Source organism: Struthio camelus, chromosome W (assembly GCF_040807025.1).
Source record: "Struthio camelus isolate bStrCam1 chromosome W, bStrCam1.hap1, whole genome shotgun sequence".
NCBI classification, from domain to species: domain Eukaryota; kingdom Metazoa; phylum Chordata; class Aves; order Struthioniformes; family Struthionidae; genus Struthio; species Struthio camelus.
Window position 1 is genome coordinate 65,702,880 of NC_090981.1, and position 121,896 is coordinate 65,824,775.

General features: G+C 43.1%; 1 protein-coding gene across 3 annotated transcripts; it reads right to left on the reverse strand.

The window, feature by feature from the left end:
- Positions 1-65,461: 65,461 nt before the first annotated feature.
- Positions 65,462-117,673, reverse strand: LOC104138497 (mothers against decapentaplegic homolog 2). 3 transcript variants are annotated; one of them, XM_068924708.1, is made up of 11 exons: positions 117,583-117,662; positions 106,006-106,298; positions 81,596-81,685; positions 80,251-80,444; positions 79,598-79,732; positions 76,351-76,425; positions 75,001-75,054; positions 73,238-73,450; positions 71,248-71,385; positions 70,932-71,076; positions 65,462-67,394 (listed from the first exon to the last, which is right to left on the reverse strand). In XM_068924708.1, exons 2-11 carry the CDS (start codon positions 106,239-106,241, stop codon positions 67,271-67,273), a joined length of 1,404 nt encoding a protein of 467 aa, XP_068780809.1. In that variant the 5' UTR covers positions 106,242-106,298; positions 117,583-117,662; the 3' UTR covers positions 65,462-67,270. The 3 variants fall into 3 exon arrangements, with proteins under 3 accessions (XP_068780809.1, XP_009664419.1, XP_068780810.1); XM_009666124.2 differs by lacking the exon at positions 117,583-117,662 and adding an exon at positions 116,976-117,207; XM_068924709.1 differs by lacking the exon at positions 81,596-81,685 and having other exon boundaries at positions 117,583-117,673.
- Between the last annotated feature and the right edge of the window lie 4,223 nt (positions 117,674-121,896).

Here is a 121,896-nt window from a genome sequence, read left to right on the forward strand (position 1 = left end):
CTCAGTTGGGCAGACCTGCACTCTGCCAGCTCGTGGACATTTTTGGACTCACCTCTCATGTGGAAAAAGGATAACAGCTGGCCTTTCTTTGTGAGACTCTTCATAGTTTGTTCAGTCACTTTAATCCATTTTTCGTTGCTTTTTATGCCCTCCCCATTTCTATAGCCTCTTGTCTAGCAAAAATCAAGCATTTTTGCTGCTATAGGCGATAGGTTTTGGCCTTAAAAGAGGTGGGAAAAATAAAAAAAGAGTCACATCCTCAGACATTTCCAATTCCCATGACATTTCTGACAGACACTAGCAAGGAACCACAATGGGCTGCGGTACAGGTTGTGCAAGTACCATAAACATCCACTTTTCTGCTGAACAGGCTGCACACAGGGCAAACTCCACAGCGTAGCTCCAGGACCTCCTCCTCCAAGGTTGCAAGAGACTGCTCTTCTGCTGATATGGACCAACATGGGGACAACAGGACGATTTGAGGGGCCAGGGGGATCCCATGAGCTGGTTCAGACACCAGGCCTGTTTTCATTTCTGCCCAGACCCACAGGCAGGGCAGATCATTCGTCCTCCGTGGTTTTGTCTTTGCCCTGCAAGACATGGGGGATCCTGCTTGTTGCACAGGGGTAAATTCCTTCTCTAAGGTTAGGGAGAAGCTACAATGCAGGCACCCTTCCTTCATGTCCATAAAGCTGTTCCAAGACACTCCAGACAGCAGGAGATGCAGAAATGTCAGCGGTAATAGCCAAAGCACCCAGCTCTATCAGTAAGAACTTTTATCTTATTCCTCAACAATGTCATGGGCAATACAGCTGCTTGCTTCTAAGTAGATAATAGGAGTAATTTAGCTCATTAATAGTCCAGTAAAAAAATTCTTAAAAATATCTAGGGAAGAAAGAAAATCTGATTCATTTTTAAGCAAAACTCCAAATAAGCTTTTCCCCCCTTTTTTAAATTTTACAAATCGGGGAAAAATGGTGCCTCTGCAAGGGTTGTGCATCTACACTGCACTTTCTGCAGTGTCTTCACAAAGATTAGATGTCAAATCCTCTGTCTAATTCTGGCTACTTTGCAACATATGGAGAGCTCCAAGTTATCTGTAGTTTAATTATATCTGTGAGCGAACTGCTGAGGGCTGGAGAGACGATCTGGGTAACTCTGGATATGACCCTTAATGTCTGCAAAGAGGATGATAGGGCCTGTGGTGGGTTAAACTCATTCGAAACACAGGCCATCTGTAAGAGTAGTGAGAACGATTTGGGTGGAATTCTGTGCATGACCTCATTTATCCTTTCCTCCACTCTCTCAGATTCCCACCAAGACAACAGGAGTTCATCCTTTTTTATGCTACTCTCGTCCAAGAGTTTGTATAGACGCAATGAAGAGGAAATCCTGCCCTGGCCATACCGGTGACATAAGGTCTTTGCTGGCTTCTTGGAGCCAAGGCACTGCTGCGTTATTGCAAGCAATGCTTTTAGAAGTCAAACATTACCGAGCTTTCCCTGGTAGGCTCTCAATTTCCATTTAAGAACAAGCCACTCTGGCAAATGGTCCTGTTGACCTATCCAAACATTACACTTATTCCTTCCAGCTTAGATAAAGTTTTATATATGTTTTGTAAAATAATATTGGCCTGGTAAATATTTAACAAAGGGAACGCCTCAGGCCTCCCATGCGCTCTTTATATATTCAAGGCAAATGCTCTGCCTTGTTTTAGGAACGGAAAGTCTGTTCTTCCGCCCATTTCCTTTCCCCATTTCAAACTCCTGTTATGAACTAGCTTGCTTTTCTCATGAGACCATTAATGATTTACTATTGAAAACTGCTGAGTCAAAACTGATACAAAGACGACTGCAGACGTGAAGGCCAGTCATGCAATTTAGCTAGCACCTTTTAGCTAAATGGAGCCTCGTTCTCTTAACAAACTGATTCACAAATGGGGAAGCTGATACCGCTTCCAGTAAAGTCATTTCCCATCCTTTTACTTTGTTTTATTTGTTTGTTTTAGTTCAGCAGAGTAAGACTAAACTGCATCCCAAGTTGGATTTTTTTGGGTGGGGGGTGGGCTTGCCTCTTGAAGGTGGTATCATGCACAGCTGAAGTGCAGTTAGCGTGGGATATAACCAGAAACTCCAAACCTGAGGGAAGCAGATTCATGGCTGCGACACTAGGCAGTGCTTTAGCAAAGTTATACAGGACTAGATACAGGCTGAGAGCAGCCAGCGGGGCTGGAATAAGTCAAGGCGCAAATAAAAGTCCCACATTCGTGAGATCTGCCCAAGCAGACAAGCAGCAAGTCTCCGTACCATACTTTATTGTAAAGGATGCCAGAAACCTCCAAGCTCCAGGGCTGGGCACTGGCCTAAGGTTAGCTCACAGCCTCCTAATTTGTCACTCTTAAGTACGTTTGTGTATTTGTCCCAGATTTGAGCTGATAAAACAGTCTGTGAGTAGAAAGAAGCTGATGGGCCAAAGGAGCAAGCAAAACATGAGCTGAGACATTGCTGTTTGTTGCATTACCTTTAGGCCACCTCCAAGCAGCCTGAAATAGGATAGGACCCTAACAAGTGCTGAGTGAGAGCTCCTACTCTGGAAAATGATTGTCTTTTGCTTTGGGCTCCTGCTAAGTAATTTGTCCTGCTAAGGTCATGAAGCAGCATAAAGAAAACAGAGAGTTGGTTGGTGAAGGAGCACTCTAAAAACAGGCTCTTCTGGTCAAACATCCAGCACTGACATCAGGACTGCTTCTTTAATCTGGAGAGAGCATTTAGACTGCTAACATGGACGTGGCAGCCAGGAAGCCATGCTACACAGAAAGCCTTGTTCTCCAAAACCATTTACCCTCATGCCTCCACCCACCATAAGCCAGGCAAGATAGGCTCCTCCTACGCGGCTGCCTTACTAAAACATCCACTGCGCCCAACCTTGCCATAACTGATGAGATGCGACACACTGATGAGCGTGCAAACACACTGGTGTGGACCTGGTCTTCGCCACCAGCAGCACATGACTAAGAGGGGCTGGACGCAGAGCATATGATGCTCCAGCCACGGCAGCAGCAACGACGCAGGAACATAGCCTATACCACACTTAGCGCATGGCTCCGGTGAGCACTGGCTGGCTGCAGCCTGCACCCGCATTCATTTCACTTGTTTCAGGCAGGCTATTGTGTCAGGAAGCTTTTGGTTGGATTTCTCGAGCCAGCCCCAGCGCTCTTATGGGAAACAGTGGGAGCTCATTCCATGCATGGGAAAGTGTCTTTGCTCAGGGCAAAATGTGCTGTTTGGTGAACCGAGCTGCATTGCCTTTGTGTCAGTATGATCTGAGGGCAATGTTAAAGCTTTAACAATGCAGAAAATAAATTCATATCTCCCCGGGTCTCTCCCTATGCACACTCTCGTGAAAGGAGGAACTGGCAAACCGCAGAGGAGTGGTGAAGGTTTTATAGAAAACTTCTTTCTGGGTGGAGAAGAGCGATTGCTCTGACCCTCTGAGACGAGGCAGAGAGAGGAGGGGAATCCCTGCACCAGCAGCCGCCGTGCTCTGATAATTTTTACCAGGGTTGCAAAAAGTCCCTTCTTAGTAGGCAGGAGCCGGAGAGGGAGGAGGACAGCTCTCTGCCAAAATGGCACAGGGTGACGGCAGGAGCAGCCCTCATCATCCATGGCAGGAGCGATGCTGAGGATACTGATCCCTCATTTCGGGGGTGGGGGATGGACTGGCCAAGAAATGGTCCCAGAAATGGGACCATACCCTTCTTGGCGATTTTGATGCTAATGACTGAAACGGGGCCGGGCAATGGAGTGCAAAGTGTCCACTCTGCTCCTGTGTTCACAGGGTTAGGAAGAAAGAGGGCAGCAGTGTGGACACAAGCCGAAGGGCACTTCCTGCCTCCGAGCTGGGCAGAGGGCCTGGCCCGCTTTACTTTCTCATATAGACATAGTCATAAACCTCAGTGAAGTTAAGATGATTTACACCCTCCGTCTACGTGGCCTCCAGCCCTATAAGAAGAATCTCCAGAGATACATGATCAAGTTCTCCTTTCCTTCCTTTTTCTATTTTTTTAACCCAAAGTGAATATCATCTGTAATGATTTTTCTAATATCCTAGTTGAGCGGTGAAGGGAGAAAGAGGGGGAGGGGTGCCTGTGTTTTTCCTTCAGCGTGAGCTCCTAATTCCCATCCATGCTAATGGGACTTGCACGCATGCATCAAGGGGAGAAGAGACCCCCGAGGGTTCACAAAATATGCAGATGACTGGTTTTTAATGAATGCAAAATGTAAAACAAAAGAAGTATCACAGTCAAGCTGCTCATGCATAATAAAGTCACAGGGAAAAGGGAGCAAATAAACAGAAAAGTCTTCTTGGCTATAACCATCCTTAATATGCAATGGACAATTGGGAACAGCAGGCCTTCTGAAACCCACATCATCAAAGAGCAAATACATTTTGGCAACATGAAACCATCTAAGGCAGCATTTCTCAAGCTCTGTCCCACCAAGTGATGGGAAAAATATTCAGGCCTCTCCCTGATGTACATTTTTTAAGGGAAGTGGGGAAGTCTCCCCGAGGAAACTTGAAAGCTCCAACAGGATATTACAGCAGGGCTGCGATGTTGAAGCCTGCGGAGAGGGGCGGCAGTTCATTTTCCTTGCTTCAGGAGCTGTTTTACTGGAAGTTCAGCAAGGCAGAGCTGCACGTGGAGCAGTCAAGCTGTGAGTCAGGAAGGTGCTGGGATGACGTGAGGGAGTAGTCCCACCAGAGTCAACGCAATTTGTTCACTTGTTAATTTGATGACATGCTGGGCAGCAGACTAAATGAGACCTGATTTGAGAAGTCCTGCATGGGAAGCAGCTCTGAAACATGCTCCTCCTTCCACCTCCTCACACATCTGCACTGCATGAACCACCTAAGCCCCTTCTGAAATGGGACTTTGTCCCTTCATTGAAACTCAACACAGACCTATGTTATTCAGCTGGGGCCAAAATCCCAGGTTTTGTTCCTGGGTCTTGGTCTGCAGTCACTGAATCCTTATTCCCCAGTTTGACCTACCTTCACTACTGGCACAACCCCAAAGTCCTGCTCAAAATGAACCCAGCTGGGAGGATTTACTCTTCAGCATGCATACAGTATCTATATCCAGGCAGAGGAACATCTCAGTGTTTGGATTTGGTCTTAGTTTGGGTTTGTTACAGGGCAGGGATGTGAATTTTAAATCCAGGCCCTGACTCAGACCTAACCACTAGAGGTCTGATATGTGGTCAGAGCTCCTCTGCTCCTTGCCTGCCCTTAAACTGAGATTGTATGACTGTGCCCAGGGTCAAGACCTTCCTAGGCAGCACCAAATGATCAGAAAGGCTACACAACCCCACAGCTCAACAACAGTAGCACTTGTCCTACATCAAAAGTATCTGGGAAACGCCGAGGAAGGCGCATTACACCAAAATACCGTAGCACAGAGCTGCATTTAGTAAACCTTAAAAAAAAAAAAAAAGAAACCTTAAAATAAAACCTCTAATAAAACAGTTTTCAACACTTAGAAAAATCAAAGAGATGATAATGTCTGCACTCTGTACCAGGCAACTAGGGGAAAGATTAAAGAGAACACATGTACAAATGTCATTAGCATGCTAGCAGTGATATAAAAAGAACCTCCAACTTTTAAAATAAATGAGCTGCTACAAAATAAACTACCTTATGACAAAATGTACATAGGGGATATACAAAGTAAATTAAAAAACAGATTAAAGCAACATCTGTATATTAACATCGACATAAAACAGCATAGTAGTAATAGCAGTGGCATGCAAAGGTATTATAAAATTATAATCTATCCAAAATGTTATGTCATCTTAATGAAACTGTACAGCCCACACATCGCAAGTATTATTCCTTTATGGTTCAAAACATTTTTTTGCAGCAGCAGCTATGCAGAAACAGGCCAGACTCAGTCCCAGTACATCTCACAAGCTTCCTCAAATAATACCCTAAGAGTCAGTACAGATCACTAAAGCCATGTTTTTCCCACTTTTTGGCTTTACAGACCCCAGTTTCTCCTTTTCTTATGCTCCTGATTTGGGAGATGGAGCAAAGCAACATGGATTTGTCTCTGTGTTTGCATCAGGACTCCTCCCTGACATGCACAGAACAGCAGCTAAGAGTGTCTCACTCAGCAGAAATTGCTTTTCCACTGTTTCATGTCATGACATACTCTCCCATTTTCTGACAAACACCCAGTGTCAATGAGCTGGAGACACGTGTTCATTTGTAAAAACTCACAACCTTTTCTGTCCCTTTTCTTGCCTTTTACTGCTGTCTCTGAGAACACCTGCAATTCTGTGTGCAGATTTGGGGAGTTACAGATTTTTGCATTACAAAATGATCAGCACAGCTTGTGGTCAAAGTCTATATCTCACCATCTCCATGACATCCAAATGAACGCTCAGCAATCCTGAGAAATTTCCTCTTCCCCCCTCCCCGCCCCAACAGAATCTACCAAAACTGCACAGACTTTGAATAAACTGTGCAATTTTCCAGGTGGAGTTCACTGTCCTGGATTTCCTACCTCTGAAAACTTGAGCGGACCTCTGGACCAATGTGGGGAAAAGCCTTCTGCTTTCATTCATAAAAGTAACAACTGCAGAAAGAGAAGCCAAACTGCTTAAAGCCATGCTGAGTCCAGAGCTCCCTGTCCTCTTATTTAACATTGTGGTAGCACATATCCATTGGAGTGGCTTGGCTAGAAGTTCTTCCATTGACCTGGTGCTCCTCAGATCCCTTTCCTTTTTCAAGGAAGATGTTCACAAGGATCATCTCAGACCAAGGAGGCCTTAACTTTTGCCTGCTTCCCTGCTTAGAGATGGGACAACTAAAAATCTTGGACTTCCCTTTCTATGGGGCGGACTTGATAGCAACAAGAGGTTGGTGGGACCCTCCACAGTCCACATGGGCTGGAAACTTTGGTAGACCAAGCCTACGTGCACCTGACCGACATGGCTCCAGTGTGGCAGAGGTTTGCAGCCCACCTAAAACGAGGTGCTGGCAGGAGACAGCTACGCGATAGCTACGGACACTTCCTGTTTCTGTTATTTACCAGCTGAAACCTTGAAACAGAAGTTTATGTAAGTTCAAAAGAGACCAGAAAAATTTACAGAAGGCAAACATACCGAGACCTATTAAATACAAAGGCTGGACTGGTGGCAAGGGAAGTCCTTGAGCCACAAGTTTTTGGAGGCTGGCAGAGTATCCTGGGGAGGAACTGCTACATGCTCACCCTGTTTCTGTGTTATCCCCGAGGCATTTATTGTTGGCCACTCTTGCATAGTGGGCTGGATTAATCTTTTGTCTGCGCTGTCATAGCCAGCCTTCTGTTCTCATGTTATATTCTCATGTTATACCTGGCTAAGCAGTGTGGCTAGCAAGCAAGAGAGCAAAACATTCTCATTCTGCACGCGCAACTTCCCATTAATTTTCCATTACACAACTCTATGGCAGTAGAGGGCTGAAGTAGTCTCGTTGGATTAGGACTAAAATCTCATAGATATTATTAGCATCACATAGCACAAGAGTCTACATTTGCTCCTATCACTGTCTTAGCACATTAATGACTTGTAGCAAGGCTAATGCTATAAGAGTTACGCAAAATATATATCATAATTGCTGAAGCAACCGGGCAAGGCTAATGAGAAAGCAGAGAGCTTGCCTATGTAATATTAGGATGGAAACTCCTGATACCGTGTGCCTACTAGTTTTTTCCTGCTTCCAGGTGTCCTCGCTCTTGTTCCCTGAAAGAGGACTGGAGAAAGGTGAGCGAGCAGCAAAGATGGCGCAATGCTTGCACTGCTATCACTGGGAAAGGATGTCAGCAAGCTGGGCGGAAAAGGGAAGGTGTGGGTCTTACTCATTTCTGATACTAAACTCTTCCATTCATGACAATATACATGACTGCAGATCCTGTGGTTGCAAAGCATGGGGAGGAGTGGAGGACAGGCCATATCAACAAGAAAATCCTCAGCACTGCAGGTGGTGCAACCAGCACCATCCCATCAGGTTGTACAACGAGCACCATCCCAGCGGGTTGTACAAGCAGCAGCATCCCAGCAGGTGGTGCAGCCAGCAGCATCCCAGCAGTCCCTCTGCCCTGGACAGATGAACAGATAGTCTCAGGCAGGCTGTGCTTTGCATTAGATATGAAAAGCTGTAAAAGTTAAGTGCTACCCACTTACCAATAGGATTTGAATCCAGGATGTCTCCTATTCCCTGTACGGCTTTGTCTGGGAAAGGATGGGGATGAGCAAAGCTTGCAGATGGCTGTAACTTGGCCCACAGCCTGCTGTGGACCTGTTCTGCCCCACAGCAAGACATAAGGACCTGCCAGAAGAGTAGATTTTCAAAGCCTCGGCATTGCTGTGTGGCTGTGGCTAGTACCAGACAGGGGAAACTCACACCACCCACACCTCACAAACCTGAATCCAACCTTGCAACACCTCAACATGTGTCATCACCCCCTGCTGGGGAGGTGAATTGGGGCTCTGACTTGGCACCCGTCACGGGGTTCATGCCCTCCGTTGCCTCTTGCTCAAGCCAGGCTGCTCCCTGCAGAGGAGAAGACGTGCGCCTTCCTGACACGAGCTGCAGGTGCCCTCACGCGTAGCTTCCTGCCGGTCAAGGATGCAGGGAGAGCGCACCCAACCGTGGCCTCCCACCTCCACCTCCTGCGACTGTCTCCCTGCAGCAGATCTCTCTGTTGGGCTCTCTTTATATATACATATATATATATTTTTTCCTAATGCAATACCTCAAGTGAAATGCAGAAGTTTTAATAAGAGAGGAACGATCATCCAGTGGATTTCACTGCAGTGGGAAGAAACCAAAAAGGAGGGGTAAAAATTGGGATCCTTCAAGGCTTACGGCAAGGGAAATGAAATATTTAATAAGTAAAACACTGTATGTGCAAGGAGGGCTCCCCCAGCCCCCCGCTTTCTTCCTTGGCAGAAATTAAACAACTTTTACACACCACGTAGTCTTCAGTACAGTATGCTAATGATGTCCCTGATGCCCTCTTCATCTGATCAAACTTAATTGTCTGTGTCAGGCTGCCAATTAACAAAAGGATCTCCTGGAGTACCAACTTCCAGAGCTACCTTAAAGGTTAATTGAATCATGTAAGCCCAATGCTCTGGCGGACTCAACTTCAGGATCCTATTCTAACCAGGGGTCTGCAGGGGTAACAAATAAAGGAAAAGTTTAATTGCTAAAGCAGCCAAATCTAACAGTCGCATTAAGAAAGAAATGATCTCTCACAGCTCTCCTTCCCCACCCCACCCCTCTTTTTTTAAAGCTTTGAAATAATCTTGGGGTTTTTAGATATATATACTCCTGGCAGCTTCTGGATCTCACTAGCAGGGGGTAAATACGAAGAACAGAATTTTGCTCTTTGATACATATGCAAACTGGGTCAAAGAAGACACTTAGGTAAATCCAAAGGTGGGATTTGTTCTCTTATTCACCCACTGCTGTTTTCTGAAATGTTCAGAAAACATGAAGCTGCAGCACGGACCAGGTCACTGAGCTGCTCTGCGATAAGATATGGAAGCAATAAATATTGCCTCTACTCAAGACACCAAAAGCCAGCTAAAGAGCATCCATTTCCTTTCTGTCTGCCTGACTTTCCAAAACACCCATTATTACCAGCTTCCAAGTGTTTTCTACTTTTCTTTTTAAAAACATATCTAAAAGTGCTTTTCTTCCCAGGAAAGACGGATATCCCTGTTTTTAAGGTGGTGAACTGAAAAACCAAGCATCCACAGTGAGTATTCAATGCAAAAATCACGTTGTGACTAGGACACAGCTTGAGTCGAAAGTAGGCTACTGCTGTGCTCCCTGTCTCAGCCCCCTTATCCGTTTCTCTGAGGCATGCACACATCTTGCTATATCTACAAAAGGGTATGGTGAATTTTTAAGTGATAGAAAACGTACTAAATCCAGTTGACCTAGCTGAAATTTTGAGGAATTCATCTTACCAAAGGTACAGATTTTCCATGGGCGCCTCCAGAGCACCTTCAAGTCTATTTGTAAGATATTTCAGAACAAAGCTGCTTTTCCTAACTGCCTTGAAAGGTCTTGCAATATTTTCCTACGGGGAAAAAAGAAATCAGAATGGCTTTTTAAGTTTGTCTTGCTGCTGAACACTAATTTTAGTATGTTCTCTCTTCAATCCCATCTAGAAGTGCGAGCTACCCATTTTTAAGGGTAAAAATATTAAAAGCCTGCCTCATCTCCATCCGCTTGACTCCTCGGGGAAGATGGGGAAAGTCTCCAGGCTTGACTTACGGGAGGAATCCCACCAGGCTTGGACCAACGCTGTATCACCCTCGTTTATCTTCTGGGCTTCAAGCTGGGGGAGACCCCTGGGCATCATGTCTTAGTTGTCTGGTCACCTACAAGACAACGCAAAACCTTTTTTGGCCACAAAAAGAGCAATTGTACGAAGCCATGAGGGAAGTGGTACGGAAGGTAAAGAAATTCCCACTGTTTTTAGGCTCTGAAGGGGTCAATCTCAAGAAAAGATGAAATAAACTACAACAGCTTGATGAGGCTGTGGCCGAATTGCAGCCCACTGATCGGACAAGCAGGAGGTTGACAGAGGGGATGCCCGAGCTGAGGATATTTTCAATTTTACTCCGCCAGCATGGAAACGGTCTGAGGACTGAACAGAGAAAGGAGTCACTAAGGGTGTGGGAAATAATAGGATAAAAATATATCAAATATCAAATGCAAAATCCAGCCTGTGGGATTAGTGAGAGTCAGGCATTTCCACTGGGGCAGCAGGGTGGCGGAGAGACGTTTTGCTCCTTGTGGATGCACGGGGTGTCTTTTCCCGTGCCGAACCACCAGCAAAAGAATTAGCTGTTTAGCAGGAGCAAAACGTTACAGCGAAGAGCTTAGGAATGCATTTTAAAGCAGAATGGCTAGAAAAAGAGGGTCATAAAGCCATGTTGTACCCATGGATGAAAGGACCTCAGAGGTATTTATCCAGAATTTATCCCCAAACTTCTTTTATATTCAATTAGACCTCTCTATCCACTTTGCATTTGAATATACATCACACCGATAGTCTTGGCTTGGCAAAACTTTACCTTTTTTATATATTATACTCTTCTTATGGGGTATCACTGCCTTTTTGCTCATGACAAAAAAAAAGACGACCGGCCAAAATCACTGCATTCCTCTCATTTTTCCGCTTTGTCTTTTCCAAGGGTACTCGGGCAGCCCTCGCGCCCTCTCTCGCCGCCTCCCGCGCAGGTGAATCGCAATGATGGTGGTGGTTTGCACTTCACTGACATCGCCTGCACGTTAGCAAACAGACACGGCCGCGGCCGCCCCTCTAACAAACTCCTGCAAACGGATCTATTAGCAACGGCAGGGGCCTGCTGTAGCGCTGGCGGGCACAGTAATTAATTTCCATGCATATCATTGCCAGGATCGCTTACTGATCCGGGGAGCAAGATCAGAGATGTCACGCCATAAATTGAGTCAGAGCCTTCACCTCTGTGTTCAGCGTGCAATTTTACACGCGCTTGACAAAGTAACAAACAGGGGGTAAAAAAAGGCAGCAGTTCCCCAGGGTGATGGACGGGGGGAATTGGCCCAATAAATTGTTCCCTGTAAAAAGCAATGTTTTCCTCATTAAAAGGCAGTGAATTCTCTATTGCTTTTCATTAGTTGTGGCCTTGCTAGACGTGAGGTTTAATTGGCAGTGTGTTTACAGGACGCCGGCCCCAGAGGTGAAGGAGACAAAGAGGCTGAAAAGAGATTCTTATTTATTAAGGAGAGGTGACAGGCAGCCGCTTAATAAGTTTTTGTGTGGGTCCTGGAAGAAGTTGCACTGTGAAGAATGACTGGGAAGGTGTAACCCCTTCTGTACCATTACTTAAAACAACCTATTTTTACCATCGCATTTTTAAGCATCTATCCTTCCCCTTCTTGCAAGAACATCGGTAAATAAAATCAACTTGCCTTAGTTTAGCTGACCCCTAGAGCTTGCAGACTCATTTGAAATATTCAAGCAACCTCTACCCCGTTTGGTGTTTGCAAGGGAAGCTGCCTCGGGAGTAACCCACCGCTTCTTACTCACACGGGGCTACGGACACGGGAGGTAGTCCCGGCGCACCCAAGTAAAGCAGGGAGTAATGGTAAATTGTCCAGCGAGGATGTGAAATATCTGTGTGAAGAAGGACGGGCCCCCTTCCTCTGCAGTAGTCTCTGCAGAAAGGCCCTCAGCACCCAGCAGTGGCACCAAAAAAAAAAAAGAAATCAAATATACTTCAAGGCTTAAGTTAGCTCAAGTAGAAAACACAAAAAGCAAGTTGTCCTCCCCCAGCCCCAAAATGGTTAGCTTTGAACAATGCAACAGTGTTACAAGCCCTTCCAAAAGAAGAGATTACACTGGAGATGCCCCCAAAGGAAGGGTAAAAACACTGCATAGACGGCACACAGTAGATGCTACCTGTTACCGACTGCACCACTGCAGGGCGCTCAGTTACTGCAGTGATGGACCTGTGTGAGGATGGCAGAAGAGGAGGACAGGAGAAGAGGAGAAGGGAAGAAGGAGAGGAGAAGAGGAGAAGAGAAGAGGAGAAGGTAAAAAGGGCAGAAGATGTAAAGGGAAGAAGAGGAGAAGAGAAGAGAATGAGAAAAGGATAGAAGAAGAGGAGAAGGGGAAAAGGGGAGAAGGGGAGAAGACGACGGTGCCACACGGCTAGTTTTGCCCTTGTTGCTGTTGCAGTAGACAGTTCAGCTGCCTTTTCAGGGCTCCCAGCTGTACATGTCTAGATGACCATCAGCACTGATGGAGCAGGCCATCTGACACAGCTATGACTTGCCAACTGATGTTGTCTGTGACGTTTTTCCCACCAAAAGAACATGCACATCTGCTTTTGAAAACGGTACATATGCTGAAACATGCCCAGCTCTGGCAAATTCCAACTCTCTGCCTAGCTATAAGAACCCAGTGCTGGAATTTTGTAGTGATCAAAGACATAACAATAAAGAGTTTTCCTTTCAAAATAAAAATAACAAATTTTAAGTGCCACGAATTCTTGTGGATCAATTGAAAAAAAAAAACAAAAAAGGAAAGAATAGAGCGCCTGTTTGTCTAAAGGGGTTTGAACCTTGCGCTGAGTTTTGTTTTTATTTTAGCTACAGAAGTGTTGTTGACTCTTAATTGTTACTTTTGGTGAAAATCCCCAAATTTGTTCTTTAAAATCAGGCCCTGCTGACCTTCTGAAAGAGCTGCACTAGCCCAGTCACGAGCCCTTGGCTCACTGCAGGAACGATGGAGGGAAAAGCCATGGCCCGTGAACTGCAATCACAACAATTCCCTCTTGCCACAGGTTCCCAGAACCTCCCCAGAACTGAATGCAACCCCAGACCAGGCTTTCCATCCCGATTTAGCACTCAGAGAACCCCCAATGTTTAACATAAAGTGTATTTTTCCAAGCATACGAACAAGTACATTTTTTCCCACGTATCTGTTTCTGACATTGAACTGCCTCTCCAGTCAAAAAGGATTTATCAGAGTCTGCCCAAGAGCTGTTAGACAAAGAGCTTCATGCACATCATTTCACTCTGCTAATATGAGTCTTTCTCTCTGTCGGTTGGCTGGGACCTGGAGTGAGTTGGATGGACTGGACAGCCGTACGGACACCTCTGTGCTGGCAAGCCCAGGCTGCAACACGCTGCGGGGTCCCCTTTATCACACGTCACCTTCCTGGGGTGACAAGCAGAGGCTCAGTTGCTGGGTGCCATCTCAGCTTGCACATCATGTAATTTAGGGAAGCAAACTGCAAATAACTGCTCCAAACAGTATCGCAAATCAATGCTCCAACACTTATCCCCATTTTATCTTTGTCTCTAATCAACGTATTTAAGAGCAATATGGCCATGCTGGCACGCCAAACCTTGTTGTGCTTACAAGAAATACTGGTGGAATGGGAGCATTAAAATTAAGTAGCATGGAGTGTCCAGTAATTAATTTGATTTTTACATCCGTTCTTTATTTAATGCAACTTTAAGACTACGTTAGGAGCCGGAAATAAGCAGTGTAGCATGAAAACGAACTGGCCAGGTTCCAAGTGAGGCAAGAATTAGCATAATGTTAAATGTTGAGGATCCTTCTCATCAGCAAGCTGCGGGGGGAGGATCCAGCAAAGGAAGAGACTATCATCGTGCTTATTACTGGCTAATGAGAGAGCAGAGTCCAGTGCAGGGTGCTGGGCAAAAAACCCCATCTTTTCCCCAGTCCCAATGGGAGAGGTGAAGGAAGGAAGCTGAAGACCAGGGATTTGACCATGAGCTCATCTTTGCTCGCCAGAGCTCAGGAGGAGCGACTGGTGACAATATGGGAATGCTGGAGCATCTCTGAGGACCATCCCACCCGCCCTTCACCTTTCACCATACCTGTTGCATTTGCGCCTCCAAGATTTGCAGGAATTGTCCTGTTCCTCAGGATCAAACCCCTTTACATTGTATTTGAGGGGAATCTCATGCAGCTGGAAGGAGTTACTTCTTCCTCTAATTCCGGTATTCGCAGTCTTTCCCGTCACTCCATCTGCCGCTCAGAGCTGATCCGATAGTAGCACTGCCCCCGTGATTTCCATCATCTCCCTGGAGTCACTTCAGCAGTAGACCTGCTTTGCGCTGAGGCTGGGGAGTTGTGGGCCTAGTTGTCCGTGGAGTAATGTCAAAAATCCAGAAAAATCTGCCCCTTAACTTTAAGAATAATTTTAAATACACAGAAATTTAGGCTAAATAGCAGCAAAACATTTCTCACCTCATACGCTTTCCCACATCAGACTCACGCCAGTTCCTTAGAGCATCTGTAAAACTCTGTCACCTTCCAAGACTGCCCTGGGTGAAGCTCTGCAACTGTCGAGGAAGTTCACTTTCCCAACCGTAATCTGTGCAGTTCTCCAACCAAATAACCTGGGCAGCTCACTATGGAAAAAAAAGGGTGTTGGCATGAGTGTAGGGGAGAGAAAAGGAGCGTTCTTCACAAAATAAATCCCCCTTTGTAGCCTGCCTGGGAAGCCCCAGCCCTTCAGCCGGCTCCACTGGAGAGCAGAGCGCTTGCCGCGAGCTCGGTCCAGACCAACCCAAGCCACATGCGTGATTCATTGCACTCCAAGACCAACTATCGGTCACCGAGCCCATCAGGGCTAGTAGCCGCCTTCCCAGGCTCGTGCTGCACTGGGCACCACCTTTCTCACCATGACAGTTGAGCTTTCGCTGCCCTCTTCCATTTCTCTTTCAAAGAAGTGCAGCGAGAGGGGAAATAAGTAATGGAAAACTTGGACTTGGCAGAGAATATTTAAAATTAGGAGCTGTTTTGCTTGGGTAAAGCTTCCTAAGGAAAGCGGACAAAATCTTGGCCCTTCGGCATGGCTTGGCAGAATGGACAAAGCAGACCTCAGCAGATTTTAAGGAACACATTTTTGCCCTCTCTAGGAGAAAACAAAGTTCACTCAATGCATGTCTGTAAGCAGAGAAGCGGTGCGTTAAGAAAATAAAACATCATTCTACGCTACAGTAACTGAGCAAGAAATTTAGCATCACACAAATTCAGACCCTCAGCAGTTTTTTTTTCTTTTCCTCACTCATTTCAGAGTTTCATGTGGCTAATTTTTAACCAGGCAGAGGGATTCGTGCTCCAAAGCCAGCAGGCGGGGAGGGTGCCCAGCTCACCAGGCGCAAACAGAAGGAGAATCACAAAAGACCCGCCCAGGTGGCAATTTCTGCACCAGTCTTACTGAGATCAGGGTTGGCTATGTAAAGACACTGAAGCCCATGAATTAGTTGGCCAGTGCCACCAGTGCTGCTGCACAGGCACGTCCAGCGTCGGAGAGCATCTCCTGCCTCGGTTTATTCCCACGCGTTCACAGGATGCTCAAAAATAGAAGGAGCAGAGCAAAGCTCTGCTGATACGCATTTGTGCAGGACACGTGCTCAGCCTTGTGCGGAGACCACCGAAACGGCCTTAAAATTCCCCGTGCCAGAAGGACAAAAATCCTGCTGTAATTCTCCTCGTACCTCCTGTGCGTAATGCTAAGGTGCTGAGGAATTCCTCCGCGTCTGGGGAAATGCTTTTTTTTTTTTAATTGACGGACAGAAATTTCTGTTCCTTTTTCCCCCATCTTTGCATACAACTATTAACATTTAAGAATTTTTTTTTTTAACAAAAGTTTTAACACAGCAAGGCCCAGGATGGCTCCACACTGCCACCAACAAGGAAACGCACTCACCGTCGGAGAAGGCAGTTTAACCCCTTGGTGACATGCTGCCTTTTAATTCCCTTTGAATAGGCCTGATACAGTTTTGATGGAAAACGTACCCAGTGCATGGTTCAGGAGGCTACAGAATTGAGAGCTATTAAATACTAAAAAGACAAGGTGAGAAACAATTTGCAAAATCTCCTCTTTTTATAGACTGCAGCTATTGAGAAAAATTGAGTAAATTCCCCAGCTACCAAGACTGCAGTCTGTTTCAAGATTCCATCAATTTTTTACGGTACAATCAATATTTATGAATCCCCAAAGAAATGTTGCAAAGAGAAACATGGTGAAACATTTTCCATGCAGTTGCAAAGATGTAACGCGGGGACCTAAATAACTTTTAAAATAATCTCAATGACAATCAAAGTGCCTTACATAGCCAATATGGTTTAATGTCAGTGTTTATATTAGCTTTTTTCTAAAGAATAGATGGAAAAGGGGAAAAAAAGTAGGGAAAATGTTCGCAGTTTAATCTCTCCTAAAGAAGACATGTTGCTGTAATAAGTATTCTGTAATTTGGTGCTTAAAAATTCAAAGGAAGTACTATATTGAAAGTTCTTTGATTTTTTTATGCATTAAAAATACTCACCATCATGCATGCAATGGATTTTTCAGTCAGCTGAAAAAAAAAAAAAAGATTTCTATAAAAACTAGGCAAAGAAATTCACATCCCCTTAATGGCTACTTTAGGTTTAATATCTAAACTTATTTAAATAACTCTGAACCTTCCTGCTGAGAAATATTGAAAGTAATGGATTCCTTTGTGTGTAATCTCCATTTACATGTAGAGTTTAATTTCCCTCTGGGCTAAACCTGTGTAAAACCTGCCTTGAAGTGTCCCTCTGTAAAAACACACTGTTTAGGGCAGAACGCCTTTATTTCACATAAAATCTATTTGACACATCAAACTGCCAGCTCGCCCCTGCGCCGCCGAAACAACGAGCCCCAAGCGAGCCCGAAAGCCCAGCGGGCTCCGGCAAGCAGCGCCATCGGGCGCGCTCAGCCCTGCCACGCTCATCACACCAGTGACCCATTTGCCCTCTGGCTTTTGAAGGCTTTTCGTTACCCGTTGCATTAGAGGACGCCGCCTTTCCCGTCTCGCAGCCCGCCGCGCTCCTCCCGACCGGCGGCCCGGCGAATGCCGGCCGCAAACGGTCTCCTGTGCACGGTTTTGTTCCGCCGTCGTCGTCTTATTTATTTTTTTTTAATTCAAAGGCGAAAACGCTGGGAGAGATCCCTGCTAACGAACCAGTAACTCAAAGCATTTAATTACCTGAGACAAAGTCTGAGCTAGCGTGCTAATATTTTATTTCGAACATTAGCGAGTGCTAAAGAAGCCAGGAAATCTGATGAATTTGCAAAACACTTTCAATGAGGTTTATTTCCCCAAATTAATCAGGCAACTTGCAGTCCCAGCTATTTATAAGTCTAGTTAAGTACTGCTCCCTTGCGAGGTGTCTTTTTTTTTTTTCCCCTTCCATACTTACTGAGGTGTCTCAGTGATTCAGCCTCTTACCTAGCTAGCTCATCCAAGGGAATCTCGGTGGGAAGATCGGATATCTGATCTGTTTCTATATTTAATGGCATATTTCATCATGAGGGAATATTTTATTGAACCATCTCCCCTGAAATTGTATTTTTACACTGAGCTACACTAGAAACCGCAAGAGTTTAAAACATATTTTCACTGGAAAGCATAAGAAAAAAAAAAAAATCAATTTTTTCCTGAGGGGACTAAGCAGGATGTGCATAAGGTAGGAAAGTGGGGAAAAAGGGGATTGTGCTCAGAAAACTTTGTAAAAAATAGTTTTTTTAATATCTGACCTCTGCAATGAAGGGAGCTTGGGATGGGGATGGGGATGGGGATGGGGATGGGGATGGGGATGGGAAGCATCCGCAGCGGAGCTGACGACGGGATCCTTTGGGTCCCACTCTGGAAGCAGAGTTACGGGGAAGTATCGGTCACCTGCAGCTGCTGCCCTTTTTCTTGCTAATATTTCTTCTTCATCTTTACCCGTGTGCGCCCCGGTAGAGGCGTTGATATCCACTTTGCTGGCAGTACATTTTGGGGCAGCAATAGCCAAACCGGGCGAAGCTGCCAGGGAATGCGTGTCTGTTCCCACGCTCCGTGCCGCTGGGGCACCCACCGCCGCGGCCCCCGCCCGCCGCTTTTTCCTGAGAAGCGTCAGAAAGAGTTAAAAGAGCAAACGTTCCTCCACAGCACACGACTCTCCAGTTTGATAAAACATAAAAAAAATCCAAAGAGGATTCTTTTTACAAAATATATATGTTTTTAAAAAGTTGCCCCTGCTGGGACAAAAAAATTAACAATGACACTAGTGAACGGTTTGGGGAAAAAAAGCCCCGCTCTCCAACCAGCCAGCCAGAGAGGACTTTGCCAGTAGTTAACGAGTTTACAATGTTACGGATCTCTTTATCTTTTAATCCATTTAATCAACAAAATTTCAAATAAAAAAAGACAAAACGGAAAAAAAGAAAACCAATGCCCCCAATTTGTGTTTTGTTTGACTGCGAGTAATATTCATGTCTGCATGAGGATGGCATGTAATTAACATGTCATAATCAAAATGACTAAGTTTGACACATTATAATCACTGCATGGAGATTATAGCATAGCCACAGGCGATCTGCACAGCCTATCTTAATATCATTTGCATAATGAAAGCATGGTGGCAGTAATAGCTTTTTTCTCTTGTTATCATAATTTCACCCAGGGCTGCAAAGGGCTTTGGTACTGTCAGATGTTGCCTGTTAAAAGTCATCGCGACTTGAAGGCTCCCGTCCAACTGACCTAAGTATTTCCGTGGGAGCGAGAGCCGGGCACATGAAACACTGGGTGTTTTCTGCGCTACCAGAAAACACATGCGCGGCCTTCGCTTAGGGCTCCCCATTACAGCCCTTTCCTCACCGATCTGGCAGGTGGAGGAATCCCTGGGCTGGGGGTTCACGGCGATGCTGACCACCGTGCTCACCTCCTGCCGGTGCAGTGGGACCAGAAGCCGTGAGCTGGCCCCTGACTGCAGCTTGGCCCAATCCACCACCCCTTTGGGTGCAGACAGTGACGTTCCCCAGGGTCCTTCCAACCACTTCTGGTTCAAGAAGAGCCAGACCTCAAGGAACCCATGCTGCAGGAAGTGAAGATCCCACCAGCTCCCAAATGTTGTCCACCTTCAGCAATGTTTTGGCCTCCAGAGCAAATTGCTAAGGCCAAATACTCAATTTAGGGAAGCACTTGAGCCAGATCTTGGCCCAGATATGAACCGTATATTTCTATACCTTTGCTCTAGATAGTGCTTGTAGAATTTGGTATTTTTTTCAGGAGTTCATTTGTACCATTAATTCCATATATTGCAGCTCACAGTATCAGATCCTTCTATCATTTCCATATTGCTCCAGCCAGTATACAGTCCAATCACATTAACATACAATAATCCTCTAGCAGACATTACAGCATTAGGAATTACAAATTTATCTTATAGTAAAGAACATCAGCCCGTGTAACATAAACCTGTATAATCCTCCCAGACACACTCGGGAAAGTTTCTGCAGAATTTGGAAAAGAGCAGAGCTGCATTATTTCTGCAGTGTCCTAGCGGCTGAGTAAAACAGTGTCTTATATACAGAATTATCTAAAATGATTTTAGAGCGCTATGCTAAAATTATTATTTTAAGCAAAGTTTTGGTAATAGACTTGGGTTGTTTCCTGGGATCCTAGCAAAAAGATTGTGCTGGGTCTTTTTATTTAAGTGGAATTTTCATCGTATCAACATACAAAAACCAAATGTGCTTTGTGAGGTGATTTTTAACCTGCAATGATATCAGTTAAAAGATTAGCAATTTTTCTTAATCTGAAATTACCCAATCAGGCATACTGGTCCATACAAACTGTACTTATTTGCTCTTTAAAATACCAACCCTGGGTATTCACCCAGCTAAAAAGACAGGATTTGCAACTTTTCCTAAATACTAAGAGGGGTGAGGTAATTTCAGATCCAGCAAAGTGCATTTCAGAATAAAACATTCCTCAGGGAAGAACCTGCCAAGCAGCTCCTTTTCCAATATCGGTCTTGTGTGTGACCAGTTCAGGCTGGTTACCACCTTCCACTTCTTATAGTACAGGTTCTTATGTGATCTAATGCTTTCTGATACCCATTTAGGTTTCTGAGGGCTCTTCACATCCACGCTAAAGAAGAAACCTGGATAAATCCCTGTTTTCCTTATGCAAGTCGTACAGCTGCATGTGGTGGCTACCTGTAGGACAACAGCAAGCAGTACCTCGTGAGGCATGAGAGCTGCTGCTGGTCCCCAACCTTATAGTCACTTGATGTCTGCATGCAAGATGTGTGTCCTCATGGCCAAGCATCCACATTGCACCATCCCAGCTCAGCAGGCAGGACCCCATGCATGAGTTTTCCCAGTTGACCAACTGGGAACATAAAGGTCTTCAAGAGCGAAAAATGAAAAATGCGTTTTCTAAAGCAACAAGGGTCCTTCTGAAATGGGCTCAATGGGCATCTTGGTAGCCCATCGCATGGGACTTTGTGCTGCTATAGTCTAAAATTACTTCTGCCCCAGAGATGGCCGCTATCCTGATTAACTCATGGAGACTTCAGATCCAGTCACTAAAGAGTCGAGACCCTCTAACTCATCTCATATTCGCCCAGATCAAACTTAAAGGGGTCTCATAAAGACCCCTTCATCCCTATCCAGTCACTGTATTTTCCAAATGAAGCATTTTTTCAGACAGAAATACAAATTCTCCTGTCAGCCACACATTTTAGTCAGTAATATCTAACACAGACAAATGCTGGCCTAGGTCTAGAGTTCTAGCAATTTCTGTGTTACTTACAGCATATTTCTATCCTGCTGACACCTGGGACTTTTACCTATAGATTGTAAAATACTTGTTTTCTCCCTTAAAGGGACTAAGCAGCTGTTTCCAGTCTAATTCAGAATCTCTTCTTGTAGCGGGCTCAGCCACTGTGCCCCAACAGTTATTGTTTATACCACAAAAGTGCCCAGAGATGCTGACTGAATTGTGTTTGAGTCCATAGACCTGCCTCAGAAGAGAGAGCTCTTGCTCCAGAAAACTGGTATTTTAAGCCCACAAAGCACTGAGATGAAAAGTAGCTGAGCCAAGCTCATGTGCTGGGCCAGCTTTCAGGCAAGAGCAGACACAGCAGGAGGCTGGCAGGCACCTGAGGCCAAACCTTGCCCTCGTCAAATAGCCCCCCAACATCATCACTTGGAAATCATGCTCTGCAACTGGGGTCATCCTGGTCCTCTGCTGAGACCACCATGTGATCACCACTTCTGGCTTCTCCCATTCCCACGTCCTGCTAAGGGGAGCAGGCAGGAGGACACCACCAGGTCTTCCAAAGCACAGATAGATGTCCACACGTTGGACACACTGTGGTGTTGACGAGGACACTGCCCACCTATAGAGCCTTCCAGTAGTGCTAGGACACCGTTTATGAGAGTCTTACCACCAGATTGGCTTTTGAAAAAGAAATGGCCATGCTCTGCGCACCCTCCCCAGGGCGGCTACCTCAGGCTATCTCGGAACGACTTCTTAAATTCCCATTCTTAAGAGGGACTAAAGTCAAAGCCCATCTCGCTGTCATAATTCTAGTAGTTTATGTGCTTTCTAATCACATGTTTTATGGTTAGCAAAAATGCCCCATGGGAGCTGATTAAAGGTTTATGAGAACCAAGAAAATCTGATAGGATTTGGTTTGAATCCGACCAGTTTTTTAAGTTTCCTATCCATAAGCTTTTAAGTACTTACAAGCCATTATTTCTGTCTTTTATGCAGTAGGGTTACTGTTTTTCTTTTTTTTCTTTTTTTCTTTTTTTTTTAGGGGATGGGGGGAAAAAGCAACATAAATCTCAGAGCAGAGATTTTTAAAAATGATTATCAGATTTGGGTAAGATTTGTCTTCCTCTTTAAAAAAGGCTTTTCACAATCACAATGTAAATGCATTAGCACAAAAGCAGTCTAAAGTCATTTTCAGAAAGATACTGCCTTCTGCTATGATGCTTCTCTAGTGGAAAGTACCTAGGATGTACAATTTAACTCTTCAGCTCCTGACCTATACCTCATCTTGATTATAGCCAGCGATATTAAAAACATAAATGGAGCACGTTCCCAGATGCCGCTTTTCTTCAAGCAATATTAAATTGTTTTAGTTGAAAGTCTTTGCTTGCCCATCCTGAGGGTTTACAGTTGCTGCTGGTGTATGTGGAGCTGAGGATGCTTTCCAAACTGTTTTCTTCCTTCTGGCAATATAGCATGAAGCTGCTCTTGGCTAATGGTGGGAAACATGGAAATTTCAGCAATTCCACCTGTCTTTGAAGTCTGGGTGGAACTGAGCTCCTGAGAGCAACGCAAAAAAGGCCAAGATGGTTGGTAAGCATTAATTCAAATAAACTTTTCCTCCACCAAACTCAGCTATGTGTTGATGGGTGCCAGGGCCTCAGAAGATGCTCTGATACAGCTGGCAAGACCAGGCAGCCAGGGAGGCCGCATCTGGGCTCCCGGCTTCGGCTGCGCAGGCCCCTGCACAGGGGCTCTTTTTCTGCAGGAAATTCACAAAAAGGGGACTTGCTGTATATGACTGGTTACTTGTTTTCTTCAACAGTCTTGGATGCTTCACTTTGCACACCCATGAAGCACAAGTGTGATGTTTCTTTGGATGGGGGGGCTATATTGAGTGGGGCGGCTATATTGAGTGGGGCAGTCACTGCATGTAAAGTATAAGCTAAGGAAAGCAGCAGCTGAAGGCATGGACTGAAAAAACACAACAGGACAAAGCAGCAGAAAATACTTTCTTGGGCATAAGAAGGTCGTAAGACCAGGTCAGCTGGTCTCCTTGTTCTTCAAATATAAACTCTTCAGTGAGGAACAGCCACCTCAGAGGGTTTGTGTCGAGCCCTCCAGTCTCCAGAACACTATGGAGACTCAAAAGGAGGGTAAGAAGGGCTTTCCAGCCAAGGAAAGCTTCCTCCTTCCTAAGGGCAAGGAAAAACTGTAACAGTAATAACTAGCAATTTCACTGGCCTGCTCATAAATTGAATATATCATGCGCATAGATGTGTTATCTGGTACAGGTTAGAGAAGAGATCTTAAGACACCTTCCACGAAGCTTCTTTGAACCACAAATTCCAGGTAACATAAGAGAAGAGGCTATTGCGACCTGGGCTTGAACAAAAGGCAGGAGTTTATTCAAGATGAAAGCTCCTAAGCTCTTACTAAAAGAATGACAACACCCTCAGAAAAAAAGGTGGGTTTTTTTTGTTTATTTTAAGTAAATATCAAAGAGGGGTTTAAAAATATAAGAAAATCACTCAAGAAAATCCATAAAATCAAAACCTATATATTTACACCATATTTTCAGCTAAACAAGTGTAATGAAATGACACAAAAAGTACATATCCCTAAATGAAAGTGGAAACAGAGACACTGGGGAAAACATAATAGGATAGTTAAGTATCAGAGGTAAGATGTCTAAGAAAAAAAACGAGAACACAACATCAGCAAAGACACAGAAAGGAGCACGACTTCTCAGAGGCAACGTGTACCATGGGAAGATGAGAATGAGAAAGGAATTGCTGTGAGATATTTCAACTGGTCATCAGAGGTCTAAAATAAGACAAACAGTTATTTGGAGAGTGGGATTAACAATCATTTGAAATGTATTCACTCATGAATAAGCTGATTTCTTAAGCTTATTCTAAGATAGGATTCAAGCATGTAAAATGGCAGACGATAGAGATCCAGTAAACCAGGGGTTCCCATTGCCAGGCAGAGAGTTAAACCAAACAAACTTTGTGCAAGTAGAGGATCCGTCAGCTGATGAAAGTCTTTGATATTAATAGTAAATTCTTCTTTCAGCTTACTTCACCAGCATTTTGCCCAGAAAATGGTTCCTAAGTCATTTTGTGCTCAGCGTTCGCTGTTAAATGCAGAGAGAGAAAATAAAAGTAAAGGTAAATAGCATCGGGTGAACAGTATGAATTATATCACATGTAAAACACTTGAGAACCCAGGACAAAAATCTGATATTCACTGGACTCCAAAGGAAGATATCTCAGCAGATCAGTTATATATTAAATCTCAACTTTTGTGCTTATTCTTGCTCTGGGTTCTTCAGGTGAAAACTGAATCACCTTCCGTACTAGGAGGACATGAATCAAAATCAGTGTCATACATTGTAGACTGGCACCATTGAGTAACATCAAGGATCAGTTGGTCAGTTCAGCTTGAAGAAAGCTTGAACAAACCTGCCTGACTCTTGAGTGCTGGACTAACTTCTGAACTATCCATGCTTCTTTTTCTCATAGCAGAACTCGCCTCAATGACCAGAGAGATTATCTAATAGCATCTGGACTCAGCAGTACGGGCATCTACTTTTGCTGTATACAAAGGACAATTAATCAACCATCAGCTATGGTATCAGTTATGCTTTGGCATTTCGGATCTCAGGAATTACCAGCAGGGAAAAAAACAGTCTCTCATCAATGTCTTGAATGCAATACTAGAAAATAGTAATACTGTGTGCAAAAACATGTGAAGAGAGCAGGGAGGAAAATTCAGAATGTTTATTTACCTCTCTAATACCAGTCTCTGTGAGAACGGCTCCCACGAGACCTTACTTGGAGCAAAATTTGGCAGTGCAGGCCATCCGCATGCAGGGACAATGGAAGTGGGCCGGACATTGGGAAGGGTCCCTGGGATGGCACACAACAGATCATCCACATTAGGAGAGAAGATGGGAAGAGCTGGCCTTGTTTCACCCAGCAAACAGAGGTCGGAAATAGGCTGCTCTCCGTGGCTGCCAGGACAGTAAATGCAAGGCAGTGAAAAATATTTGCAGTTAAAGAGCAGTTCTGGCATTAGGGTAAGTAGGTTTACGTTGAGCAAGAGTAAACTAGAAAGTGGTTTCTAACCATGAACGTGTTCAAATTCTGAAATAGCTGTCAATAACGGTTGTGGGGTCAATCCCCTATTTCAGACTGAGTTTGATCAGTTTAAGAGAACAATTAGAAAATATGGTGCTTGGACTTGATACTGAAGAGACTCCCTCCGAGCCACACGTGTGACAGGAACATGGACCTAGCGCTGCTGGGTTTGAGGTTCTGCACAGCTGTCCAGCCCTCCCCATCGTTACTGGTCCTGCATCTCCAACAGAAGTTGCTGGCACACAGCAGTGGAAACCCTCCCATTAGATGAAGACGGTCTGTAGAAGACAGTTGCTACCTAAGGCCTGGCGGTACAGAGAAGATGACATAAGGCAAGAAATCCTTCACAATGAGAGTAGTGCAGCCCTGGGACAGGGGCCCAGAGGGGTGCTTGGATGTCCATCCATGGAAATATTCAGAACTTGACTGCACAAGTTGTTGAGCATCCTCATTTTACTTTGAAACTAGTCCTGTTGTGAGCAGGGGATTGGATTAGAGGCTTCCGGAGGTACCTTCCAACTGCAACTGATTTTAAGACAGGCTGTAGGAGATGGACTGCATGAGCCAGGAGCTAATGACTTGGACAACTGATAGGTTTACAGCAGCAAAGCGGGAGTCAAGATGCTGCGGTTCCGCGCTCAGCAACTTCCCCGAGCAGCTTGAAGTGAACCCCGTTACATTTCACCCACCTCACTTCTTGATCTACAGAGCAAGGGGTAAGAGTGCTTCTGAGCCCACCTGCCCTTTGCAGAGCTCAACCTGCTGATTCTTGAAATTAAATAAATAAAAAGGGAAGGATTGTCATGCCTGTTAAGCTGGTCAATACAGTGACACCTTTGCAGTGACAACAGCAAGAGATAGACCTTGGGCATCCTTGGCCAGTTCTACCGAAAACAGGGCACTCTCTCGTTCAGACAAGGAACAGGCTTAGTTAGTAATACTGGTGAACTTAAAGAGATGGTTCAAAGCAAACGCCAGAAAAAAGACAGGTAAAATGCTTCTGCACCTAACAGTCACTTGTTGTCCAAAAAACCCTCCACATCACAACAAAAATAAAAAAAAAATGAAGGTAATCATTTTATAGGTGCAATTGGAGAGACGCATTTCTGAAAAACATGAGCTTAAGCATTCCCTGGTAGTCATTACTGCTCCCAGGCTCCTATAGTGGTGTACGGACATTTTCGGAACAGCAGCACCGAAAGAAGAGGCTGTCTTCGGTATGTGTCATTCCCAGCGTCAAAAACACAAAAATATTTAAGTTGACGCAGAGTCTATCCTGGCACTCAACAGACAGCGCTGCTAACTTCTGGAAAATAGAAGAGCCCCAGGGCAGGCTAATAACAGCACTACTTAAGAACGTAAGACAATTATTACCTCCAACTGTGAAGGAGTCTGAGTAATTAAAAAGGGTTCTTTATTTTGATTAAAAAAGATTCCTTTCAGTCTATTTGAATCTTCAGTAAAAGCCCTGAACGATGTTTTTAGATGCCAGAAAAGAGACTCCACAATGGATTCAAGATAAATAACAAACTCATTTGAAAAATTAGCCTATTATCATCATATTGTCCAAAATCAATTAATTTCTCATTCTTTCACCCACATCACTTCCTGGAGACAATGCAGTTCTAAACCAAGGCTTCCGAAACCTTCTTTGGATTAACAGAAATCCAAAATTAATTGAGTTTAATTACTATAAATTTCCTTCCCAATAAAATCTCAAGAATTTCCAATCATGCTGATTTATTTGAGTAATTAGAAAGCCATTCACAGATGTCACACTGTTAGGTAGTGTGGCTAATGCAGGGTTTGCTTAACTGGATCCTGAGACCACAGCGCTGTGAAGAATGACAACTAAAAAAACTCCAATAAAAAGCAGGAGATTAAGGGAACACAAACGACACAACCTTAGGCAATGCAACCAATGCCAGCAGCTTCCCGCGGGAAACCCTCTCCTTGCCTCTGTGCTGCTGGAAATGAGCTTCCCATGGAGGACAGCCTGCTTCTGCTGCTCCAGAATATCTCGGTCTGGTCTAGCACTCTGCCCCAGCAGGTCTTGAGGAGTTTTACAACCATCCCCGTTTGACAGAGGAAGAAATGAAGGCTCCTAGGGATGTAACGCACAATCCAGGGTGACCCCAAAGGATGATGTCATAGCTGAAAGAAAGAAAAATAAACAGATCTCCTTTGTTTTGGGAAGTACTGAATATTGGCTTCAGCCATGAGGTGCCTTCCCATTTGTGCCTCTTACAACTGCCACAAAAAGCCTATGCAGGAGGGAGGAAGCCAGGAGACACCTCCTTCCTGAAGCACTGCAAAATGTATTGCATCCGGACCTGGCTCACTCTCCATTCAAGCAACCTGCCACTGAAAGCAATGCTTGTGCTTGTTTTCACCAAAAGAAAAGCTGCATTAAATTTCGCAAGGGTCTCAGAGGGTCGGACAGGTCCTGCTTCTCTACCATGGAAGGCGGTGCAGATCCAGCCGTTCACGACACACCCCATGCCCTCGTTATTTTGTGAACCTGTAGAATGAACTGGATTGTGTTTTCCTGTGAAAGTATTTTGCAAAACCACTAATCTGTGTGGGCTTAGGTGGGATGGATCCCCCTGCTTTCAGGTACCTGAGATAGAGATGCTGAGAGCTGGACTAATCACTCTGTCCATTTGCTAGAGAAAAAGGGGCACTTAGATGCGACTCCTTTGACCTCATATCAGTGCCTGATTTAGGAGGGGATACACTGAGCCTCAGGAAATATCTATATATCTCCTCAGGAACTGCAGTGCAATCTTCATTGCTGGATGTGCTCATCTTTGTGGTAAACATTTAATCAGGTGGACCCTGTCCAGAGAGTCTCTCAGGCCTGGGCTGCTCAAATTCTGTCCTGGAGGAGTTTGTCAAGAGTATGATTCTTTACCTCTACTAGCACAGTCCTCACATCACTCCTACTTTTTCCTCTTCCCAGATGGGACCATCAGTCCTAGGACAGGAACAACAATCCTACTATATGTGCATCTCTACAGGTGTGACGGTGACACTGCCATCACCATGTTACTCCAGCTTTGCAGCTACAGGGACAATGCTACACCCTCTGTGTGGAGCTAGGACACCTCACGGGAGGATAAAGCAATCTGAGGGTACAGATACGCTTTGGAGCGATGTTCTCCAATGGCCTCATATGATGCTGTCGCGGCTGGCAGACTCTGCCCACTGCTGAGCAGGGCAGACATGCTTCTTTATTGCCCCTTTTTCCTGGAGCAGGACAACTGCCAGGAGCAAGCAACCATGCTGTTGGCAGCCAGAGTGAGTCCTTGGGTAGCCACGGGCTGTGATCCCTGCTCTTGTGGCTGCCTACTCCACGGTGTGGCTCGCTCTCTCCCCTTGCTCAATTGTTGGAACTCAACGAGTTATACTTGTTAAGACAAGAGCACAATTTCATCTCTTACAAAGAGGAACGTTCCTTTCACCCCAGGATATTATGTGAGGTTCCCTGAACTCTCATTAGAAGACTGAAGGATCAGGGTGAGTGTGGAGGGGAACCCTAATTTGATTTTTCTTCCCATCTCCTCTCAGTAATGCGAATTGCCTACTCAGTAGGCAGCTGGGCTCTTCCCACTGAAGAATCTTGGGAAAGAAGAGTCATGGGGATTTCTTAACTGTCCTTTATAAGAGTGCTGGGGAATGTCAGGGATTAAAAAACTGGGGGAGGCTAACACAGATTTCAGGTTCTCCTTCCATCCAAACAGGAAGGTTTGGAGGCAGATATAATACAATCTCCCACAGACAGAACACACATGATTTAATTAGAAAGGTAATTTGGTGATCAGTAAATGAAAAGAAAGCATGTCAGGGCCGTCAAAGTAGAGAGGAAAAACTTAACTTGGCAACATAAATAGCTGTTTATAAGAGGAGAAACAAGTGTCCTTTTTTTAAGACTCAGCTATGAGCTGAATCTAACAGCTAAAACCAGAGCCTTGACAGTGAAAAAAAAAAAAAAAACACACACAAGAACTCGGGCTTATACATGCCAATATTTGAGTAATAACATAATATTTAAATACCACAGTAATCTTAGCACTGTAATCCTGACACTCACAGGTTATCTTAAATAAAGGTCAGCAGAAGAATATGGTGTTGTCCAAACCTCCCCGCTGTCCCCGGCTGTCAGACATCCTCAGCCATAGGAAAATCATCTTTACTTTTTGCCTGAGCCTTTAATGGCTCTGAAAGCTGCTGCTTTTGTCTAAATACATACATTGTGTGCAGTTTAGGAAATAGGTGAAAAGGCTTTAATGGAGAGATTAGCGCTTGACATGGTGAAGCTGCAACTAGGTCGTAAGAGATTTCAGAGGTTAGGAAATTTTACAGGGTTTAAGTGTTTTGTAATGTAGTTTAGTGGCCTCATACATTTGCTCCTGGTCCAGGACATAATGTATGCCTCAAAACTTGATTTTTATTGATTAAAAATAACCAGGTTGCTGCTCTGGGCTGACAGCCACTTGACAGACTCTAGCATATACCAACGACTGCTCCGATTTCTACAATCATTTCAAGGGGTTTGGGTCAGGTGGGGCAGTAAAGGCATTTTTTGCCAAGTAAAGGCCACTGGAGTTAATGAATCGGAAAATTAAAGACGGTTAACAAAACCAGAAGCTTTTTGTCCCTCTTGCACGGTTGTAGCCTTCCTAGTCTTTGGTCGGATGGATTAGGGAACATCTCATTAAAAAATTATATACCAATCATTTAAATAAGGTATTCATGGGGGGAGGAGGGGTTTAAGTGCAGAATGAGCCTTCCATGTAAAATCAATGCTGTTAAACTCCATTACACTAGCTTTCTTCCATGCCTAATAACCACATTTCTAATACCTGGCCAGAGTATAAACAGTGACCCCAACCAGCATCAGGGACAGAGAGGAAACGAGAGAAGTTATCTTTCAGATGAACTGTTCTGGAGGATTATTAAGAGTGAATACCTCAAAAACATCAAAGCTCCTAATATGCATGCATAGCAAATTGTCCCCTCCTCTGACAGCAGGTCTGTAAGCTCTACAGGCCAACGTGCCTATTTTCTACTCGTCCACATTTGTATAATTCATCAGAGACTTGAGTGAAGGCAACGGAGATGTACCAATACCAGTGAATATGAAATCGATGAACATTAAGCCAGTGAGAAGCCCACTGAAGTCAATCACACAGAGAGTCTTTCAGCTCTCTGCATCTCTATTTACACTGCTGAAATGTCACCTGGGTGCAAATTTGTTTGGGTATATAAAGCATCTGGATCTCCAATAATCCATGCTTATTGCCTTAGAAAAAGTTCTTCTGAAATCTGGCGAAACCTAGGCTGCGTTCATGGACGTTCTGTGGACAGGGAAAGAGAAGTCTACTGATGTCTACTTTTTTTTTTTTTTTTTTTTTTTGTAAGAAAGCCTTGGAGAACTGTTTGGGAAGAGTTAAAAAAGTTCTACAGAAAATAGAGATCCAGTTATAAAATGCCCCCGCTCTACTGAAGGGATTTATGCATAGTGAAACACTTTCTACTGTTCCTTTCCAATGATCCAGTAGACCTCTTCTAAAGGCATCCTTTTGAAATAAATTCCAGCAAAAGGATACTTTAATCTATTGAATTCTGTAAGATTCTTGCAAAGTAACTACTACAAATTCTCCATCCTGTTCTGCATTCACACGTGACAGTTACGGGCATGGGATGAAAATACAGTTAATCCTCTTCCTTCCTTCCACACTCTCCTGCCTTGCGGTGTCCTTAATTTACACCAGTGACAGAGGTGGGTGCCACTCTTGGATAGTGGAGTGCTGCAAGATGCAAGAGCTGGGCAGTAGGGTCACCCCAACCAAAGGAGGCTTATAGGACCGTGGGGTTTCCTCTAAGCGCTCAGGGCTAGTTCAGTCTCATCTTCCTTGGTGGTAACTAAAATTTCTGCAGAGCTCAGCTGGAGAAGCAACAGGTCAATAACGATCCCCTTTCACAGTCCCATTCAGGTCCAAAGTTGGGCCTCACTTTGCAGTAGTTTCTCAAGAATTTCTCTATGAAAAGCTATGTTTTGGACAAAAAAAGATACTCTGTGGAAACCAAAGCTTCTGATGAGTCACAGTCACTCTGGAGGAAGACTCAATGCTGGAAAAGCCACCTTGCACTTCTCATTAACTCCATTTCCCTGCCTCTGCCATCTTCAACCCATGTTTTCACCTAGTCCCCCAGGACTCGGAGGAGTGCATGTCATACGCTGATGAGAGACTGATCCTGGGGTACCGCGTACCTCACTGCTGCCCCAGTTTTAAAACAGACAAGATGCAAAAATCAAGTGAGATACCAAAAAGTGCCATGAACAATTTATGACTGGAGGGAATTTCTCACAAAGACCAAGAGTTCCATGGGTTTAGCACATGAAAAGAAAGAGAGGAAATTATTACCCTGCATCACCACACAAGAACAAGAACCTGCCCTTCCCAGGGAGAAATTACAGGGTGCTAGGCAACATCTGCAAATCCACCAGAAAAGGCACAACAAAACCCATGGCTGGAAGTGAAAGGCAGGCAAATTATAGCAGAAAATTAGAAACAAATTGTAATTCTAAAATTAATTAACCATATGTCAAGTAATAACAGCCTACCAAGGGATAAGATGGATTCTCCATTGATTGATGTCTTCCAGCCAAAAGCTTGGTTGCTTCTCTGGAAGATATACCTTCAATAGACACAAGGTCTTGGCTCAGTCAAGGGGGTCACTGGACAGAGATACAGAGCAAGCAAGGCTAGCTGATCCATTCTGGCTTTCATAAATCTGTGAAATCCTTCCACAGAGGCTTGTCCCAGGAGCAAAAAGATACACAGACTGAAGTCAAAGTTATGGGTCAGGCATGTACATCTTTGTCTGAGACTTTTCTCCCTCCTTCCATCACACAACTGAGCTAAACCAATGGAAGCTGTAGGCATCAAACTGAGGGGCAGTTTAGTAAAAACACTGATAATGAACTTCCACTTCTTTCTTCGGAAGAACGTGCGGTTTCTCAATGAGTGAGGCCAAAAAAGATGTGTGGCCCAGTGCACTCTTGACAAAAGCATAGATTCACTGAAGCTCACAATTAATATTTAATACCAACAAGTCTTCTGTGATGCTGTGCGGATGTAAATAAGTGGAGAGAACGTGATATTTACCCCACTATAAAACATTCATGAGAGCTAAGCTATTTACAAAAGCTAAATATGACACTGTATTTACTGTAGGTCACCTCCTAGGGTTAGAGATGAAAAGTTTTTGGTCTAATGGAAAGTAACATAATACACCATAATAATACAACCACTGTCTCGTCTGCAAAGAAATATCTCCGGCTCCTTCTTTCTATTGCAATTACAGGTGGGTAAAGCCACTACAGGAAAAAAATAATAAAAAACAAAAGGAAATGGTGCCTTAAGGAGACCCGATACCTTGGGCTTGTTTTACTATGCACAGTTCTTGTGCACTGTTGAGCATTACCATGTTTATGCAAGATCTCAGCTCTGTGGACAGCGTACGTGCAATGGCTTTGCTTTAATTGGAGTTACGCTATCCCAGGATTGCAAATTATATACCAAAGTGCATTGAAATGAGCTGGGGCTTTTCTTCCACTCCAACGTAATTCAGATTTCCCCACGAAAAGGTTCCTTTGTATATACCTAAACCTGTAATCAATATAGATGGCTAAGCAGGGCTGTCAAAACTTGAAATGCCAATATGCTAGGAGTGAACTCACTGATGTAAGTCTCACAGCATTATGCTCTGGATTTATAGACCAGGATAGTTAGGAATTTGTTTCCACGAACTAACACCCATAGCAGACCCCCCACCAGCCAACTGCATTATTCTCTATATGTCTCGGAAATCACAGAAGAATTGTCAAAGCCAAAGCAGATTCCTGATTTAGGAAGCATTTGGGTGAAGTTGTATTATAAAGCCTAACAAAAAATTGCTTAAAAAGACACATTTATCTCAGAAGTCTGGCTTGTTGTTTGGTTTGACATCCAAAAGTAAGCTGAAAAATGATGTGAATATAATTCCTATCGTGATAGGCACTTTTGGTTGGGTAGCAATAAATGAAAAAGGCAAAGAAGCTTTAGTCTTTAACGCATACGAAAAGAGAATACTTTTTTGTTGTGAACTAATTAGAAATGGGTCAATGCCATTTACCTCTGTTCAACCTCCATTACTGAGTATTTTCGAACGGGTGACTTACCGATAACAGTCTTTGGCCCTTTAAAATTCTTTCTGGGAACAACAAATGAGGATGGCAGGATGGTTTGTGTGTTCACTATGAATTTTACAGGTATGAAAATGATAGGCTCAAACCAAATTAGGACTGCAAAGACCTAACCTTGAGGATTAGAGATGGTTTTGAAAAAACATTCTTTAAAGAGGTAAGCAGTAGCTAGCGTTTCCCCTCCAACACACCTGCAGAAAATCTACAAATAAAATGGGATCCCAGGCACACGTTTGCTAACACCTTTTTCCTTCAATCCTTCCCCAGCTGTCCCAAGGCACGTACAGCATGCGACGGACCCCGACGTGGCCCCAGATGCCTCCAAGGGACGCCTGCTCTTACAGCTCCCGTGTGAGAGCCATGGCCTCACCACCTCCTTCCCTCAGCTCCCACGGACTGAACCTCAGGGGCAAAGAGGGAGGTATGCCGCAACCCATGAAAGGGCCCACAACCTCAAAAAATCCCACAATCTCCCACCTACTTCAACAAGTTTGAAGCGTAACCTATTTTTGACTATCTAGGAGTAAGTGACTTGCCCAAGGTGACTCCACCTAGCTGGTGGCAAAACCCCAGAGCACTCCTCTTCTCCAGTTATTAAACCCTGCTCCCTACAGAACCATCTATACATCAAAACAATACTGGGACCAGTGACAAGATAACGAATGGAGACAGTGGTCTTTAACTAAGGCCTAAGATCTATCTCTGGGGGGCTGCTCTTGGGAGTAAATTTTACTACTGATATGCTCAATGTTCATGCTTCAGGATAGATGAGCTATCACTGTGCCATGCAAACCCATTGTGATATCTACTTACTGTGTTCCCACAGAGACAGAGCAAGTTTCAGCATGATTTATAAAAGAGAGTCAGTGAAAACGAGGAGGTCTGCAGTTTCAGAATTATTTTTGAAAAGACCTCCCACCAAAAAACCCTCCCCTCTCATCACTACCCTTTGATGTGGTAGCATATCTAAGAAAGACTAGAGCTAGGAATGAATTTGAAGAGGAATGTCACAGGGCTGGACAGTCTGTCAGCTCAGTGTGGGGTAAAAATGTACAATGCTGGAATTTAGCAAAATGTTGTGAAAGGTAGGTGGCTAAGTAAGGGCATCCTGAGCTCATTCAAGAACATCCAGGTAGATGGAGATAAAGGTTTCAGCCAAACTAGCAAAGGGGGTGTGTGAACAAGGTGCCTATACGCAGGTATCTCATGCCAGATGCCTTAGGACTATCCGAAACATCCCTAAGGGGGTAGCAGATATAAGACATGACCTACACGACATACCTCCTTCTTACGCAGAGGCTGTGACCAGGCTGGATGGGCTCCTGCATCTCAAATGAGGTGGAATTCCTGGATTATCACCTGAATTCAACCTGCAGATCCCAGTACAGTCATTGCCCATGCACATATGGTGGCTATGACAAACAGGAGGACTCCTGGGCTGCAGAATTGATGGAGTTTACCTGGGAGAGGCCCATGCAGGATCCAATAACTTCTGGTTAGCATCCAGCCTGCAAGCTATGGTGGGGGGAGGGGGGGGGGGAAGGAAAGGGCAGATTATTTTTTCTAGTACAATTATAGTACCTGCTGCTTGCAAGAATCACTTCTCAGCCATGCTGGAGTCTCACAGCACAGAGTTGATCCAGGTGACTGCAAACAAAAACCACAGTTTGGACAAAGGAATTTACAACATCTATGGTGAAATTAAAAAACAATTGCAAAATGTGAAAGTGAATGTTTTTTGAACTCCCAAATAACTGCTTTCTCTGGCCCAGGGAAAAAATCTCCAGTTTCCCCATTTAGTCTCTGTTCCACACAAACAGTCCCTAAAGGAAAGATTTTCATTTCCAAAACCAAGCAGTGAAATTTTGGATGCCTGAATTCGGGGTGCCTACTGTCACAGTTAAAAAATAAAGAAGTCTAAAAGTTTGTCATTAAAGCAGTTTTCCCGGGAACAATGCAGTTCTGACAATACAAAAGAATTTCTCATATATTGGTTGCAGTAAGATTTATTATAAAGAAATGGAATAAAATCTTAGAATACTGAAGCATCTCATTTTGATTATTTTCTGAACATTTTCATTTCAGCTTGAAGTGTATTTTCTTTCACGTCATCTTTCCAGGAGTAAAATTAAAAAACCCTAAATTAAATTTAATTTTTTTCAATGAAACACACAGTAGATTAGAACTAATTTCCCCCCAAACCTAATTTCAAAAAGGTAGCAAAATATTCGCTTGTCATCCTAATTAGGTAAAATGTGAATTTTGGAACCTTGAAATTTTCATAAGATTTAAAAAAAAAAAAAAAAAAGTTTTCCAACCTACTTTACACACAAAAGAAATCTCCAAAACTGAGATGCTCAGGAATACTGTCATTAGAAAACTGTGTCCCGAGGCCCCATTTTTAGATCGTGTCCTTTCTTGTTACTGTTATTCTCCATGCAGCTGAGGTGCAGGCTTTCTTCTTGCCACTTCTCCGTCCAGCGTCTTCAGCATCGCTCTGCGAGAAGCACCGACGGTTCCTGCGGGAGGGAAACGCTCTCTGTTTACTGCGACCATCGTCACCGTTGGGTTGACGGCTACTGAAAGAGTTTCTGGCTCAATCAAATGTCACCGGAAGAAGCAGTGGAGGAAGATGATGCCCCAAATTCTAGTTCCTCCCCCGCGATGCAGCAAAACCTTGAGCTCATCTTCTTGTTCCTGCCTCTCTTCGTTTACTACCCTGTACAAAGCTGAAAAGGAAAGCCACTGCCTCTGAAAGGCTGATGACTGGAGCTATGACATTATTAAATTGATAATGCAAAAAATGTTTAAATATCCTCCCTGCAGAGCTGTGCTGAGTAAGTCAGGTAATCACTAAGGGGTGCACAACCATTTTATGGGTCATCAAGTGATAAAGCTAATATGCTGCTTAAACTCCCTGGGAGAGAGGTCTCATTTGGTTGCATCAGGCCATTACACAGGGCTGTAAAAAATGCAATTGTTTGATTTGCCTAAATACAGGTGAGGTGCAATAAAACCCCTTATTTGCCATCCCTTGCTGCGTTATGGCAATCTCAAAGCAGGGACTGACCTTTTTATTTGTTTACGAAGCACTATTCTTACCTATAGCACCGTAGAAATAAAACTTAAGTATGTGTATGCATACACATAATCTATTAAGGGTAGGGTGGGGGAATAAAAAGCAAGAGGCCTTTCAGTGCGCAAGACGAGGCCACACAGATCAGGAAATGTGATTTCTTCGCGTTCACACTGATACATTCAGGCTAGGGGGAAGGGAGATGAGAGGGCAGAGGAGGGTGATGGGTTCTTGGTCGAGGTGGGAATGGGTTTGAGCACCCTGAACACGAGAGCAAACGGGGTCAAAGAGTGCCGCTGCCTCCAAACTAAAAGCGTTGGGAGAGAAAGAGAAAAAGAAAAGGACCCTGGTGGTATTACATCTTGATCAAGGAATGACTGATAATATTCCGGCATGCCATCGTTCAGGCCCCTCGTTTGATGACAAAGCCCGGCCTCCATCCCACATCCATTATCCGCCACCCGCCCCCAGGCGAGCGCATCAATAACGCTCCCGCGGCCCGGCGGTGCCGTGTCCCCCTCCTGTGCCGGGGAGAGGACACCGCCGATGGCCGGTGGGCATTTCCATACGGCGGGAGCGCATCATTACAGCCCACCAATCTTTCACGGCTCTCGCCGTGGATCCTGCTGCTACACGGGAACTGGGCTTTTAACCAGTTCCTGTCCTTCAGGGATGCTCATCCTGGGGGACTGGGAAGAAGAAAGCCAGGCAGCACTCTGTCTTTTGTCACGTCAGGTCCAAGTTTCCCTTTACACCTTGAGGGGAAAAACAAGCCTTCAGTTACAGGTGGTGAAAAACCTTCTTGCATTTTGGTACAACTACCAAATTTTTTTTTTTTTTTTGATTTCTCCTTCTCCCCACCTTTTAATTAACGAGAAGCATCCTCATTCTGCCTGGTTCATCCAAGAGGGCTAACAGTTTGAATTTGAATGTGAACATCTTCAAACATCTGTTGCCATAATTTGGCTGGATTAACGGTCTAGTTTGTTAGACCATCTGCTGCTCTCCAAGAGCAGAGTCGTTCCCAGCATACACAGGCCGATCCGCAGGCTGGTCCGCACCGAAGCGGGGAAAGCCCTTGGCCACACTTGAATTTCCTCCCCAGAAACAGCAATGGGCTCTGAGGCCCACAGAGGTCAGGGTTAGGTCTGAACATCCTGTGAACCTGCCCCAAAGCTCCCAGAAAGGGAGACCTGCAGCTGAGCAGGCTGGTCTTAATGAGGTATCCTTTTGTGCCACGGGGCGGCGAGGGTGCATCATCGGCATGATGGAGATGAGGAACGCTTGAGGTGATGGGAACAGATCTGGAAGACATGTTGGTCAAAGCTTTGACTAACAACAGGTTAAAGAAAGATCTAAAGCAGACTCTGTTCACCCCTTGGCTTCTCACCAGTCTTGAGTGATTCCTAGCACTTGTTTCTACATCTTTATTTTCCATGTACTCAGGCTGAAAAGGCCCAGCTTTAGGAGATGCGACAGACCTGGACTTCAGCTTGGAGAAAGGAGCCACCCAGCTGGAGCTGCATCAGAGGCACGTACCTCTCTTCCACCTCTGCCATTCCCAGTCCAAAACCAACTTGCCCCAATGAACTGGAGCTGGCAGTAATTCCCATTCTCCCTCTGCCCTGACTGGTGTGTGTATCTCAGAAGCAAGGACTGCGAAGGCTGCTGGGAAACCCAGAAGGAGCAGAGCAAGCTGAAGGAGGCTGGGCATTGGCTCCAGGCAGCTCTCCAGGGCAGAGAAATTCCCGAAATCCCTCTAACATGGGGAAGAGGTCACAAAGTCAAAACTGGCTCCAGCACATAAGCGAGCCCAGAAGCACGAGCAATCCAGGTGACTCCTCTGGCACAGCCAAGGAAGTAGGGGTAACCACATTTGGAAGAGCCAAGTGGGAGGAAATAACCAAAAGCAGGGCCAGAGGATATGTCCACCAGCCCCTGCAGACCCTGTCTCTAACCCTCTCTCCCTTTCCATGTTTTTCTTTCTGTTCTTTTCCTAATGGGAGATGTTTCATGTAGGACAGAAAACTAGAAACATCTCCTCCGCACCAACACAACGCTTTTCACTGCCCAGCGCTCACCTGCTCTGCCTTTGCTTTCAGATGGAGCAAGGGAGATGCTCACTCGGAGCAAGGGAGATGCTCACTCACCTCCTTCAGATGGCAACTTCACTCCAGAGACCCACCTGGAGGAGATGGAGGCTTTTGGCATCCAGTGGAGATTGTGGCAATGGTGGTGGCTGGAACCAGGCGTGAAAGATGTTCATCTTCTAGTGCAGAAGCAGGTAGAGGGTGATATGAGTATACACTGATGCCTGCATAAATTTTACTGCTACTCAGTAGTTTTGCTACGTAACCCTACAGTTAGCCTGTGAAGCCCTGGCTTCTGTGCCTGAATGGTGTCGTCTTGCTGGTGGCTTACCACAGCAGCAAAAGCCACGGCTAGACCAAACCCAGGACAACCCTGGCAGCAAAGGTATTTGCCAGATTTTCCATTCTGCACTGTGGACTCCGAACCTCAAAGAAACCACGTACTTACAACTATAAGTCTCTCCAGAGATGCCTACTGCTGCTCTTCGAACAGTCAATCTGCTGCCCAACCTCTCCTCCTGTTCATCACAGATGACCCAACAAGACTGTTGATGGCAAAATGCAGAGCACACCTAGGAAAAGTGATGGAAAGCTTTTCTTCAAATAATAGGCTTAAATCCCAGTAGGGGCAGTTCTGGGTTTGAAACTAGATCAGTTAAGTGCAGCTTCGTAAGACACAGGAAAAGATTACTTAGTTCAAATCATTTGAAGATTGAATCTGTGCAAATCAGGAAAATTTCTGCCTCTGACAGAGTCCCCCATTCACTCCTGGGAGAAACAGGAATGATCCAGGCAAATCAGTGAGTTGGTGCTGGCAGTGCTGATAACACGTGTAACGAACCTCTGATAGCGTTGCATAGTAAACAGGAAATTTTTGAGGCGAAGCATCCTCTGTAACGAGAAGAAAAAAAGGTTCTTAAAAACCCAAACCCACCGAGGAGGTTTCGCTCTCCAAGGAAATTGCTCCAGTGGTGCGAGGCAGGGCCCAGCCTGGTGCTCCTACCTTCTCATTTACTAGTTTGCACCACTTACGAGCCTTAATCAGAGCCAGCCAGCACACAGCCAGCTCTACAGACACCCAATCTCTCGCCTCTGACTGAAAAAGATTAGATATGCGGGACCGAAAGCTGTGCTTAACGCAGCGGGGTGAGGGCCGGGCGGTCTCCAACCTGTCACCTGCTCCAGGACGGGCTGGGAGGGAAAGGTCAGCGCCATCAAAGCAGCCAGCAACGTAAGCCAGTTAATAGAAAATCTGCTTCTAATTGCTTGTGGTATTATGGATACACCTTCAACCACCTGAGACCACCAGGAACCCATTCAAAGCCTTGCTTCCTAGCTTACACATAAGCCTTTCATGTTTTATTATAACCCTGCCGATTTTTGCTTTCATTTATGTGCGGGAGAAGATGGCTCAACACCCATGGGGACGACTTTTTTTTCTAGCCTCATTTCCACACATGTTGCTCCCAAAAACCCTCAGCAGAAACCTCTCTGGATTCCTTCAGTCCGATGCGCTGTGCGCAAACCCTTGCGCGCAACCCGCTGCCGACATCCCCGGGAACAGGTTTTGCTTCCGTTCTTGCTCGGTGATGAAATGTCACTCTTCACGCTTTGGTGGTGCTGCTTTTCAGGATAGACTTCAAAGAGGCCCAGGGCTCCCAATAAACATGACCGTCCAGCTGGGCTGCTCCATAAATAGGTTAGGATCATACGGGTGGTGCAAAGTGTTTCTTGGGCATGCCGCGAGGGGACAGCAAGGTGACAGCAGCACCGCGTTGCCTTGATTTTTCAGGTGGACACGGCAGGAGGGCACCGGAACGAGCGGCAATACAGTAAACCCCCAGCTGCATGCAGAGCTTGATCCTGCCTCCACCGAGCCCCAGCCACCTTGTCTCTCTGCCTGCCTTTTTTTTTTTTTTCCTCCTTTCTCCCTGTTATTTAAATGATTTTGAGCGAGAAAGTAGGCCATGAAAAAGGGGGTAGCATTGTTTTAATAATTAGCAATTACCATCGCTGCAATATTAATTGCATATTTCCATAGCAAACACCCCCCTGGAGGGAAAAAGTGAGCGGTGGTTAGAGACCGCCGAAGCCTAAAACTGGAATTTCCTAGGAACGGGGAGGTAAAAAAAAAAAAAAGGAGAGCGAGAGAATGAACTTCTTACATTCAAGTAAATTACTATAGGGATTCCTTAGAAACCTTTAATTAGCCCTGCTCTGCTGTAGCATTGATTGGTCTGAAACTCATCAATTATTCAATGGCAGTGGCTCTTTCTCTCTCTCTTTTTTTCCTCCTTCTTTTCATCCTTTAGGTGGAAGAGCCTGGTCGTAATCTGCCGGGAGGCTTCTGCTTCCACGGGCCAGGAAGCCTGGCTCAGTTTCCTACTTCCAGCCTCAACCCTTGAGTTTGGCCCCAAAAGTTGAGAGTCCTGCAGGCAACGCACCGTTTTTCTTATGCCATCACCAACCTGCTTGGGGGAAAACTCCAAAAGCTGCCTGGAAAAATGAGTGAAGCCAATCCCAAGTTGGCTGCTGCCTCCAAAAACCCGCAGTTTCCACGTGGGCGGCTCGGCCGTGGCGCCGGACCGTGCCCGACCCCACAGATGGGGAGGGAATGAAATAATCAGGATTCAACCCCCGTGGCATTGCACTGTTTAAACGGTTCGGAGAGCAGCTTAGCTCCCAGGCACGTGCGCATATTAAGGCTGTGTCTTTTCGAGCCCGCTTATCCCTGGGAAGTTACTCCGAAGCTCGCTTTTGGAGACCCCAGCACATGATACAGCTCCACACTGGCTGTGGTGGTCCAGGACCGCAAAGGAAAGCAAAAGGAAAGAGAAAAGAAAAGGAAAAAAAAAAAAACCCAAAACACATTATTTCAGACTGATAGCAAACCGATTTTTTTTTTTTTTTTTTGGTAGTATTAGATATGTGAATTTCTTAACGGGTTTGGACGAAACGGAGCTGTACGGTTTTTGCTGAAACCACGAAGCTCAAAGCCTCAAACAGGTGGGTGGCCCCAAAAGGTGCTGGGGGAGAAGTGGGTGCTCAGCACTACGGCCCAACGCACACACCCTCTCTTGGTCCAAAAAGACCTTGTTTCGCAGCAGCGAGGAAAACCTGAAGCCATCTTGCAATATGAAGCGCCCCAAACTGCTTTTCAGATTGGTACTTGCCTAATTGACTCAAAACTGTTAAAAAAAAAAAAAAAAAAAAAAAAAAGAAAAAGGTGCTGGCTGGCTTTCCACAAACAGATGAACACGTCCGCATATGGTTTTGGTAAGTGTTTTCCAACAAAATCTTCCCCTATCAAAAATCAAAACTCAAAGACAACCTAAATCCCTCGTTCCTCTGATCCAGCAAATCGCTTGCTGGGGATAAAAAAGGGAATTGAATTTATCTTTCCATCTTTCCCACCCCGCCGGCCTCTACGCTGCTGCCTTAGTGGCCGGCACGGCTGCAGAGACCTCTTTAAAAACGACCATTTGAGGGCAAAATCCTGCCGATTTCCCCCAGCGCGGCAAGGGGTGTCAGCGGTGCACAGCTCAGGCGTCCGGGGCAAATCCCAAAGCGGAACTGTTCGCCCTTATTTTCAGGCCGCGCCAAAAATGTTGGGGAAAAACTGCTTATCCAACACGCAGGGAAAGCTCTTGAAATTTCTCTCTCAGATGTGGAACCCAGAGAACATTCATGTTTGATTAAAAGAATGCCTGATTTGGTCCTAATTGCTCTTCCTTAATTTGTTTTTTTCCAACACAGCGGTAACACCCTGTTCAGATTAACTTACAACGATGCTTTGCCTCTAAGTTTTGAGGACTTCTTTCCTCCTGCCAGCCCAAAGAAGTCTTTAGTTTGCTGCAAGTTTTGGTCACCCCAAAGGTACGCCTTTTGATGCGGGAACCGTTCGTCTGCTCCCACGTCCAGCTTTCATTCACCTTTGATAGCCTCCATAGCTATCTTTAGGTAAAGCTTGTTTTAAAGTTTACTATTAAAACAAAGAGAAAGAGAAGAATGAGTAATTCATCTCAATAACATAGAAAAAGAGAGAGAACAAGATTTATACATATATGGGTATACGCATGCATAAATATATATAATATATATATACACACATGCACCTATTTTTACATATATATATAAAGTTACGACATTATCCATGGTCCAACCTCAGTCCGCAGGGACTTTCTACACCTTGCAGAAGCCCAGACACGTCCCAAGTCCCCGGGAATGAAAGCGGTGAGATCAGACCCACGCGCCCAGCCCATGGTCCATCTGTCTGTCCAACGCCCCCATCTAACCTGTCCCGCAGACATTTCGCCTCTTCTCCTCCTTCAAAATCCATCCCAAACGCTCCAAACGGAGTCCCACGAGGTCCCCCTTCCTACCCGCGCGCTCACAGAGAAAGTCATTGCTTCCTACAGGCCAAAAAAGAAAAACCCAACTCAACCTTGGCCCCGTCGCCCCACCACGGGGATAAGAAATGACCTATTGACTACGAATTTCATTTTTTCCTCACCGCCTTCCTCCATTTGAGCAGTTACAGCAGCGTCGCTGGCTGTGCGCGCACACATATTAGCCTGGGTATTTCCTATCCTACTTATCCCCGGGAATTTATTCTAAAGCTCGCTTTCGGAAACCCCTAAGTATGGCATAATTCGGCGGATTTGACGTTCCCGTCAATGTTTTGTGCAGTAGTTACTCCGCAAGCCCCGAGAGGGTGGAGAAAAATGCTTTCAAACAAATCAAATCAGAAACAGCCTGGACGTTTGGTTTGCCTACCTGTGCCGGACAAGCATTTTCAGCCTATTTTACCCTAAAACATATACCGACGGCTCTCCGAGCCGGTAACTCTTGGGCAGGGCTCATGCGGCTCACGCCAGGCGTCCGAGCGCAACGGCGTGACTTCTTAATCACAAAAAATAGGTTTTAATCTCATTACTGGGGAGCTGGCCCTGGCACGCGCCCACTGCCCTGTGGCAAAAATATTGCAATAAAAAGGCTGCAGAAATAGTTTTACTATGAGCTTGTTGAAAGTTAAGTGGATTTTTGCTCGTGTTGAGGGCAGGAGGAGGAAGGGGATTGCTCTTTCATGGGAGCTCACGTCCTGCCTCCCCCCTCCACCTGCCTTCTGCCAACAGAAGGGGAAGAAAAACTGAAAATCATATTTTTCTTCAATTTTGTATTTTTTTTATTTCTTTTTTAATTCCAAGTAATAGGTGGGAACCGTTGCTGTTTCCTAAAGAGAGCAGAGCATTATTTTCTAGCTAACTCCTGACGCTGCTTGAGAGCCGACCAAAGAGAAATCAATCCAAAAACTAACCAAACATATATTTTACCCTCAACCAAAAAAAACCCAAAAAACGAAAACCAAAAAATCCTAAAGCGTCTTAAGGATGAGTTGTACTTTCAAGAAACAATATTTGAATTTTGTGGGTCAGTTTGAAACACACGTGCTCCCAGCAGAGTTTCGTTTTCATTATTTCCATTTGAATTTCCCAGTTCAGCAAATTAAACAAAAATTGCACATTGTCTTTCCCTTTTCCTTCACAGTTGGCTTCCAGGTCGAATATATTATTTAGACACATGTGTTTTCAGCGCCCACTTTTTTGTTCCTCACGTTTCATGGACCGGCGAAAGGAAACGCAAGGGCGTTAGCTCCTTACCCCGCGCCCGAGCGGATGGCTCAGATACTTTCCCACCGCTGCCAGGTTTGTTCAACTCCTCCTTTCAGACCATCCCCACCACTTCCCACAGGCATTAACTTTAAAAAAAAAAAAAAAAAAAAGAGGGGAAAGAGGGGAAAAAGCCCTTTTCCAGGACAAAGTTTACGCTCCGGCTGGACGGAGGAAGAATCACGGGGATTACGGAGCGCGGGAAACTTGCTGGAGGGCACCTTGGCAGCTGGGCCCCAAAGGGGTCCCCAGCACCCCCCGGCCAACCTCTTCCCTGGGCTCAGCCCGCGCTTTGCAGCCTTGTGCTGCGACGCCGAGGCGCAGGAGGGCAAGGACCGAAAACCCACCTGCTCCGCTCCCCCCACCCTGCCCGGGCTGGCGGGTTTGAGGCTGAACCTCGACAATACCGAGGAAAGGCTTTTTCTGCCTCCTTTCCCCTCTTCTTTTCCCCGCGGTCCCCTCTCGCCGAAAGGAGCGCCCGCGCCTCTGCGCCTCAGAGCCCGCTGCTTGCTTCGCCCCTCTCCGCCCCCCCCCAAATTTGAAGGAGAACGTACCGCTCATAAAAATTTAATGCCATATGTAACAAAGCAAAATGAATATTTAATTGGCGCTTTTATGCGAGACCGGTTACACGCGGGGGGAGGGAAAAAAAAAATAAAATAAAATAAAAGTGAAACCCCTCCGACGCTCGGCAAAAGCTGGTACGGAAGCAGTTAAGCTATTGGCAACAAGCGGCTCCTAATAAACACTCAGCTAATTCTGTAGGAAAAGCACTAATTAGAAAAGCAATAATAATCGGTGTAATTGCTCTAAATTACCCTCCTCGCAGAGAAGCGCGCTGGATGCCGAAGCGCAGCTGCTCCTGCTGCAGCCCGGCGCTGGCAGCCGCCGCCGCTTCGCTTTTCTCTGCTGCCCTCTCCAGGTCGGCCAAGGGGGCAAAGCTGCCACATCCCACCGACGGGGAGGGGAGGGGCAAATCCAGCACCCTCGGGTGCACTGAGCAGGCCGGGCTCAGACCGGATGCAATATCGGGGTGGGGGAGCTGCAAGGAGGGGGGGGGGGTGCTAAGGAGGAGCGAGGAGGCTCGGCGAGTCCCTCCGTAAATCCATCTGCTTATCGCCCGGCCCGTTCCCGCGCTCCGGAAACGCCCGAGCGCCTGCGCCCCTGGAGCCGAACGGCCTCCGCTCGTATCGCCGGCCAAATCCCGAAACCCAGCGCTCGGGAAGAGCCCGGCCCGCTCGGCGCGGGAGGCGAACGGCGGCGCTTGCAGCATCGAGCCACCCTCTGTGGCCGCGCGTCCCAGCCGGGGCACGCGTCTGCAAGGCTAAGCAGCACCGGGACACGAAACGTCGCTCTCCACCCAAGGTACCAAACTAAGAGGAGGACAGAAAGACACTTTAGACGCTATGGTTTTGCACAATTCCCATGACGGTTGTATTTGGGAGGTCGGGTCGTCCCCCAGGTGCCAGCACCTTTGCTTGCACTAACTTGAGTGTCAATCAACAGAACAAAGTTTTCGCTGAGCACGCGTTTGTGGCGGCCAGCGCAGCTTGCACGGCAGCGGGAAACCCGCATTTTCAGAAGAGGAAACTACCTCCTCCAGCAGTAAAAGGAGCTCAGACAACAAGCACACTGACCAGAGAAGGCCAACGTACAGCCAAGGGTTTAACGCAAATATCAGTTTTCCCGACTTAAGCCACAAGAGGTGACATGCGACTATTAGGTGAAACAGAAATATCCACCTCTCCTAGCGGTCCGCAGCCTCTGGCCAGCACCTTTTGCCTTTGGCCGCGCTGGGGGGGAAGCGAAAAATCAGGAGATGCAGCACCCAGGTCACGGTGGTGGCTCAGTTTCCAGGTTTGGTTGGCCAAAAGCAGCCCAACACGTAGTTCTTGCTCCCCGACTCCTTGCTGACCGGCACCTGCAAAAACGCTCCCGAACACTTACCCCTAAGGCTGGTTATTCGAATACGTTTCGCATCTATTCCCAAGCCTTGGAGGCCACACACGCCGCTGTTGAGTTCCCAGTGGCTTCGCCCGCCTCGCGGAGACCTGCCCGGCAGCAGAACGCGGCCCTGAGGGTACAAAGGTCACATTTTTAGCACAACGTTAATGTGCAGTTTGAGCAGCTTTCCCAAAAAAACACACGTCCGCTCTGCACGACGTGACGTCCTCGGTTAATAAAAAAGAAAAGGAAGGCAGGTCTCCTCCGGGCGCACGCGGGGTGGCCGCGCCGCGAAGCCCTGGGCAGACTGGTTTAGATGGTCGTCGGGAGCTTCGGTCTGCGGCTGCCGGACACACAAGGACAAGCTCAAATCGTTTTGCGAGACTGGCCCCCCCCCAACGAGACGTCTTAATTCACTTTACTTACGTAGCGGCTCGCGCAACAGTTAAGGAGACGGGTGGTTTTTTGTTTGTTTTTTGATTTAATTTCACTGATCTTGATGGAATCATTACAGAGGAAATTAGTCCAGGACTAAAGTTAAAAGGTTACAGGCTGTCCCAGAGTTTTTCCCTTTAAACAGGAAGGAAACAGAAAGCTAAAGTAGCGCCTTGGAGGATCCAAGCCCTCCTGGGACTGGTTTTACCCCATTACTTGGTGACATTACTCACGCTGTCCCGCAGCCTCTGGAAGAGGACAACAGTGCTCCACGTTTCCCGCTGTAATTGCACCTAAATCCTTGTTGTTTCCATGCGTGCTTCGGCACTATTTATATTGGTTTAACGATCCATTAAACAAATACTGTACTTTGGGAAGTGCTACTTTGCCAGCAATTACAGTTTCTCCAGTGCTCGGCAGCGCTGACTGTGAGCACCAGGACCACAGTACGCGGCTGGCTGAGGACAGGGGCTGGGGGCTTCAGGGATGTGGGGACGGGCTTTTAGAAATTGTAATATACCCTAGGGAAATGCTATTTTTGTGTGTTTAAAAACATTGAGGACATTCAGTAGGCTTTTTTTCCTTCTTTTCTAAGGACTACTTTCTGTAGGAACCCAAATTAATTGCAAAAGCCTGAACCTGACCGCACTGGAGAGAGGCTTCCTGACTCGTAGGATTTGCTCAGCTGCCTTCGGCCCTGGGGCAGGGCCACGGATGCTCCCCAAAGTGGGGCAGCAATAGGACTGTGGGGACAGGAGCCACCAAAGAGCAACGGGTCTACCCGAGCAGGCTCTTCCCAGGTGAAAGGCACCAAGAAAAAAATCCCAGTGGCAGAGAAACTATAGGAATTTGGCCATCTCCTTTCAAAGATTTCTACTGGCTCAACAAAAGGATGCGACAGGCATGGCAGCGCCTTGCAAGCCCATTGCTTCGTTCCTCAACTGGATGATTTTTAACAAGAAGTAAGAGTCTACGGTTGGGTAGTTGAGCTTATTTTATCCTTTCAGCTTGCTACGTGCGTTAGGCAAGTCCCAGCCTGAAGGAAGGAGGTGAAAAGGAAAGGGAAGGTAGATAGGCTGGACGGAGAGGACTTGGGGAGCAGGGGATGTCAGGGGAAGCACAGGGCCTTCCCCTGACCCCAGCGGCGCTCAGGCGGTAAAGACCGCATGAGTGTGGGGAGAAGTTCAGGTTTACGGGACCAGGGAACAGTTTTGTGTTGCACGTAATTAGCCCTGCCACCCTGCCAGATCTGCATGAGCTGCGTGCAGACGCTTTCATTTACTCATTCACCCTTTACTCCTTTCCCAAGTGGCCTCTGGTGTCTTAAGACCTGCCTTATTGTGCTTGGTCTGGCAGAGTGGAAAATTTAATTTTCAACTAATTAGTTCCTAAGTTGCTGAATATCCTCAAATTACTGGGCATCACCTTTCCCAGAGGGGGAGAACAGCATAACTCACCTGTATCCAACATTTGACACTGCTAGAGTCAAGAGAACAGGAACAAAGGATCTCCAATTGGTTATTGTCTTGGCTCAAAGGTCGAGAGTTGTTTAGGACAAAGCTCTAATTAATAGTTTATTATCCGTAACTGACCACAGTCTCTTTTGTTGGCATTTAATATTACCAGCTAAAGGTTTGCTTTGAATTCAGAGTGAAGTTATCTTTGAAGTCAACTTGTTCTGCTTTCCTTGGTCTTCAAACAACGCTGCCCTCCAGCCTGTTGCTTCTGTATTCCCTTAACCTGGGCCTGTTTGTGTCACCAGCTTTTCGCCTGAAACCAAATCATCTGCATGCTCTTGCTCTGATTACTTGGTCACGGAAAGGTCACATGAATATAAATAATATTCTCCAGTTGTTCTGGGCCTAGTAATCACGCAAAGCCCAGCCAGCTCTTTAAAGCCAAGAGCAGCAGTGACTGCCATCGGAACTTAGGTTTTCAAGTTCATCTAACATCAGGCTTACTTTGCCAGCACGTAATCATTTCAGGAAATTCTGGACTTTTTGCCTTCTTGTTTACGCACATATTCAACCCGGACTGAAGGGAGCCTCAGGTCCTAATGAAGCACAAATCTCTCGCTCCAGCACTGCAGAAATCCAGACTGGGCTCCAGCTCGTGGTCTCCAGCAGACTTTTTCTGAAAACCAAATCCAGTTTGAGGGATTTTTAATTAAATTCAAATTTAAACTTGGATTCTAGAGTTAGCCAATGGATCGGGCATTAACTTCCTCCTCCAGCTGGCTTCTTTGTTCAGCAAGTATTTCCCTTTCCGGTGGTGAAATTCAGCCTCGACGAATAGCCCAAATTACAGAATCCTAGGCTAATATTTCAACAACAGCTTGTGATACGGCTAAACTGAGGCAAATTTGACCTTTCGTTTCAGCAAGTTAGCTTTCCACCAACTTCCACCCTTTTTGGAACGAATCAGTGCCTGGTTACAAACTGGCCACCCCTTGTGTTCCTGCTGAACCCAGACACTCACCTCATCTGACCTGTCCACCCAGGGATACCTTCTGGATGTGAGAAAAGCCTGGTTTCCTCACTCCTGCATATCGGCCAGGTCACATTTCAACCAGGAAGAGAGGCCACGGGCATCCGCCAGCAGGAACAACATATCTAATACTGCCACTTCAGCAGGAGGTTGCCTCCAGTCCCAGGCTCCATCAGGGGTTTCCTCAAATACCTTTGAGCAACCAGGACAGGCAGCGCATCCTTGGAGAAATCTATCCAAATCTGTCTGCCTAGAAATCACATCCAGACACTTCTCATCTAAGCCCAACTCCTTCATCTAAAAGCAAAGGGCTGCCCATAGTTCAGCAGGCGGCAAGGCACAACTCTTGCCTATCAGGGATTTCTTTTAATGCTTGTCTCTGCACAGCAGAAACAAATGCGATTTCTCCCAATCCCCTCTAGATAGTTAGAGCAGAGCTAATTTTCCTGTCTAGGGGGAAGTTTGGGAAATCCCACAGTTTTTTCCTGGAGAAAACCTTCTTTGGAAACGACTCTTCCCAGACCTTCCCCGGGAAGCGCCGCAGCAGCACCGGAGCGCAGCAGCCTGCTGGTGGCAGCATTCACCCGCTGGGCGCGGAGCAGCAGCGCCGAGGTCGCCCTCCCGAAACCGCCACCAGGCCTGGGCTATTACTAAAATCTGGTTCTTTGAAGTAAGATGGTTTCATGTATCTGTTATTTTGGACAATAAGAGAAAGGGAGCATCCTCAAGCCCGACCAGCGGGCACCTGATTAAGGGATGCTTTTTGCGGTGCTATAACGACGCTGCTGGGCGCAGCTCTTGTCCTGCGGTGCACAACGGCACGACAGCAGACGGTGTCAGTGCGGGCTGTCGTCCCCTCAACCCTCGTGGGAACGATGCCGCTGCACTGCTCGGGATCTACGTGGTGCAAGGGGAGAGAAAAGTTACCTTAAGCAAAGCCAGCTTGAAAGATCATTCCGTGCTCCCTCCCGCCCTCCTTTTCCTTCATCTCCCCACTTCTTGCCACAACGTCTGCTTGCTTGGTGCCCGATATGCCATGAGGTCCCAGCGGCAACGCTGACCATTGCAGACGTGCAGCAGACTTCTCCATTCACAGGTAATTAAAAAAAAAGTAGCTACGGGTATAACAGCAAAAGGTAATTAATAAGTTTAGAAGTTAAATCGAGGGTCAAGCACTCTCTTACCACCTTCACCCACCACAGGCCACTGGCCGAGCAGAGACAGGGTCGGAGCAGAGCGAAGCTGTGAGCTGGTCAGCGTGCGGGCGAGATGCGGGAGCGGAGCAGAGGGAAGCAGCACGCAGCTGCAGCCCTTGCTCTGCAGTGACACCGCGCAATACGTAGGATCCTGAGCTCTCGCTTTGGGGTTCAGGTGAGAACAGGAACGTGCCCCGGCTGCAACAAACCACAGAGGACCCGCGATCGCCCCTGGATGGACATTGCCCTGCTGGAGCAAAGCAGATGTGCTTACTACTCTGTGCCTCAGTTTCCCCACATGGACATGCTTTGTGCTCTGCACAAAAACCAGAAGGCAACTTTGCCTTTCCAACTTCGGAGCATAAAACCTTATTGTTAATAGAGGTCTTTACTGAAGCTGCAGGATTTTTTCAAATAAAGATGAACATCTCAGGGGCTTTCGATGCAGGAGCCATCGTCTCAGCAAGCAGCACGTACGTGACAGCCAGGCGCTGGGGCATTGCCGAGTCCCAGCTCTTGCCAGCACGCGGGAACACCAAACCCTCACTCTAGAAGAAACCTCTTCCCAGCCAGGGATAGACCCTCAGGAAGGACACAGGCAGTAAATGCTCCAGGACCAGGAGGCTCCTTATTTAAGAAACCCTCTAAGCGTGCCAGGTGGGTTGGGCAGCTGGGTGGCCCCAATCCTCGCCCTCTCCATTCCTCGTCCTCTGCTGCCATCAGGTGGATGTTTGATTTTATTCTGGTGAAAGCTGCAACATTCCCGGGTATTTTCCCCTTTTCTGCTGGTTTTAGCCATCTCACATGTGGCAACCAGATTCCCCAGGCTTCAGTCCCTTTGGTCACTCAGGTACATTTTCTATAGGAGCCCAGAAAGAGCATTAAGATACCCCAGGTGTAGGGGACGGGAGGGATGCTGGCTCTCTGATCCTTATGGCAAAGATCGCGTCCAGGCTGAAAGCTGCCGCAGACGAGGACTGTTCCTATGTAATACCACAAATACACCTTTTCAGCACTGTGTCCTCCCAGACGACTTGAGAATTGCTGCAAACTGTAGCATTTGCAAACAGGTTTTGGCATGGTTTTGCACTTACCATGAAAAGCAGGAGCTAATTTAAGAGGTGAAAAACACTTCTTTTCTGTGCAGCAGCAGCTACTGAAAGCCATGAGTATTATCTCACACCCCATTTGCAAAGCAAAACTTTGGGAACTTGATGGAGGAGTCAGTCCAGCTGATCCTTACCTTTCTCGTACCTGAACGCTGCCAAGATGCTTGCAATAAGCTGTGCAGTGTCTTTTTCCTATAATAGAGGCCAAAGTGTTGCTTTTGTGCAGTAATTAGAGATAACGATTCCAAGTTGTTAGCTAACCTCACAGGGCTTCACAAAACTAGCTCTAGATACAGTGTTTTCTCACCACGGCTGATCACCCACCCCAGTGCTGTATTTTTACCATCTCTGAGCTTTTCTTCCCATCTTACCTGAAAGAGGTGCTGGGGAGGGGAAGTAGCCGTGGCACAGGAGCCAGCCCCAAGAGGCAGCACCACTTCTCGGTGCACCAAGTCTGCTGTCGCCTTTGGGTTTTCCTGTTTGAGCACCACCTTGGTCTTGCCTTGCTATCGTGCTGGCGTGACGGCTGCACACGCTCTGGACCAACTGCAGGTCATGCCAAACTTTTGCAAACAAAACACCACGGGAAAGGAGAAAAATGCAGGTATTATGCCTGATTTGCAACAAGGATATTCCACCGAGGCATCGCTGCTCCGTTCTTCAGCCTCTGCTGCTGGCCCTTTTGGAGAGAGGATGATGAGATAAAAACAGCCCTTTGGCCTGATGCCCTGCAACCGTTCTTGCGCTGGTCACAGGAGGTGACATTCAGTGCAACAGAGGACAGCACCCAGAATCAGCTTTCAAGAGGGTGGAGCTCAGGCCTGGCAAAATCAGTACTGGTGAAGTGGTTTAGGAAGGCAACTAAAGGCATGCTAGAGCCCCATGCGGCACGTGGTGAAGGGACGGGAGAGAGAAAGGGAGAGGCAGTCGTGCAAGCCAGCTCTGAATTTTGGGGTGTGCAACATGCTGGGGGCTGGCAGTCCTCCCGGGGCTCCTACTTTTCCCCTGCCCCTACCGTAAATAGGGTGCTCAGGCATTGACAAAGGACTATCAGCAGAAAGCAAGGTTAAAAAAGCAATAATTCAGCCAGTTAACTGCCATCATTGTTCCTTCCTATCTCTGCATTCTTGATAAACAAATTCATAACAAGATTTTACTGCTCCATTCCCCGGAGCGGTCTATCAGCCCGTCGCTCAACGTGCACTGCCAGTTGAAGCCAAGCTCCCACAATACAATATCCCTTAATATGATCTCCTTTGCATTCGCTATGATGTAATTATGCTAATTAGCCAGCCTGCTTTGATATCCTCATATTTTCCAGGAGGTTTATGATCAAACCTGTTCCTTTAATTTACTTCCAGTGCCATCGGAGCCAGCATATTTTTATGTGCTGCACCACACATACGTTCCTCTGCGGGCTGTTACGGCTTGCGAAGGCCATAGGGGAGCTTAGACATAACTTTGTCCCGGCTGACAAGAATTTTAAAAATCACCGCTCCTAACTAGCATTTAGTCATGTTTGATGGCTTCTCCCATCTATAACATTACGCCGCTAATGCCCGTGCATTTCAAGGTTTCCTCTTTTCGCACTGCAGTAAATTTCCCAGGAAACCTTCACATATTTACCCTTCTACTTGCAACGAAAGCATGTTAGATTAACATTTATCTGTGGAAAGGAGGGGGGGGGGGAAAAAAAGAGAAAAGACGTTTTGGAGGCCAGGTCCTCGTCGCAGTCAGTATGAAACTGAGGCAGTGTCCGTGACTAAGAAGCTGGCCCTTCGATGTCTGGAATTAATTGCTTTAAGTAATACATATGAAAAATATCATCCGACACAAAAATCTCATTACCTTGCCAACAGCCTGCAATACAGTGTGGTTCAAGCCATACCAGAGTGGATGATAGAAAATCCTTCTCTTGCGAAGAGTATTAGCTTACTTAAGAATAGTTCCTTTCATGTTTATAAAGTTGCAGTGCGAACGCGCCATGGAATATGGACTTCATTAGCTTTTTCATTTCAAGTTCTGCTGTGTGCTTTCTTTAAAAAAAAAAAAATCTGAATTTTCATGGCTTGGGGCTACCACAATTTTTTCTTCACATTAAATAAGATTTAAATACCAAGAACAGTTGGCCGAAGTCATACTAAATAACCAAACATGACCCAGCTCCCCTTTTTATAGGCAGTTCTCGTGTGTGCATCGCTTCCATGCATTCCCCGTATGTGAGGAGAAATAGCGGTGGCCTTTAGTGCTTTGTATCTTGAAAACATTTTCACAAACTATTTCCTGTTTCTTCTCCCAGTTACCACTTGGTGGAATTGCCTCATGTCTTTACACAAGCAGATGAAGTGACATGCTTTGTAATATTTCATAGAGCTATATGCATCGTTAGAGCGTCTTTGGCATCGCATGGGGTTTGTCTCCCAAACTTTGGGCCACCTGGGCAAAAGCCACTCTTCCAGTTTCTTCTAAATACAGAAATACCACTCCAGAGGACCCCCTGAGAAGGAAAGTAGTGGGGAAACGGTTAACCTGCCTGCTCTCTGTACCCTTGTTTCTCACCCATGCTGAATCTTATCTTCAAGTGACAATCTGCTCCTAATCCAAGCCATTTCCCTATGCCATTAATTCAAACAGCAGAGAGTCGGTCCTTCACGCAGACATCAACTGTGGAAGTGCTCAACCCAATGCTGCACCCACGCTCAAAAGTGTTGGAGATGCTACCCTGCTCTGAGAAGATATGGAAGACTACCCAGGCTGCCACAGGACAGATGCAAGAGAAGGGAGCACCACTGCTCCTTCGCCTCCAACATGAGAAACCTGACAGCAGCAAGTGGGGGCACCTCAGTGATATCATGGCAACTCTCAGTACAACCTACTGGCCTTAGCTTGGAATTGCCTATTCTCATCTTTAAGCAACTGTTGCAAACAGCCTAGCAGAAAGTCTTTCAAAGGGGAGGACTTTCCCGACGTCAAGGCTCTTTTTCACACCCTTTGAGGTGGAAGGCTTAGGAGAGAAAGTCAGATTAATCTCTTGGCCGAATCACACACTGTCTTAGGGAAAAATGTGGATGAGTCTGAAGGAAGACTTTTGAAAACCGAGCTGTATCAGACATAAGGAGTCATGTCTCTTCTCTCCTCCCACCACAGGCTAAGAAAGCAGATGAAGGAAACAGATGCCCAGTCCACGAGCAGGCAGAGGGACAAAACGGATCTCGGTAGAATCGAGGGAGAAACCCAGACCCCCGGCTCCATGGAGTATCCCAGAATAGTAAAAATCTGTAACACAAAGAGGGAAAGATTCGATTAGCTACTCCTAGGAGACCCCTCTCCACTACTTCTGACCTCTCTCACAACAGAGGAAGAAGAGTTTGTGAGCAAGGAGATCTATAGAGCACCCGAGCTATGAGGAGCAGCATTTTAGAGTTGCAGTGAGTCAAGTGGGCCAATCTCTGCCTCAGCAGGTAAGGGGAAACCCAAAGGGATTTCAGAGACCTCAACGGTTTTTACCGGACTGATAACGAAAACTGTCTCCACCCTGCTCCAGTGAGCAGAATCATGGGAGCTTATTGAAAGCTCCAGAGAGAAAGAGTGAAGCTCAGGAGAGCACTTCTAAGAGCGTTCAGCAACGCAATCTGAAATCATCTGAGGAAGAGGCTGGGCGCTAACCTACTCAAAAGCAGAAGTATCAGCTTTTCCCGGTCACACGGGAAATAAGCAAGTTAGGTTTATTTACACTGGGCTAACATGTCCTTGAAATAATTTCAGAATAGATCTCCTACCTGGGGGAAAAGGCAAAACTCCACTCAGCTCACTTCCTAGAGCGTTCAAGGGCAATCAGGAGGGGAGCTGCTGAGACAAGCAGATCCTGTTGTCTTTGCACCAGACCCACAGGGTAATCGGAACTGCCTGACAGAGGAAAAGGTAATCTTTTTGATATAGCAAACAGTGGCTGACAGACCAGAAAGCTTCGCATGAATGCCTTTTAAAATAATCCAGAGCTTTAGGGCATGAAAGTGAAATTCCTATTTCTACCAAGGCTATACCAAGACTAGCGAAGTTGCCTTATATGAGCTACTCCAGTCAAAAGAGATGTGCTTACTAACGCTACCCTGGGGAGAGACAGGCGTTGCCTTCCAACAACCGAAGTAATCTTGCCACAGCATGAAGGTTGACCAGGCTGCTGTGGGAAAGTCTAGCAGCAAAGTAGAGAGAGCGCAGCTCTATCTGGGAGCTCCTGAAGCAATGCTTATATAGGAAACCTCCTGTGAAGAACAAAGGCCAAGTGCCCAAGAGGGATAGACACCATTTGACCAGGGTAGTCGACTGGGACGGCAACTGCAGAAGGAAGTTCAGCATAGTGGAAACCCTGCCTATAGGAAGTCAAGGTCATCTTGCCAAGGAGTCACAAGGTGCTTTAAACACACCCCAGGCTCACAATAATACATGACTCAGCCTTTGCACATTAATCCTAGATGAACATACAAAAGCCAGGCTGTGTTCAGACACTGAGTAACCTCATTTCTTAGAAAGGTCCTTATTACTTAAATGAAAAGCAACCCTCTATATTAATATAAACAGCAACTCTCTGGCTCTGAGAATCTGCAGGAAGATCAAAACGGAAGGATCTTGAATAGGATATGATCCTCCCTGAGAAGGAAGCTGAGGTTTCAGCAAGACTCTCCTGTTTATTAATAAGATAGGCATCCTGAGTATCAGCCGTTATGAAGCAGCCCCTCTTCAGAATGGCCAAAATAATGCTCATTATTAATGCCATTTGAACTTGGCCTTGTTCCGCTCTGTCCATTTCCACTTTCACCGGGATCGATAGTCGTTGCAAGAGAACAGGAACTGCATTCAGTGAAAGCCTCATATCTGCTTTAGGCAGGTTATTGTGAGAAAGGAGAAAGTGGTAACAAGGCAGACTAGACTGTGTCCCAGTTCAGTACCCAAACAGCTGATGTTGGTCAATGCCAAGCTGCTAGGAGACATGCCAACCAGATCTTGGAGTTTGTACTGGCTTCCCAGGCAAGGGTTTTACTGGTGGCCTCTATCCTTTGCAAAATTTTAACTGCAGCTTCTTCCTTGTAACAGGTGCCCAAGAATCTCCCTGTGAAGGAATTTCACCAGTCCAGCATCACAGAGACCTGCCTCGCTCTAAACAAACCAAAGGATGGGAACTTGGCACCTACCCAAGTCCACAAGGTTTGCTTCCCCAAACAACGTAATAATGAGGCTGGAGAATTAAGGGACGAAATAGCATAGGCACTTTTTTGGAAGAGAAAGCAGGCCTGCTGTCAGGAGGTAAAGGGTTTCAGATTGCCCTGAAATCAAACAACAGTTCTGAGAAACGCTTGCATCCAAATAGAAGTTATTGTGCTGTATATAACAACAGCTAGGGGAATTTTAGAATGAATGCCCACCCTATGGAGAAGGAATCAAACTACTTTCGTATCATATGGGAAAGGAAAATTCAAAGCGAGAAATATTCTGCAGAAGACTTGTCAGAAAAATTAAATTTTGAAAGAGCTGGAGACACAGAGCGACATAAGCTCAGGGAGGTTGCTTGGCTGGAACGATGACCAAGGGACCAACTCATCTGCTTTGTTTTTATTCAGCAGTCCCATGCAATCCACACATTTCCATGCAACAATTTAACTCTGTCAGAAGTGCATAGATTTTTTTTGTTTAATCTGATGCTGGCAAAATTCTGTGGCCTCTTTTGCACAGATCAGACTAACTCTATCATCTGGCACTACTCAAAAGCTTTTCTGATATTTTAAGTCCCTTAAAATGTTCTGATTAACAAAGGTCTTTTTTTTTTTTTTTCTTCCAAGGGAAAAATCGTATCTTCAAAAATGATTCTTCCCGATTTCAGCTGGTCAGGAGGCCAACCCCAGCCTGAGTTACAGCCCGGTCACAGTACCACCATCACTGCCTCATTACCTAAGGACAAGAGAGTCACCCTCATGAGTCCCATTGGATCGAAACCAAACCAACACCACAGGCGAAAGGAAGAGCACCAGGCTGCAATACGTATATCCGTTGTCCTATAAGTCACTTCAAACTTTCCGTGACTCAGAGCTATGGGCTGCCAGTGGTGGTACCCCGTCAAAAAAAGCCTTGTGGCTCAGTGAAATAAGCCTGAGGCTGGAAGGCAGGAAGATGTGGGTTTTAGTCCTGGCTCTGCTGCTGCCTCATCAGGTAGCAGGGACCAAGAAATAACCCATGAGCTTAAACTTTTAATTAAAAGTATGTAGTGTTGACACACATAAGGTGTGCCTGAGGACTCCAGCAAAATAAGGGCATAAAATACTATCCACTGACTGTACTTACCCACTTTCCATCTCTACGCACATACATTCATCATACCCTGACTCTGTCTGCCTTGGCCCTCCGCCTTAACCGATCATTTTCCCCCTACTCCTCCACAGTGGCAGAAGTTTGATGCCCATGCTGAGAACCTGATGCTTCTGCTGTATAAAACAACTCCTAAAAGTACCTCTTAAGGGAGCTGAGAAGAGAGCCGTCTCACACTTTTTCTTTTAAAAAAAACTTCTGAAATTACAGTCATGTTATCTCTATCATGCTGATGTAAGTAGTAGTACATCCCTTTTAATCTTCACTTTTAATTAGCTCTTTTCCGTAGGAAACAGCCACTAAGGGATTTGGCTTATGATAGACTTCATACTGCCTTGACCACATGGATAGTGAGGACACAAAATATACAAAAGATCCCAAACTGCTCTGTGAAAGGCTAGGCCGGTCATCAACACTGGCTAGACTATGTGACATTCAAGAGCATCAGAGGAGGAAGAACAGCTCACACTCACCTAGAAAGGCAGAGCTTAGACATCATTAGGTTTGGCATTAGCTTGATCACTGCTGGCGAGAAGTCTCATAGCCGCACATCCATGCCTGCATAGCATCCAATAGATGAATCTGTTTGAACTGGGACAGCCACTTAAACATCCCATGACCTGGAAAAAGTCCACCAATTTCTCCCTGCTCCCCTGTTGTTGTAATTTAGCCACACGTCTTCTCAGATGTCTTTTCAATGATTGGGCCTAATAGCAAAGAGATACGAATGCATTTCAATACCAAGCTAACTCATTAAGCTGGCTTTTGACAGGGCCCTAGCAAGTTTAGCCTACGAGGCAGACTGGAGCTGTTGAAGCCAACCACAAAGAAGTCAGTTAATCCATTGCCATCTGTCTTTATTTTGTTGGCCGTAACAGTCGCAACGTTAGCAATTAGCGTGGCCAGGGCTACCTACGGCAGGACTCATTAACAGCTTTATAGTGCTGCATGCACACAAGTCTTCTGACAGTGCCAGACACCAAGGGCAGAAGCATCTTTGCTCACCCGAGGTGAGAGATTCAATTACCAAAATCCTGCTCTTTCTACCAACATAATGATAAAATTATTCTTCCCGCAACTCTAAACGCCTCAACAACCAGAACATGTCCAGGGAAAGCCCTGGGTACAAACACAAACAACTTGCTCCCACAACTTAGAGCTGCCTTTTTGTTCCACAAAGTCACGGATGATGCTTAAAGGTTTTGACTCCACATACTGTCCACTGATGTGTAAATGGGACGCAGATCTGCTGACAGCAGGTAGGGCTCAGAGACAACTCACCAATTGGGGTCATTATCACGTAATTATGGTGTTATTACAGCAGCTGAAAAACACCATTAGTCTCTGATTTCAACTGGATGACAAGGAATAAGGTCCCTGCAGGGTGCATGTGTACACAGAGATGAGAAACCGCACAGCTGAGCCTTAGCCTGTGCCTTTGGGATGGTACCAAGACCAGAACTACCTTCCCAGATGCAGCTAGTTCATTTCTCACATCACATAAAATTAGTAATTAAACTGATGGCTTACCTGTTTTAAAGGCTCATCACTGAAGACAGGATACTTTTGTTATGCCGTTTGTTAGCCAAATGAATCTACATGAAACGATGTATGCTGACACATACAAAATCAATTGTAAAAATACAATAGATATTTGCTGATCAATTGTTCTGCACGTAACACTTCGTATTAAGTCTCCTCAAGTTTAACTAAGTTTACACAAGTTAACCAAGGCTTTGGACCATCAAGCAGGCAAGTTTCAACCCAGTACTCTCAGTTAAAATGCAGTTTAGCAATTTAGACTGTTAGTTAGACACTAGCTCCTTTGCCTCACTCCCTTTTTACCAGGCAGACAACTTTGAAGCTGTTTTTCCCTCCCCCCCCGATATGACTTCCTATTATTGGCACAGGAACATTTTAATATTCTCATGTAACATTCTACACAGGGACCTCTTGATCCACGTAGTGTTTTCTACACCTTTAACAAGCATGGCTGCTATTTGTCATGCAATAATCCAATAATTTTGGATTTAAACAATTTTTAGAATGAAATCAGCATGCAAAAGTCGTCCTGCGGAGATTCAGTAAGTCAGACCCCTCCTGCCAAGTCCCTAAAAAATAAAATATTGTCTTTACAGGATGAGATGTCCGATTTGCTGATGAGCACTTTAACACTCCTAAGATCTATTTGAGCATTCTCATTAAAAAAAAAAAAAGGCAAAATTCTCTTCTCCAGAATCAAAATTCATACAAAATTCATACAGATAACATAACCAAACCTCTTCCCACAGAGTCCTTTTAGGACTGCTTCTCCCTATGGACAGGTAACAGCCCCTTCTTTGCAGTGCCAGGCTGCAGCACAAGCTGTGCCAGTTCTTCAGTCTTTAGCTCACGTTGCTTCTAAAGGGACTATGCTGCGCCTTAGCTTTGACATTGAGATGCAAAACTAGACTTGTGCTCCCATTAGCCCTAAATCTATTAAATATTGTCCTGTGCTCCAACCCCCTTTTCAGTCCTGTAACAAAAGAAAAGATAGGTTTGTGAACTTTATTAGCAGATGCACGTTAAAAGCGCTCAGATACTGGTAAGGGTGTTCTTTTTAATGACTTGAGTATCACTGCTGAAGTTGAGCATCAGACCCTCCCATTTTTTCAGCTCCACCACTTGCTCTGTTCTATTAAAACTGTAGCATTTCTCAATCGTGGCTCTTTGCCCGTTTTAACTTCTTACACAGCACAAACCTCAAAGTCTGAGCACGTTATGAAGATATTTTCCCTCACATCAGTACTAACATCAGCCTTGCTAATAACTGTGGTTTTGACTCCCATTGGATTATCAGACTCCTGAAACTATAAAAGAAAAAATAGCATACTTATCTAGAAAGGAACTATTGTTCCTAAGTTAGTGTTATCTTTCCAAGATTAACTGCAAAAAGAGGAGGGAGGGTTTATGTTGGTGTATACACGTACAGCTCAGTGCTGCACATACGTCTCTTCCGCAGCCTGGGCTCTGTTAGGTATGTTCAATCAAGGGTGGATGCCCTTCTGAGCAACCACAGCCCTTCCCAGCTCAAAGGCCCTCAACTTCTTGGACTCATAACCTCAAACTCCTCCTCTTCCCCTCAGACTGTTAGTGGCACATCCCAGCCCCTCTTTTCCATCAGTCTCCTCACATCTCAAACTATTTTCTCTCTTCTTTACCAACTCACAGCCACGCCTCTTCACTTCTTCCAGACTCCCCTTACCCCAGCCTGCCTCAGCACGCTACAGTCCTCTCCCACCTGAGGCTGCTTAGCTCCTCAGATGCACGACAGTCCTCATCCAAAGTAACAATTTCATTTGCTCCCCACTACAAATCCTGTCATTTCTGGATTAGCAATGTCAATGCCACTTGCTGTTCAACAGATCACTTGCAGAAATACACAGCAACTAATTCTAAAGTCATTTCTGCACTGTTAAGACAATAGCCCAGCTAGTGGACGTTCATTCAACCCCGGGGACTATGCTGAGCTCTTACCTATCTATTCTGGCAGAGGGGACAAACCTGAGCTTCATCTGCCCTTGCCAGCTCTGGAACCAAGTATGTGATGAAGCACAGTACAGACAAACAACACAACTCACACAGCTGCATACAACTCAGCTTAGGTCCAGAAGAAACAGTGCCTCTTTCATTAGGAGCTGTGCCTCAGCTAACATCTCCTCTGACTGTAGTCCTTCTCCATGAGGCCTTACTCAAATTTCCACCATCTCAGGAATCTCCACACTGCTGCTGTTTCGTGGCATGATACATTTTGCTCTTCTCCGGGCTTCAGTAGGATAAGTCTTGTTCTCTCCTGAGAAGCCTGCCTCTCCTGCCCGAGGCATTTTTTACCACAGGTTCCAGCGGTGATTTCAGAGAGAAGTACACCAACACCCAGCCATGAAAGCTCTGTGGAATCTGCGTCGAATTCCTCCTCCCCAAATCTCAATGGCTTAAAGCCCATCTTTTTCTCAAGTTCACTCCATGAAGCCTACAGATCAGCTCTTTAAGGACATACAACACAAGCAGAAGAGACAGGACTTCTGAAGTGTTTCTGAATTAACTATGCATTAGTGTTTTTTCAAAGCAGTTCACAAATCTTGACAAACTAAGCTTACCTATATACTATTCCCTGTCACACTGCCTCATATCTGAAGAATTTTGAGTATATGACAAATAACTGGGGAGTCAGGAATGCCTTGCTCCAGAATAGGGCTCTAAAACCAGAACTGCCTCTACTCCTGCTTCCTTGTAAAAGGCTGCATGCTTTAGATCCTCCAGCCTCCCTCTCCAGTTCTTCCCCTGATCAAAGGTGACCAACTGCCCAGGCAACTCCTCTCAAAATAAGAACGGTTGGACAGCATCCACCCCTTTATCCAAAGATAAACTGCAACTGCTGAAAGCTAAATTTAATAATCGCTATTCTCAGTCAGGTGCACATTGCTCATAAGTTCAATTAATTCATGAGCCATGCATAACTTTAAGATATCTTACTAAAGCTTTAGACAAGCACATAGCTAGACGCTGTTAACCCAAACACCAACAGAATCCCTGAAGCTTTGTTTCACTTTTCAGTGTTGCACTTTAAAAGGAAAAAATAGCTGTGCAGGAGTGTATGTCCGTTGCCACTTTGGAACCTATCTCAACAGGAACAGAACAAGCAACTGGACGTTATTACAATCCCTTCTGACCAGATCTTCTACGTGGGGGAAGAAGATCAAGAGCATCAAGGTCTCACATCTTTGCATATCCATTATTTGTCATCCATTTTTCTTCTGCCAACTGACTAGATTTAATCCTGACTACAGTTAATGAAACAACAGCTAATGAAACATCAAAGGCTGTTCTCACCTTTGAAGCTTCCATTCCAGTTTTTGTAGCTGTGACAACATATTACTAGAAACTTCCTCCACAAACTGTGCTTTCCCAAGAGAAGAAACACCATCAGCCTTACTTAGAGGAATTCTTACAGGAAAGAGATATGGAGAAGACGACCAACATAGCTACTGGTTATTTCTAAATGCCCTTCTTTAGTGCGAACAGTTTGTGATGGTTAGTTAGTACCCAAGCTTAAGAGGTCAGGAAAATACACATTTCATTAGTATTTTCCTACTGGTAATAAACTTTCAGACAAACAACAATATAATTCCTTCCTCCTAGAAGTACTTTCTAATACAGCTGGCATGTTACCCGAGATAGGTGTATTTTTTCTAATAAAGACAATTATTTCATCAACTCTTCAGAGTAGTGATGAAGCTTGAGTCCTCAAAATCAGGTTATAGTCAAACTTGTTCTGGTAAGAGGAACACTGCTTCATTCTTCAAGTGAAACGCTGCGTGGGTGGAGTATAGTGAAATCCTGTATTTCACAATATTTTAACTCAAAACCCAGCTGCATTAACATTTCAGTTTGCAATGCTAAAAAAAGCTGTAACCACAATGAAGTATGACAAGTTTGAAGGTTAAACAAAACACTTGCAGTTCACTGTGCCAACAATTCAGCACTGCTATGGAGGCAGATGATTACCAAACCCCCAAACTTCACACCCTCCCACTTCAACATGAAAAGTCAAGTTGGACAGATGAAATAAAGAAAGCTTAGTGAAATATGTTAGGTGTGATGTCTACTTTTTACTGCGTAAACTACTCTAAAGCTACTACTCTTGAACATCTAAGCAGCCTACTTTGATAGCACTCAGGCTTTTTATTTTTTATTTTTAAATAAAGGAGATACTCATACTTACCCTAAGCATTTAAACTAGTCACCTTAGTCAATAGCCTAGGCTCTCTGCTGGAAAGCAATTCAGAGCACCAACCATGTCCAGAGCTCACTTCTCCCTGTTGATTACAGGGAGTCTAAAATCAAACTATTTACGCTATTTGCCTGCAATCAGTCTCAAGGAGCTCAAGTACTGATTAAGCACAATGCCCTGAATAAGAACAAGACAACACTACAAATTTCAAAATATTCTAGATTTGTATAACAGCGTCTAGAAATCAAATAAGGCAGAGGACTCTGTGCAAGACGCTACAATACCAGCAGAGAATTCCTGTTGCAGAGAGTTTCCCACCTAAATAGGCAACATGCACACAAAGGAAGAGGGAATTAAAGAAGTGATGTTCCACTATCAGTCCTTACAGTTTAAGGTACAAGATGCCAGGCACTTGGCATTGTTTTTGAAGTCCCGTCATGTAACTGGAAGTAGAACTTTTAAATAAAATTTGGGGTATTTTTGGAGGGTGGGGAAGGGTTCTGATACTTGATCTGAGTGCATCCACGTGGCTAAGAGGCAACTCAGAAACACCTTTTTTTAGCCTCGGCGTTTACGTGAGCTACCTGACTTTTGATTACGTGGCTTTGGCAGAGCTACGGAAATCAAAATCAAGCAGGGCTAGGGACAAGGGAAAGATCAGAAGCCATGTAAAGGGAATCCCAGTCCAAAGTTATGGTGATAGTCATTACATAGAGAAATTTTTCAAGCTTTGTGATGCAGATAACCATCCGGCTAGCCATACTCAAGGGTACCTAAATTCATTAGTCCTTGCTTAAGTTACTATTAGCAAAAAAGTCTCACCAAAAAAAGTAATTCACTTTTCACTTATAGTTTGGACTTAGGTACTTTGACCAGCAGAACAGAAGAGGGATGAAGTCACATTCATTACATACCGCAGGCAGAAATCTGCATTAAGATGCTTGAGGAGGCACTGGTCATATTTGAGGAAGAGCAGAACAGCAGTGGCATAAGTCAGAAAGGCGCTGGATTTAGAAACAGGAGTAGGTCAGAGTTACACATGGACTGCCAAAGGCATTTAAATGAAATACAGGCAAGTAAACACTTCAAACGCATACTAGTTCCCTCATTCCACAAAGCTGCTGCAGAAACATTAATGGCACAAAAAAAGTATTTTATATGATACTAACAAAAGCCAAAAAAACGACTTCTACACAGACCAAGATAGCCTTGCATGCAGGCAGTGCCACAGGTCCACAGATAACGTCTGTAGCGTCCTTGTACGCTAACTACTTGGGAGTGTGCACTAAAAAAGCCTACAGTCAAGGTTACTGCAATGCTCAAGGCAAAGCAAGTAATATTGCCATAGCTGAAAGAGAACACACAGAAACCCGCAGCAAGGAGACTAGAGAATTAGATCACCCAACTGATTCAAGCTGCAACCTGCTCATAAATGCGATGGAGTCTTTCACCCAGCCACTTACTCTTATCTAACTGTTTCATAGGTGAAAGTAAATATCTGAGCTGGTAAGATGTAATTTGTCTGGTAGGAAAAAAAAAAAGCGACTGCTTTTATAAACTTGATTTGGAGTAAAAGCCTCTATCACTGAATAAACACCAGAGCCTTCAAGATAGCTGAACGAGAAGTGATTTTAACTATAGCTTTCTAGCCACAACACACAGGAGACTTGCCATTTTTTTTTTTTTAGGTTGGTTAGAATGACTCCTGTCCTTCAACAGGAAATATATACATAGCAAATAATAATAATAAAACAACCATCATGAGAATTAAAACTTTTATTAGTGTATTCACATATTAGGCAAATGCAACACGCATGAAGCTTATTTCTTAGGTTCACAAGTTCTACCAATACATTAGTCTACTGGTAAAACTAGCACAAACCGGTAACTGCTTTGCCAATTTTTAAGAGTTGTCTGGCCCACTTTTTCAAGGCTTGATTTTTGGTATTGCTTCTATGCCCTAGTCATTATGGCATAAAAATATCCATCACTATGATCAATTCAGTCAACTGATTAAAAGCTGTAACACTGGCCACATTTTTGTTCTCAAAGCTAAGTTATCACTAGCTGTACTTACAAAGTACAGTACTAGTGTAATGGATGAAAATGGGGAAAAAAAAAAACAGACAAAGGCAATCCTGCTACTGCCACAATAACAAAAGAATGACAGACAGCTAGATCACAAGATTGTTAGTAAGATGTATATTTTTTCAAGTCAGAATAACCCTTCTATACAGTTTCCCAACCCTTCCCCAACCCAGACTTATTTGTAGAATATATTTCAGAATATTTTTAATATGGTGCAGCTGTAGTGTCCAAGGGTTCACAATAACATGCACTGTCATGAAGAACCTAGAAGTCCTCCTTCGCTGGTCATACCTCAGCAACCACTATCCTAGAGGTTTTGCAGAAGCAACTACTTTTAATAACAAGGCCCATTATGACATAATGAATGCATATGATCTGGTAAGTAAGTAAGCTATACAAAGCCACTCAGATCATAAATTTAAGTTCTGTTACTGAAATATGTTAAGAAGCTGCATCTATTTAAAACCTATATGAAAGAGTCTAGTTTACCCTGGGAGAGGATTTTTCAAGGTGTTTGGCTTCAAAAGCTAAAAAATAAGATTCTTAGTGACATCTGCTTAATTAAAACATACAGATGTAAGGGGTTAGCCAATAACCTTGTATATTTAATCCAGTATCCAATGCTACTAAAAATTCTCATTCCATGAGAAAAACACTGATCTCAATGATTCAAGATACAAAAAAAGTCCCAAATGCATCAGTGCCAGCAATGTCAGTGCACCTATTGCTGGCAATAGGCGCATCAACTCCGATGGGTAGGGAAAAGTAGACTCCTAGTGTGATGGATACTTGGAATTTATAATATGAATTCATTTTAGGCCCCATTAAGCATATAAAGTGTCTTAAGATTTCACAGATGAATCTCAGACGTTTCTTTCCCTTCCAATGGAGGGATTTTCTTTTTCTTTAAGAAGGCAGCAAAAAGGTAAGCTTTTCTACAAGGAAAGTCTGCTTTTTATGCTTAGGACAACTCGAAAACCTGCTTATATAAAAAATATAAAAGAATAAAGGAGTAGAGTCTTGGAATTTTGAGAGATTTGCCCCAATCAAAAAAAACAAACATCTATTTATGGGAACTAAAATGTAGAACAGCACAATACTGTGATATTTGAGATCATGATACATTACCTGTACATATACTTAACTATTCATGTTATTGATAAACCATTCGGACACTCAATTATATACCCAATAAAAACACCATTAAGAGTCTTTAGAACTGTCCCTTCTTCTTTCTGAAGGAGGTGCTTCTATACACTAAATTTTCATCTAGTATCAGAGTATAGGAAACAGAATCCACAAGGTGCTTTAATTGATGAGACCTCAAGTGCTGTTTTCTTTTTTTTTTTTTTTTTTTAAAAACCTTTTTGGATAGTAAACAGTTCATGGGGACCACACACAAATACTACGACAGACGAGCTGCTATATTAAGTCTGTTGACTGGACTCAATATTTAGCCCACTGATAACGGAGGAAGGAGTTTTACGACATGCTGGAACAGCGTACTGAAGGGGAGCCCATCTGAGTCAATACTTTGTCCAACCATTGTAGAGGTCCGTTCAGATGAAGTTCAATCCAGCACGGAGTGCTTGTTACCGTTTGCCGCCTAGAAAACGAAGAGGAATAGAGAAGTCAGAAAGCGGCTTTGGTTACCACACAGAAAGATAAAAATCTGCAACCATTACATCACTGTACTAAGTTTTTCAGATAGACTTCGCAAAAACACCCCACATTTAAGATGTGTCAATAATTACAGGTATTTCTTCAATGTCCAGAATCTAGTTTTACTCTGCAGAGTAAAACTGTAACTGCAGCATTTGCTTCAAGTGCCACATCAGAAGTCCTACTTTCAAAAAGAGATTCAAAAACTGAGGCTGATCTGATGTTCATATCACAGTCAGCCCCACACAGCTAATATCTTAATCTTCAAAGAGTTTGCATGCATAACTGGGTTTGAATTTGGAAGACAGCTACTGAGAAATAAGGAAGAGAAACACTTTGCTCAGCACAGTCAGCAAGGCTGAATAGCACAATACTATCACAATCATAAGGTCTGGCTTTTTGGAGGAATTTAAGAGAAATGTATAAGGGAACTGTGCTAGATATTGTCAAAAACACCGCATTGTAATGCAGTATGTGGTTACATTGTGTTAAGTGATGTTATCTTAAAGGAACATCAAACTTCATCTCTGATTTCCTGTGATCTTATTTATACTTCTACATTTGTTTTTTTACTGCAACATCCTCATGCAAACAATTTAAGTAAAAATTGTGCGTTCCCCTTGTCTTCTGGAAAAATACAGGCAAGTCGATACAGAATAGAAGCCTTTAATTGAACAGCACATAGAAAGCCTCAGTAATGCTGAAGGACTGACAACCTTCATTAATTCTCCCATGCATCCTTGTTTTAGGGATCTGTTATTCAATCTTCCTTCCCACTACCATATTCAAGAAATCAGTACTGGACTTACTGTACCTGAGAAATCCTGTTATTTCACTGTACCGACTCCAGGCATGGGAGATTTCCTGAACTAGAAAGGCAAGACTACTGTTGCTAAGCCAGTTTTTTCCTAGTAACTCTAGCTATTCCAAAGTCAAAGGAGGAGGCATTAAGATTCAATGACAGCAGATTAGTCAGGCACAAATCCCGTCTGGATGTGATCCTGGGCAATATGCTCTAGGTGACCCCTGCTTGAGCAGGGAGGTTGGACTAGATGATCTCCAGAGGTCCCTTCCAACCTAAACGATTCTGTGATTCTGTGAAACACAACCCCTTCTCTCTTAGGGTTGACACTGCAACCCTCTGTTTTAAGTAAATCTGTTTATATAAACAAAGGAACTATAAAGGAAGAAAAATTAAGCCAGCGAGAGGACAGATTTCAAGAGCTGTCTGTGGTTTTACATTTTCTAGGACAAGAAAGTGGCCGGGGTCGGTGCTCTCTTAGCATTCCGAAAAGCATTGTTATCTTATTACTGAACGCCTATGCCAAAACAAAGTGATCCAATAAAAGAACAATCTAAACCACAGGAAATAATTCCATTTAGTCTCGAATCCTCTCCCAAAGAAGGAAGTGCATTATTCCCCTGCTGTCAACTCCCCTACAACGTGTTCCATAACATACTTCCCCAAAACTTTATAACTGGTTTTTCGTTCAACAGCCCTAGCTCGTCACTAAGTTGGCAAAAGAGAAACACTGGTAGCCCCTTAACAGTCTGCTCAAAGCTTAAACTCAGCTTTTTTACCCCTGAGTTTCCAGTACCCATATCACTTCATCTCTGCTATAGTTACCTCTACTTAACTTTCTTCAGATGATTCTAACACTAGATAGTTATAGTGTAAATATGATCTCTTAACTGCTGGTGTCTGAATTTCTAACCTAATCCTCAATTTAAGCCAGTACATAATCAAACAAAAAATTAAGTTATCATCCAGCTTTGCCCAAGTCTATTCTATGAGAAACATTTTTGACATAACAATGCAGCACAAAAGTCTTACAAGAATGAGTGATTTTACCTCACTTCACCACCTATTTCGACAATTGAAACTATATTCATTTAAATTCACGGTTGTGCTTGTAGTAGCAACCTCTTCTTGCTTTAATCACAACCGTAGCACAACCTATAAGTTTACTGCATCAATAATTTGTTAGCACCACGTTAAATAGAGGCAAGGAAACTAGTACGCTGCTAGGTCAGTAACCAATTTCTGTTCTCTTCCGGCAGTGTCTCCACTGGAGCTTTTTCAACCCTACGATCTCTAAGGGTTCACAGATTACTAACAACCAACGTTTTCCCTCCTTAGAAATAACCTCTACCAAAAGCCTCCCCATTGCTCTAACCCAGCACTAACACTCCACTCACTCCAAGTTGTCTCTGTATCATTTGACTGATTAAGCCTTTCTTCTGTTCCCATTTGAATGTTGTATTTAATTATGCCTAAGTGTATACATACTCCTTTTGAGCCAAATCCAACTGTTCTTTAAACTCGAGCCAGGTTTTTTTCTTCTGTACCTCTTGCTAACAAAGAGGTACCAATTTATTCCATTACTCAAATTTCTCATTTCATCTAATTAGGCTTCTACAAAACTGGCTTCACTTAGCTGGGAGTCCTCCCCCACATACTGATGCTCACATCTACGTGGATACCTTACAAGGCAGATAAAAAGAACCAAAAACTCAAGATCTAGAGTGTAACCAACATGGCATCATTCAACTTCAAAAATGAGAAATTTGGATAAAAAAGTCATTATGTATTGCAATAGGATTTGATGTCAGATTTTGGTTCTTTCAGTGAGCATTTTCTAGAGGTGTTTAAGGGATTCTTTTTTAAACTACAACTCTAAACTCTCCAAAATAATGAAAGCTTCTTTAAAATTGCTCAGTTAGTAGAAGACAGATGCTTTTCTTTCCAAATTCCCATATTACATTAAAAACAGGCACTGTCCTAGGCTGCAGTTTTTAGTTTTGCTAATACAGAATACAATTGGAATCCATGCAAAAGCAGAAAAAAAGACTATTTTTTCCACTCAGAAACTGTTTTTAAGCAGTTTTACCACATATACACAGTCATCTTACTCCTGCAAAGTTTTTTCCACTACAAGTTCCAAAGTATTTGCCATCCCTTAAATACATGTTCTCCAGCTGTTTTATTCTGCACAACGGCCTTAGAGTTGCTCCAATTTTTTCCCTTGGGTACCATCTACTAAACCTAACATCATATCCTAACCAACTCATTACACTCTATATAAAACAGCACAGAAACTAAAACGACAGCAGGTTTAACAAAGAGCAAATAACCATAGCACAAACATTGAAACTTCTAGATGTAAGTCAGTGGTTTCACCACAATAAGTAATCAGGCAGGACTGATCAGGGAAGAAAACTTTGATGACATTCCTTGCTCAGCAGCTAACTTCCATGCAATACTAAGATCAGGTTACTTGTCTTTATAACTCAGGAGCTCCATAGCTGAGGGGGAGAAAAAGAAAAATTTATGCATTCAATCTGCAGAGAGTAAATCTACAATAGTGACTAGAAGCCTGTATATATATCTATATATGGCTTTTGAGTCAGACAGAAACAGTGAACTGGTGAAACAAGAAAATGATCAACTCTTAAACTGAAAAGAGAAGATTCTTCTTACCTGTATTCAGCTCCCCAACCTTTAACAAAACTCATTCTTATAGTACACATTCTAGTAAGTTGATAGACTGCTTCAAAACCCTGATTCACAGATTGAGCCAAAAGAGCAGCAAATTCCTGGTTATTAAAGATTTTTAGATTGCATCCTACAAAGGAAAAAAAAGTTAAAAAAAAGTTAAAAAGGTACAGCTAACATATACTTGCGTTTGCTACACAGAGGCCTGAATCTGTGAAGAAACCTCTCGTAGGTGTCAAAAAGAAAGCAAATCAATACGTTCACTGGATTTTTTGGTAAAAGACCTTTGAAGGCTACTAACCTGGTGGAATTTTGCACACGGTTGCAGGATGCCAGCCATATCTTTGATTACAGTTGGGGCTCTGAACAAAAATTGCACTATCGCTTAGGCACTCAGCAAAAACTTCTCCACCAATGTAGTAGAGACGTACTCCCCTTCCTATAACAAAATCCAAAGGAACTCCAGTTATGGTATGACCCAAGTAGATTAACAGACAAGGACGGTTTTTCTTTCCCCCTCAGAGAAGGTCAAGGCTTTTTTTTTTTTTTTTTTTTAAATACAATAGCAACAGAAATCTGTTATCTAGATGACCATACTGTTGGACTGACAGCTGTAGTGAGAGCAAAACACGATTAACTTGCATTTTTCTCTCACAAACGTACACTACTTTGAAGGAAAAGCAGAGAAAAATATTTGGTCAAGAGGGAGCTAGAATTTTCTAGCCATGTAAGGGCTTGTAACCAAGTCCAAGTTAGGAAGCAGTGTTCATTCCCAAAGAACTTTTTCACTTGAAGAAATATTTGGAATTGGAATAAAAAGCGGATTAAATGCAAACAGTATTAAAACTTATGCCAGTATTAAGTGTTGTACTTGAAGCAGCACACGCCATTAAGATAATGGGAAAAAAGCAAAACACAAGTATTCCCCCTCTACAGACTCCTCTTACATGCACCCACACTACCTAAGCAACCCACCGCATACCTCTTTTCCCTACTTTGACAAAAAAACACAACAGGATTTCATTCAGCCCTATTAGCAAAAAAAAAAAAAAAGAAAAAAGAAAAAAAAGCCACCCTACTGTTCAGTTCTAAATTGTGCTCTTGTTCTGACTGGAAAAAAATCTAGATGAGTTATTCTGGCACAAAAAAAGAGAAACAATATAGGACTGATCTCCAAAAGAAAATCACTTATAATTAACAGCTCCTTGAAAGGCTGCAGTTTAAGAAGCCCTCTCCCCCTTTTCTTTTGAAAACCGTTTTTATAAACAAAATGGGATTTTCTCTTTTTAAAAAAAAAAGAGAACTCCTTACATGTTTGCTTTTCCTCATCATTGACCATTTTGATCAGTCAGCACAGGCATATCCTGGGGTTTCTCCACATCTAAACTTTATTACATAAGTGTTTGGATTTGGGGTGGGAGGAATCAGAAGCTTCTACTAAAGAGGTTTCAGTAAAAAAAACAAACAAACAAAAACACTAATGAACATTGCTAAATGAAAAAAAAGAGTCCAACAAAAATTAAAATATAGTTTAATGAAGAACTTAAAAGCAAGATGCTACACTGTGGTAAATGATGTTCTTTATTAACTGTTTCAAAGAAAATCTTTATCATGTTAAAACAGTGCATTATCCCAATGGCAGCTTTTCACATTCCAGAAAAGTCAAGTAGTACTATATATGTCCAATTTGCATTTTAAAAATTAGAATAAGCTGAGCAACCTTTTAATATTTTCTAATTACAGCTTAAATGTCAACTATAAGCAACTCTGAATTTAAATACTACCCAGGGCAGTGCGGTCCAGCTAGAAGCCCGCAGGCCACAACCTGCCTACAAGATGCTCCTGTTCAACACATCATCTTTTTCCAGAAGACAGAACAGCTACGCGAGCAACAAGAATACCCATATGGCCGAGTACTTCCTCCTGTGCCTCCTGACAGCTATGACACTACTGCTGCCACCAGTGTAGTGACTACTGAATGAGGAAAGGTAGCTCCTTTCACCTTCAGCCATCACTACAACTCTTCTCTATTGCAGCTGGCTGCTGTACCAGACAGAAGCTGCTACATTTCTCTCTGGATTGGGCAGCAGGGACTTCTTTATCTTTCCACTTCCGTCCTTAGCAGGAGTAAATCACGCTCTCTCTGGCAAGCCTCAAGGGAGAAGTTCAACAGCTGGCTGCCCAAGGGTGAAACGAGCCCAAAGCACAGCTCAGCCCATCCTGCCTGGATCACTTCAGACAACCTAATGGCTAAAATGAAATTAAACAGTTAAAAGATCAGGAATTTTTACCTATGTGTCGCCTTGTCATTTCCACTGTAGCATTTCTGTTTACGTTGGAAAGCAGACCTAGACAAAATCGTTCTGAATTTGAAGGATCTGTAAAGCCATCTACAGTCAGTGAAGGTTGCGATGCATGGAAGGTTTCTCCCACTCTTTGATTCAATTCATAATATGCTATTGAACACCAGAATGCAGGCTCCGAGTAAGTAACTGGTTGCAAGTCTAAAAAAATTAAAAAAAATAAAATAACTGAGAATTTGAGGCTGAAAAGAAACCTATCTGCCCTATTTGTCTCCTCCAGAAAAGACAGCTGTAGTCTTCTCAAACTACCCAAATTAAATTTTGCTTGCTCTCATATTTATCCACCCCAGTTAACAGAATGGAATTCCATGTTCCCCACAAGGAGGGGAGGGAAGGGGGAGAAGGGGTGACCTAATCTCACAGCAGCTCATGTACTTCAGGACTTGTATTTTTGCTCAGCAGAGTAGTTAAGCAAAACTTGCAGTGAATGCCAGATATTGAGACACTTCTGTTGCCTTTCTGTAACTCGCAAGAATTTTGGCAATATTAAAGTGAAATTATCAAACACTGAACCACACAAAGGAAAAAATGATTAATATGAAAATTATGTTCCCTTGTTTTACACTATTTCCACTTCTCTCTCTTTCAAGGCATCTCTAAATTCCCTTTATTCTCCCTTCTAAACCTCAGTAACTTCCCTGTGTATCTTCAGCTTTTGCTGCGTTACTTTCTTACCTCTCCTAATTACTCGCTCAATGTTCTGAACAGCATGTTCCTGTCCTATCAGCTCCCCGTTCTTTAAACAAATACCAGCGAATCTGATCTTCCCTAGGCATTTATACAGACACAGCAATGGCACCTGATCAAAGCACGTGAGTAACTAACATGGGAGCAACTATTGTCTTGAGGTCCCAGGTGAAACAGGGCATTAGAAGAGCAGCAGAACAGATGTAAAGAGGGAGACAGTCAGTCTGGGGAGCATTAGCGTGCTGGGGAGATTTGATTGCCTCTGAAATTTGGCATCTACCCATAAGACTAGTTACAGGCTATTATCCTTTAAATGATTTACAGAATCACAGAATGGCCAAGGCTGGAAGGGACCTCTGGAGATCATCTAGTCCAACCCCGCCCCGCTCAAGCAGGGTCACCTACAGCACATTGCACAGGATCTCTTCCAGACAGGTTTTTTAATATCTCCAGCGAAGGAGACTCCACTACCTCTCTGGGCAACCTGTGCCAGTGCTCCGTCACCCTCACAGGAAAGAATTTTTTCCTCATGTTCAGATGGAACTGCCTGTGGTTCAGCTTGTGCTCATTGCCTCTTGTCCTGTCACTGGGCACCTCGGAGAAGAGACTGGCCCCATCCTCTTGGCATCCTCCCTTTAGATATTTGCCGACATTGATGAGATCCCCTCTCAGTCTTCTCTCTAGGCTAAACAGGCCCAGCTCTCTCAGCCTTTCTTCATAGGAGAGATGCTCCAGTCCCCTCATCATCTTTGCAGCCCTTGTTATAAATGCAGCCCACACAACTGTACAACCCTTTCTCTTCGCTAGAAGCTCAACAGTAACAGAAGTAGACCATCGCTAATTAATAACACAGTCCTATTATGTTTATTGTAAGGAAGTGAACCCAGAAGTCTCCTTCTGCTACAGCTCTTTTCTGAGAGTACATTTTTTATTTTTAATGTAATTAGGGATATAAAGAGGCGTGATCACACACAGAGAAACAATTAAAAGTACTTCCAACTTACCCAGGCTATGATTAACTGGGGAGAGAGTACTAGGAGACAGCTCTGCTGGAGATCCTGTTGGAGCAACACAGATTGTTTAAGAGTAAATAATTCCCCGTATTTCAGATGGGAAGGTATGACCACTATCTAGGTACTAGTTTTTATATTAAAATTCCTTGGAAATAAGAAACCTCAGAAATCCTACAATCAGTTTTCCAGCATGTCACATCCTTATTCTCAATTAAGATTACATTTAATTTTTCAGACGCTTGGGAACCTACCCCTCCTTGTAAAGATTCTATTAACCTCTTAGTGTTGTATATGGCTGAGACGCCATTTCGTGCACACTCTCTGAATATATCTTATGCATAATATTTAGAATCCAGTGAGAAATTGGTGACTTCTTCCTAGATTCAGTGAGAAAGAGCTAAGAAAAAGTGGACAAGATGATCAAAATATTACCTCTCTATTCTCAAAGAAGATTTATCTCTAGAAAAGAACAAGCTGGACTTCCTCCTTTGAGGAAACTACTCCTTCCTGGAAAGGGGAAGGAAAAGCTCAGAAAAACATGAACTCTCCAATGCAATATGAGCACTAGTAGGCAAAATTCAGGTGCAAAGAGGGGTTGCACAGAAACATTTCTGCAGTTACTGCTGAACTCAAGGCTTTTAATTAAGGTACCTACTGCCACAAAGTGGGAAAATATTGCAGTTCTTACATAAGCTAGTGCAGTTGATTCCAATTAACTGAAAAAGGTTGCTAACATTAGCTAACCAAAAACTCTCTCAAGTCTGCCAGCAGACAGCAGGAGGTTCTTATCCAACACATTAACTATTCTTTGTCCAAGTCTGAAGTCAAACAGATTATCTAAGTAATTCTTCACACAAAGACACTGCTATTCTTTTAGTAGACCCTACCATACAAGAACTCATTTGAAATACAGCAGAAACGATAAGGCGTCAAGATAGGTTCTCAAAAAGCAGCTTTTCTGCAACCTTTTTAGGCCAAGAGACATCTAGCCTCCAATGAACCTAACACCTTCCTGCTTGTCCTCAGCAGGGAAAGTCAGGGATAGGTTGAAAACAGTCAGCTTTCAAAATCTATTTTAAGGCTTTCCAGTAAAGACTTATTTAGACTTGTATGCTTTTTGTTATGAACCAAATGAAGTGGACTTAATATGGCACAACGTTTTAAAAATATTTGCCTAGCAAAAATTATTTTGTCCACAAGAGACTGATATTTTAAAGACAAAAGACCAGCTTATACAGAGGGCTACCACCATCATCACTTGAGCTGAATTCATGCCATTGTGTAGATGGATCCCAGCTAGTAATTCCTGTTCTTTAAAGTGGTAAAAAAAAGAAATTTTACCTGTATCCATGCTTTGGTTCAACTGCTGGTCACTTGTCTCTCCATCTTCACTGATGTATCCTGGAGGTGGTGTTTCTGTCAAAAAAGTATCCATCTATTGGTTCAACGACTAGAGAAATTGATAAGATTTACTATTTTGGGTTTTTGTCCTCAAACTGCCATGAGCCTCATATGTTACCTGAGCACTGAATTAGAAATTCACTTTTTAGGCCCTTTTTCCTTGCAGTAGGGCTTCAGACCCATTGAACACCTTATCGTCTCGCTCTTGTATGCCTGTCAATTGCTTACCAGGCAAAGTGATATAATTAACGGACAATCCTTGTTTATTCCACACAGTACAAGATACTTTCACTACAATGAATAACAATTTTGCAATTGTGATCAACAGCTTTCACATTTACTAGAGTTACAAACAAGAAAACCATCTGGTGACTTCTAGAGAAAAATATGAGCTGCCTTATATAGTATAACCGTGGGATCAGATGCCCTCCCACAGTTTAGAAGCTGCTAGATTTAATGAAGGCTAGCTTTCAATTCAGTCCCCAAACCTATTTTTCTTTAATACCTGTCAGTTGATTCACTCACTAACTACAGCTATATTATCTAACCAGTTCTCCCTGCAAAAGCTCTATTGTTATTACTCTAGCTTCCAAGCTCTATAAAAAAGTGATCACCTTTTCTTTTAACTAAGCCTTTAAAGAAAGTGTTTCCACAGACTAGACTAAACTCTGTAACAAGTCTGAAGCATTCTGATACTAGAGACTGTGTCTAATTTCAGAGAAATATCTAAAAATATCAGAGAGCACTGTTGTTCCTTTTCTCCATTCAAAAATTTACATTGCAATCCAGATAATGAGTTAACCAACTGCTGTTCAGGAAGTAATTGTCTTTGAACTGGACTAATGTGTCTTTTCCTATAAATTGAAGACAAAACCTCAATTTATTTAGTGAAAGCGTTTGAAGCCAACTAATCTCTACTACTGTCACAGAACTGTCTTTGAGACATCTGAGAGATTAAGCATATTTAATTGCAGTATTACTAAAAAGCAGAAATTTAAAGTTAGTCTTTTACTTAAGAATTAAAATCAAATTATATCAAATATGTCAGAGATGCACAGCAACAGAAGATCAGAATGAGGAGGAAACTCAATTGACTAAATAAAAATGAACTGAAGAATTACCTCTTTTGTGCATTCGGTAAAACTAGTATGCTAAATATTAGAAGTTTGTGACAAAGAAAACTCAAATGAGCATTTAAAAGGAAGATTAAGGGAAACCTTTATTAGCAAGAAATAAGATGATAAAAATCATACTGTTTTGAACATTTTTATACAAATCATTGTGATAAAGTAGACTCCACCCATCTCTGAATCACTCATTATAGTTAAGCCCACGGCCATTGTAAAGGTCAATAACCACTTCCAATCTAACCCACACCTCCCGTTTCCAGTTGCTAAACTAGGCTCTTTGGCACAGATAATTTCCATACCCAGTTTCTCTGAACAGAGATTTCCCCCACCTAGTATTATTAATACAGTTTTCACGTCAGAAGTTGAGCACCAACACAGCTGGAAATAAATGCTCAACTGTAGCATTAAAAATCCATAGCAGAGTGAATGCTGCCAAAAGTTTGGACAGTGCCGTTCAGCACATCCACAACTCATAAGGGAACATACAGCCCCGAAAGGCCATCCTGTGCTTCCATGGTCACTATCTGCCTGGCAAGCACACATGACCTATACCACGGGTGAACCCATTCTCTTTGTAGACTGAGTATTGAGACAGTATTGCAGGGCAGTACTACCATGGTTGTTACTCCAGTCTGCAGCTCAAGAAAAAGGTTCTCTGTAGCGGACTGAAGACATACAAGGCTTATCAGAACCTGGCAAAGCATTCAAGATTAGTTAGCCATGTCAAATAAAGAAAGATCCCCACAGTGTGAATTGAAAAGAAAGGGGTTAATGGCAAAGAGAGGAAAGAACTCTACAGAAATTCAAGCTGTGGTTAGCTGCATAAGCATCTGAAGATCACGTGAATACTCACAATCGCCTTCAACAGACTACTTGCAAATTACTACCTATAGTTGCTTTAGCTCATTTACATAGCACACTGAATTTTCAAATGCTTGCCTTCCAGTAAGTTGTCTGCAAATACTATCAAAAGCCCTCGAGTGGGAAAAAAAGCATACATAAGTTAGAAAAGCAACACCAACTTCCAAGACTTTAAATTGCTCTCAAAAGATCTGCTCTCCCTAGTCGACAACAAATGTGCCACTAACCAAATAAATCAAAAATGAAATCACTGAGATTTCAGGTGCCATTCCATTGTGCAATATATTTAAGCAAATGCAAACAATATTCTGTTTAAGACATGTAGATATGTTTTGCATATTATACAAGGTATTATTCAAGGTAATCATCTTATTTTTCTAGAGTCAGGATCTGCATTTTCAGCTTATTCATCAGTCCTTGGATGCTGTAAGGTAGTTTCATTAAACATTAGTGAGAATTTCAGCTTTGTGTGGTTTTACAATCTAAGCAACTTCCTGAAGAGACAGGAAACAGGAAGTTAGAGCAGGAAATAACCGTTGCTCTTTTTACATCACAATATGGACACAAGCATGTGTGTGCATAGTAGCAGCTTAGTCTTGATATTTGTTTGGGGCAGGGAAGAAGCAAACAGGTGGAGGAAGAAATATTTCACAGAACAACATAACAAAATTGAACTTTCATATTAAAAAAGGACAAGAGTGTGTGGACACAACAGTAACGAATATGCAAAACACACTTTGATCAGTTGCAACCTACAACTCAAAAAACCCCTTCAAGTTGCGAGAGCAATGACTTAAAAAAGTTTTCTCCATATCTATAAATGTGCTAAGAAATTGAGCAGCAGTTTACTTCTCAATCTCCATATACAGCATCTGGCAACCCCTATATGTTTGCAAAACAGGCTTAAAGCACGAGGCAAAGGTCTACTTTGTACTCACTAGCATTGTGAATCATAAGCAAGCTTCTTGTACTAACGCAACAGCACATGCGCTTTCACCCAGGATTGTGTTTTGCAAATAACTATGATCAAATATTTCCCCAGGAATTAATATATCCATAAACAAAATCAACAAGATAAGAAAACACTTGTTGGTGCATCTTCCAAGCCATTCAATCACTCAGGAGGATGAAATTACCATCTTTGTTCCAACGGTACAATGCTAAACATGCTGTTTCAGTGAGAGTTAAGAAGATACCTGGTATGTAATTGCTCTGTGGTTCAATTCCAGCTGGAAAGTTAGTGTTTTCAGGAATGGAATGGGTATAGTCATCGAGAGGTGGAAGTTCTGTAAGGATCTCGGTGTGCCGTGGCACTAGTACAGGAGGCAAGACTGGGAATGAAAATTTTAAAGCATTAGTAAGACTCAGGAAATACACACTTTGCTTCTGTGAGCTAAAAGGAAAAAAAACTAAATTGTCTAAAAATGTCTTTAGATTCCTTGAAGACTTCTAAATGTCAGGGGACTGTTGTTTGCTACAGAGCTGCTAGCTACCCCAAACAGATTTGTGAGGTCCCTGTTGAGTAAGATTACCCCATATTAGCTAAGGTAAGTCATTTCCATTCTTGTTTTCATGTTGGACTACACTTAGCCAACTGGAAATTGCCAGTATTACTGAAAGTGTTTATCAAAGGTGTTCAACACATTTGTAAAATACGGATTTTTCAGTAGCTTTACTGTATTTAGCTTTACTAAACTTTCAGTGGATGGTGTTCTCAAAACCTGTATTTTCAATCATCTTGCAGTTTTGGCAAGAGAAATCATCCTCCTTTTCTATTTTTCATTTAAAACGTTACGTTGAATAAGTACACACACATGCTGCTACAGAACGGCCGAAGCAGTCTTCCTACCTGGCGTCTCCACTCTCTGGTAGTGGTAAGGGTTTACACATACTTCATCCTTTTTAAGATTAAAAGCATATTCACAGTTTTCAATTGCTTTAAGTTCATGGTGACTGTGAAGATCTGGCCAGCGCCACAAGCGACAGTAAATAACATGTGGTAATCCTTTACGATGAGATACCTGTAGACGGCCATCGAGAGATCTATATGGGAAAGATGTTGAGAAGTATTTATAGGCTGCATGCTGTCTCTTAATCACCTAAGCAACAGTGTACACACATGGGATGGGTAGTTTGTTTATTTTCAGAATTCAGTGGATTGGCACTGTTAATGACATTTATAAACATGCTTGGTAAAAGGCTTCAAACGTACGGAAAATGGCATTAAGAAGTGCTTTAACTTATTTTTGAGCTGCACAAATTACTGCCAGTGAGCGTGGGATTCCCTGAAAAGCCACTTTACCTCCAAGTATTTAAGATGATGGCTTCTTACATATTTTTTTAAATGCAGAAGACAGTTGTTAGAAAAAACAACACACATACACTCAATACTCCCTTGAGTTTCTAAACCTCACAGCTTTGCTGTGGCATGGATGCTTTATGGCTTTAAGCATAAAAATTCCCACAGGACTGCAAATAAGCTTATAAGCAGTCAGCTGCCCAAGTGAGCCACATGGCAGGATAACTGTAACACAAAAAGCATGAATACACATCCTGTAAGGGCTGTACAGTTTATCTTCTTGACTTCATCTGCCTTGCTACCAGCTGAAAGTGTTTTGCTAGTTTTAAGACACACTGCATAGGCTTACACAAATGCAGATGCTTATGAGTGTTATGGGATGGGAGACAAACCTCAATACACAAATTAAGTAATGTGACATGAAAAAAATAAAGACCCCGTTTAGAATTTGCCCACCATTAACTACTGAAGAATTTACAAACAATACTTTAGTAGCTCGTATCTGATCCAATTAGCAAGATTTAATTGAAAGCTTGTGGCATACAAAGCAGTTTAAACACTTTGTAAGATTAGGTCTAAAGAATTAAGCATCTCAACTTTGTTGATATAAGTACCAAATCACATCAGAGCTTGCATGTAACAAGTCTTCCCATTCTTTCAACGGCACTGGCGTGAAAAAGGAGTACTCCAGAATTAGAATTTCATTGGTCAAAACATCAGCTGAGAACACTTAGATTTCTATACTGGCAAGCAATTATTTTAAAATGCTGTACCGTGAGAGGCCTAGGAAGCATTTTAGTCTATTTTACAGCTAAAGCATCCCACTAAAGACCCTCCACAGCCAATCCCTCCTCCCACAAGACTTCTATGATGCGAGAGAGGGCAGAATATTCACCTGGTTTGTTCAGAGAAGCTGTAAAGGCCTGTTGTATCCCACTGATCTATCGTGTTTGGTGTACTCAGTCCCCAAATTTCAGAGCAAGTGCTGTGCATAAATTGAAAACAAAAACAAAAAATTGATATGAATATGGAACATGGTTATTCAAAACACCATGATGTCAAACATGGAAAAATGTACAGAATACGTCCTTTCACATAGAAGATAAAGCAATATTAGGCTTGCATTTAAACTGACATCTAATGCTATATTTTCTATATGAAGGAGGCTATTAAAATGGAACACGTGATTCAAGGTAAATGATAATGTTTTTAAAAGGTGAACAAGTCCCCTGGTTTTAAGTAGTCGGATACAGTCGTAACGGTCCTTAAAACAGGCAAAACTTCCTCAGCCTAGCTCTTAACAACATTCCGTTTTAAAGGGTAATTTCTGGTTTTTTTTTTTTGTTTTTGTTTTTAAACATAAACTGATCTAAGATTCCAAACACACACTTTGGGTAGCTGAAACTGAACCGTTGCAGCCTAACTTTCAGGTACCACCACTTCAGTATCAATCTCCTTCTCCATGCACATACTAACTTACTGCTTTTCCCTAAACAAGAAAGTTTGGATTCTGAAGAAGAGCAGGTTGTAGCTGATAATTCTGTTTTCTGTACTCTCCTCGACGAAAGAGCTAAACACTACTTTCCACAAAATGCAATGTTTAAAATACAATGCTGTGAAACTGTATTAAGATTTAATTATAGGATAACAAAACTTTAACTGGTAAAAGTCAAGCAGACCAGGAAAGCAGGAGGAAAAGAGAGAGAACCCTTTCTTTACGGAACTGCTTCAATGATATGATGAGAGCGGTAAAGAAAAAGCAGCCTCCAGTGACAGACACAAACTAAGAGCAGCAGCAGCAGATTTAAGCAAAGCAAGAAAATAGCATGGGTTTGTAAATAGGCAGTTATGTTTTCAAACCATACATTCAAGCTCAGCTCTGTCACAGACTTATTCTGTGACCACTGGAAGCGTTTCATTTATTTTACCTAAGTAACACATAGCTAGACTTTCCATCTCAGAAACGAAGAGAATTTGTTTGATGAGCACCTTACAGCTCCACTAGCTAATCACAATGCCTGAAGATTGACTGGCTGGCATATTACCTTTGAAGTTAGTAGTCTCTGAAAAGTTATACTAGAAAGAAAAGAAGCCAAGTTCACCAAACTCTTAGCTTTGATATTTAAATTTAAGCCTCTAAGCTTCGTTGATATACTCATGAGTTTGGATTAAGTGCTTTATTAAAGAGAAGCGAGATAGACATTTTTATTTCTCCTTTCACAGGGAAATTCATTAATGGATTTCATTAGTGTTATGAGAGAAAAGACAAGACAGCACAGCACTGTATTTAAGACCACTTTTCGAGTTGACAACTACATTAATTCTATGGTTGCTTCAATAATATGGCTGCTTCAGTAATACGCCTAGGCTACTGACAAAAGGCATGAGTAGTTCAGGTCCCCTTCCGACCTGTCCCACGTGCCTTATTTCTAAAGCCACCCCAAAGGAGGTGGGCATGTTCATGCAACTGAGCAACGAGCCAAACCAGTGAACTGACCATCTGATCCCAGAACACACGTGGCAGAAAATTAACATTTTGTGAGTTACTTCTCAGCCAGATCAGTTCCTTTATTCCCTGTGGGGCTACACAAACACTATAAAGGAAGAGCGAGAGCACAGTTTTTGGCAGCAGCCTGCACTTATGACAGATAAACGTGTCAAAACCGAAACAAAGCCCCACACACTGTGGCCTTTGACGCGTCATTGATAACGAACACAAGCAAATCTTATACTAGATGACTTTTTGCATTGGCAGGAGCGAGCCACGTGGAGAAGGCCCATTCTCTGACATGCAGCCATCTCTTCAAAAGACCCAGCTGTTCTGAACAAGCACCTCTACCCAATGTCCAGATAATATCACTGCTCTCCAGAAACAGAGCGGTCAGAAGAGGGATACTGACCACTACAGGATCAGTAGAGCCTGCAAACTCTCCTTCATATTTCTAAAATGCTTCTGGGAAAGTAAGCTGCCAGAAGCTCTGTGAGGATTGAAATAGCTGCCCTGAAGACACACAGGCAGCACTGCTGCACTGCATTGTGTCCTTAAATACGCATCCCTACTGCTTGCAAGACAGATCATCACGCACATCTAATTAGAATAACAATCAGCAGACACAAAGCATGCTGCTTATTAACCCACACGCCAGCTCTGACGACAGACGGCTTACTACCTTTGAGCAAAGGATCCTTTATACAACAGCATAAAACTCATACCGTCAGACAGACCGCATGTGGTCCCACACTGTGGGCTGTACCAGTGTGCAACTGTGACCCACCATGCAGCTGTTTCACAAAGCTTTTAAGACAATACGTGCAAAAGTAAAGCCTTACAGCCCTTGACAAAATCTGATGAACAGGAACAGTATTTGGTACTGTTAACCTCTTCTCTCTTCAGTATCTGAGCTGTCAAAGCTGACAGTATATTCCAAAATCTCTGAAAAGACAAGCAGTATTCTGAAGAGACTATGATGGAGCCAAAACTTGCAATGAAACACAGGACACCATGGAGAAAGAAGGTGGTAAGGAAGTAAGGGGAAAAAATGGAGATCCAGAAAAAGTGATCAAGTTAAAGAGGAGAGCAAAACCTCCATTAGTCAGCAGCCTATGTGATAGGCTGTCTTCCAGGAGGCATGTCTGCTTAGAACTGGGATTAACATCAATGTTTTTACTGGCTCACCGACGCTAGGGTTTCACTCCCATTCCAATAATTCACGATCAAACACAAAGGAGCCTGCTGGAAATCACCCTGTATGATCAATAATAAAGTCAGCTCCATGCAGCTTTTACTGTTCACTAGGAGAAACATCTGAGGAAATAAAGTGGTCTCCCCATTCTCCTACGCACATAAAAGATTAACTTTGAGAACCAGCCCCTCCCCCCCCCACCATGTAATCCAGCCACTAAACTAGGACTCTTAAGAATTCACACAGACCCTAAAACAGGATGAAATCCCCCACAGCCATAAAAAGCATAATTCATGTACAGCACTTCCATGAAAGTGCTACAGTTACTACTCCGACACAATATGCTCATTCATATACAAGCAGCAGCTTGATGGGAGGGCAGACACTCCTATTCATCCTAGCAAGCTGGTGGCCAAAAGGTGGCTGCATTCTGAAAGACGTTTAAATCACCACCAAAATCATCTGAAAGTCTGTGCTTCCTGTCTCCCCTTTATGTAGTAGGGAACCAAAAATAAATAGTAGGCATTCTGTCTTAAACCCTTCTAAAGCATCCCAAATCCCTTGAGAGATGAAGAGTCAGTCTTTGCCTTAGTCCATAAAGAATTTGGAAGAATCAAGGACTAACATCTGTCCTCATAAACTAAATATTGTCTGGAAACATTCCCAGGCATTGGAACACGATCATGTATGCTCCAAAGTAGCTAGGACATTCCCCAGCATTGGCCCATGCCAACGAGCGTTCTCCCACACAATTCCCAGGTTTGAGAGTCAGCACAGGATCGGGACCAGTGGCATCAGGCAGTTCAGACGCAGCCCCCCTGCCCTGGAAGTGAAGAGTTTAAGAGTGAGGATGCGGGCAGTTGTAAGCCAGTTGGCCTCAGTGCCTGGGAACATTCCCAGGCACGTTTAATTTATTAGGAGGGAGGTAGCCAAAACATATCGCCATTTAACCTTTAGCAAGCAGACAACCCTCAAACCAAAGTCTTGAGGCACACTACAAGCTTCATGTTTTGTAGAACAGGGATTTTTGTTTTTGAACCCACTGTATACTGCAGCATTGCTAAGCCATCATTGTTTCCAAAATATAGTTTGACTCCTGCGTCCAAGACGGACTTAAATCTTTCCTGTGTAGACAGGGCTTAAATATATTCCAAGCTGCAAGTTTAAAATGAATATAATTCCTCCCACCAGAGCGGACACTTTCATTCCAAGGAGCATTTTCAGTGCTGCTCTCAAAACAATTTGACCTGTTGACATAAACAAGGTCTCAACTAGACAAAAGCTCGTATTTTTATCTTTTCAATAATGGCTTAAATTAGCAAATCACCATGTTCTGTGGCTGCCAGCACTCCCAGAGCAAGCTCGCTTGAATACTAGATTGCCACTCACACAGACACAACAGAATTGATGAATTTCTTATAAGGGACTGTAGGGATCTAAAGCAGCAAATTGGCTCAGTTTCCCAGATGCGTGCAAGTTCCAACAAGAGAAAACTATTTCCTGGAAGAAGGAGAAACATTCAAAGAATACCTGCAAGGAAAAACAGCCACCCTTAGAGACTGAGGGATTTTCAGGGAAAAGTAAAAGTTCTAGCAAACATCTGGTTAAGTTGTCATGCTAAACCTGGGACAACTTAGTCCTGCAATTCAAATCTCTAGACTGACTGGAAGACAGATGTATGAATAAAGGGTCAGATAGTTATTACTGGGTGGAACCAAAGCTACTTCCGTCGGAGCCTTTCCCTAAATGGAAAGCATTGCAAGAGTTGGCGTTGCAACCTGACTTTTTATCTGCTTATAAGGAGCAGCATCTCAGATGATATTATACAGCTCTGGCAAGAAACATCTTTAATGTGGCTATCAGCATGCAAGAGTACAGAATATGCCTTCAATTCTTCCATTTCATCATTTCCTCTAACAGGAAAATCTGAGTTCCAAAAAACCCTACTCTGGGCAAGAAATTACCTAAACAGCAAAGAGCTGTAGCAATGCTTCACAATTTTGAAAGAAAATGCCAAAACTGCCTTGCTTTAGTAAGATAGAAAACAGTGACATGCAGAAGAAAAATGAGGACACAGGAAGAACCTAAATATCACAGATAAGTAATATAAATGTGTTATTTCGTTAAGTCTACATATTACGGATGTTGATACCAACCAGCATCAATAACGCTAACCATACTGGAGGAGTAATAATTCCTATAAGCCTACTACAAACCTGAACTACGAGGTACCAATTCAAATACGGAGGAGTTATTTATCTGCCAATAAAGAATGGACATGGACAAATGTGATTTCAGCCATACTGCTAAACGTGCAATATGATTGCTTGCTTTGATGTATTATATCCCTATCTCAAGGATCAACGTCCATATGAAACTCCATACCGGCTAGACATAAACTACCCAGAACGGAATAGTCCGAAGTAGCATACTAGAGTTACATTCAAGAGCCCAAACACACAGACGGACAACATCCAAAATGGAACACACTGGTCAAAAACAGATTCTTGCATTTGGAATCAGATTAGATGGCAAAGGACACTGACTCATCTAGGTAAAAAAAGGCAACAGGATAAGGCTTAGTTTTCTGGAAGATGACCGTTACCAACCAGCATATTACGATCTCATCTTAATGAATACAGACAACTATTTGGGTCCTGGCTTGCGGCGGCACTGATTCCAAATTAGAAGTTTCAGTAACTGGAGAGGTATCTACCCAGGACAATCCAAAGCCCTCACGGATACCCACATGTCAACCAATAAAGCCACCTCAGCCTGGTGCTCAACCTAGGTCTCTTAATTACGTTTAGTTCCTCAGCATAGCTAAAAGCTAGATGTACTCATTTGCAGATCCAAGCAACTACACATAAGTGCTGTCCAAACAGCAATGACCACAGCATCAAACAAGCTACCACCTATGTGTGGCACTGCACTGCAAACAGGCCAAGACATTCCTGTTACTTCCCCATAGTGCGTTCACAAAGCCGAAGGACTGTTCACATAAAACTAGGGATTAAGTTAGTGCATCTTCTCAATGATTGAGGTTATAGCTGAAAGACTCTGAAGCCAGCACAATTTTCAACGGTGCTGTACGTGAACCCAAAAGAATGGAACAACATTGTCACTCTTATGCTTGGGCTGGTATCCATGTATTACTCATATTTGCTAATATAAATCTATTACTACTTTTTACAGAGTGACAGAACAAACAAAGCAATCATCCCACCACTAAAACCGTTCGTGATATTAGCCATGCTGCATGCTTTAGTTACTTTTTTTGTACTAAATGCAGTGCTTGCAACAATACTACATCAGACACAAGTTAGGAAGAACCACTTCAAAGATGATACACTTCAACGTGGTATATGAAGTAGCAGAAACTACACAGAAGCCACTAAATATTGTCACAGTTCATAGATAACTGGAATTCCATTTTATTCTTGCCAAGGAGTGGAATGGCTGTAAAGGAGCTAAAAAGCAAGAATCATCTTTTCTGACATCTTTCCTGACTCTATCACATCCTTCAAAATCTACAGCCAGTAACATGTTTGTAAGTCAATGTTGAACGCTATACCTTCTCCATTTTTCTTTCTCCCAGACCTTACGTTCATGAGCCTTTCTACCAATGAATCTATTTTTTTTTCTGCTCCCACCTATTCTGAGGTGTTTGCAGTGCTGGAGTTGCCACTGAAAATAATTTTAGTAAACTGTAACAGTACCCCATTTATCCATTTTAAAATTAGAGTTTGTTTTCAACTTCTCAAAATTCTCACACATAGTCTTCTATACAGATGTGAGCCAGACATTTTCACTCAAAGACTAAACAAGAAAAAACACAACAAGAACAAAGGAAGGCCAGGTTTTGACTTGAACTAAAAAAGTTACTTAGTATAGGCATACACTCAAACACTCTTATAGCATCAGACAACTACCAGTCTAACAGTCACAGGACTTTCTACCTTGACCAAGATTTTTTTGAGGGTATGGGGAAGGGGGCAGATGAGAGGTGCAGAATTTGCTTGAAGAGCTACGCCAAGCTATCCAAATTTGAGGTAAGCAGTGAGAAATGGTTACTAGATTTATGAAAGCTCATCTTCTCTTAAGGAAGGAGCAAGTGACATTACATTATCATAGCTCATGGCTTCTTCTGTAAGATCTGCCTGAGAAAACAGGTTAAAAAAATCTACCGATTCAAGATCTGTATCTTGCATGGCAACTTCTATCTTTTTTAAAATCTTGCTATATAAGGTCTTAGATTTAAGACCTCATATAGCAACATACTGGGCAGAAATCCAAGGCAGGAAGACAGCTATTTTAAGTTCAGAACATAGTTCATCACTAGTGTAGCTGGACTGAAGTTGCTCTCATGTGAAGTCACGGCCCATTACACCACTAATGCTGGCTTTAAGACCCTGGAGATGGATGAGAGAAATCAATCCTTGCTCTTGTTCTAATCTCTTCTTCCAGACATGAAGGAGGATCAAGAACCCACACAGCTGAAAGGAAGATCACGAAAAGAATACACCAAACTTTTGGGACTAGCTCATAGGGTCTTGAAGATGACAGTGACAGGAAAGATAGATTTGAAAGGTCTAGATAGACTATAGATAAACCAAAGTCAGTAATTAAAAAAAAGATTCATTTGCTTACATTCAGCACAGAAGACATCTCTTACCACATCTGCCTGATCATGGTTTCTTAATTCTGGGTTTCAAATGAAAATATGCTATGTGTTTAGCTACTTTTTATATTCTGACTTGACAATCCTCTCTTTACACTGGCAATTAGCACTTTTCCTTACTACAGTCTGAAACGTCTATTTACCAGTCAGAAGTAACATCAATTATACTACCTGTCTTTACAAATAGCATCTCAGCTAGCTGTTTGGTCAACTAACTATACAAAAGCTTACCGCAAAATATAGTTTGGCTGGCCTAAATGTCGCAACTACTGAATTAATGTTGCTTAGGGTTTATTTTCCTCCACGCTGGGAGTGGCAGAGGAAAAGGTTACCTGCCCTATGCTCTGCTAGAAAACATTAAAAGAGAAAACATTAAAACATTAACAACGGACTTTTTTTTAAGCTACCTTCACAACGTAAAAGCTACACTACTCCTTTTTGAACCCTACAACGTGCTATGTCCCAGCACAACTGACTGATCTTTCTACTCGCATCCCCATCATCCCATATTATAGTGACGAGATGTCATCTCTTCACTTAACTGCACATAATCAGATGTGCACGTTCATCAAATGGCACAACCCACTGTTACAGCAGCACCTTCCTCCTTGTGAATCATGAGAAGCAATGCAAGTCCTGATCTCCCTTACAAGAGAAAATGTAAAGATTCAGGAACTGTTTAGTATGAAAGAGGGATTTTTAAATATCTGCTAGAAGAAGGAGCTAGTATGTCAGTCAACGCTGAATAAAAAGCACAAGTGTGAATTCCTCTTAAAAAAATGACTTAGATCTGCAGTTGCACTTATCCTTAGTAGGAGCTGGACAGGATTCCTCCATGTAGACCATTGTTGTCAGTGACAGACACTGCAGTAGAAAAGGAGATTAGTGGGAAAGGGGATGGGGGGAAGGAGGACAGCTTCTGTTAGAGCAGCATTAGTACCACAGTAAAGGGATATTTGAACATGTCATAAGTACAGTTGGGCAATTAGTCTGCTAATAGATTCTCCCATTTTTCAAAGGAGTAGCAGAGCCCGTTAAGTCTAGGAAAAGGATATTAAGTAATGTCTAAAAGAGCTTGGACTCCAGAAAAGAAAGCTCTTACATAACTGAAAGTGCAAGCTGTACTCTCAGCTCAGGCTTAACAAAATGATGGTAACACTGGCAGCTGGGTACTCAGCTCCTGGAATTATGGACGCTTCTCTAGGTGTACCTTTTTTTTTTTTTTTTTTTTTTTAAAAAGTCTAATAGAAAAGTAATTGGTCTTATATACACGTAACAAAAAGGCTTTGTTTCTGCTCTTCCCCCAGAGCCCAAAAGCAGACTTTTTTCACACAGAAGCAATGCACAAAAAGAGTACTTGTTCGAAACAGTAACTGTACCTTTTTTCCCTGCTCCCTCCCCGCCTTTCACACATATTGAGGACATACTGTATCCAAGGAAGAAACATTTATACAAGGGCACGTTTAGCGAAATACAAATCAGGAACCACTGAACTCCTCTTCTCGATCAGTACCCTTTTAAGAAAAAAGTTTACGCAGAATTTTATGCAATACATTCAAAATCATTACATCAAATAGCAAATGCAGCATTTCAACTGTGGAAAATGACTTAAGTAATCTTCCCTAGTAAATGGATGTATGCTAAAAATTAACACATCAAAATAGCCAGAAAAGCAGGAGAGACAGGATGCAATTAACCTCTCTTAACACTGTGGGAAAGGAAAAAAAAAAAAAAGTCATTAAATAGCTCCATTTACTTCACATTGAACTTTGAGGATGTCCACAGGGGACGCACAAGTGGAACATGAGGTACAAAGGATGCTCTGTTGCAGTCTAACATCAGAGCTGCCCATTGCACACTTCAGGGCAAGGAGCTAGTTTCTTCCAGTTTTGCACAGTACCAGGCCAGCAAGTCATCCTGAGGGACAGTATAATGCTCCTCTTCCCTCTACTAAAGGCACACTTCTTCCTGGTCACATGATCAAGAAAATGCTTACAAAGGCAAAAATACAAAGGGCCCTCCCCCCCCCCCAACAAAGCATTTTATCCTCCTCCCTTCTCCTAAATCCTGACATGCTAACCCAGCGCTATCAGACAAAATAAAACAGCCAGTGACAACCACTGTTACCTTTATTTTCTCTCAAAATTAGGAAATGCTAGGAGGACAGCACCTTAAAGTTCAAGGTTAACTTTTCCAGAATGCCATGGAAATCAAGCAGAAGTAAAATATTTCTTTTCTTTTTGTCCATACGGACTGTTCAGATGCAGATCCTATCAAGGAGTCTTCAGTCAGTGTCCAAAGTCAGGGGAGAGCATCCTGCAAATTTGTAAGCTTCCAAAGAGCAAGGCCAGGCTGTGCACAGAGATTGTTTTCAGGACTGCGATATAAGAGAGACGCAATACAATTGAGCCTCACTTAAGACTTGCCAGGGAGAATGAAGACAGGGAGCATGCAAAAACAGCCTAGGAAATCAGGACCTAACGGCTTTGTTGGGAACCTTGCCCTGCGGTTCTCTACTCCCAACATAGCACAACAGCTTTGAGCAGCGGCAACACGTATCGTACGAACTCCGAAGCAATCTTGCCAGTGATAAGATGAACCACAGACACCTTTCACCCCACCCTGCGAAATCACATATTCAAAACAGTCACCAAGAACAGTGACTACCAAGTCCTGCATCCTGTGAGGAAGACAAGCGTACTACCGCTTTTTGGAAATAACTTCAAATTGCTGCACTGCTTTCACTTGTTATGCTATTATATGCAATAAAGGCTTTCTGACTGCAAGGTTATTTTGCAGTTTCTCACAACATCTTCACAGAAATATAAACACAGCACTTTGAGATAAAAGCTTGTAAGTTTGAAGTTCCCGAAGCTGAAAGTACTGTACTCATTACATGACTGAGAGAACTAATGTTGAACGTAAAAATATCTGTATCTCATATGAGAACATCATACTTGAAAACATCTTTGGACTTTCTGATAAAAGCTTTCCAGAGAACACAAGATGACCATCACCTCATAAAAAAATTAAACATCAAAATTCTATTATCAAAGTAGAGGAAGGGTATCCAGGAACACATGCTCCAATAATATCCCAGTAGGAGAAGAATTTTTCTGAGCTATGAGTAGCTGGTAAGATGTTGCACCACATCATGTGGCATGCAGTTAGGAAGCAAGCACGTTCAGCGACACAGTCTAGCTGACAAATCAGCCTATCCTCCACTCTCTCATTTTACCCTGTGTATTAAAACAGTAAATTGAACAACTCCTTTCTAATATTTAAATTCCCACTGAAAGGCTCCAACTAATACACCATCTTCCAGGACAGGCGTAATGTCAAGCCATTAAATACCTCTTTTCTTCTACTTATAAGTTACATAAGGCATTAATAGTCTACTAGACCATCTCAATTTCATTTCATACAACTTGCAGTTACCTTCCCCCCCCCCCTTTTCTATTTTGTATTAGTAAGTAAGGTCATGCAGTGAGTTAAGTTGACACACAATGGAGGTTCACAGATTAACGAATGCTCTGTATCATCCCTAACACGAAGACAGACCTAAACAGAATCAGGAGTATCAAAGAACAAAATATCTTTACAAAAAACATATCCATCACAATACTGGTTGATCTGTTCACAACAAATCAGTTTAACAGTAGATAAGAATCTCATAGAAGATCATGCTTTCCAAACAGGTAAAGAGAGAGCTCACATACACATTTCCAGACTTGCACCGTAGAACATTTAAAGATGACCTTTATCTTAAATTCTCCAACCACTATTTGTCATCTTAGGTGCGAACAGTCAGTCTCCACACTAGAAAAAGTTTTTCCCAAGAGTTAACAGGTACACCAACCCACAGCTAAGTCAAATAATTTCTCTCAAGTAGCCTGTCATCCTCCAAGCACATGAGCAGCTGACACTACTGCATGAGTAGCTCAGGTAGTACTGTTTCGTAACCTGAAAGACAGTAGACAAAGTTGAGATGTGACATTTTGATTAACTATCTCAAGTTTGTGGGTACTTAGGCTGGTGAAGAGGAAGCATTAGCTCTGCAAGACACTTACCTTGTCTGTGTTGCTTGAAAAAAATAGGACGACTTGGCAAAAAATTACTCGTAGAACAACAGAACTCCATGACCCTTTTAATCCCTCATTTAAAACCGAAGATGCTTCTGGATAGCTTTCCCTACGAATTCCACATGTGTCTTGAGAAACTCAGTGAAAGAGGCCCAGGAAGACAGGTGAACAGAGGATACACTAATTATAAAGTGCAAAATGCAGGGAAGAAGCCTCCACACCATGCCAGAGTAACTGCTGCAGTTTAAACCAGCTATTGGTGGAAACCTAACATGAAAATTGGTGAAACTGTTTGAGAGAATACACAGACCCTGATCCACCTCCAGACCAGAGAGCATCTTTAGAGATTAGGCATACAAAAACCCAGAAATATCAAGTACTACATAACTACGGTCCACAGTGCACGCAGTAAGCAAATGGATTCAAATGAAGTTAAAGTTTGAGCTACAGGGGAAGCTTCTCCAAGCAATATATACTGGGGAACAGCAGGAGAACTGAATGCTACTTGTGCCATTAGGGTTCTGAAACATTAATTTGATAGAGTAAGTATGTAAATAGAAAAAGTAAAGTCAGACAATGACTTTACCTTCACTCACCAGCAAAGCCTATATTCTAACAGAAGAATTACAGAAGCTTGACAGTTAGCAAGGAAGCCATGAAAGGCCCAAAGTGTATCAGTGCTGAGGTATCAGAAAGCATAATTTTTAGATGAACACAGGTTGGTTGTTTTACATGGTTAGAGGCAAAAGTCAAGAAAGGAACTTGACAATCAAGATGCCTAACTACAGGTCTCTGTTCTCCTCAGACCAGAGCAGAATATGGGACCCCATACCAGATACCATTCACAGCAAATCTGACCACGTAGAGGGGCAGATCCCTTGGAATAGGAATCAAAATCTATTTACTGAGCTTCACTGCCTAGAGCTAGACAATACGGAAGCATTAAGATTATGGACAAGTCCTGAAGTCTTAGGCATCTCACTCATGCTCCACACCCAGAACCCTCACCTGAAGATAACGCCCACAAGCACACATACAATTGCTTAATAGTTAAAGTACTTTCCCAGGACATCCAACATTTTCTTTTCCTTACTCCACTGAGGGGACTTGACCCTGATCTACACCCACCCAAAAGAAAAGTAGTAACAAACAACCACCTATGTGCTAGTGGCTACCCTCCTCTCTCCCCATGCTACTGCAGCACAAGATCAGAATTTCAAAGGCTAGAGAATATTAGTATTCAAATTATCATTTTTGTGCCTCCTTGGTGCAAAGAAAGCTCATTAAATCCTTATTGCTAGGTCTACGATTATTGGATAAAGCATTGAAGGGTTCCCACGTGCTGAACGAATGCTACAGCACTAGGCTGCAGTAATAATGTCTTCCTATTATTGAATAGGCTATTTCAGCATTTTTAAGTGGTTGCCACCAATGCAATTTGCAACAGAAACAACCACACTGACGGGCCTTATGTTCTCCAGCTACATTCGTCTGAGACAGAGGACAGTGGAACATTTATTTTTCGATCCCAATTGTGCTTTGACAAGACATCAGTTTGCAAGACAGGTACACTGGGCATAAGATTAAGCATCCATAAAAATGTATATACAAAGGAACTAAAAGGGGATTTTCATCCTCAGCTTGGCAGAATTCATGAGGATGGATGGATACTTACATTCTTTGACACGGCCATTAAGTTTACATTCAAGTCTCCCCCACTAATAGAGAAAGGTAAACATTTATTATGGAAAGACAGTAAAGAACTATCAATATGCTCCTGTTGGCTTACACAAAAATTTCAAGGTTCAGAAGGTGCTCTTTGAAAATGTAGCTGAGTCCATGAAAGTAACATTTGAGTTACTCAAGAGAAGACTTTTTCAACCAAACACCTGATAGTTGAACACTGCTTCAGATATAAGACTTTCCGATAGACTTGGAGCCAAAAAAAAAATCCACATCAGTTGATTATCAGGTATACACATTCAAAATTTCAGAACTACAGCATGATTTAAACTCATTTGAAATATCACAGAGGAACTTGACTTGACGCCTCCCACGAAAGCAAGAGGAAGTGAATACCAGTCTGGGATGCAACTCACCAAATCAACTAAACAGTAGCTTTGAAATTCTGCATTTAAGCAAATCTACATGCTTTTCTTTTGTATCAGGCTTTTAGTTATCCAATATTCTAAGAAAGAAGATATCCAAGCAATCCAAGAAATGGTCAGCTTACCAACAATCACAGGCAAAGACTCCAAACAAAAACTTTCAATTCTTGACCTACTGAAATGTGTTTGTACATACTGGAATAAAAAAAAGTCATAGTTCGGGGAGTCATTTCTGAACAACTCTCAAATCAGATTACCGTGTAGCACTTTTGCAAAGGGATGCCCCTAATCTCTTTGTTGCTCTGACAATTTTTGAAGCATATTCAGCAAGATGCAAACTTACTCCAGCTCCCAATTGCTCTCTTGTATCCTGCTGGCCGTCTTCAAACACCACAACATGGCAGAAACCAATGAAAGCTGCTCATGACAGACCACAGCATTGTATACAGTAAATTTTAAAAGTTTTTCACCAATTCATGCTGCAATCAAGTCAGAGTAAGCCAACAGTAACAAGTAGTAAACAAGACATGGGAAACTACTCTTATTAAATTAGCAGGTGCAGATTATAAATAGGATTAAATTAGTAGGAAACCAATTAACTAGCTATTTGTGTTGAAAGCTGCAGCAGTAGAAGAACTGCAGCATGTCTTTACCCTATAAATACTTCCTAGGCTAACAGCCTGAGCTACAGAATTGGGAAGTTTCTCTACAAGAGTGCTCTGGTTGTCATAAAACATTCACATTAGTGAAAACAGTGCTCAGGTTTTTTTTTTTTCCTTACAGTACCAAAAAAACTGAATTGGCTGACTTCTACATGAGAGGAATATAATGAGAAATCTTCTTCACCCTGCACAGTTGGCCTGATATAAAGACACTAATTACTACGGTAAGCCAGGGAATAGTTCAGCACTGACATGGGTTGACTATAACCAGATTCCTTAATTGGAGAAAAATAACTAGTATTTATAGGGTCATTTGGGGCTCAATATTGACAATAAAGCACAGTCAACATATTTGTCTTGAGTGACCAACATATCTTCTTAATGGCAACATAAAACGTCAGATACAGATATTTTTCTTCCTAGTTAAAGCTCTGTACTGGGATCCACTGAGCAAATAAGTCACTAAAGTAATCACAAATAGCTATTTTTCATGCGCCTAAAAGTCAACAGCCCCAGCATGAGTTGTTAACTTGGGACAAATAAGGCAAGGCGCATAAGTCAAGTAAGTTTTAATACTACTTTTTTTGATTCTGACTCTTGAATAGAGTGCTGCTTCTTACCATTAAAGCAATAATAATAATAATAAAGTAACAGTAACTTGAAGCTCAAGAACTCTCACAGTTTTGAAAAACTTTTCACCCCTGAACCTGCTTTCTACATCATTGATAGTCCAACAGGAAAAACACCTTAAACTCACGCTCCAGAACCGATAATACGTCCTTGATGTGGCATTATCACACATACCTTACAAAAATTCACCTCAATTTACCGATTGAGAAATCACCACAAATAAAACAGTTTTTGAAGGTAACCCAGGAAAAAGCAGCACAGCCAAGACTGAAATCCACAGCTCCTGAGCCTTGATCCAATGTTCTCACATGGTCCTCAAAACTCAACATTTTCTTCCTCCTGACTAAAGAGGTGAGCTCCTTTGAACTATGCGATTGGCTAAATATCTTGCAAATTTAATTTTTTTACATGTTGTTCTACCTCAACTGACATGCCAATACTTTGTGCTTGGCATACCAATTCTGTAACAAATGATGTGGGTAAGTCACATGACTTTCTGAATTGCACGAGCTTAAAGTTGGCAGCATTAAGTTGCATTGTTTAATGCTTTACGACTTCCTTTTTCAGGATGACACTGATATTATAAGATGCTGTAACCTGAACTACTGCTGCACTAAAGCTTAACCTTAGTTAACAGGATTTCAGTTCTTAACAGCAGCCACAGCTGTGTACAAAGCCAGGGAAGTTAAAAGAAAAGCTATGTTTTAGTGTATTTAATAAAACCTCAATTACACTTGAATACATTTCAATTAACACTGCCTTAGAAGGTTAAAGAACTGAAGTTATCAATTCCAATTCACCAAGGATGACTTACCTATGCTAGAGCAAAGCCCCGAATGCTATCATATACAATTTCTGAAGGGCTCCCTACACACACACACACTCTTCTGTATTCAGATATCAGGAATAGGGCTTACTGCAAAGCAGCCATTCAAGTAAGAAGTTTTAGTAGAAGAAAAATATGCTAAAAAAAAAAAAACACATTCCCTAGCTCATATTAATCCTGCATCGTACTCCACCTGTCAAATGCACTAATGCTATGAATCAAATAGGAGAAAGCAAACAAAATTCAACTTCAAGCTATAATGTGTAAGTTACATAGAAAGGTTTAGGGAAAAGGGGAGAGACAATATTCAACTTTTGGGCTTACTCCTTTAAAATAAAATTCCAAGAGAGGTTCTAGAAGAGCTTTGTACCAGGCGTTCCAAAACTCAACTGCTTTGGGCGTTCACTCACTCCATCACACCCTGTTCACCTCCATCCATAGTGGCTCCTCTCCAAAATGGGACCACAAAACAGCATTGACCAGTTTACAACAGAACATTTTTCCTATGGAATGCTGAAACTACTATTTTCACAACAAACATCAAAGTTATTTAAAGTCAGTTTCTGAAAACAAGCTCTACGAAAGTTGTGTAATTACACAGTATGATATAACACTCAGTAAGTACTGGAAGTAGTACAGTTCATGAGTATTCATGCCAGATAAACTGGTACTCCCTCCGTGGTTATTTTTTTAAACTGTTCTGAACTTTCTCTTTCTTTCATTAGCTTAGAAGAAATTAAGAAATTCCTGAATGACCACCAGCAGATCTTCAATTATCCCATTTCTAAGTTTAGTTTTGTGATAAAAAAAACAATTAAACTGATTTTTGAAACGGCTTTGTAGTTGAAGGATATGAATAAGAATAACTTTCAAATAACAGGATTAACTAGTGTTATCAACACCATCAGTGGTTGCTTAACTCAAATTTAGAAACTAAGCTTCACAGGGACCTAAGTCAAACTTGACATGAGTTCAGAGTTCCTATTACATGTCATCCATGCAGCATCTAAAGGTGTCCTGCAACTTAAAGCAGGTAAAGTTAGGGCCAGCATCTGCTTGCCTACAGCAAGGCCATCCTGAACATGCCCGATTTTGGAAACTAAGGAGGTCCATTTATCCCTGAATGGGAGACTGTCTTGGAATACGAGGTGCTGACTTCTGCCACCCTGGCACTGAGAAAAGCCCCAAGGAAGCTAGCAGAGTCCCTCAAAGCAATGTTGTGTTTTCTCTCCACAGCAATCCAGACTGCGCAATACAGCACTATGGCCTAGTTGAAAGCAATCACCATTAACTGAAATGGAATTCTCAATACAGATTAGAAAACATTGCAAAGCATCAGAAAAATACCTCCAAAGCCAACTGCTTTGCCATGGCCACTTTCAGCAACAACACAGAATATTCACCTGGCATAATCATCTTTCAGTAGTGTTTTCTCTTCAGGCTACACACGTGGATGCTATTCATCGACAAGCAGCTGCCTGGCTGCTTGTTAGGCCTGGCATCGGGGCTGCATGACTCCTTTCACAAACAGGAAGTTGAGAAGCTCCAGAGCGTGCTGCTGGACTGCTTAACTGAAAGGGTACATGCACACAGGGCTGATTAAGAGCAGCTACAACACCTGCCACAAGAAGTCATGAGATGTAGAGATGTTGTACCCAACAGGAAGCTGCTGCAAAGCATCCAGTCATTCTGCCCTTACTGCCTTTCACAGGCCAGAGCCTAGCCTGAAGCATTCAGGAGACACCAGGAACTTCCTCAAGTCTTCTACAGAGGATCTAGAGACAACACTTGAGTCCCACCATAGTTACAGGACTGAAAAGAGTAAGCGCAATTTGATCTTCCTCCCGCTACACCTTTCCAGTGAAGACATCCAAAGTTTTCACAGCACCAGCTATCACAGGAAGGGATTTTGAAGCTGAGCTTGCTTAAAACTCTCAAACTCTCAGCCATCTCTTGCCAGTCTTTGCTGTTCTAAGGGGTTGTTTTTATTTAAATTCCACACAAAGGAGAGTGGGCTCTGCTTCATCTTCAACAACCCTACCATAAGAAAAAGGAGTTAGTTTATCAGCAAACAATTTACAAGCATGTGTCTTGTGATCTGAGCTATTAATAAAGATGGTGCTTCAGTGTATGCTCATGTACAAACATCTATGTGTGTGTTTTAGGATGCTTAAGATGTTCAACTATAGATCTTCAAACATTTAAGGAATCATTTTAATTTATGTCTCAGTGAATTTGTACAGAATGAAATATGATGCATCACCTGATTCTTTAAATCAGCAGTTTTCAACTCCTGAGCGACAATTAAGTATTAACGTCCATCCTCAGCTCAACTAGCAACTTTTCACAGTTCTGCTACAAGCTAACAGATGGTGCTAAGTTCTGTTGCTGGGAAAATAGACTTCACCTCTGTCTGGATAGCAATGTTATTTTAGCATCTACTGTGCCAAGTCAGCTGCCTGCGGTTGTCCTCTCAGCTAACTTGTTAACAGCAGAGATGCAGATGTTTGAACTGCCCTGTGACAACTTCCAGGGAAACCTTTTTTTTCTTCCCCAGTTTCATTGTTGAAATCGCCCATCTTTTACGGCCTTAACCCGCGCAAGAACAGAGCACAGGAATTTCTGTACTGCTATTCACTGAAGTAACCTATTTTGGAGAAGGATCTTAAAAGCTTGCAAACAATCTATTCTAGAAGCCAGGTTGGCTCTAGTGGTGATCAAAAGCATCCTTAAAATGAGGTTACTGCGTGCAGCTAAGCAATCGCTTTCCTGCCAAACGTTTCCAGGAAATACAAATAACCATACTAACTGATAGAACAGGTTCTGTTAAAAAAAACTGGGCACTTTAGACTAAAATTAGGCATGACCATTTATTCTGTTACATGAAGAAAAAGGCACCCAGATTTTCTCATCTTAAAAGATTTGTTTGCTCTCTAACAGTAGTTTCAAGCCACCTGTCCCACCTTCAAAAGTGTCTTTTCTTTGTCTAGTTAGCTTCTGCCATTGCTCATTGATCAGCATCGTTTACTTCCATCTAGGGAAGATAACTAACACAAGCATCAGCTTTCAGAAAACAGTATCGATATGTGCAATAAGCCATGCCTAGGCTGCTTACCTCATCCACACTGCTAACCCCCTGCAGGGAAAGAAGAAAGGGCTGTAGGGCAGGCAAGTGAAAGAGACACTGGCATATTAGAGAAATCTGTAATTTCTTTAGAGAAACTGGACCATTCTAAACGGTCTTTCTCGCTTTTAGGTGTTTGATGAACTTCACCCCAGATTCTTCTGAAGAATCAGGATGTGATCAGTTCCATGACAGCAGTTTTAAAAGTTATCAACCTTCACTATTAGCTGAAGTGAAAAATATGCAACAGGTATGGTGTTAAAATATCATCTCTTCAATTCACTTGCAGTTGCCTACTTTGCATTTAATGGAACACTCCCTCTGAATCTTCTATGTGCTCAAAACCATGGAGCCTATTGCAAGGTTTCTTCTTTGCCTCTGGAGAGTAACAATGCAAAATTCATCTCATATTTGAAGCCAGGTGCTTCAGAAATCTGTTGACTGTAAATTCCACAAGTCAGCTGGACTCTCCAAAAACAAAGGCAGGATTTAAGCCCCTCTTGTTATCGCTCCCATTTCAGTTAGAACTGGGAGGCTGCTGAAAACAAAGCAAAAATATGCTTCTGAAAAATCAGGAAACATAGCAGAGATGCTATCCTTGGGTTAAGCAAGAAGGGCAGAGGGCACAGATAAGACCACATTTTCCACATACATATTGAACAGCTAAGCAGGAACAGCCATTTTTCAGATAGCACCTTCTAAAGTTGTAAAGACACAGCAGGCTGGGAACCAAGGCTTGGGCAGCAGTATTAGTCTTCACTCTGTGCTTTAAAAACTGTTACTTCTCACTAAAGATTTCTTAAGGCACTCGCACAGCACTAGCACCCTAGCTAGGGATCCCTAAATCTGGATTCAAGGAACCTGGTCTTTAACCCTTACCTCAGCCAGTACCCTGTCAGATAAATCACTTTTCTTCTGTGCCTTACTTTTCCCTGTTACGAAGCAGTGAAAGTTCACCTCTTCTGCAGAGGAAAAAAAAAAAAAATCAAGATCTCCCATGAAAACTAGAGTTAAAGTTGTAAGTATTTTTACACATAGTATCAAAAGTAAGCTTACTTAACTATTAGCGCTACCATTAGCATAAACAAAAATTTTGTCTGTTGAAGAAAGTTTGTTCTTTTAAGTTAGCAATCAGGAAGTTATTTGATGCTGTATCAAACACTACTAGAGTACTGAGATGAGTACACAAACCTCTGGAAAGAGGAAACAGAGGTATACTGTTACAGATGCATCGTTTAACTGTCTCCTCTCCTTCCCCTCAGTTTGCAACAGCTGTGTCAGGGCATATACAAAAGCTGTGCTCACTGTGCAAAGCTAAAATGAATAAAAGCTAGAGGTTCTGAGACTGATGGGAGGTGCCCATGTCCTCTTTATCATCCCACATATACTGAAAGGAGGGGCATGCATACACTGAGAGATCTAATATTCCTCTCCAGTACTGCATTGTGCAGACTGTTTCAGCAGTAGAGCAGGGAAAGTGCCAGCAACAAGATGAGACACAAGAGTGCTCTGCGGGTTCAACAATAGGTAAGTGAAAGCACAGCACAAGATGGCATCTTCTGGGGGAGAGTGAATGGATTACGAGGTATAACAAACAAGGATTAGAGTCGTACCTAGGGGATACTCAATACAGGCAGGTCATCTCCATTACCACTCACCTTTCACATAACACAAGAACTATTACAGTTGCCACGTTACCCCAATGTGTTACCCCAGTGCCGACACTGGAGCAGAATTCAACCTGTGACATGGATTACTTTGGTTATAGCTCAAGAACGACGCGATCAGTTCTGCATTAGTTTTCAGAAACGCGTGCCCTGCATGAGCATAAGGCAGTGCAAGATTACCCTTCTTCCCATAACTTCTTTTTAAAGAACTACAATACTCCATTCAACATGATCCCCAAACTCATTCCAGTTTACCTCCTTTGATATTAGTTCTACATATTTGGTATTATTCAAAAGCAATTTTTTTTAAAACAAGTCTTACTAAAAAAGCAAGAAGACAGTATGAAGTATATCTATACTCTTTTTAAGATAGAAGAGCCACACAGCTGACTACACCATACTATGGGGGTGCTAAAACTAGTGATTTTTATTTCCCTGCTTTGGATTACAATACTCTGCACTATCACCATTGAAATGACTTCTTATATAATGAATATAAACTATGAATATGCCATCTGATTATTCACTACATGGCACAGTTTAGTTTTTTTAAAGGCCTGTATATCAGTTATTGGTATTTACAAAATACTCATTTATAAACAAGTCTATTGGAAGAAGTCTTATATAAATTGATGCTCATGTCCTCTATTTCTTCACTGACCGCTTTCGGGCTCTATTTGTATCAAAAATGCAAGTGAGAGCGTAAAGACATGTTCAGTTGAATACAGGAACTTATTACACACCTTAGAAAAGTGAACTCAAATGCCAACATTTAGTTTGAAGATACACAGGGATTACGAGATTAGAATCCCACTGGCTTGCTGGGAGGATTCAGCAAGATAACTACAAATTACTTAGAGGGCTAGTGTCAAAAGGACTGCTGCACTTATTTAGCCTCTGCTCTAGATTACTGACCCACTTATGAAGTGCTCAGCACCCCTGCTGTGCCGAGCCAACACCCACTCCATCTGTCTGCCTCTGCTTTCTCAGAACCTCTATTAGGCCGCATAAGAAGTTGTGTTAATTACCACATGAGCAGCTTGAATAGTACACATAGTTATCAGCCTTACCTAGTATGTGGTCACCTTGACAGACAGGGCAGAAACAGAACAATTTCAATCGCAGCAGGATTTTATATAAATGACAGGGTAAGTACATGCAAATTTCTGAACAGGGAATTTTATTCAACTTTTGGCAAAGTTTCTTTCAGTTTTGAGAAAAGCTTGTGTGTGTTTAGTTGTTTTAGATTTTTATGATGAAAGGGTATACTAGAATTAAATATTATAATCGAACTCTGGAAATCTCTAATGAGACAAGAAATTTGTGAAACTACAAGTGAAACTTCTGTTGAGGGAATAATGCAACAGCTCCAAAAAGAGGCATACAGCACTGGTCAATACCTGCTCTTAAACAGTACCAGCGATAAAGACTGTAGCTAGTTAGAAAAACAAACACACACCCACCCACCCACACACCACACCCCCCCCCCACACCCCATCACACACAAAGAACAGAAGAGCATTTGGCAAATTAGCTCAACTGTCATGTCAGAATTGCACCTTAGCAGCTTTGCACCCCAAGCTTCTTGTTGATTAGGAAGAAAACAGTTTCAAATTCAGTATCTTTTTATTTTTCCCTGCTGACCTACAGGTCTTTGGGTCATCCGCTGAAGTGGGTCTCAAACAGCAGTTCTATTGACTTCCTAAACTCAAGAACAAGAATCTCCGAAAAATCATTACAGTACTCAGCTGCCGTTTGTTCATTCTCAGGCACCCAGACTACCGCTGTCAAAGTGAAATACCACCAACAGTCCAAAAGCCAACTATGAAACTAAAGAATTTTGTGGAGCACTGCTGGCAGCCCTGATATCTAGCCCCTTAACATTAAAGCCATTTCTCGGTTTAAAATTAAACCTTGTGTAATAGCCAACGCCACTGGAAGAGCTCTCTAGCTACCAGCTTCTTCCTAAGGCAGTCAAGAAAGTAGTAAAATCTAGGTCCAGTCCTTTTTAGAGCTGACTCAAGGATAGGCGAGAACAGTATGCCTCAGCCCAGCAGGAACTGCTGATTGCAACGTGGAGACTGCGTCATAAAGGGTATAATACATCTCTGCATTCCGTTTTAAAAAGTTATTTACTATTACTATTGTACCACAAGAGGTCATGCAGGCAGGAAGAATGACTTGAACACACGAGACAGGTGCCCCAGGAAAACAACGATAAATTCGCATACTGTTTTTATCTTCTAACATTGGCTTCAAGACGTTTAGGCAACAGTTCTTCTGAAGTAGCAACATTCATTGGCCGAGCACCCCGGCAGGACAGCTTGAGGAAGCCCAACATTCGGTCAAGAAGTTGGGTACGTGTTTGTATCACGTGAATAGTTGCTCATCATTTTCTATCACATGAAAACTTCTTCCAGTTAAGCGTTCAGTCAGTGTCACGGTAAAGACTTGGCCAAATATATAGAACCATCTCAATGAAATACATATTCCAACAGGTTCGAATCTTAGTCTACCAATCCACACTAAAACCACAAAGCTCTAACAAATATTTCATTTCTGACTGTTTTCCAAGTGGCAAAAGGAAGAAAGCAGAAGGGAACACCAGAGAATTCTGAGACCGCTCTAAAGGGGGGGGGGGGGAAATACAAGCAGAGCACAGCGTTAGAAGCAAAAGGAGAAGAGAAAAAGAACAGAATTTAAATAGCCATTGATTCAGAGCATAAACAAGATTTTCTCAGAAAGCTATGTCAGTTCTAAAAGAGAATGCTAAAACCATTATTAGATAAAGGCTATAAAACATTTGACATGTGGAAACCATTACCGACACCAGTCAAATCTAGTTTGCGCTATGATTAGTACAAAGTTTAAAAGTATAGCGGGGACCAGCACGCTAATATAGAAGTCAAGCTCACAAAAGGATGTTGCTTCTCTCCCTTAGAAACTATTTTAAGTGTCAAGGAGCTAGGGGGCCAGAATATTCCTGTGTCACAAGATCCTGTAACTTTTTCATAACAAGAAAAAAGAGACCTGTGAAGTGATTTGATACTTATGTTGCACACTTAATGAGCTTACACATGCATCTTAGTGGGAATTTTGTATAACATGAATCTAAAGTACATCACATTAATACTTACAAACATAACCTCTCGCACAGCAGTTGCTATGAATTAAGCTGAGAAAGTCAAAGGGGTAGAATGCAAGTCGTTCACCTAAATGTATATACATATAAAGGAGCAGAAGAGAATTCCTAGAAATACTCCAAGTTATTAAATGAAAAGCACTTTCATTAACCAATAACAAATAATAATTACAGTAAATAAACTGGTCTGCAGGCAACCTGCCTCCAAAGATAAGATTTCCCTTCCAAAGAGACAAAGGATGCAGCTTGTACAACTTAAATTAAGGTACCATGTACAACTGAAAAATAATTAGATGACTGAAGTGTTGACCAAGGAAAAACAAGTCAATTTTTTTCAAGTGAAAGTGTAGGTTCAAGTAAGCCCCTCCAATTATAGACAGGGTTATCCAACAGAAGCATAAGGCAGTGCTACAAACTAGAAGGTATGCTAGGCACCACCTGGATATATATAAAGTGTACTAAGTGGCACTGCAAAATGAATTTAAAGTTATTACTAAAAATGTTGATTTTACAAAGCATGTGATTCAGTTGTGAGAGCTGAAGCAAGCACTATTTAAAACCAAAATAGATTTTAAAGATTCTTCTCCAAAAAATTCAAAAGCATGCAACTGATTTTGTTTATTTATTCACAAGATAGCCTAAACATCCATCTAGTCATTTCTCAATTGGTTATAACAATTTCAACCACAACAGCACTTACCTTGGTATCGTCACACATTTTGTATTGCAATTTTGAGTGGTAATTGCCTTCTCAAGCTCATCCAGCTGTCCTGTTTTCTTTAGCTTCTTGACCAAGCTTTTCACTGCTTTTTCACACCATTTTTCCTCCTGACCATTCTGCTCACCACCACCAGCCCCTCCAGAGCCACCAGCAGATTTTTTCCACCCCAGAAGTCTCTTCACAACTGGTGGAGTGAATGGCAATATGGACGACATGATTTTCACCAGACAGAACACTCAGCACGCAATAAATTAGAGATTCCCGTCTGAGCCCTAAAAACACAAACCAAAATAGACACATTAGCAGTGAGGTTTTACATAAGACAAATACCTTGCTAGGAACTTCATTACCAAACACCATAGGACATAGCCTCCCCAAATAAGCCAGATAATAGTTCAGGACTACTCTACATCATGGTTAGTTATTTCACCAATGAGATTTACGTGCAAGTTTTCTGCACCTCATCCCTTTCCTTCATCAGCTTGTGCAAATTAGTCGACAAGTTTACTGTTGGATTAGGTATTTTATTGTTCCTCAAATCTTTCCTGGCTAAAGTCTACTCACTTCAGTAACTACAAGAGTTAAACTTAGTCTAGCTTTGCATCTAAATTAGTTGATTTCAGTCATTTGTGAAAATTTTAATAAATGATTGACAATTTGTAAATACAGATATGCATGTTCTGCCTGGCTCCAAATTAACTTACCAAGCAAAACTATTTCGAACATCATTTAGTCATTACGGCTTGACAAAAGTCTTACAACAGCCAGCCATTTGGCAAGCCTTTTGTCTCGTTTGTCATGATTTAAATAACTATCAATTTTTGTTCCACTAGGGACATCAACTGGAATTCACTGGAATTTTCAAAGTTTGGGGTTAAGCTTATTTTCTACTTCCAATTCAGAGCACAATGGCCTACAGATAATGAATCTTCCCAAGTGACATCACTTGAAATCATCAGAAGTCTTTCAAAATTCTTTGCAGGATATTTAACTTCTGAGTTTTCAGGTACCTGAGCTGTGGAACTGTTTGTCTGTTTTCAGTTTTGACTGCTTTTCATTCACTATCTACCACCTGATCAGATTGTCTATATAAAATGAAAGATTAGAAGGGATGCTATGTTCAGCTTTCACTGCAAATTACACTTCAAATCATTCAAAAGAGAAATAACAGCCAGTAAAAAAACTTCATGGTTTTGCAGCTTCTATGAGGGTAGCAGCTTCTATTAGGGTAGCTTTAGGTATTAGAATATAAGCCCCAAGTCAGCTGCATTATTTTGGGTAGATAATACCTTGCCTGAGGACATCACGATCCTGTGGACAAAAGTAGGGCGTTAAAGCCAAATGTCAAAACCTACTCTTACTCCCAAGCAGCAACTGGGCATTTGAATTTCAGAAAGGTACCTCGCTTCCCAACTTCAAAACCCATAGCTGTATGAGTTAGTTCAGTCAGCTGAAAGATCTTGCTTTAGCTAAGAACTAATGCTACACCTTCAAGCTACTTGATCAGAGCTTTCAGGGTACCTTACATGTCTCTCCATCCTGCAGAGGCACCTTTCTCACTTCTATTCAAAATATACCAGTTTCATTTTATTAAGATTTCCCCCATCTGCAAAACAACACTCTTGATTTAAGATATTTAAGGCTATAATATTAATGACTGAGTTACACTTTGTCTTACCTTAGCCGTTTCAGTGAGAACCAAAAAGTCAACAAAAGATACATTGTATTAATAACTTAAATTTGTAAATTTTTGACCTGCACAAAATAGAACATTCCACAGAAAGGCTGTTTCATTTTCAATTAAATTATAACCTTCATAAAATAGCTTCTGAGACCACTTGAAAATATTACTGAAGCAAGAAGTACAACTGTGTGGGCTCCAGGAGACAGAGGGTTCTGATTAACAGGCACTCAAGATAAACACCGCTAATTTTAGGGAAGAGACTCAAAATAATCCATCAACCTTAAACCAAGAGTATTCATTTTCATACAAGACGACAATACAAGAAGAACTTCAATATTTTAACATTACTGGAAGAACAGAAGAATTATGCCCAATTGTGTTCAACCTGATCGCAGGTCAGGTTTTGTAGCCTGCAAAACCATTATACTGGAGTCCTCGGTGCTGCAAATAAGAAAAATAAATTCAATATCCAACACTTTAAAATCAAATTCTGAATAGGACACTCAAGCTACAGCCTCACATGGAACTAAGCCAATGCAACAGCTTTTTGCCACGAGAAATCCAGGTCTTGTTTCCTCCTTTCTCCTCACCTCCTCCTCTGCACTAGCCCTGATAGGTGCTAGACCTTTCTACGCAGACTCAGCTGGCTAACCTAGCAGAAAATTATCAAGTTTTTTTGCAGAGTTAGTTTTCTTCCAGGTTAACAAGTTGTATCAGCTCACACATGGTACCGTAAGTACCAGCGTTGATACCTGACAATTTATAGAAGCATGGATGGAAGACTGAGACTCTCCTCCAGCCCCAGCCTCAGCCTTCAACAGTGGTGTTAGCAGTTCACTGCATCTCTTGAATTGCAACCTGAGCATTCACTTTATTATCATTAGATAATTAATTCTAGTGGAAAAGCCAAATTAATCAGTCTTACTCCCATTTCCACCTGTTCTGAACTGTTTGTGGGCCAGGCAGTAGAACAAGTCAGACCCTTAACCCAGTACCTCAAGTGGCTTCAGAGACAAAATGGGAGGCTTACGCAGCCTCTGCTGTTTTAAGAAATGCTCACACTAAGCTTCTGAAACAGGAAACTGGACTACATGTTCCAGGTGCGACCTGGAATAGCAGTTGCTCTGAACTCTATTAAAAGACTTCCAACTTTTGAGCAAGGCCAGCATTAGATGCTTCAGAGGCATATGCAAGAAATTCCAAAAATAAACGGAAGGGGGCTATTTTGCCACAAAGGCCACACTAGGAATCGATGGTTTAAAGTCTGAACGCTAATTTCAGCGCTCACAGAAGTAGGCAACTGTGAAGACCAGCACTGATGCTTATGCACACCTCAATTCTCCTCAAATTTATGGAGCTCACTTCCACATAATATGCATACTTCCTGCTCTTTAGGTTCAAATTTGACACCTTTCAGTGCCCCAGAATTTCTTTGATTGTCAGCCTCATAAAATACGTTTCACTAAGGTCTCATTTACTACCAAGACAAACTGTGTATTCTTTCAGGCCTTCTAAAAACATTCTCAATGCATTTATCTAATTTTTCTGCTCCACAATACCCTTTGAGATGAGGTGTCCAGTTTTACAGTATTCTCCCTTAAGACATAACACTGATCTACATATCTCTATACATGTATATAGATATATGATTTTCTGTATTCTCTGGTGCTTTAAAAAAAAAAAAAAGCAAATCTGCCTTTCTGCTTCAAATTGACATTGAGTGATCCAACTCTTGCCGCAGGGAAGAGTTCAGAAGCCCCATACATATCCGTTGTTCTTCACATTTGAATTCTTATGCTATTTTGACACATTCAAAAGTGAAAGCCTTCCCATTTTCAAAACTGTCAGTTCAGAACAAAATAATCAACACTTTCCAGATAGTTTACCTATTGTTTTAACTAGTTCCTCTACATACATATTTACTAGTCTAGTTTGCATAGAAGCTGCCAAAACAGGTTTATCTGCTACCCCCATGTATATTAGCTATTTTCACATTAAAACAACTTTTTTTTAAACAAGGGAATATATTTAAGAATCCTTTATTACACTGATTATTGCGCCTTAACAGCTGACAAAAAATAAATATACACCACAGCGGCAGTCTAAGATTCTGGGAAGCTTAAACTAGCTTCTTCCTTCTAGCATGCCAGGTGCCAGCAAGTTTCACCAAGTTATTCCAGTAGTGACCTCATATCATTAGAGGGCTGAGCAGAGAGAACGTGACACAAGTAGGACAGGACTTCATCCAGCTTAAGACCTCAACCAATTGTGATAGACTCCTGGCAACAGAATATTTCAGCTGGCTTTATTTCTGCAAAAGTTACACTATTCTGCAAACCTAACGGAGGTACTATAAAGTACAAGGCATGTTTTGCTTGAATCCTGAGCAATTTAGATAAATTTAAAATTATGCAAGGACAACGCAGCAATAAGGTAATTAATAAGATATACCCTACTGGGTCAGAAGACTGGTGCATCTGGCCTAGGGCTCTGTCCCCAACAGCAGCAAAAGGATACGCTATTCAAGGAAAGCACAAGAGCTTGGCTGCCTTATGTAGCCCATTCCCCTCCTAACCCCTCATCATCCACAACCATTATAGCAGCAATGTTAGAGGCTACATCCCTACCTATGCCATTTAGTAGCCATTTACGGACTGTTGTCCACAAATTTATCTAATCACTTCTAGACCTGATGATACACTCTGCCTCCACGATCTCTTGTGGCAACCAGCACCAGACGTGTACTGCCCACTGTGTAGAGAAGGACTTTCAGCTGTTTTAACTCGATCTCTTCCTAGTTGCAGGAAGTGCCTCTTGCTCTACTCCTGCAAGCTTTGCTGAAGAGCTGCTTATATTCATCTTGTCCACAAACTTCATGATTTTGTAGATCTGAATCACATCATCCCCACAAATGGGGGACTATCAGCCTTTTGTCACAAACAAAGCATCTGAACATAGCTCATACAGCTCGGGAAGCTCCTATGGAGAGAGGCCAAGCCTGAAAGCTTTATTTCTTCAATTAAGTTACAAGTACCAGAAGATAATGGCAGAGGAACTGATCGAAAGACTGCAGAAGAATTAAATCAGACTACAGTCTATGTTTGCCACTTGTCTTTTTGGTCATATTATCCTAAAGCTACCAACATTATTATTAAGTATAAAATAGAAATCTACACCGCACGAGCAACTCGTAGCTAGAGAATGCAAAGCACATCCATGCTGCTGAACGTCTGGCAGAAGCTCAAACAGAAATCTGCCCCTTCGACTTTCATTCCCTATGGCTTCTTGTATGCACCTCTACCATTTGTTAGCTTGTAACCATGTCCGTCTAGTCTGAGCTACCACGTTTAGACCTACGGATTTATGAATCACTTTGCTACAGCTCATTTTCAACCAGCAAATCCCATTTCAATTCATCACCTATAATTTCTGCCTGCAAGTTGATACAGTAACATCAGGAGTTTTAATTTTTGTTCTTAAAGCATCATCTTCTCATTCACCATCACTGTTGATACTAGCCTCTGTTACTTGCTAAAAAACATTCCTCTACTATTGCTTCTTCCATGTATCCTTTCTTGATCCATAAAAAGGTATAAAATGCTCACCCCCACCAAAAATAATAAACTTTGCCAACACTGCAAGAAATATTTTCACATTATGAAGATGGCTGCAGACTAAATACATGCTAAATCTGTCATAACTCTTCTTCCTGGTGATATAATCTTCATGAATTCGTTGTAGTCCACAGCCAACCATCTCCAAATGCTAACTACCCATTTAAGGCCTTTTTTTAAAGGACCTTGACAACTGTGCTTCCCCATCATTCATTCTTTGCACTGTCTTTCCTTTGCTCATTCTGTTCCACTGAGGCCTGATGTTATACTCAACAATCAGGTCTTTTGCCTTCCTGTGCACTATTTTCACAACATTTCAACATATCAACTGTCTCCCTGTAATTACTCATCGAGTCTCAAGAGCCTTTTCTAAGCTCAACTACAGATGAACTATTAGTATCAAGGCAGAAATGTAAAACAAAGCAGACAGCTACTATTTCATCCCTTTCCATACTCACTTGTGCCTTAAAACTGTAGCTTTGAACACTCAGTTTTGCCCAGATAAGTGTTGCTTTAGATTGCTGCGCATAGAGAGCACGTGCAGTTAAAAACAGAGTGATTCCAAACAGATTAAAACTGGAAAATTTACAAATTGCCTAACTTTGGCCGTATCTGGTTCATCTCTACCCCTGTAGTATACTTCTGTTTCCTGATGCACATGTTTCTATAGTTGATCAAACATAGTGTCATAGTTGGCAACTTTTTAAGTAACAGTTTGAGTCATGTCTGCTATTATTCCATTCTACTGTAGTTCTCTGGAACAAGTATTAAGCGTTAAGCCCACGATCCCAGCAACAACTAAGCATAAAAGATGAAGAAAACCTTAAAGGCAGCGTGCTAACAAATTAAAATCTTCAAGGAAAATTTCCTTTCCTGAGCGTCTGGAACATACTATAAACACACTGCTGCTACCAAAAATATCAAGTGATTCCTGGCTAATGTATTCTAAAACCTTATGCAACATATTTCATATCAGTCTGCTTATTCATCTTAAACTTGAAATAAAGAAATCTGATCTTTCTTGGTTTTACTAGAAGTATTCTGGCTTAGAGGAATTTTATTTGCAAGTGTTCTTCTCGAATAAAGAGGACAGAAGTTAAGCTCTTGAGGGAAGAATCGTTTGTGGCATTTGAGACAGTCTAGAAGTTCGTTTCCTCCCGATCTTTGTCTCTTTTTTATGGCATTATTAAAAAGCAATGGTTTTTCATTAATCCTGGAATTTGGTGGAATTGATAAAGAATCTCATCCAAGGGCACATTGCTTCAGATCTCTTAGAAGATACACCCTTTCCTTTCACATGCCTCCCTGCGATATTAGGCATTTTAAAATAAGGTAACATTTACTGAAGCATATCCTATTTAAGGCAATATCAAGACACAGCAATCCTAAAAGTTGAAGTTTTAAAGGGCATAGCTTATGTAGTACTATAAATGCCAACTACATTCATGCAAATTCGTTACGAGTTAGAGAAACTGTGAGAAATGATAAAACAAGTCTTTCATCTTGAATTGAACAGAAGTAAAACAAAATTAATTTTTGATCTGCTTCTAGATTCTTCAGACCGTTGTTCTAAACAGTGATAGGACAACTTATTTTCAGTGGAACCTGAGAAAGTTTTCCCCAATGTTAACGATCTCAGTTCACAGGAAACCTAAATTCTGCATGAAGTTCAAACTAAAACCAAAGCCACTCTTTTCACTTTCAGATAGAATACAGTCTAGCTAATACATTTAGTAGAATAGACAAGAGAAGACTTTTTACTTCTACCCCTGCACTCACCTCCCCTCCAAAAACTGCCTTTTGAGATTCCAGAAGGGCCCGTTCTTTCTTCCGCTACAAACACATATTGAAGACACCTACAGTTTTGTCATACTAGAGAACCTCAAAACTGCTTGCTTACGTACGTTTGAGGAACCACCACAGACGAAAGATGACGCGCATCCTTCTCCCCCCATATTCTGGGTGGAGTAGGTCAGCTTCAAATAGTTCCTCAGTAGGTTTGGGGTGTTTGGGATTTTTCAATTTTGGCAGTGGGGGTGGAGAAGAGAGGGAAGGGGAATCCAGCCCTGCTGAGCAATACCCTCACCCCCACCCTGGTTCAGCTTTTCAGCCAATTAGGCCACCAGTGGGGAGTGGCTCTAAAGAGCTCCCTCCCAAGGGGCTCCATCTGGCCTGCAGCTCCATCTGGCCAGCTCACAGGCCAAAGCTCCACAAAGCAAAGCCAAGGTCCTTGCTCAGCTTTGACATGAGCAGATGAAGTTCAAGGCAGGCTGCTTGTGACTTCGGGGGACAGCAGTGAAGAAAATTCTTCCTCTGGGACAGCTTTAGAACGAGGATTTTGTAACATGCCAACTTAGAAACTCAACTGACACATTAATTCTTTAAATTTATTATGCTCTAGTATTGTAATGCATCTCACAATTCTGCATAACTGCATTATTTTATATAGCTCATTGAAAAGAGAATTACCCACCTACTTTTAAAATAGACTTTTTTCCTCTCACTCATTTCAAGAAGTTTGATTATGAATCAAGTGAGAAAACTTACGCTTCTCATACCCAGAATTAAAATAAGCACCAACTTGATGTTATGAAAGCTTCAGAAGCTGGAATTTTTTCAATTACTAAGGACAACTGCAAATTACAGACAAATATAATAACGAAAAGCTTTGTTGCTATTAGAACATTAGCACATTGAAAGTAGCACATGCATTCATAGCATACTAAAATGGCTTGCAACTAGAGACATGAGAAAGACAAGATTTTAATTTTAATAACCTTTGATTAAGCTACTAATAGGACTGAAGCATTTTAGCAACTCTCCTAGAACTACAAAAGAGGAATATTATGAAGAATGTAGTTAGCCAATCCACCTGTCTTCGCAAAGCAACAAATTTCTTGCATGTACTTAATATGAACCAACTCACAGAATTGCCCCTGAAAACTGAAGGACTGTAATATTTCCACAAAAGCACCAAATACACATTCCAAAGGGCAGCAGTTTTGCAAGTCTTCTCAGTTCTTTTGTTTTGACTAAAATTTTCCATGCGTAACAGGCAAGTGTCAATTTGATTATTTTAGAAAGTAAGTATTCCTGGGACAAATCTGACAGGAATAGTCACGGACCCGATTATCAGGTACCTGTCTTGTTCTTCATCCATATAGCTTAGCAGTTTCTCCACTTTGTTAAATAAGTGCATTTAACTAGCTTAGTCAAGTTCACTTTCAAAATAGGCCTAAAAAACGTTCTTCAAACACTCCTCTTGATAAGCAGAGCTCTCTTCACTTTGTACTGAAGAGTGCCTTATGTTAAGCTCATACTGCTCCAGCGTAATTTAACCAAGCCGGAGCTCCAGACTAAACTGTTACGAGACCCAAGAACCACTCCCTCACAGCCTCTTCTTGGTCTTCTTACTACGACTGTCAAACACATATAACCATGACAAAACGTCATCCAGATTGAAGCCTCACTCTTTGTTATACAGTTTCTCTACTGGAAGTTGAGAGCAACGTTTAGGAAGATTTTCAGCAGCAGCCAATTTTTTCTAGCCCAGAGAGTATTGAACACAGGGCTGCCTGTACTCTCTATGCTATTACAAAAAACTAATCCCATCGCATGACCTGCAGCAATTCAGTTTAACAAATCAACAATTACAAATATTTTGGCAAAGTAAGCTTAGGTATTGTTTGCCTCTCGGCACAGTTCACAACCAGTTTGTGGCTTTATGATAAAAGTCATTAAATCCAATCTGAAAAGCAGAATTTACAGCTCACTTAGCAAGTCAGGCCCATAAATGGATGCTTTCAATTACAGGGTATTTACATGCACAAATCATTAAGGCAGCATTGAATATATCTGAAAACTCTAGAACACTTTTATAATAATTAAAACTTTGCATACTGTTCTTTATATAAACAAAACTTAGAAATTCTCTTCAGTCTCAAACAGAGCTCAGATTCGTTGTTATCCTAGACCTACTACAAAGCCTGTTCTCCCAGTAACTCTGCGGGAAAGGGATTAGAGAGATAGAAACAAGTTTTGTTTTTTAAAGTCGCACTCAGTAATTGTGATTTGTGAGCTCCAGTAAACTCAATTACATCAACTAGTGCTCAACACTTCTAAAAGATCAAGTGGAACAGGAAGATGGAGGTGGACCCTGGAGGGCCTTTCATTTCGAGATTCACTGTGTAATTCAAGCTTGTTTTCTTTTGTTCATGAACCCAGCTTCTGGGTAGAAGAAAAGAAGAGATCACTTAAGAGGTCAAAACACCTCATTTTTTTCAATTGTGTTCTCTTTCTTAATGATCAAACAGAACCTCAGGAAGTTGACAACTTCTTCTCCAAGATTACATTACCCACAAGTCTAGCTTCTTCCATAAAGAAAACTGGACCTTCAAACACAGTTGTTGTTTCTGGTGACCTCCAGTGCAGTCCAAGTCTGAACCACACAATTACAAAACAACAATCCACTACAAAGTCATTCTATTAAACATCCCACTATACTGTTAGGAGAGTCTCTAAATACATATCTAAATTAAGTTTAAGCCACCTGAAATGAGATCCTCCCCTTCCTCTTTTTAAAGGCATTTATAATCAATCCTATCTTTCACTCTGACAGTGCTGAGTAAAGGGGGAGGAGGGGCAAAAGGGGCTTCAAAAACCTCCCTTTACTTATACACTCACTCCCCTCTAATTCACCGCAGCTTGTAAACGCAGACATTTTAAAGGTACCCCTCAGAAGACACGCATAAAGAACATACTCATGCACCACGCAGCTAACTGAGATAAAGCACAGGAAAGTCTAAATAGCAATCTTGTTCTAAGGGAAGCCTTTTGCCTTAACAACAAGAGTTTTTTTCCAGTCTGGAGAACAGACCAAAGCTTAATCAGTCTCTCACTACAGAGTCCAGCCCCCACAGAAACAATGTCATGAATCGGTTTGAAAGTACAGCTCTCCAGACTAAGAGTGGAACACTTAAGCATAGACAAACTTGCTGCTATGTGCAGGCTCCTAATAAGCTGTCATTGCAAACTTCTTGCTATAGATAGAATCTTACTTGTTTGTAACCATGAACTGTGGCAACATGAACTCCGCACGCAATATACGCACATTGCAGCGCTCACCAGCAGCATTTTCAGAAATATTTGTTTGGTAAACCAGCACAGTAAAACTTTTTCTCAAAGCTATCTGTGTGTTTGCAGAGTATTCGAGGACCATGCAACAGGCACATTTTCATAGTCAAAATCGGTGATGGAACAACCAAAAGACATGAGACCAGGCTGCAGTCTGAATCCCAGCTGTTCGATTCAACAGTTCTCCAGGACATCACAAGGGCTCTTCACCCACGCACTTTTTCCCTTCTTTTATTTCCCCAGAGCGAAAACTAAAAGACTATACTGTGCCACACTTTCTCTTCCCCTCCATCCCCCCCCCCCGCCTCCAAAAATTGCAAACGGGAACTCTACCAGACTGCAGCAACAACAACTATCAGTATTTATCACCATATAACTTCTCCCATGTGCTTATCTAGGTAGATGAAACACTTAACAGATGACGTCTGTTTACATTTTCACAAGGCACAGATAGCTGCGGCGTTAACAAAAATAAGTGCCACGAAGGAAAACGCTAATTTCAACCCGCACACACATGCCTCGTAGAGGTAGCCCGTGCTCCACACCGACGGCTTTGGAGGAGGAGAGGGGCAGACAAAAGAGCCCCGGCCGCAACCCTTCTCCGCGAACTCGCTCCTAACTTTGTCCACCACCCTGGCGCGAAGTTGCTGCGCCCCTCACCGCTACGAGCGCAGAGAAAGCAGAAACTGAACTCTCCCCCCTCCTCCTCCACGCCGAGGCACGACCCGGCCCGTCCCTCCCCCCCCCCCACCTCCTCCCCGCAGCTCCACGCTCCGGGGGCTCCTTCAGCCCCTGGGTGCGGGGCGGCGGGAGCAGCGCCCTGCCCTCCCCCACCCCCCCTCACCCCGCAGGCCCGGCCGGAGCCACCGCCCCCCGCCGGCAGAGGTGGCCCCGCGCGCCGGGCCCGCGGCGCCCGCCCGCCCGCTCCCCTCAGCGCCGCGTCCCACCACAACAAAGGGGGAGGGGGGGGGCGCCGCGGCCGCCGGGCCTCCGCCGGCCCCGCTGCCGGGCCGGGCCGGGCCGAGCCGAGCTAAGCCGGGTCAGGCCACCGCCGCCCGCCCCGCGTCCTTCCCCCCCCCCCCCCGCGACGCGGCGCGGCCCCGCCGAAACCGCCCCGGGACCAACCTCTTCCTCGGCGAGCTGCGCGGCCGCCCTCCTCCCGCAGCGCTGGCCTCCCCGGCGCGCCCGCCCTCCCCGAGCCCATTGGCCCGCGCCCGGCCCCGCCTCCGCCTGTGGGAGGGGAGGCGACTCGTTGGCTGCGCCGCCCGCCACTCGGCAGAAAGCGCGTCGCTATTGGACGCTCGGCGGCCAAGCCCGGCCCGCGACGCCGATTGGCGCATTGAGCCGCCAATCGAGTGCCCGCGGCGGAAAAAAAAAAGAGGGGGCGGAGAAAAAAGGAGCGAGGCGAAGGGAGACGGAGCCGAGTGGGCGGGCGCGCGGCGGCGCTGCGTGCGCCGCGCTGAGTTGGGGGGGCGCGAGCGGCGGCCGCTCATTGGCCGCGCGGGCTGCCACTCCGTGCCGAAGGCGCCCCTTAGGGGCGGTTGATCGCGAAAGGAGAAGCGCGGCGCCGGTTTGAGTGACCCGCATTGCGCAGCCGCACTAGCGGCGCGGAGGATTCTGCCACCGGCCGCTGTACCCCTCCGCGCCGAGCCGGCTGGGAGCTGAGAAAAAGTAGTGCGCCCCTTCCCCCCCCCCACCCTCCGCCCTGCGCGCCCCAGCAGAGTGACGCCCCCCAGACGCCCTGTCTGCCCTCGAGTGCCCAATAAACACACGACTCAATCGCAATTTAAAAACCTTGGGCGAGGGAAGGCAAAACGCCCTCCCTCGGAGGGCGGCGAGGCCACCATGGCGGCCGCCGGGGGCACGAAGCCGCCCCCTCCCTTCACCTCAGCCGCAGCGTGGCAGCGCGGCGTTTTGGGCGGGTTTTTGAGGCGCCGCCGTGATTCTGCCGGCGGCTCGGCCCTGGGGGATATATTTTGTCAGTTTGAGGTTCACGCCGTTCAGGAAACGGACCAAAAAATAAAATAAAATAAAATAAAAGCAGATGCCCCAGTGCAGAGCTGCTAAGAGAGGCCCGTCGTGGTTCTGAAAGCTAAGGAGGTGTTTCAGGCGTGTTACACCTCTCTCCGCCTTCCTCCCGGGTGGATGGAGCGCTAACATGGCTTTGTGCTTCCTAATGCGGCCACCGCTTGTCACGCAACTCGACGGCCCTTGGCGCCCTCAAAACCTCCGCACCTCTGTCAGATGGGGTGGAGACAGGCCAAGAGGTTGAAAAGCTTCTGTGGAGGGACGCTGGGAAAAAAAAACAAAAACAAAAACAAAAACTTGTCAGCAATTGCACAAACCTGATTTCTTCAGGAACGGAAATTGCGGGCAACAGGAGAAATAGAGCAAAAGGAAGAAGGCATTCAGTGCTACAAATCACAGAGCCCAAAATTACCTGAGAAGCATGGTTGCCGTGGAGAAGCCAGAGAAGATTTACATTTGCGACTTAGACACAGCCCTAGAAAGTGCTTCCAGCCACGTTTCTGGAACTTCAGAAATGCTACCTGATTTGGCAGAAACAAAGGGAGAGCAAAACTCAGTCAAATTTTGGCACTGATGCCAAATCTGGGTATTGCTAGATGCTATTACATAAATAAAGCAGGTCGCTCGCCACATTTTGGACGTTACTAGTTAGGTACAGATGGTTGACGGTCCCATTTGGCTATGAACCTGCAGCGGAAGAGCATCAGCATCTCTAGCAGGGTATGCTAATGGGTCTCGGAGGGATCAACATCTTCTCAAACGACATTCTTGTACAGAGACGTAGAAAGAGCACGGGGGTATTTCACAGTCACAGTTTCACCTGTCTGTTAGAAAAGTTGAGGGAAATAATCTTAGATATAAGAAAACATAATGAAACTGTGACTGGCTGCACTATCCTAGAGAGGATACATGTTGACTTCCCAAAGGTTGTGACCAAATCCCCTAAAAGGTAAAAGAAATATAACACGGATATTATATCAGTTCAAAGACACTTAGGATTTCTAAATGACCCGACACTATCAGATGTCGCCATGTGAAGAAGACAAGCATGGAGTGCAGCGCCAGGAAGGCAGGGCTTGGAGACAGAGCAGATAGTTTTTGCGTTGAGGTCATCGCTACCAATATGTCAGAATGACCTGTTAAATTGAAATAAAGGAATAGCTTTGAACAGAGTTCAGATGCAAAAAAAATCAGCCAGTGTGTTCAAGACAGGAAAAAATATATGTTGAAGGTGACCGGAAATCCATGGAGAACCACAGCAGCATTAAATGCTGCTAAATTTCTTCAACTCACGCTATTGAAACTCCAGCATATACTTCAAGAAGTGCATACTCGAAGAAGTCCCTTAAAACAGTGCTTCTTCCCTGCTTACTGTAAATGCCACTTAAGCAAACTATTTTCACTCTAAACTTATGCAAAGGTAGCGTTCGTCTTCCACAAGAGTGCGCGAGATTGTACAACACAGAGAAGCTGGGTCTAGAAGCTGTGAGAGGGCCCGATTCCCTCACGTTCCACATTACTTTGTGGCCAAACAGCATGAAAACGGCCTTTTTGTGTTACTGCAGGACTGCCTGCCACGGGGGCTAGCGCTGCAGTACTTGCAAACACTTCCTCCATGTGGGTAATAGTGTGAAACAACTCATCTGGAACAAAGGACTGAGACTGTGTCTCCCTCATGCTTTAAAGGGTTAAAAATGGACTTAAACTGCTTCCCCTTTTATCACATGAAGTTTGTAAGCAACTTCACGTTGTATCACTTGGCGTGGCAGCATGAAGAGGGTTAAGGAGGAAGCCACATTTTGCTCTTGCCATCAAATAGTGAGGAGCAGTTGATTTAAAAGACAACTAAAAGCTATTTTTGTACTGTCCTAACAGGCATTTGGACTGGCAAGAGAAGATCCTTAACATCATAAATGAAAAAAAAAAGCTATTGCATTAGGCTCCTAAATGAATGGGAACTTCTACTCAGTCACACAGGCATATAATAGACTGAGTGTGTGCAAAGGGTCAGTACTCCTCAGACCATAAAGAAGCTGCAAGTTAAGGCTGAGAGGAACAGCAAAATACTTAAAATAAGCATTTTCCTATTTTGACTCCTCTATGTCTCTTCTCAATAATTAAATTTCTCTGAAATGTTGAAACTCAAATCTATTCACTACCACTTCTAAAATGCAGAAGTATTTCCAATATTACATAAATCACTGTAGTTTCAGACAGGGCTATTACGGGATTTCAAAGCAAAGCAGCAAAACAAGGAAACAGTCCCATAGCACAGAAAACTTGTCAGCCCTTGATATAAGCCTGCAATCTCTGTCCTCTACCCTTGCCAAAGTGGATTTAAATAAATATTCAAAATCACGTGTTAAAAGCAAAGTGCTTTTCTGACCCACTGTAATGCAAACTAGTTGGCATTTAAGTTGTAAAGTACATTAATTGTAGTATATTACATTTATCAGATGAAATAGAAGTAAACAATAATTTCTAAAAGTGGCATCTCTTGTAAGAAATTCATGATTCCGTAAGATCTATATATTCATTCACATTATGGATTTACACTGTGTAATTCTCATGAGCAAATGCTTTAACTATCTTAACTTATCTAGATATCTTAATTCCTAGTGCCTATTTTGTGCATAAACTCTGTTCCCCTAAGTAACCAAAAGCATGGTTAGTTAAACAAACTTTGGCATAGTCATACAAGCACTTGGGATGCTTTTTGAATTACTGAACTGGGGTGCTGAGCTAACTTGCTCTACCTTGTGCTGAACTGGATCAGCAGCTCTCACAGTCAGGGCAGTAAGATCCTGCTTTGGGAAAATACCAAAGGCCTGGATGTATAGTGGGAGCTTGGTAGCTCACATGCAATCACGGATGAGACACATACAGTAAGCCAGCTGAACTGAATTTCGCACTAGTCTCCTGGCTTGAATGCCTCAGCTTTATGCCTAACTTTAGGTGTGGTCAATCACTGCTAAGGAACAGCCACGACTTAAACTGCTTGAACTCAAATCACTTCTTAATTATGCTCGGATGCTAGTCTCGGTTGCAGGCAAGCAGGCTGCAGAAGCCTCCGAGATGGTTTTGTGTGAACTCCCTCGGGTCTTGCAGCAGCATAGCTACTTCCTCCGGAGAGGAGGTGCAGCCAGGACTCCTCCATGGGCCCACGGCGGCCTCCTGAACCCAGCTGGAGTGTTGGAAGGACCTTTCAGACACACCGCCTGCGTTCACATGCTCGCTGGCAGTCTCCACGCTTCCTTGTCAATAGTCACTTGCCTTTCATTCCTCCATTTTCCTGTTTTTACAGATTAGAGATGTTTTGTGTAATCAGAATTTCTGGGTTTTTTTTTGGTTTTTTTTTCTGGCTATCCCTCTGTCCTTTCCCCTTGTTCCAAATACTACTTTGTTCTTCTG

Bases quoted from the DNA above. Each gene is read 5' to 3' on its own strand.
- LOC104138497 (XM_068924708.1), bottom strand. From the start codon at position 106,241: ATGTCGTCCATATTGCCATTCACTCCACCAGTTGTGAAGAGACTTCTG. The intron at 79,733-80,250 runs GTAGGAAGACTG...TTTCATTCCCAG, and splicing joins CCAGAGAGTGGAGACGCCAG to TCTTGCCTCCTGTACTAGTG. The intron at 67,395-70,931 runs GTAAGAAGAATC...TTCGTTTTCTAG, and splicing joins GGTTGGGGAGCTGAATACAG to GCGGCAAACGGTAACAAGCA.